Consider the following 120,830-nt stretch of genomic DNA (forward strand, 5'->3'; position numbering starts at 1 on the left):
GTCCTTCATCTCTGACCCAGGAGTCTGGGCTTCTATCACAAGCTATGACACTGGTGGGCTAATTTGTTAGCTTGTAAGTAGGACAAAATCTCAGACCCTTTACAGTTCCTGGCAGTGTTCAGCTAAGAATCAGGGTTTCTGCAGGGGTGGTTACTAGAAATCTGCCATAGGCTTTTTCCAGCTACTTGAGTTGGCCATACAGGTGTTCCCAGGTATCTGGACCCCTCCCACAACCAAACAGAGGAGACTGCCTTCAGGTCAAACTCCAGTCACCTCCAAAATTATAGCAGGTCTCAAAGTGCCTAAAGACAGTAGGAGTCGGCCAGGCATACTGGCTCACACCTATAATCCCAGCACTTTGGGAGGCCAAGACGGAAGGATCACTTGAGCCCAGGAGTTCAAGACCAGCCTGGGCAAAACAGGGAGACCCTGTCCCTACCAAACAAAAAGAAAAGAAAAGAAAATTAGCCAGGCTTGGTGGCAGATGCCTGTAGTCCTAGCTTCTCAGGAGGCTGAGGTAGGAGGATCACTTGAGCTCAGGAGGTTGAGGCTGCAGTGAGCCATGGTTATACCACTGCACTCCAGCCTGGGTGACAGGGTGAGATCCTATCTCAATTTAAAAATAAAAAGTAAAAAAAAAGACAGGGAGCTCATGCACCTGCTTACCTCCTTAGCTCTGAGTGTTCTCTAAAGAACCCCATGGACTTCCTTGTCGCTATCCAGTAGGACCAGGTGCAGGCCTTGGGATCCGGATTTATACCAGGTGCTACCAGAACCAGCAGGCAGACCTAGCAGGAATCCCTTAATAGCATTCTCAGGATATCCAGGGCTCGAGGTGTTTCCTGGGCCGTCAGGACAAGGACAGGGAGGTCAATCCAGTGCCAGGGACACTGCTTCCTGCCTCATTGTCAAGGGGAGAGACTCTACACAGTGAAATCTGGATTACATACTAAAAGGCTTCAAACCCCTAAATGCAAGGTGATGTCCCAGACTGAATTCTGAAACAGAAAAAGGACATGAGTGGAAACACGTGAAATCCAAATAAAGTCTGTAGGTTTGTTAATAGCATTGTTCCAATGTTAATTCTTCATTTTGACAAACGTACCATAGTTATGTAAGATATTAATTTTGGGGGAAGCGGGGTGAAGAGTACATGGGAATCTCTACATTGTTGTTGTAACTTTTATGTACATCTAAAAATTTTCCAAAACAAAAGGTATACTAAAATAAAATAAAGCTAAAAAAATTCAAGACCTAACCTCAAGATTTAAGACGCAGGAAAAGAAAAAGACGAAGGGTGGGGCATGGTGGTGCATGCCTGTAATCCCAGCACTTTGGGAGGCCGAGGCAGGCAGATCACTTGAGTCCAGGGGTTCAGTACCCGCCTGGCCAACATGGTGAAACCCTGTCTCTACTAAAAATACAAAAATTAACCTGGCATGGCACGCATCTGTAGTCCTATCTACTCAAAGACTAAGGTGGGAGAATCGCTTGAACCCAGGAGGCAGATGTTGCAGTGCGCTGAGATTGTGCCACTGCACTCCAGGCTGGGGGACAGAGCAAGACTCTGTCTCAAATATGTATGTATATATGTGTGTGTGTATGTATAGATGATTAAGTATTTAAATTCAAAGAACTGAGTTAGGACCCCTCTTCTGGAGTTAACTATAAACTGTCCTCTTTTCATCGACAAAGAATCTCCAGGATTGGAGTAAAAATGGAAGCAAAGGCGCTCTCACTCAGTACAAGGCGTCAGAGTGGGCGGTCAATCCGGACCAACGCCAACATCAAGGTCGGGTGAGGCCCGGCACCCGCTTGGTCTTTGGGCAATCCGGCCGGCGCTGCAGGAAAGGGTAGGCTGGCACCCGGGGAGGGCCTGGCAGCCGCGCTCCACTTAAACCCGGGGCGCTGCCAGAGGCCCCGGACACTAGGGCCGCGCCCCGCGAGGGCCCCAGCGCTCGCGGCCCCGCCTTGCCTGGCCCGCCGCCCTGGGAGGAAAAGCTGTTGCTCAACCCGGAGGAATGCGGGGCCGGCGCTCCAGCGGGGGAAGCGCGGGAGACAGCATGGCCGGCGGCGGCCACAAACTTCGCCCCTCTGGACACTGCGGCTCCGGGCGGGAAGAGAGGGGCGGCCCCAGGCCCGGCCCGCAGCCCAAGGGTGGCCCAGCCAGAGCTCCCAACTTCGGGGCCGTTTAAAAACGGCGGCAGACGCAGGCCCGAGGGCCGAGGCAAGACCCTCCCACGGAAAGCTTCAAGGAGGAGGGGATTTCTGCCTCACTGTTGTGTTCGTGATTCATCTGCGGCGCCTGAAGAGTGCCTTGACCATAGTAGGCGCTCAGTAAACATTTTTGAAAGAATAACATAATCCCTCCCGGCCTCAGTTTCCTCCTGTGTACAGGAAGGGTTTGATCTCGGAGGGCCTTATCAACTCTGAAATTCTAGGATGTTGAGATTAAATCCCATGTGTACTGCTGTGGTTTTGCTTTTAGTTTTTCGGGGACATTTTTAGTGCTACCCTTTATGATGTGCCAGGAGTGAATTTGACACCAGATGGCTTTTTTTTTTTTTTTTCTTAATAAGAAAGAAGACAAAGGGAGGGAGAAAAATATTTTCCAACTGGCAGTACTGACAGCATTTTGGAAAAGAATCCAGGGAGGAAAAGAGGAGCTGTTTCAGCCTATTCTGCCTCCTCCTGCACACTCTGCCACCCTGGCCTCCACCATAAACGAGGTAGATCTGAGTGGAGCTTTTTATGGATGAGGCAAAGGGAGCATCATTACAGGAGGCTCCACCCCAAGTTAGCACTTGCTTTGTCCTCTGTGGCAGTCACAGCGAACTGGCCCCTGAGCCGCAAGGTGATGGATTCCAGCTATAGGCAGGGCTCTGGCTAAAGGCTGAGTCTGGTGTTAATTAGAAGAACAGAGAGACACCTGGCCGAATCAAAAGCTGGCACTCCCTGGGGAACATTCAGGAAAAATAGCCAAAGTGGCAGTGCCTCTTCTGGAATTCCTCTTCTCTGGGATCCCAACTCCCTCTCATGGAAAGGCGGAGTGGAGAAGGGTTCCTTGCTCAAAATGACCTCTAGCTGAGATTTTAATGTGTCATGGCGCAGGGAAGGGAAATTCCTGGAATAAGACAATTTGGCAGTGTGCACAGGGGTGCCAACCAGGGATGCTGCAGGCAGTCTGCTTGGGTTCAAATCGTGGCTCCACTACTTACTAGTTGTTTGATAAGGGTAAGTGACTTTATCTTTCTGTACCTTAGTTTCCCCAACTGTAAAATGGAATAATTAAAATTCCCACCAAAGGCAATTGTTGTGTGGATTGAATGAGATAATACAAGAAAAGTGTCATTGGTCTGCCTCTTTAAACAGACACTGGCACAAAGCAAGCACTCAATATTTTCTCATTTAAGTGTCAAGACCCCCAAAACTAGAACCTTGTGCTGGATAGGTCTCAAAATGACTGCCTGTGAAGAGCCCCACTGTGGTACTATCACCTTTGGGCAAAGAAGTCTCCATCTAGCTGACTGGTCTCTCCCTCCTCCTCCTTCACATCCCCAGGAAACTGGAGGAAGGCCACACACGATGAGCAGAAATGGTATGTCAGGCTCCAACTTGATGGATCACCTCCAAAGGGATCTTGGAGGGAAGAAGGGAGTAGTGGACAAGGAGAAGAGGACTGTTGGTGCCAGTTTGGGAGGCTGGGACTAATGCAGTAGATGGTATATAAACCAGTGCACTGTATACCATAGGTGGCTTGTGATGGCCACACATGGTCTACACCTCTGTTGGATGTCCTTTATTTTCTACTGATAAATTATTTTCTAATTATTTCAGATGCAGTGTTCTCGAATTTGACCAGCAAACTCCTTGAGGCCAAGTCTTGTCTTTCTGTCATAGTATCCACCCGACACAAACATGTCAAAGACACTACTCACAAAGTAAAGACTTCAGAGGCACGTATTGATTGGATGAGATGTTAAACAGGGGAGCAGATTGGAATGCCAGACTGCATAGGCAAGGGGAGACAGAGGCAGCTGGGCATGTAGGGATCAGAGGTGTGAGTCATCTGCTGGCCCCAAGTATCTTCCCTCCAACCCACAGTAGAAAATCAAGTAGCAAATCTATTTATCAGTAGAAAATCAAGGACATCCAACAGAGTTATAGACCATGGGTGGCCAGCACAAGCCACCTATGGTATATAATGCACTCCAAATATTCCACTCAGACCTCTCCAACTTCCAGAAAGTCAGCAACACCAGGGTTCCCAGTCTGTCCTGCCATAGGGGAGGTGATATCCATGCCAGCCCTGGGAAAATATATCTCTCCAGCTGCTCGGTCACTCTTGGCCTGCAGGAACCTCCAAGGCAAACTTTGCTGCCATTTCTTTCCCTTTTCTGAATGGACATTGGACCTCCATTGCTGTAGTCAGGACAGAGCCCACTGTTGCCCTGAGATGTCTTCTGGAGTCCTCCTAAGTTTCTGCATGTGACTGGCCCATCCCTGTACCCCCAGGCTATGTAAACTGGAGCAGGTACATTACATGAATGTTCAGTAAATATTAAAGTGAACTGAAGGCCCCCCTCAGTGGCTCACGCCTGTAATCCCAGCACTTTGGGAGGCCGAGGTGGGCAGATCTCCTCTTCTTCAGAGGAGACTTTCTTGACTATCCTCTATCAAAATTAACTGCCCCCCGCCAAATTACTTCCCATTATCTTTTCCTGTTTATTTTGTTACTTACAAGTTCATTGTCTCTCTGCCCCACCCAGACTGAAAGTTTCCCTGAGAGCAGGGACCTCATATTTCTGTCCATCACTGTATTCCACCCCCTTTCACAGTGCCTGGCATATGGCAAGTGTCTGCTTGATGAGTGATGGCCTCCTTCTCCTTAAGTTAGTCCCCTTCTCTCTAGCATTTTCAGTCAGTTCTTTTCTATTAGGTAATTCTTCTGCCTTCAAAAAATATATCAGCTCCTTTATTTTGCAAACTCTTTTCATTTCACCCTTTAGCCATCAGCTTATTTTCCCATCTTTTGCCCCACCTACTACCCAGGAAAAATAGCTAGCCTTCATGTGTCAGAACCTTTCAACTGAAAGCACAGAAGACCAACTAAAAGCACCTTAAACAATGGGCAAGTATATTATTTTTCAGAGGCAGAGAGCATTAATTCTACATTTAATAAAGTCAGCTTCTCTGTGATTCTTTCCGAAAGCCCTGGCCTAGTGGGCTTCCCCTTGTGTGTCCTTGGCCAGGGCTGCATCACATGCCTAAACCTAAACCAATCACTGACACAGAGGCAGGAAGTGCCCTGGTTGGCTGAGACTCATCAACATTCATCCCGTGTGGCTGAGGAGGGGGTCTCCTTTCTTGGGTACAGGCAGGTAAATTTCAGGACAAAATCAAGCCTTTACCAGCACAGAAAAAGGGTAGAGAGTAGCTGTTGAATGTATGAGCTGCCCAATAACCTTCCAATAAATTGTTTTTCTGCTTAAGATAGCCAGAGTTGGTTTCTGTGGCCTGTAACCACAGAAGCCTGGCTGAACTACACTCAGGGGCTGCCTGATGAGATGACAGGAGCAGCCTTCTCGGCCAGGAGGAGTGCTATCAGCACACATCTGTGAGGCGGCATAGAATGACCATATAGAAGCACGTGGAAAATAGTCCAAGGACGTCAGGAAAAGACTGTGGAGTCATGCATGAGAGCTGAGTTGTTACAGCTTAGAGTCAGAGGCTATGTATTTTAGGTGTCTCATTGTGACTGTACCTCAAGCTATGTAACCTGGGGCAGGTGCATTACACAAATGTTCAGTAAGTATTAAAGTGAACTGAAGGCCCCTTTCGGTGGCTCATGCCTGTAATCCCAGCACTTTGGGAGGCCGAGGTGGGCAGATCAGTTGAGCTCAGGAGTTTGAGACTAGCCTGGGCAACAAGGGGAAAAACCCTGCCTCTACCAAAAATACAAAAATTAGCCCAGCTTGGTGGTGTGCACCTGTGCTCCCAGCTACTCAGGAGGCTGAGGTGGGAGGATCCCTGGAGCCCAGGAAGTCAAGGCTGCAGTGAGCCGTGATCGTGCCACTGCACTCCAGCCTGGGTGACACAGCAAGACCCAGTCTCAAAATATAAATAAATAAAATAAAGTGAACTGAAGTGATCACTCTTCCTTTTTAAAATTTTAAGCCAGGCGTGGTAGTCGGAACCTCTTGTTCCCACTACTCGGGAGGCTGAGGCAGAAGGATCATTTGAAAGCCGAGTGCAGTGGCTCACACCTGTAATCCGAACCCTTTGGGAGACCATGGTGGGTGAAGTGAGTCCAGGAGTTTGAGACCAGTCTGGGCAACATAGCAAGAACCCATCTATACTAAAAATACAAAAAACTTAGCTGGGTATGATGGCATGTGCCTGTAGTCCCAGCTATTCAGGAGGCTGAGGTGGGAGGATGGCTTGAATCCAGGAGGCAGAGGCTACAGTGAGATTGCACCACTACACTCCAGCCTGAGCAATAGGGCCAGACCCTGTCTCAAAAAAAAAAAAAAAAAAGAAGGATCACTTGAGCCCTGAAGTTCAAGGCTGCAGTGCCCTATGATTGTGCCTGTGAATAGCCACTGCACTGTAGCCTAGGCAACATAGTGAGACCTCATCTCTAAAAACTAAAGAAAAGAAAATAGTATCTTTCCTTGGTTCCTGAGAGGCCACCCATCTAAACAACTGGCCTCTCCCACCTGCTGCCATTCTTTCTGAAGACTTAACCGTTATACCACTGCTTCTTCCCACCTCACCTCTTGTCCTCCTCAGGGACACCCTGCTTCATGGGTCTGCACGTGAGCAGTCTCTCACCTCTGGAGCAGGAGACTCCGTCATCACTCAGACCTGCCCCACTCCCACCTCCGGGACTCAGCCCTTCCTTCACTGACCTACACCGCCTTTCCTTTCTCCTCCTGGCTGCCCACTCCCACTGAGCCTGCTTTGAAGAACCTGGCCCAGTCCCTGGTACATCACCAACATCTAATCAGTGGCTGTCAATACTGTTTTGTCCTCTTCCGCTCCCTGGCCAACGGCCTGCCCCCAAGCCACTTCACTGCCCTCCTTCTGGCTCTAGAATGCCCCATCCCCTCACATCCTCCTCTGAGCTAGAAGCTGTTGCTCACTGCTCTGTCTCCATCCCTGTTCCCTGCTGAACTCACCACCGATTCTCACGGTCTCACCTCAACCAGGCCTCACTGGGGCCCAGTAACCTTTTTCCTCTTGGGCCCTCTTAGGAGGGCAGGGGTCAGGGGTTCCAAATCAAGTTCCCACAGCAGCTTGTCTAAGCTCCGGAAGCTTCTCTCCTCTCCTCCTCACCTTCCTCCTAACAGATGGCCCACTTTCAGCCACTTTGTCAGCAAGAGTGTCTGGCACAAGCACCACCACTTCCACCTCAAGAAGACATCTCTGGCCGGGTACGGTGGCTCACACCTGTAATCCCAGCACTTTGAGAGGCCAAGGCAGGCAGACCATGAGGTCAGGAGATTGAGACCATCCTGACCAACACGGTGAAACCCCGTCTCTACAAAAAATACAAAAAATGAGCCGGGCATGGTGGTGGGCGCCTGTAGTCCCAGCTACTCAGGAGGCTGAGGCAGGAGAATGGTGTGAACCCGGGAGGCGGAGCTTGCAGTGAGCCAAGATCATGCCACTGCACTCCAGCCTGGAAGATAGCGAGACTCCGTCTCAAAAATATATATATATATAAGACATCTCTGCCTTCAGGTCACAAGATAGTGGAGTAAAGCCCCCTTATCCTCTCAAAAATCACCCCCAAGGTGATAAGGAAAATAAGAAACAGGAACCCAAAGTCCATCTTCAATGAAACAAGGATTTAGAATCCTGGCCCCCCATCACATGAAAACAGAAAATGGATAGAAGAATGACAAACGACCCCATAGAGTCCAAGAAGGGCAGACCGAAAACATTTGGAGGCACAGACCCACAAGAAGCAAGCTGATTCTTCCCTCAGAAACCCAGGAAAGCTCAGGAATTGGAAGTAGCAAGTAAGTCAGAAGGATGGGCAGGGGTCTAAAACTGAAGCAAGGTCTAAAACTCCAGAGATTGCTTGAAGATCTCTTTAAAGAGCAATTAGACTGTCAGGAACCCCAGCCATCCCCAGCACAATCAGGTAGCTTAATGTGTCCCCTCCCGATTCCTGCAGGAGACAGGAAGATGGATTCTAGAGATATTGAAGCAGAAAGATTCTGGACTTAGGGGCTGGGGAGATGCAGGAAAAGGAGTGGGATCAAAGACTGAGGGAAAGTCGGTGATATGGTTTGGCTGTGTCCCCACCCAAATCTCATCTTCAGTTGTAGCTCCCATAATTCCCATGTGTTGTGGGAAGGACCCAGTGGGAGATAAATGAATCATGGGGGCAGTTTCCCCCATACTGTTCTCATGGTAGTGAATAAGTCTCACGAGATGGGATGGTTGGATAAGGGGTTTCCCCTTTTGCTTGATTCTCATTCTCTCTCTTGCCGACCACCATGTAAGAAGTCCCTTTTGCTATTCCTTCCTCTTCTGCCATGATTGTGAGGTCTTCCCAGCCATGTGGAACTATGAGTCCATTAAACCTCTTCCCTTTATAAATTGTCCAGACTTGGGTATGTCTTTATTAGCAGCATGAGAACAGACTTATACAGTCGGCATCTGAATGATAACACCCGGTCTCCCTGCCACACACTTCTCCCTAACTCCCACACTATAGCTGGCTCTAGAACTCTGGATGAGGGGCTTGTAACCTTCAAGCAGGAGATGAAACTAGATCATTCTTTTCTGGAAAAAACAAAATGTGCCAGAGAAAAAGCCTATTGACTCTGACAGTTGATACCCTCCAATGAAGGAGTCCAGCCAGCCACTTGATTGCCCTACTGGGAGCCCACAGGGAGAGCTTCCAACTGGATCTCTAGAGCCTCCCTCTCAACAGGAGTGGACAGCCAAGGAATACCAAACCTCTGAGGAAAGCCTCCAGCATGATGCAAATCAAAACAGGGGGAAGAAAAATTCAAGTTAATATCCTCAGAGAGATAAGATACTTCATGTGTCCAAAGGACATGAAACTATTTCTTTAAAAAAAGGAAGAAAGAAAGAGGCCGGACGCAGTGGTTCACACCTGTAATCCCAGCACTTTGGGAGGCCAAGGCAGGAGGATCTCTTGAGGTCAGGAGTTCAAGACCAGCCTGGTCATCATGGTGAAACCCATCTCTACTAAAAATACAAAAAAAAAAAAAAAAAAGCCGGGCATGGTGCGGGTACCTGTAACCCCAGCTACTCGGGAGGCTGAAGCAGAAGAATCGCTTGAACCTGGGAGGTGGAGGTTGCAGTGAGCCGAGATCACACCACTGCACTCCAGCCTGGGTGACACAGCAAGCCTCCGTCTCAAAAAAAAAAAAAAAGAAAGAAAGAAAAGAAAAGAGGCCAGGCGCCGTGGCTCACACCTACAATTCCAGCATTTTGGGAGGCTAAGGCGGGCAGATCACCTGAAGTCCCCACCCAAATCTCATCTTCAATTGTAGTTCCCATAATTCCCACATGTTGTGGGAAGGACCCAGTGGGAGATAAATGAATCATGGGGGCAGGCAGCTCAAGACCAGCCTGGCCAACATGGTGAAACCCTGTCTCTACTAAAAATAGAAAAATTAGCTGGGCACAGTGGCAGGCACCTGTAATCCCAGCTACTCAGGAGGCTGAAGAAAAGAAAAAGAAATGCTGGGCATGGTGGTATAGCAACTTCAGAGGCTGATGTGAAAACATCACTTGAGCCCAGTTCTGGGCTGTAATGTGCTATGCTAAGATCAGGGAATCACCAGCTTGCCTAAGAGGGAAGATGGAACCGGTTCAGGTCAAAAATAGAGCAGGTCAAAACTCCCATGCTGGCTGGGTGCGGTGGCTCATGCCTATAATCCTAGCACTTTGGGAGGCCAAGGTGGGCAAATCGCTTGAGGTCAGGAGTTCGAGACCAGCCTGGGCAACACAGTGAAACCTCGTCTCTACTAAAAATACAAAAATTAGCCAGGCGTGGTGGCACACACCTGTAGTCTCCTGCCTCAGCAGGAGAATTGCTTGAACCCAGGATTGCAGTGAGCCGAGATCACGCCACTGCACTCCAGCCTGGGCAACAGAGCAAGACTGTCTCAGGAAAAAAAAAAAAAAACAAACCTCCCATGCTGACCAACAGTGTGATCATACCTGTGAATAGTCACTGCACTCTAGCCTGGGCAGTGCAGTGAGACCCTTTCTCTTTAAAAAAAAAAAATTTATCTTAAAAGAAAGAAAAAATAGAGAACATGAAAGCACCCTTGAAAATTATATAAAGAAAAAAGAAAAAGAGTAATAACAATATATTTAGCAAATAGATTAGGATATAACATAGCAAATACCTACCAGAAAATAGAACAAAGATTTGGTTAATAAGAGAGAAATAATAAAAAAATTAGAGGATCAATCCAAGGAGCCTAGCATCCAAGTAATTAGAAATACAGAAGGAAAGAACAGGGAAAATGGAGGAAGAAATTTCAAAGAAATTATAAAGCAATTCCCAGAACTAAAGTACATAAATTATTTTGGGACAGAGGTTCTTAAGCTTTAGCATGCATCAGAATACCTGGTAGGCTTGTTAAAGCACAGACCGCTGGGCCCTATCAACAGAGTTACTGATTCAGTAGGTGTGAGGTGGGGCCCCAAGTTTGCATTGCTGACATGTTCCCACAGGTGATACTGAGGCTGCTGGACTGGGGACTATACTTTAAGAACCGCTGTATTAGATTTAAAGAATCTGACAAGTACACAGAAAAATGAATAAAAAGCGACCCACAGCAATATACCGTGACATTTCAAAACAGCCAAGATAAAAGAAAACAATCCTAAAACTGGGGGTTGGGGGAAAGGGCAGAGGTGAATTCAAAGTCTCAGAAATCAAAATGGTAAGAACTTCTGAACCGCAAAATTAGAAGCTGAAAAATAAAGGAAAAATGTCTTCAAAATTATGAAGGAAAATGATTTTCAACTTAAAATTCCATACCCAGCCAAAACTATCAATCAAGTGTGAGGATGGAATAAAGCCATTTTAAGTAATGCAAAAGTCTAAAATGTTACCTCCCAGGCACTCTTTCTCAGGAAGCTACTGGAGGATGTGCTTCATCAAAACAAGGGAGTAAACCAAGAAAGAAGAAAACACAGAGTCCAGGAAAGAGGAAAAGGGCAAAGGTGATGAGAAACCCAGGATGACAGGTATACCACGGCCCAGAGGGCAACACGTCCAGAGGAATGTGCAAGGATGGAGCACCCCAGGACAAAAATCTCCAAGGGAAAAAGAGAACCAGTAAGATTATATGACAGGTTTGGCCATATGCAAAATTGTACTGAGAGGGCGTTTTACAGAACTGTTGAAGGGTGTGGGAAGACAGAGCCAGAGATTCAAAGAAAAAACCAAGCAAATTAAAAATGAGGCAATTAACTCCAGAAAAAACAAAAAGGTTGTACAAGAAAGGAAATATAAACAGAGTATATGACAAAGTTATTTAGAAAAGGAAATGTAACCAGAATACTTGCCTTGAGAATAAACAATATTTACAAATTCAATAATGAAACCACTGAATATGGATTTAACTATAGATTATGATATAAACATAATGTGAGTGGGGGAGGGGAAGCAGCGAGTAGAGAATCAAAATCCTCCACTACCAAGACAAGAAGTCAACAAATTAGATGAATCCAGAATGGCAGTACATATACTATTTAGAAACAAGGGGCCAAGCATGGTGGTTTATGCCTGTAATCCTAGCACATTTGGAGGCTGAGGCGGGTGGATCACCAGAGGTCTTGAGTTTGAGACCAGCCTGGCCAACATGGCGAAACCCCGTTTCTACTAAAATTACAAAAATTAGCCGGGCATGGTGGTGTGCGCCTGTAATCCCAGCTGCTTGGGAGGCTGAGGTAGGGAGAATTACTTGAACCTGGGAGGCAGAGGTTGCAGTGAGCCGAGATCGTGCCACTGCACTCCAGCCTGGGTGACAGAGCAAGGCTCTGTCTCAAAAATAAAAAATAAAAAAAGCAGAAATAAGGAAGGAAGTACCAGGAAAAAAACAGCTGAGAATTGAAAGCAGTTGACCCTGGGGACTAGGATAAGGGCTGGGAGAAAAGCCAGGGGGACTTCTGTTTGCGTTACAAGCCTTTTAGCATGATTTGATTTTTCAGCTAGGTGTATATATTATCTTGATAAAATAAATAATGATTTTCTAAAGCAACTATAACTCTGGTGCCACAATCTCCACTACAGCACACCTGCAGGACTGTGTGGACCCAAAGGAGCAGGGATTTCTCCATGCTCGCCCCATCTGGACAGGTGTTACCCATCAGCTTAACCCTCTTCCACTCACTAAGGCAATTTCTCCATCTCCTCCTGTTCCTGTGGCAGCCATCAACTGAGTGGCTGTACTAAACTATAAGTTTCTAGAGATCAGGCACAGTGGCTCACACCTGTAATCCCAGCACTTTGGGAGGCCAAGGTGGGAGGATTGCTTGAGCTCAGGAGTTCAAGATCAGCCTGGGCAACGCAGAGAAACCCTGTCTCTACAAAAACATTTAAAAATTAGCCAGGTGGGCCGGGCGCGGTGGCTCAAGCCTGTAATCCCAGCACTTTGGGAGGCCGAGACGGGCGGATCACGAGGTCAGGAGATCGAGACCATCCTGGCTAACACGGTGAAACCCCATCTCTACTTAAAAATACAAAAAAAAAACTAGCCGGGCGACGAGGCGGGCGCCTGTAGTCCCAGCTACTCGGGAGGCTGAGGCAGGAGAATGGCATAAACCCGGGAGGCGGAGCTTGCAGTGAGCTGAGATCCGGCCACTGCACTCCAGCCTGGGTGGCAGAGCGAGACTCCGTCTCAAAAAAATAAAAAATAAAAAATAAAAAATAAAAAAAAAAAAAAATTAGCCAGGTGTGTTGGTGTTCACCTGTTGGTGTTCACCCAGCTACTTAGGAGAATGAGGTAGGAGAATTGATTGAGCCCAGGAGGTTGAGGCAGCAGAGAGCTGTGATCACACCACTGCACTCCAGCCTAGGCAATGGAGCAAGATCCTATCTCAAAAATTAATTAATTAATTAAAAGTAAATGTCTATAACATGCTTTCAAGGCTTTACAGGTACTCACTGTGCCCCTCACTGGAAGACTAGTCTTCCCTCCTCTGCTCCCATCCAAATGCTGAACTCTAGTTTATGCTTCAGATAACATTTCCTCCATAGCTGTTGCTCTCTCCACTTATCTGAGCTATCCCCACTTAGCCCTCCCCCCTCCCTCCTCGCACTCCTCCCCTTCTTCCTCCTTCCTCCCTTTCTGCTCCTTCCCTCTCCTCCTCCCCGCCCCCTCCTCCTCTGCTTTCCCTGCTGAAGCCTTTAGCACATTGTACTGTAACCGCCCCTCACTGTTAGACTGTAAGCTCCATGAGGCCAGAAACTCTGTCTTGTTCACTGTAGCCTCAGAAGGGGGCCTGGTGCACTGTTAAGGAGTCAGTAATTATGCAAACAGATGAATGCATGACTCACTTTTAGTAAGAGCTCAAAAAGGATTTGAGCGAATTAATGAGTCACAAAAAATGCAGGCTCCCCTCAATATTTAAAGTCTGCCTCTCTCTGCCATCTCCGTTCTACCATCTACTCTCCCTCTTTCCTACAAGGTCACACCCTCTCAAACAAGTTGGCTGTCGCCAGTGCTCCACGTCCAATTCATTTATTCCTGCCTCAACCCCATAAAGAAGCCAGGGCCCCTTCATGTGACCAGGGTCAGCTCCAGTACAGGGCTTATTTTTTTTAGAGATGGGTCTTGCTCTGTCCCATGGGCTGGAGTGCAGTTGCCCGATCGTAGCTCACTGCAGCCTCGAATTCCTGGGTTCCAGCAATCCTCCTGCCTCAGCTATGGCGGCTGGCTTTCCCAGGGCTTTGCTAGCTATCTGAGTTTGTACTATAGTGGAATGAGCTGCTTAGGGGATATCTGTCTACCCAGCTCTGATGGAAATCAGTCCTCTCTCAGTTTCCCTTTCCCTAGGCCCAAAGTACAGCTCTCAGAGGTCTAGGACCCAAGCTTGACACGGGGTACCCAGGTAGCTCTGGACTTTGGCCTGCCTGACAAGGATAGATCTTGGCCTAAACTAAGTGGCTGGCCCTTCCCAATCTTCTCACTTTCCCATCCATTTTGCAGGCCAAAAGTTGAGATTCTAGTCCTTTAAGTTCACCTGCCCCGGTGACTCCCGGCCAGTATCTCCGAGTAGGATAGCTATGCAGCCTGGGCTAGGGGTACAGAGAGGACTGGAGGACCGCTTAGCACGGCAGACGCTGGAGAGTGAAAACCTGCCTTGCGCAATTCCCCACTGAGTTCTTGAGGCCAGAACGAAGCTGGCCCCTGGGAGGTCTCGGGAGAAGGGCCCCCAATCTGTTGATAACTGAAAGACCTCAAGTACGCCCGCCCGGGTCAGGGCGGTCCCCTCCCCACCCCCACCACGCCACTTGACCTCAAAGAGCCACCCGGGCTTTAGAATACAGCGACCTAAGCTGTGCCCCCAGAGGGGCCAGCAGGCGGCAGGGAAGGGAGGGAGGGAAGGGCGGAGAGCACCCGGGCTTGGAGGATTGGAGAGGTGGGGGTGGGGCGCAGGAGAGGCCCCTTCTTTCCTTTGCCCACCGCCGGAGTAGGGAGGAGCGTCGGAAGAGGGAGGTTTGGTCTGTAAATTGGGAACATGTAAATACCGGCCGAGAAACTCGATCGGGTCTCGTCGCTTCCCAATTTAGGAGAAGGGCTAGAGCCAGGCTTTCAGTGGCTGCTTGGGGCGCAGGTCACGTGGCCGCCCAGGACCGGAGGGTTGGGGGGAGACTAGAGGGGTGCTCCCAATGTGGGTAGAGGGGAGGCAGGAATCCTGGGAAACCTCGCCAGCTCTGGCCCCCAGTAATTATTTTTGTCCTTACGGCACACTCCCCCAACACTGACTGTGGGACTGGGAAGGTCGGGGAGCTACGCTGCTCCGGATTCATCCGCCCCAGGCGGTTTCTGAATGCTAAGGAAAGGTGTGTCTGTGGGTTTCTCCAAGCCTCAGTTGGCCTCGGTCTTGTTTCAGAAGACAGGTGTAGATCTGACTCCTGGGCGGCTGGCTGCTGCCTGGGGTGATGGGCAGGGTGCTGGCAGGCTCTGCCCTGAGTTGAAACTCCATCACTGACCGGCTTGTGGAGAAAGTGCCTAGGAGGCTGGCATCCCGCCTCCCAGCCTCGCTGGCTCAGTGCCCCAGGGAGCTCAGCAGTGCCCAGAAAGGAAGGTGCCCGCTGGGACTGGTTTCCAACAGAGCACTGTGTGCCAGGCTCTGTGAGAGGCATTAGGGGTGTGCAGAAAAAGAGACAGCGCCTGCCCTGAAGGAGCTTACACTGCAGTGGGGGAACTGGCAAGTAAACCAGAATGAAAATACAGGAGCTCCGAGAAGCTTCTAAGTCAAACGGGGACCTGGGAGGATTTGAGGAAGAGGTGGCACTTGAATTGTATCTTCAAGGATGAGGTTTAGCACACAAAGGAGGGGGAAAGGGCATCCAGGCAGAGAAAACTGCCTGTGCAAAGGTAGGGAGGCATAGGAGATGAGTAACAGGATCCCAGATACTTAGTTCCTCCTGACAGGAGCACAGGGGGCTGTGGGAGAAAGTGCTGGAGATGGGGTAGGCAGGCTGACAGGAGCCAGATCTTGGGGACCATGGGTGCCCAGCTAGGCATCTGAGCTTCCTTCTGCAAGTCTCAGGGAACTGCTGAATCATTCCACACAGACAGGATCAGGACAAGACAGAGTCAGATTTGCATTTTCTAGGAGTGCTGGGAATGGATTTGAATTTGGGATGTAGAGAATGAAAAAGGTTGATGAGAAGCCTGTTGCCAACCTCCCCTGAGACAGCAGCCAGCCATGCATTCGAATGGAAAGAAGGAAAAGGCCTGACAAATCTTTGGGAGTGGAGGAGCCATTGGTTTTCAGGACTGATTAGGGGTAGGCATGAGTTAGGTGGAAGAGAATTGGATGACCTCAGGTTTCTGGCTTGGGGAACTGGGCAGATGATGGATGCAGAAGGAACAGCTTTGGAGGAAAGGAGAATGATGATGATGAACTTAGTATCTATTAAGCACTCAGTTTCAGGCATAAACACTTCATATATCATCTCATTTAATCCTCACAATAACTTACAAAGTAGGTACTATTGTTGTCTCCATCTTAAGGGGAAACTGAGTCAAGAGGTTAAGTAACTAAGTGGTGGTGTTGGAGTGATGAGCATGCCTGCACCTTGCAGGCAGTGAGGTTTCCCAGGCTGTTGCACAGAGGAGCTATCCCCGCTACCACTAGCTTCTCCCTCTCCAGCCCTCAGCATCTGGCACCCCCACAGCCATTCAGTCATTAGTCGCTGGGTCTCTCTCCCTCACCCCACCCCACCTCAGCCCCGAGACTCTGCCCTGGGAAGCCAGGACAGGACCATACCACACAAGCCTTGTGACAGGAGGGCACCAAGCTCTGGAATCTTGGCACTGACATCCACCTACCCATGAACAATACAAAGCAGAACTGAGACTGCAGGGACAATCAGAAAAACCAAGAAAATAAATGTGTTCCTTTCCTTTTTTTTTTTTTTTTTTTACGGTTTTAAGAAAAAAAGTAACATCTCAGTGACATCAGAGATAATCGTGAAAGGTCAGTAGCCCAACCTTGTACTTATTTTCTGTGGGGAAAAGAGCAATTAGGTATCTCCCATGGAGGAAGCTCTTCCAGCTGTTTCCCTTTTGCCGGCCTTGGCTCAGGACACCCAGTCCGACTTCAGTAGCCATAGCAGGAGACAGACAAGGACAGCCACTCCATGTTTGCCCCACCTAGTCCCCTGTTCCAGCATTTGGGGGTAATGGGGACACCGCTGTTGTTTCCAAATTGCCTCTTTCCAACCATGCAGTCAGAGAGGACAGAGGAAAGGGGATAGAGCAGGTAGGGAACCAAGTGAGGGTCAGTGGACGTTCTCCTGGGAGAGTTGTTAGACCTGGCTTCAGCTGTCTCCCTTGAACCACCTAAAATGAACCACCTAAAGTTATACAACCAGCAACTGGCCCAGGCCCTGTAGGCAGGATGTTATTTTTAAGGCTGTTTTAGGCAGAAGTTAGAAGGTCCACTTGCCTCCCACCACCCTCACCACTTGACAGGAAAGAGGCCCACCATGACCCTGGAGCTTTCCAGAATGCAGACCTTTTCTTATTCATCTGTGGGCAGAGCAGTGAGAAACTTGTGGCATCAAGAGAGCAAGCCTCGCCTGTGTTTGGGGTTCCAGGCTCCTGTAGAGCCTCCACTGCTTTTGTAGTCTCTGGAAACATGGGGTCCTCACCAGGCCTCTTGGGAACTGTCCCTCCTCCCTCATTTACCTCTCCTTGCTGGGTTCTATTTGCATCCCTGTGCCTCTGGCCTTGGAAGGGGTTCTATCTGTTATACACAAACTTTTCTTTGACCTCAGAGCAAGAAAAGCTTGAGGACCATCTCCTCTGCATTTTTCAGGGACAGCCAGAGCCCTACACATGAAGGCATCCACTGTATCCAGGAGTGAAAGTAGCATTGTTTTAACACTGGGTCACAATCCAGTGGTGGTTTGTGAATTCGATTTAGAAGGTCATGGCTGGCGCCTTAAAACCATCAAATAGAATACAATATGTGCAATAGAAAATATGAGTGTGCACACATAGCCAGGGTAAGTATTGTCCATGACATTTTTGTATCATTTATCCCACAACATAAAATGTATTTCTTGCTGTAGGTCACTGAACGAATCCCTGGACAAAAGAACACTGGTTAAGACATAAAGTCAAGGCCAGGCATGATGGCTCACACCAGTAATCCTAGCACTTTGGGAGGCCAAGGCAGGTGGATCACCTGAGGTCAGGAGTTTGAGACCAGCCTGGCCAACATGGTGAAACCCCGTCTCTACTAAAAATACAAAAATTAGCTGGGCGTGGTGGTGGGTGCCTATAATCCCAGCTACTCAAGAGGCTGAGGCAGGAGAATCGCTTGAAGCCAGGGGGCAGAGGTTGCAGTGAGCCAAGATCACACCACTTCACTCCAGCCTAGGCAACAGAGTGAGACTTCATCTCAACATGTACAGGTCACCTGTTCTGTGCTAGGCACTCTGCTAGGCACAAGAAACCCAGTAAAGACATCCCCTAGTCTCAATCCACCTTCTGGTTGGGAAGCCAATAAGCACACAGTTGCAAGATATGATGCCAAGTGGTCTGAGAGAGTATGTATGAGGCTATGAAATCCTGATATGAGGGCGGGCATCTGGGAGGGCTTCCAGGAGAGGTGATGCAGTTGGAGCTCTCAGCAGGAAAAGAGAGCGATAGGTTCTAGTGTCTCCTCCATCCTATGGATAAGAAGGGAACTATGTTAAAGTGTCAAGGGTTCTAGTCTTAAAGTCCAAAGACATCCTGTCTCCTTAACAAGCCGTGAGGTCTCAGGTGGGTCAATTAACCTTCCCAGACCCTGATTCCTCATTTACAAAACAGGCTTCTATAAAAATGGGCATAGTATCTGCTCTATCAACCTCAAAGAAGTGAGAGATCAAATGAGATAGAGAATGTATGTGAAAGCACTTTGTAAATTACAAAAGGGGAGGTATGGTCTCTATGGATGAGGAAATGGAAGCATAATGAAGTGTCCTGCCCTACAGTGCTATGGGTAGCAGGCCCCCCTCAATCCTCAGTCCTCAGCTCCTGCCTGCATTCCTCCCACTGTAACTATTCTACCTTAAAAGAAGGCAGGGGCAGGGTCTAAAAGGCCCCCCTAGCAACCTGACTGTTGAAGATTTACCTTAAAGATCCTATTGTTTTAATGATGGGAGGTGGGTATGTCAAAACTCCTCCGTTTCCCTTTCTGTTAATGAATTAAGATCTACCCAAATTCAGTGTTTAAAGTTACATAAGCATCATTCAGATCTGTAACAGCCACTTTCATTTCGGAAAAACAGCATTTCCATTAAAATGGTGTTATATAAAAAGGTTTTGTATACGTGCGTAGGAACAGCAGAAAGAAACAGGCACACATGATCACTGTATGGCACACAGGCATATGCAGATCATGACCTCACCTGTCCTCATGAGGAAGGGATCATAGGTGTCTGATAGTACCTGGAAAGTTTAGCAGTGACCTAGTTGTCCTCTAACCATCAGTAAGACCTGATGCATGTTGGGCAGTGGGAACTGCAGCAGGAAGGAAGCCCCTTCCTTGGCAGGGTAAGTGCCATTGAATCACAGAATATTAAGGTTGGATTTAGCTCAGAAGTCACCCAGTGCAATCTCACTCTACACCACTCTTGCTGGACTTGACTTGAACAGCTACCATTGTCCCAAGGCAGCCCGTGTCACCTGTGGACAGATGTAGATCACTGGAAAAGACCTGATTTTGACCTAAAACCAACCTTTCTGGAGCTACTGCCTCTGGGGAGCAAAAGCACCTACAACCTTGAGCAGAGACTCCAAGAGCCACAGCCAGCGGAGCATGCCCTGAGGCCTAAAGAGCAAGTGGGGAGGGCAGTCTGAGTCCACAAAGCTGAAGCTCCTCCCTGAGAGACCTCCATCCATCTAAAGGAAGCTGGGACGGTGGGTGCAGAGAGAGGGGTAGGATGAGGAAAGTAGGGTGGAGGGGAGGAGTCGGGGCTGCCTAAATTGGAGTAAGTCGTTGGCTGTGAGGAAAGCCCAGCACCTCTGGTCTCATTTTCAGTGTTGGGGGTGACATAGTCCGGAGGTCAGTTGCAGCTCTTATACTCTGGACTCCTAGGTCCGCCCACACGCACACACCCCTTTCGAGATTCGAAGGTTGTACTTTTTTTTTTTGAGACGGAGGCTCGCTCTGTCGTCCAGGCTGGAGTGCACTGGCACGATCTCGGCTAACTGCAGTCTCCGCCTCCCGGGTTCAAGCAATTCTCTGCCTCAGCCTCCCAAGTAGCTGGGATTACAGGTGATCGCCACCACGACCGGCTTTTTTTTTTTTTTTTTTAAGTATTTTTAGTAGAGACGGGGTTTCACCATCTTGACCAGACTGGTCTTGAACTGCTGACCTCGTGATCCACCCACCTCGGCCTTCCAAAATGCTGGGATTACAGGCGTGAGCCACCGTGCCCGGCCTCGACGGTTGTACTTTTATGTGACTTGGTATGTCCTTGTTTCGAGGGCTAAGCAAGGGGTAAGGTAACTTCCGATCCGCCCCATCCCCTGCCGGAGTCCGGTTAGGCTCAGCGGCTTGCCCTGGTCACCCCTGAAGGGCGGAACCATTCCGCCTTCCCCAAGTGCAGCCACCGAGACAACACCACCCCAGCACTGAGGGCAGAAACGTGAGCTTTGGAGTGGCCTTTTAAATAGTTGGGAAGGGGGTGTGGCCGAGGAGACTGGGAGGCCGCAGTCTGGCGATGGGGGAGTGGCCCGGGGGCGTGGCCGTGGTGCCTGGAATGTTGTTAGGTCCTCTCACCGCATAGTAAGGAGGGGCCACGCCCCTTTTCTCCAAGAGAGCCAATCGGAGCACCGGAGCGGTTTCAAGTCTCCCCCGCCAGCCCGCCCGCCCGCCACCCCACCCCCCTTGAGGATTCGCTTTTTCCGTAACAAAATAGCAAAGCTCGGGACTGTCCGAAGCCCCGGTCGCTCACTGGTGGAGGGTCCCGGGGCCTAGGACGCATCCTCGGAGCGGGAAGCTCCAGTGGGCCGTGAAGAGGCCGAGTCGAGATCCGGGAGGCGCGCGGGGGTGGGCGCTGCAGCCGCGGGTTGTTTATCTGGAGTACGGAGGGGAGGGGGGAGCCTGGAAACCGCCCCGTGTCCCATTTCCTCCTCTTGTTTTCGCTCCGGATTCTCCATGTTGGACCCAAACTGAGGAGCCCGGAGCTGCCGCCGGGGGATCGGGGCCGGGGGCACCCGGGGGAGCCGTTGCCCGGGCCGCCCGCCCTCTGTACAGGCCGCCTACCTTCCCGGCCCGGGGAGGAAACGAGAGGGGGGATGTGAACAGCTGTGGAAGTCGGAATCTCGGGAGCTGGAGCGGGCCCCCGCCCAGGCCCCCCAGCCCAGCCCAGCCCGCGCGCCCGCCCGTCCTCCCGCCCAGCCAGCCCGGGCCCGCGGGATTGTTAGATGGAACACGGCTCCATCATCACCCAGGCGCGGAGGGAAGACGCCCTGGTGCTCACCAAGCAAGGTAGGGGCAGCAACTTCCCAAAACTTTGCGTCGCCCCCGGGCGAGGAGGGGGCTAGCATAGCCCCGAACCCCAGGTCTCGGCCCTTGACCTCCTGGGCTCAGAGCCAGTGATCCCGACTGGACCCCTCCGGTCCATCCGCCCCCGCATCCCGGCTGGCACTCAGACCTCCGTGGGGGCTGCACGGGACCCGGGATCGCGGCGCCCGAGGGGAAGGGGCGTCTTCGGCGCAGCTGTCACCCTTTCCCGCAACCCCTCCCCTCGGGATTGAGAGACGGAGGGGTCGCTCTCGAAGCACTGGGCCACTCCGCGTCCGTCCCCTCCAGAGTTGGGGGTAGGGTCGTCACTTTCCCTCACAGCCGCGCGCGGCTGCCCTGGGATCGCGGGGAGGGGTTAGGAAGGTGACGGAGGGACCCCCAGATGGAACGCAGCCGGGACTGGAGTCCAGTAGTTCCAGGCCCCCCAAGCCCGAGGTCGCTCCGGCAGCTAGCTTGCGGTGACGGCGTCCGGCGGGACTTGGGAGCAAGTTCACCTCTTGGAGGCGGGGGCAGTCGTGGTGGGGGAGGGGCCCGGGCCCTGGCAGACCAGACGTGGCGGGTCACCGGCTCAGCGCGGGCCCCGGGACATTGGCGGCGCCGGGCTCCCTCCCGGCTGCCTCTGGCCAGTTTCGCTGAGCAAACAAGCCCGACTCCGAGGCCCGGCCAGAGCCCCTCCCTGCCCGGTGCGCTCCCCCGGGGCCGCCGCTGCACACACAGAGCCGCGTTTGTTTAGCTCGGGAGCGGTGTCCCTGGTTACATAATTCGCCGGATGGCATCAGACCCGGCGTGGTTCTGAATCGCGCAGCGAAAAAGTGCGAGTTCTCTGTGGGCAGGGGCTGGCGGCCCCCGCCTTCCAGAGTGTCAGGTGGAGGCGCGAGGGGGCCCGCAGGCCCTCGCCGGGATGAGGCGGCGGCCGAGGCCTCTCCCGGGGCGGGAAAAAGCTGGGGAGCGAGGGTGGAACCTCTTAGTTTGGTCACAGTGGGGGACTCGAAACTCTTTCCCCCTCCGCCACGTCCTTCTGGCCTTGAGGAGTGTGTCCAAAATAGCGGCAGAATTTCCGCGGGGTGTAAGGACTAGTGTGGCATTTCTCTGGAGAGCCCCCGGACCCGGGCCACCTGGCCCCGGAGGCTGGGGCGGGAGCTGGCTCCTGGGGCGGAATCCGGAGCGTTCCCGCCCCTCCTCCACAGAGCGCGAGGGGCCGGTGCTGCAGTTGAACACACTGAGGCCTAGAGCCTGGTAGGCGGCCAGCTTCGGGGCCTTGTGTGCCCCACGTCTACCCGTTTGGCAACATTAGTCAGCAGGTCACTAATTCCTGGGGTTCACGTTCCAAGGAGCTCCCCCAACTTCCCTAGGAGCAAAGACGCTGAGTTGGTGGTGTCAGCCTCTCCCAAATTTCCCAGTGGAAGGAGAGGAGCTGGGAGGGGGTTAGGGGTGGGGGGAGGGGGGCAGTGTGTTCCTCTTGCATCACTGGCCGGACTTTAAATAAGCCTGCCCTGAGGAGGAATGAGCCTGGCCTACACAGATCCCAACCCCCAGAAGGCTCCGGCCTCCCTGACCTCGGTGTTGCCATGATTTCTGCTCTTCTGGCTGCATCACTAACCAGACTGTGACCCAGGCGGCAACTTCACCGCCTCTGCTGGCTGCTCAACTGTGCTGACGGCTGAAAAAGGGAGGGAGGCTGTGTGTTCATAGTTCACTCCTGACTCTTCCCACTCCCTTCCCAAACTCATCCCAGGAAAAGACCCTAAGAGCTAGCCAGAGGGGAAGAAATCCAGATGTGGGGAGATTCAAGAGGGGGCAGTGGTGATGAGTAGGGGGAGGAGCCCTGTGCTCTGGAGTGTGCCTTGGGCATCGTGAGACCACGCGAGCAGTAAGGGATAGGTGGACTGCGCCGGGGCGTCGTAGAAATCAGAGCTGGAAGTTTCATCCACCAGGGTGAATGGCAGGCCACAGAATAGATAACAGCAGAAAGCAAAGCAACTGGCTTGGCAGTGTTAAGTTGCTGGTGTTGGATTTTCTTGGAGTTAATGTTTCTCTTTTTTTGTGTGTGTGGTTTAAGCCAGCAGCCACTGGGTCTCTCCCTCCCCATGTAATTTTTTATTTTTATTTTTTAATTGAGACGGAGTCTCACTCTGTTGCCCAAGCTAGAGTGCAGTGGCGTGATCTCAGCTCACTGCAGCCTCCGCCTCCCAGATTCAAGCAGTTCTCCTGCCTCAGCCTCCCGAGTAGCTGGGATTACAGGCGCGCGCCATCACGCGTGGCTAATTTTTTTGTATTTTTAGTACAGACGGGTTTCACCAATTGCCCGGGCTGGTCTCCACTCCTGAGGTGATCAGCCCGCTTCAGCCTCCCAAAGTGCTGGGATTGCAGGCCTGAGCCACCGCGCTGGGCCCCTCCCCAGCCCCTCCCCATGTAATTTGATTGCATTCCAGAGAAGGCATACTTTCTTCCTGGGCTGCTTAGGCACCCATCAACCACTAAACCAACTTTCTGAGTCCCACATCATTTACAAACAACCTACATCTCCAAAACAAAACAAAAAACAAAAGCTGGGGGACTGGGGAAGCACGTGTTTTAATTAACTCCTTTTGGAGTTCCTCCTTGTCCCCACTCCCTCCTGTCCATAACATCCCATCTCCATGCCTTGCCTGCCTTTGGAAAAAGGGGAAGGAGTGTGAGGTACTTATTATTAATAAGTAAATTTCTGGAAAGAAACAAATTGCTCCTAGCTTGGGTGGCTATTTAGTGAAGTTACTTGCCATTGCAGATTTTTTTTTCTTTTTTAGCATTCTGTTCTCTGAGGTTTAAGGCTGTCTGGGTGTGTTGATGATTCAAAAGTAATTACAGTAGGGGAAGTAGAACAAAGTTGCTGAAAGCATTGATGATAAAAGCACCAAAATTGGATCATCTTCCCAGACAGATGGGTGAAATGGCTTTCTGGTACAGCAAGGACAGGATTGTGTGTAACATCAAAAAGAAAAAAGAAATGTTAATATCAGCTTGGCAAGAATGGCTGTTTACTGCAGCTCTATATGAGATTGTCACCCCATTGCTTAGAGGTTGTGACCTTGGCTTTTGGATTAGATGGGGAAAAGCCAAGAAAACAAGACCCACCCTGTAACCTCCCAACATGAAATGAGAACTGGTGGAGGCAGCCTCTTCGGGAGCTCTCTGACCCACACGCCTTTTGGAGGAATCAGATATTTTTTTGTTGTCCATGAATCCTGATGCCCCTTCCTCTCGACGATGCCTTGGATTACCTTCTCACATGCGGAACTGAACAGGTTCTGATAGCTAATCGCAAGGATTCTTCTGAGAGACTAGGCCGGGCGCGGTGGCTCAAGCCTGTAATCCCAGCACTTTGGGAGGCCGAGACGGGCGGATCACGAGGTCAGGAGATCGAGACCATCCTGGCTAATACGGTGAAACCCTGTCTCTACTTAAAAATACAAAAAACTAGCCGGGCGAGGTGGCGGGCGCCTGTAGTCCCAGCTCCTCGGGAGGCTGAGGCAGGAGAATGGCATAAACCCGGGAGGCGGAGCTTGCAGTGAGCTGAGATCCGGCCACTGCACTCCAGCCTGGGTGGCAGAGCAAGACTCCGTCTCAAAAAAAAAAAAAAAAAGAGAGAGACTGACCATCTCTGAAAATTGGGATGTGGCAAGTTTTCAGGGTGGCTAGCTCTTTTGTTATCCACTTAAGGGGGAAATTCTGCCTTATTCCCTCAAGAAGTTGTTCAGGCACCCTTCATTGTAGATGTAGCCAAGACTAACTTGAAAAGCTTAGACATGAATCTTGCTGGAAGCTTCCTTCCATAGCTTGCTATGTGGGGGGCGGGAAGACTCCATGTTTATAGCTGACTCCTCTTCCTGCCCTGCTGGTGCCTGTCACCTTCCTTTGCCTACCCTGGGTCTTGGCCTCTTTGTGCTCTCACAGTGACTGCTGAGGCTCCCTCCTGCATCTCCTTTGGAGTTTTTCCCCCATCTTGGGGTAAGGGTTGGAGCCTGTGTGGTGACTTAAGCTTGTGTTTGCTCCTGCCCCCAAAATCGCAGAGGAGTGCTGATAAATCAGCAACAAAGTTTGTAAATGTCTAACCTCTGGGGCTGGGGGTTTGCAGTTGGCTTGCAGAGCTTTCCACTGAGCAGCACTGGAATTGCTGTGAAAAATCCCTCGGAGGATGGCAGAGGCGGGGGTGTTTCTTTGTCCTCTCTTCTCAACCATAGAGGTCTTAAAGAAACTGGGTAACACAAAGGTGTCATTTCATCCTCTCCGTGGGACCTTCCAAATCACTTATCATGGATTTTGTTAAAATGGTAAATACTAAAGAAGTCACATTTCTAGCCAACGTGAATTGATGCTCCCAACCTGTGGAGAATTCAAGTGTTTATAAATAAGTATGGGAGAGAAAAGCAATATGTAAATATATATGAGATTGTGTGTGTATGTGTGTACATATCAATACATAGCTTCCCTTCCTCTTCCTCCTCCATTTTTTTTTCCTGCTAGTTTTTGGGTAATTTGGGGTATTGTCTTTTATTCCCATCATGGTCAGTTTGGTTCTTAGATTGGATGAAGTGGGACCAGGGTCGGGGTTAAAGTTTTCATTGTTACTTCAAAGCATTGTTTCTATAGCAAAATTGCTTCAGACCTGGGTTCAAATCCCTTCTTTTCCTGTTCACAGTGGGACTTGATAAATCACTTGATAAATCACTTTAGTAACTTATCTATAAAATAGTAATAATGATATCTACCCTTCTATTATACCTAGTAGGTGCTTGATAAATATGAATGTCCTCCTTTTTTACATAGTGAGACTACTCTGTTCGCCTTCCTCCATTCCCCCAAGGACACAGTGTAAACAGCACGTAGTGTTGTGGGTTTTAGTTTTCAAGACAGGTGGCCAGGGGTCAGAGGGGACACTGACTGTGGGGGCTTGGGCCTTCTGGAAGGATCAACCTCTGAGGCTTACAAAGAGCCTTGCTGCACAGACCCTTCTTTGTGTCATGTGACTTGGGATGTGATTTTATCTGCCTGGGCTTTGGGACTTTTGCCATTGTGTCTGGTGCCTGGGCTTCTGGGGGTGGGAGAAGGCCAGGCATGTGCCCCCTCTGAGTCTCTAAAGTCTAAAGCTCCTTAGAGGTTCTCAAATATGGATATAACGAATATTCAAGACAACTGTATGCTACATTCTCTCACTGTTTGCTTTGAGAGTTAATGAATTCAGAGAAATTGAGGTTTCTTTTAGGTAATTTTAGTAAAAGGGGAAAAAGAAAATGGGGTTTGAAGAGAAATAGATGTTCTTAAGCTATTTGTTTGCTGCTGTGGTTTTGGGGTTCAACATTGAGAAAGTACAAAAGCAGCACTGATCTGCTTTTCATCTTGTCTTAGTCTAGCCAGCTCTGGGAAGCATGGAATTAACTTGCTTGTCTTGGGGATGTGGGATTGGGTGTGGCCCTGACATATTTCCCTCCCTCTTCTGAAATGGAGGAGTAGTTCTGAACTGGGATGCAGATGAGCACATTAACATGCAAATCTTACGAAGAAACTACTAGAAATTAAAGTGGATAAGTTGACTTCTTAAAACTGGAAGCATCTCTGGACCGGAGACCAAATAGAATGGAGTTTCTTTGTTTGGCAAAATGCCCAGCCCTTCAGGTCTGAGTATGCCTGCACCAGGATCTGTTATCACAGGGTACTCCAGTGAGCGCCACAGCCTCCCTCTAGGCAAAAGTGTGTATGCCCTGTTTTATGTTAGCTATTCTAGGAGTTAGCCTTGAACCTGATCTCTGAGTGGATCTGACCTTTCCATTTCCCTCCTAGGTGCTCTAGTCCTTCCCCAACCTCCATCCCCCGAAATCAGACTTTGCTCTTACTCTGTTTTTATTCTGTACCTTCTTTTATTTCTTGCCATAGCTTTTTCCATCCTGTTGAATTTGCACTTTCCCACCTGCACTTTTTCCAGGGAAGAAATATGGCCCCAGTCCCAGTGAGAGCCAAGCAGACTCATGGAAAGGCTCAAATTGCCTGTGGAAGGCTTCCTGGATAGTAGATCCCAGCTCTTCTGTTCCCACAGCAGAATAGAGCTAGGACCCCTCTTTCACAGGAACAGGGGCCTGCAGGTAGAGACAGCAGACCCAGGTTTTCTGTCTCACATCACATAGAACTATCCCTAGAGAAGAAAACCGGATCCTGGGCATGAGTTCTCCAAGGCTTACAGAAACACTGAGCCAGTCAGGTATGGTGGGGAGAGGGGCCAAGGGGACTTTGGCTGAATTGCCTTCTAGCCCTGGGTTAGTCAGAGACCCTGGCAACCTTTAGTTGTTGGCTCTTAGCCAGGGACACACATCAGAGTCTCCTGTGACACTTGCTAAAAATACAGACCCCCCACCTGGGATCTACTGAATCAGCTCACGGGCAGGTGGGTCAGGCATGCATGTGTTCCAAATGCTCCTTGTGGCTCTGACAGGTGCCCCTGGAGAAGAGCCAGGTAGGCACAGCAGTGGCCCCAGCTGCCTGTTTTGCCCTGAGCAGGAAAATTCCTCTTGGTGGTCCAGTTTTACTGTTTGTTAAAGATCTGTGGCTCTTCAAGAGGAGTCCTAAAGTTTTCAGAGTAAATGGACAGAGGAATGATCCATCCTTGTTTACCCAGTAAAGGTTATAGCCGGTATTTATAGAGTACTTGCCATAGGCGAGGTACTATTCCTAGCATTTTATATCTAGTATCTCACTTACTTCTCCTGACAACTTTTCCTTTCCAATAAGAGGAATTAACCTCACTTAACAAATAAAGAAAACTTCCTCTTTTTTTGACAAGGAGTCTCGCTCTGTCGCCCAGGTTGGGGTGCAGTGGCGCAATCGGCTCACTGCAAACTCCACCTCCCGGGTTCACGCCATTCTCCTGCCTCAACCTCCGGAGTAGCTGGGACTACAGGCGCCCGCCACCACGTTTGGCTAATTTTTTTTTATTTTTAGTAGATGGGATTTCACTGTGTTAGCCAGGATGGTCTCGATCTCCTGACCTCGTGATCTGCCCGCCTTGGCCTCCCAAAGTGCAGGGATTACAGGCGTGAGCCACCTCACCCACCCGGCAGATAAGGAAAACTTTCACAGAGAGTGGGGAAGGACTTTGCCCAAGGGTACACGGCTAGTGTCAGCCAGACATTTGCATTGTCTGGCATTTCACTTTTTTGAGTGCCTTTGAGTTCATGCTTCAGGTAAAGCCACCTTTTAAGGGACCATGCAGGGGAAACATTTCCAGATTGACTTACGAGGAAACTGAACCCCAGAGAATTGTGCCCTAGCAAGGCCACGGAACTGTTGAGAAGCTGAACTGGAGCAAGAACTGGGTTTCCTGATGTCTAGATCAGTGCTTTCTCAAGTGGACTCACCTATACGACTTGGCTGGTTCTAGGTGAAGCTGAGGGGTGTAGGGGGAGAAGGCGAATGTCCCTGGAGATGGGTGCCTCCCTGGCAGACTCCTTCCAGTCCTGCAAAGGCCAGCCACATGAAGGAGGAACTGGTTGGCCAGCCTCAATGAGTGTGTATGTGTGTGTGCAAGTGATTGGTTTTTGTGGAGTCCCGGAAAACATCATTTCCGGTTTGGCCCTGTTACTACATACTCTGAAATGAGGTAACCTCTGAAATGAGTTAGAAGAAATCTCTATGGTCCCTTTTAATGTGAACATTTTGAAACAGGGACTGAGGTAGGAGTATGAAAGTGCTCTGCGCTTAATGAGTAGCAGTTGACACTTACCAAGCTTTTGTTAGGACCAGGACTCTCACTGAGCTCCCCGTAATTCTGACACTGAGAAATAGGTAGTCTTCCCGTTTTGCAGATGAAGAAACTGAGGCCTATGGCTGCATACCTTACACATGGCAGAGCCTAGATTCGAACTCAAGTCTGGGTGCCTTGTGTATTGTTCCCTGGTCAGAACAGATACCCTTGCTTTGTCCTGTGTCCTCACTACTTTCTCCAGCTCACGTTTGTATCAACCTAAAGCAGGCCTACATACCTAGAAGGGAAAGAAGCACTGGATTCTTCCTAGGCTTCATCTGTATCCAAGCATTCCAGGAGTCAAGGGCACAGCACCAAGGCAGGAACTTGAAATACTCACTGAGAGGGTGTCTGTGTGTAGCCCCTCCCACAGGGGCTTGTTCTGCACCTCCTTAAGGGGAAGGAGGGGTTGAACTCCAGGTGGGCAAGTGTGGTTTCCAGTCCCTTACAATCTTTGCTCTGGCTGGTGCTATATAGGGCAGGGTCTCCTGCTGAGGCAGGGGCAGGATCCAGCCCTTTGAGTTTTCTTGGATGGCATCTCAGGCTTGTCCCTGCTCCCCTGTGGGCTTCTGTATCACTTCCTGACATCCCCCAAGAGCCCTCTGGAGTGGGGCTTGCAGGGCTGAGCCTGCAGCTGACTTGTCTATGAGGAAATGCCTCCTCTGTCTCTGGTCCAGGACCTACCTACTACTTCTGGAGGCCCACCCCAACCCAGCACGTTTTTAAAGTATGTTAGAGCTGCCCAGGAGGGTGTTTTGGGAATAACTCCTTTAGAGGCTGATTCTGAAATCAGCATCCTTTAGAAGTTGCCAGAAGTCCCCTGCTCCCAAAACTGAGTCTTCTGACCTCTCTAGCTGAGGTCAGAGAACAGACTGCTGAAGGGGCAGAGACAAGAAAGTGTGTGACCTGTGACCCTCGCCCCATAGGTGGCATTAAGGACTCAGGTCTGAAAGAAGAGACAGTCATGTAGGGAGCTCTCCTGCCCAGGGAAAGGGAACTAATGGAGACACTGGCTTAGGTAGGAGTGCCCCAGTTGCTGGTGCCCTCCCTGCACCAGCGTACAACATGCTGGTATGAACCAAACAGCATGGCTAAAACTGCTTTTTAATTTTTTTTTAATTTTATTTATTTATTTTTTTTGAGACAGAGTTTCACTCTGTCTCCCAGACTGGAGTGCAATGGTTTGATCTCAGCTCACTGCAACCTCCACCTCTTGGGTTCAAGTGATTCTTGTGCGTCAGCCTCTAGACTAGCCGGGATTACAGCAGCTTGCTGCCACACCCGGCTAGTTTTTGCATTTTTAGTAGAGATGGGGTTTCTCGAACTCCTGATCTCAAGTGATCCCCACTGCCTTTGCCTCCCAAAGTGTAAAACTGCTTTTTTCAAAAAATGTCCATGCAGTTAGATTCACAGTTACTTTTTGGAACTTTGGGAGCCGGTGCTAAGCTGGGTCTGGCCCTGCCTTACTTGTTAACGGTAGAGAACAATGTCAGTGGCCGGGTGTGAAAGCAGTACACCCTCCCCATTGTTTGCAGTCTTTTGGGGGCTGTCTAGGCATCCCACCCTCTTTTGTTTCCTGCCGACTCACCTGCTGGTCCCAGGAGCTCTTCCATCCACCTGGCACTTTAGGGTATGTCCATAGCCAAGGCACAGATGCCCCTTGCAGAGGACCTGGGAGGACTTCTCTCCATGGGGGAGTCCCAGTCAAATGTGTCTTGGCTGCAGGGTTCAGGCAGCCGGCCAAGAAGGGCCGGAAATGCTCCAAATACTCTCCTTCCTCCAATAGCTGAGAGGAAGGAGGCCCCTCAGAGGGGCCATTTTATAGTGATAGCCAGGCTAAGGCTAAGTCCTTTGCTGTGGGGGATGGGAGGTGGTGGGGAAGGAAGTATTTCTGGGGATGAACCAAAAAAGAAAGCAACTTTCTACGTGAATGGGCTTGTTAAAATCTGATTGCCTCAGAGGTTACCTTCTGCCAAATGCCAGGCAGATGTGTGAGGAGTTCCTTTGCTGGGACACAAAGCTGTGTTGTTGACAAAAGTGGTATCCGGACCTGACCTTCAGGAGAAGATTAAAAATACTGTTGCCCTGGTCACTCTGGTCTTCATTTGTGTGTATGTGTGCATGTGTTCACATGTTAGTACATACACACGCCTTTTTTTTTTTTTTTTTGAGACAAGGTCTCACTCTGTCACCCAGGCTGGAGTGCAGTGGTGCAATCACAGCTCACTACAGCCTCGAACTCCTGGGCTCAGGTGATTCTCCCACTTCAGCCTGCCAAACTGGGACTACAGGTGCACCTGGCTAATTTTTTTTTGTAGAACAGGATTTTGCCATGTTGCTCAGGCTGGTCTTGAACTCCTGGGCTCTAGTGATCCACCAGGCTCGGCCTCCCGAAGTGCTGAGATTACAGGCTTGAGCCACCTCCCCCAGCTCATACATATGCTTCTTAAGAGGCAGAGGCAAATAGTGTCCTCACCTGGTACTTCTTGAGGGTGGTGGGGGTGAATACCAGGGGTGATTTTTGTCTCAAGTGAAACAGTCTTACTTGCTTTTGTTTTTCACAGAATACCTAGTCAGGGAGTTTGTGAGCTGGAAAACAAATTTTGTTGTGGATTGGGGAGAAGGTATAGGGGCTGTTTTGACTTTCTGAAACCTGCTCATGATAGAGCTGTCAGGCACCTTTCCCTTGTCTTCTTGGACTTCATCCACGTGATGATAGTGGGAGGGCTCCTGAGCTGTTGCTGGCCTCCTGGAATGAGGCCCATGATGTTGTCAGTTAGTGGTCCTCTCCCCTTGGATAATTAATTAAAACAAGCACAGCATTTAGCTCTAGAGTTCACACAGTGCCTTACTCTAACTTCGTTTATCCTTTCAGTCCTGAGTGAGGGCTTGCTGTTATCCCAGTTTATGGATGAGGAAACTAAGGCTCCAGAAGGCTGTGTGGCTGAGTCAGTAACTGGCAGAGCCCGGACCCCAGCGGGGTCCCATCATCCCTGATGATCCCCAGTGGGGGCTTACTCCTCACATCCCCTCTTCTCCTCACACCCCGCCTCAGTAGGAAGCCTCGCAGCAGTGAGCTGGAGGGCTGGCCTGGCTTCCCTGTCTTCAGCCACCAGCTCACTTTCTTCTTAAGCCAGAGCTGCTTCTCTCATTGGGTCTGTGCTGGTCCTCTCAGACATCTAGCCCCAAACCACATGTTTGGGGCAGGGAAGACAGAAGCACGTCTGCATCTGGGCAGGAGAGGAGGGCTGGATGTCCACAGAGGGTAGCAGGGAATGAAAGAGGGAAAGCAGCTTGTCCTGGGGCTACATGGCATCCGCTGGAGTCCTGCCCTCCCTGGTTGGGGAAACCATGTGCAATGAATTTCCTGTGCGGGCCAGGCATAATGGCTCACACCTGTAATCCTAGCACTTTGGGAGGATGAGGCAGGAGGATCGCTTGAGCCCAGGAGTTCAAGGCGCCATCCCTTTTTTTTTTTTTTTTTTTTTTTTGTAGATGGAGTTTTGCTCATGTTGCCCAGGCTGGAGTGCAATGGCATGATCTTGGCTCACCACAACCTCCACCTCCTGGGTTCAAGCAGTTCTCCTGCCTCAGCCTCCCTAGTAGCTAGGAATACAGGCATGCACCACCACGCCTGGCTAATTTTGTATTTTTAGTAGAAACGGGGTTTCTTTCTTTCTCTTTTTTTTCTTTCTTTTTTTTTTTTTTTTGTTTTGTTTTGTTTTGTTTTGTTTTTGAGACGGAGTTTTGCTCTTGTTGCCCAGGCCTGGAGTGCAGTGGTGCGATCTCTGGCTCACTGCAACCTCCACCTCCTGGGTTCAAGCAATTCTCCTGCCTCAGCCTCCCGAGTAGCTGGGATTACAGGCATGCGCCACCACACCCAGCTAATTTTGTATTTTTAGTAGAGACTGGGTGTCTCCATGTTTGTTGGTCAGGGTGGTCTCGAACTCCCAATCCCAGGTGATCCGCCTGCCTTGGCCTCCCAAGGTGCTGGGATTACAGGCTCAGTGAGCCACCACTCCAGGCTAAGACAGGGTTTCTCCATGTTGGTCAGGCTGGTATCGAACTCCCAACCTCAGGTGATCTGCCTGCCTCGGCCTCCCAAAGTGCTGGGATTACAGGCGTGAGCCACCACACCCGGACTCTGTTTTTGTTTTTTTTTTTTTTAAAGAAGGAAATCCCTGTGGGCCTGTAAATCCTCTTGTGCCCAGTGTTCCTTTCCTGGAAAGGCAGGCTGTGCCCCTCCCCATCACACACAGATGGGTAGGGGCTGGCCTGCACCTGGCTGTCAAGGACACAATGCTGAGTGCTGGCTGAAAGGAGCCATGTGAAAGGCTCTTTGACACAAGTTTCAGATCCCTCTCTGAACTCTGTGGTTCCCTCACCCTTAAACCCAAGAAACAATGCAGGTCTTGGACCAAAGCTCCTGGCTCCAGCCCCTCCTTCTTCCTCTTCCCCCATTGTTATCTTGATCTCCCAGAGGTATCTGCTGGTCATAGCAGGTGCAGGCAGGGGTGGGGGTGGATTCCCTGGAGTGGAATCCCAGAACCTTGCGCTGTTTTACCCCTTCCAACTTTGACAACCTGCCCAAGAAAACCTGGGGCAAGGGGCAGGGGCTAGACCCTAGACTGGTCCTTTACCATCTCATCCTAGAGAGGCAGAGAGCAAAAGTTCCCAAGAAGACTGTAGTCCTAGCTACTTGAGAGGCTGAGGTAGGAGGATTGCTTGAGCCTGGGACATCGAGGCTGCAGTGAGCCATGATTCTACCACTGTACTTCAGCCTGGGCAACAGAATGAGACTCTTGTCTCAGAAAGAAAAAAAAAAAGTTATCCAGAAGAGACCTTGAGAGTACCCCTACACCTCCCATTTGTTGCATGAGTAAATGTGTATGAGACCCTATACAGGGTAATGGTTAAGAGCCTGGGCGCTGGGTTCAGGCAGATCTGGGTTCGAATCCTGGCTCTGCTGTCATACTACCTGCATGACCATCAGCCAGGTTACTTAACCTCTCTGTGCTTTAGTTTCCCTTCTGTAAAGTGGAGAACTAGTGCCTACCAAAGTGTTAATAGTAAGGATTAAATGAGGCTAATGATGTCAAGTGTCTAACGCAGGCCTGGCACATCCGTGATGCTCAGTAAACATGGCGGTGGCCTAGAAAGACTCAGTGACTTGCCTCAGGGCCCCAGCTCCCTCAGTGTTCATCTTCCTCTCCTCACATAAAGGAGGCTTCTCTATCTACCTCTTCTGGGCTGTTGCAAACTAGTGGGGGCTTCCCCAGGTCCTGGCTCTGTAGACGTGACAGGCCCTGGAGGACCCTGGAGTCATTTACTCAGCCAAAGTTACTGAGTGCCTGGTACGCAGAGGGTCACAGAGGCTGATGAATGCACTAAGTTGCGGCCATTGTGGGCCTTTCAGGGAGGCAGCCATGCTGCGAGAGGCTGATGCATTCTGATGAATTCTCTGGAGTAATATTTAGAAAGGTAAGGAGGACAGCCAGCCTGGAAAAGGATTGGAGGGAAGCAGGACCCCATCAGGGGAGTGGGGAATGACGGATGCCTGAGGTGTTGACCTTGCTGTTGTGGGTGTGAGGTACTCTGCTTCAAGCTCCTGCCCCCAAGTTCAAGGCATTTGTGGGCTCAGAGGCCCAGGGGCAGCCGGCCACATTGTGTTTTTGAGAAGACCCTCATCTCCTGCAGAGTCCAAGCTCCCTCCCTGTTTAGGACTGAGGCGTTTCTGCCTGTTGGGCTCCCTGCAGCAGGCACAAGCCAGGCCTTTCCATGCCCCCAGCCAGCTGCCCCTTTCACCACCCCCCCAACCTCTCAGGATTACTCAGCCTTCACAGCGTCTGTCACTGAGATGCTGAGTGCATTCCTGACAGCCTCTCTTCAGGAAAAGCCCAGGCTGTGTGGCCTTTTAAAAAAGGCCCTGTGCCCGGGTTAAGCCTCTGATTGTGGTTCTGCATGAAGAAACCATAAACCAAAGGGAAAGCAATGGTTCAGCTTTGGTCTTGGAGCTTTGTGTCAGCGTCTGCCCTGAGTCCCTGGGCTTAGAATTTAATGTGAGCCATACAGGCAGGTGGGGGAAGCTGTCCTTTCCCTCCAATTTCAGCATGGAAATAGGGAAAGTCCAAGGAACCTCTGTCTTGATGACTTTTCTTTTTCCTTTTTTTTTTTTTTTTGAGCTGGAGTCTCACTCTGTTGCCCAGGCTAGAGTGCAGTGGCCCGATCTCAGCTCACTGCAACCTCTGCCTCCTGGGTTCAAGCGATTCTTCTGCCTCAGCATCCCAAGTAGCTGGGACTACAGGTGTGCGCCACTACTCCCAGCTAATTTTTGTATTTTTAGTAGAGACGGGGTTTCACGATGTTGGCCAGGCTGGTCTCAAACCCCTGACCTCAGGCAATCTGCCCACTTCGGCCTCCCAAAGTGCTGGGATTACAGGTGTGAGCCACCATGCGCGACCTGTCTTTTTAAATTTGAGATGAGGTCTTACTATGTTGCCCAGGTTGGTCTTGAACTTCTGAGCTTGACCAGTCCTCCTATATGAGCCACCGTGCCCAGCTTATCCTGGTCTCTTTGAGCGCTGGGCTCTGCTCTGAATTTTTTCTCCTTGATAAAGGGCCCTGGGGGATGTCCCCAGCACAACTTCATGACAAAATCCCTGTCCCTGGAAATCTTGCTTCCTCTTCCAGAGCCAGGAGCTTGAAAGTGATGTCTAGGCTTTTAGGCTAATTGCTGGAAAGGCCCAGTCATTTTCTAAAAGGTTTCCAATGGCCATACCAATGTTAAGGAATCTGGCCTAACCCAGGGAGGAGAGAGAGCACGTGTGCGCAAGCTCTGGACCGGCCAGCAGGGGAGGCTGAGCCTGCACCTGCAGGAAGTCTTCTGCCTTTCTATTGAGGCAGAGCTGAGTCCCTTATCCTAGGGGGTGATGCTGACTGTACTTGTCCAACTGCTGTGTAAAGGCCATTTTCCCACCCTTGGTCCTGGGGAATACTTTGATCTTCCCCTGCTCCTCTCCAAGGGGCACTGGCAGCCCAGTAACTGGATGTTATATGACCCTCCCATCATCCACTTCTGCAAGGGTCACCTTGGTGCATTTTCTGGGTGTGTTGCTCCTGGGTAGCCCCTACCACATTGTCTTCGTCTTCCCTTCATCTCTGTCCCAAGTAATAACACAGGGCAGTTTGTCCTTCGTGGTACATTCTGCTTTCGTTTTTTCCCCACTAAGACAGAGGCATTTCCGGCATCCATTTTTCTGCACAGTAGTTTGCCCTGTGCTTTAAACTGGAATGGCTTGGGTTTAATCATTAGGCCCATCTGCTCAGGCTCTGGGAAACTCAAGACCCTCTGGAGAAGAGACCTGGGACCAAGGACCATTCTATGAGTGGTTGTGCAGCGCCACCTCCTGGCCACAGTGCCCATTGTACCTTTCCACTCTTGCTCAACAGTCGTCAGAAAAGTTCATCTATAGCAGAAGGAACTTGCAAAAGATAATCTTTTTTCTTTTTTTTTTTTTTTTTTTTTGAGACAGAGTCTTGCTGTGTCAGTCAGGCTGGAGTGCAGTGGCATTATCTCGGCTCACTGCAACCTCCACCTCCTGGGTTCAAACAGTTCTCCTGCTCAGCCTCCCAAGTAGCTGAGATTACAAGCACGTGCCACCACGCACAGCTGTTTTGTATTTTTAGTAGAGACGGGGGGGTTTCACCATGTGGGCCAGGCTGGTTTCGAACTCCTGACCTCTAGTGATCCCCCCACCTCGGCCTCCCAAAGTGCTGGGATTACAGGCGTGAGCCACCACACCCAGCGCAAAAGCTATTCTTTTTTTTTTTTTTTTTTTGAGACGGAGTCTCGCTCTGTCGCCCAGGCTGGAGTGCAGTGGCCAGATCTCAGCTCACTGCAAGCTCCGCCTCCCGGGTTCACGCCATTCTCCTGCCTCAGTCTCCCGAGTAGCTGGGACTACAGGCGCCCGCCACCTCGCCCAGCTAAAAAGCTATTCTTAAGTCCATTTCTAGTTGATCCTGTAATGCTCATAGTTTTTTTCCGTATCTGCTTGGCCTTTCTGGGTATGTCTTGCCAAGTCTCCTATTAAAATGACTTTGTTTCCACCGCCCAAATTATCAAGGTAGGACTAAGCAGCTGCAGTCCAGAAGCAAGGCTATCAGCCTAGAACCTGAGGCCGCAAATGTGTGTTCCAAGGGGCTAATCCATGGTATCTGTGTTTTACCAGTTAGGCTCCCCAACCTGGGGCGGGGGTGGGGGGGCCTTAAAGAGAGCTGCTGGAGTGGAGGAGGAAGACAAGACTGTGAACAAAAAGTGTAGCTTCTTCCTTGGGGCTGGGGCTGCTCTGGAGTTCCTAGTCTCTTGTTTCTAGCCTTAAGGTTTTTTGTTGTTTTTTTTTTTTGAGAGGGAGTCTCAGTCTGTCACCCAGGCTGGAGTGCAGTGGCGCGATATGGGCTCACTGCAAGCTCCGCCTCCCGGGTTCCCACCATTCTCCTGCCTCAGCCTTCCGAGTAGCTGGGACTACAGGCGCCTACCACCTCGCCTGGCTAATTGTTTTGTATTTTTAGTAGAGATGGGGTTTCACCGTGTTAGCCAGCATGGTCTCGATCTCCTGACCTCGTGATCCGCCTGCCTCGGCCTCCCAAAGTGCTGGGATTACAGGCGTGAGCCACCGCGCCCGGCCTCTGGCCTGAAGTTTTTAGGCAAATTGGGCTCAGTTCTGCCCCCACTGACCCAGTATCTAGGGAAGCTGATGCTGAACAGAACTACAGCTCCACTAACTCGAAGGGGACCAGGTTACTCCGTTGTCTGGAACCGATGGCCTTCCTGGGAATTGATGTTAGGGAAGATTTTTGTCTTCATGAATTAATTTTGAGTGTGCTGCAGCTGGAGCAGCAGAACACCTTGATTCTGTGCCTGGCCCCATCTTCCCCCATGGAATGAAGAACAAATGCTCTGTAGCTCAGGTCTCCCAAGCCAGAGAATGGAGATTCCTGACATTCCTGCTTTAAAGAGAAAAGGCTGGAATAAACATGTATGTTTTACTGTTAACTGTATGTGGTTGTTCACCAGCCGTATACTGTGTGCCCTAGTAGAGCTTACAAACTGGAAGAGCTATGGGCATGGTAGTATCTGTGGACAGAAACTGATGTCCCTAGAGCTAAGGCCTGTCATTCTCTCCACCCTAGGCCTGGTCTCCAAGTCCTCTCCTAAGAAGCCTCGTGGACGTAACATCTTCAAGGCCCTTTTCTGCTGTTTTCGCGCCCAGCATGTTGGCCAGTCAAGTTCCTCCACTGAGCTTGCCGCGTATAAGGAGGAAGCAAACACCATTGCTAAGGTAGGTGGGTTGGGGTGGTAAGATGCCAGCAAGGAAGGGACTGTTAGTGGGAGATCCCTGCCAACAATGGCAACCCGACAAGGAAGCCTTGCCTGAGGTTGCAAAGATTTCTGGCTGAGAGGGGCCCTTCCTCTATCCTTCCATAAGTAGTTCATTTCCTTTCTGTTCCTTCCCCTTGGCAGTATGGGCCATTCAGATGTCCCTGTGGTTTCTGACGGCCCCTGTGATCCTGATCCTTCTAGGTTCCAGGAACTAGGCAAGGTGCTTTGCATATATTGTCTCATGTGATCTAGCCAGCAGCCCTGTAAGGAGATCACAGGATTTACACTTTGCAGATATGGGTTTATGGAGAGGGTTTATGTGGCACCTGAAGAGTTCATGGTTAATAAATAGTAGTGTCAGGATTTGAACTTAGATCTCTCTGGCTCTAAAGCCTGTGTTGTTGTTCTCAACTATGCAAAGCTAACTTCCAAGTTACCTGACTTACAGGGAACCAAGGAATTGAAACTACCATGCTATTAATAACTCCTGTCAGTAATTCTCTCCTGTACTCATTCAAGGCATTTGGGATTTTGTGGGTATTTTTTATATGTCTAGTACTTCACAGGTGGGGCCAGCCCCAACCAACAAAAATTATTCTGCCCCAAAAGCCAGTGGTACTTCTCTGAAACACTGAGGTCTGGTTGTCCTTCCTTTTTCTCAAGACCAGGCTGAAGACATACATCAGTGAAAAATCACTGCATTTTGCAGTAGGGGAAATGGTTAAATAAAATACAACATGACAGTATTACTGAGTGATTAGCTTTTACAGAGTTCTCAATAACACGGAGAAGTATTGACTTGCAACATTAAGTAAAAAGGCAGAGTGTGTAATTATATAGCATTCTGAAAAAAGTCTGCTGACACAGATTTGAAGGCAGTACACTGAATGCCACATTGTTTATCTAAGTGCTAGGATTTTAATTTTTCTTCAAAGTTTTCATTAGGAACACTTAAAACCATAACCTTTCTTTTTTTTTTTTGGAGACAGTTTCGCTCTCGTTGCCCAGGCTGGAGTGCAATGGCGTGATCTTGGCTCACTGCAACCTCCGCCTCCTGGGTTCAAGCGATTCTCCTGCCTCAGCCTCCCGAGTAGCTGGGATTACAGGCATGTGCCACCACGCCTGGCTAATTTTGTATTTTTAGTAGAGATGGAAAAGGTTTCTCCATGTTGATCAGGCTGGTCTCAAACTCTTGACCTCAGGTGATCCGCCCGCCTTGGCCTCCCAAAGTGCTAGGATTATAGGCATGAGCCACTGCGCCCAGCGGTCATAATATTTATATTAGCAAAAATTGGGGTGGGGGGGCTTGCTGATCTCTCTGCACTCCCTTCCCTCACATTTTGGATACCCACAGTGTGGCTTACTTGATGTTTTGTAGGGCTTGTTCCCCCATATAACCCCTAGGAGTGCATAGAAAATAACATATTCTCAAAGAGAAGCTGAGTTTAAGGACTTAGCGAGAGTTTGCCACTGTGAGGAATTCAGACTTTGGTTCTGCCTCGACTCTGTGTCCCTGAATCAGTTACTTGAGTTCCCTGTTCCTCACTTTGTCCAATTGAGAGGCAGTGTCAACTGAGAACAGGGACACTTGTCTTCTCCATCCTTCACCAGGCCTAATGTGGAAAGGAAGCTCTAGCCTTTCCCTTTTCCTTCCCCACTCCTAGGAAAAGTCACTTTTCACATGGTAGGAGCTTCCAGGTGGCTGGGTCGGGGGGAGAAAGTTGCCCTTCAGGCTTAAGACAGAAGTAGTGGGTTTGAATGGGGTGGGAAGGGCGGTGAGATGGCGCTGACCGCCTCCTTCTCTTCCTCAGTCGGATCTGCTCCAGTGTCTCCAGTACCAATTCTACCAGGTACGTGACTCTGGCCTGGTAAGTACTCAGAAGCCAGGACCCTGTGATCCCTGCCAGCTCCATGGGCAGGGTGACGTGCTTAGTCCTTGGTGCCTGGCCAGCCACCTCCCTGACCTGTGAAGCCATTTATTCCCCATATGTGTTGAGGGCCTGCTATGTGCAAGGCATTAGATTTTAGGGGACAGCTGGTGCTCCATGCCTTCTTCCCACAGCTGCTGTCCATCCCACACCAGCCCTGGGCACCATATCCAATGTCCAGATCACTTAATAGTCCCATTGGGAGGCTGAAAGCAATGAAACAACTCCACCTCCTCTCTCCCTGGCCTTTAAGTGGTGCCTATCCTGGGTTGGTGATTGTCTCCACAGACAGCCCAGCTCTTCCCATAGTTATGCCAAGGGGTACAACTGCAGATCTCAGCAACCTGGCTTGGTTTTAGATCCCAGGGACCTGCCTGCTCCCAGAGGTGACAGAGGAAGATCAAGGAAGGATCTGTGTGGTCATTGACCTCGATGAAACCCTTGTGCATAGCTCATTTAAGGTAACTCAACGTCTGGGGAACCCTTCCTACCTTTATCTTGGGCCCTCTTGTGAATCTGACAACAGATGTGTAAAGGAAGCCTAAAGATGAGGAAAGAAGAGTGATTAGAAGGGAAAAGGCCAGGCCTCTGGCATTTTGGCCACCCTGGTGTCACAGGTATCTAGAGGCCCCACTAAAGAATGTTGAGTAGGAACCCTGTGTGTTCCACCAGGGCTGCTATCTCCAGTCACTCCCAACAGGCTGCATCTGCCCCTGAGCCACATAGCACAGACAGCCACCAGGGCTCTGTACAGGGCAGGCCTAAAAGAGTGGTTGAATCACCTTTGGCCCTTGCCCCTGCTTGTCTCCTCAGGAAACTCAGGCCCCAAAACTCTCAGCTCAGGTAGAATTTGTCAGAGTGGAGGTGCTAAGGAGTAGGGAAAACCAGAATGGGATATCATATCTTGAACTAGGGTGAGAACCCCTTAATGGGGCGGCCAGAGGCACTTCCAGGAGTCTCTAAGACCTGTTTCTCCCCAGCCACCTAGGGTTATGGTGGGGGCCTCATGTTTCTTTGCCACCATGCTGACAGCATTAACTTTTCTGCCTTCCAGCCAATCAACAATGCTGACTTCATAGTGCCTATAGAGATTGAGGGGACCACTCACCAGGTGAGCTGCCAGCCCGACCACACCCAGCCCAGAGGGTGGGGGGTCTGCCTTCTGCCCCACGTGTACTGGGGTCCTCCACCCGTCTCAGGGCTTGGGTTCTGTCAGCTGATCCCTTTTCTATAACTCCAGCCTCCCCTTTTTATTGGTATCGTTCACACTCAAGGCTTTCTCATCTTAAAAAAAGAGTTTCAGCCCATATCCCCCCCAGCTGTCACCCTTGTTTTCTCTTTGCAACCAAGCTGTTTAAAAGAATAGTTTACATTTTATTTAACAATAGCTATCATTTGTTAACCACCATCCTCTCACGTGGCCAGCACTGTTAACATGATTTATTACATTTCTCTGTTCCTTAAGAAAGGTATCTATACCTGTTAAGATACCTTAACCAGGTATCTCTTTTCCTGTAACAGGCAAGGAAACCAGTAGTAACCATTTTCTCTGCCTGGAATGCCCTCTTGCCCATGCTCCTCCCCACCCCACACCCCCACTGTGAATAGCTAGTGACTTTCTTCCTCCCCAGCCCAGACATCTCCTCCTCTGTGAAGCCTTCTCTGACTGCCTTCCCTGGGGCCCTCCATTGGATTCTGCCTGAGGAAGTACTCAATGTATGTCTGTCAATGTAAAGAGCACTCAAATCTAAACGGACCAGGCTCCAGCCTGCAGCCCAGGCAGTCCCAGCTTAAGGATCATGTGACACTGCTAGCGAAAGACCATTTACTCAGCTTGCCTGCCCAGAAGACCTGCCAGGCCCCGCGCCAGGCCCCGCTCAGGACCAGGCTTGGTCCAGCAGCCCTTTTACAGTCTAGCTGAGGGTATAGGGATGTGCTAAACCCTTGTAGAACAGAGGAAGGCATATTTTCAAACAGATACACACTGTGAACTCCTGGCTAACAAGGAAGGGTATGAATAATTTTTAAAAGGATGAGATTAAAATAAGGGAGCACTACCTGCCCAAGGTGGGTGAAAGGATGCCAGACTTGATGAATAGCTGGGATGAGGAAGGGGTTTGTTGGAGGTCAAAGGAATGGCAGGCTAACAGAAGCTAAGTTGTGACTGCCTAGAACAGAGGGTTCCTGCAGAGCTCTTGAGGGGTCTGGTGAGTTGGTGGCCAGTTCAGGCCCACTCTAGGAGGGAGAGTCACGGCAGGCTGACTCTCATTGAGCTCAGGAGTAATGTGGGTAAAGGAGCTTTGGGAGTCAGGCGCTGTGCCTTACACCTGTCATCCCAACACTCTGGGAGGCTGAGGCAGGAGGAATGCTTGAGCCCACAAGTTACAACCAGCCTGGCCTCACACAGCAAGACCCCATCTCTAAAACATAAGAAAAAGGACCTTTGTGGAAATGGTTCTGGTAGCACCTGTGTAGGCTAGAGTCATGGAAGCAATAGAATGCAGACTGATGGGGGGTCAGGTAGCCAAAGGACTTGCCAAAATGTGCAAGATCGTAAAGGTGGACGCAGGTGTTAGGGGTGGCTGGCAGAAGCAAGCACAAAATCTGGTGCAGAGCAAGACTCGGCAGGGTGTCTGTCTAGAATGTGGTCATTGAGGGGAAAAAGTCACTGCTCCCTGGTGCAATTCATTACCTGATCGTGACCTGGACAGACTGTCCTGTTGGAGCCAAGGACAGAAAGCTCCCATAGAGGCTGTGGCTAGATTCAAGTAATCCAGGATAGGCTGTTTCCATCTGTGAGGCCTATTCTTGATTACTTGTTTCTGGAGGCAGCTGATGGTCCGCCGCCGGAAACAGAGATGGCTCCTGGGACAAGGTGTATGCACTTCCTCCTGCGCCAGGTTGAGGTTGGGACCACTGATCCACTGGAAGCCTGGTGAGGGGGTACAGCCAGTTCTCGGGGTCTGTGGAGCCTCAGGGGGCCGCAGGCTTCCAGCCAGGTAGTCCAGGAGGCTGGGCTGCAAGGGTTGAGAGCTCCTTGCTGCTCTCTGTAACTGGTGAAGGTACCCGGTACTGCAAAGCTTCATCACAGGGAGGCTTCCAACAGGCTGCTCTGCTCTTCCTCAGGTGTATGTGCTCAAGAGGCCTTATGTGGATGAGTTCCTGAGACGTATGGGGGAACTCTTTGAATGTGTTCTCTTCACTGCCAGCCTGGCCAAGGTACCTAGGGGTGAGAGGGAAGAACCAGAAGTGGGTGTGGTGGCCACAGGGGTGGTCCAGCAGCTCCCTTTTGGTCCCTAGAGTGCCACAGGAGGACCAGGACTGCATCCATACTAAGGCATCTTCTCTCCTTCTAGTATGCCGACCCTGTGACAGACCTGCTGGACCGGTGTGGGGTGTTCCGGGCCCGCCTATTCCGTGAGTCCTGCGTGTTCCACCAGGGCTGCTACGTCAAGGACCTCAGCCGCCTGGGTAGGGACCTGAGGAAGACCCTCATCCTGGACAACTCGCCTGCTTCTTATATCTTCCACCCCGAGAATGCAGTGAGTGCTCCTGACACATCTCCACGGTAGGGATTGGGAGAGGAAACAGATTGGAACTGTGGGCTCCACCAGAGAAGTACACCTCTCCAGGAAGACCCAGCCACCCTCTAGGGCTCTGGGGTGAGGGAGGAGGAAGTGGCAGTTGGGAGACTGACACCACATCTTCCCCCCACCAGGTGCCTGTGCAGTCCTGGTTTGATGACATGGCAGACACTGAGTTGCTGAACCTGATCCCAATCTTTGAGGAGCTGAGCGGAGCAGAGGATGTCTACACCAGCCTTGGGCAGCTGCGGGCCCCTTAGCCTGCCCTGCTTCCAAGCGACGGCCATCCCAGTAGGGGACTTTCCCACACTGTGCCTTTATGATCAGCGTGACAGAGTAGAAGCTGGAGTGCCTCACCACACGGCCCGTAAAGAGTGAGAAGTCATTGGAAAGAGCTTTAGGACAGCTTAGATGCCGAGTGGGCGAATGCCAGAGCAACGATACCCAGAGCTACCTGCTGCCACCTTGTTGAGATGTGTGTTTGAGAGAGAGTGTGTTTGTGTGTGTGTTTTGCCATGAATTGTGGCCCCAGCATATAGTGTTTCAGTGGGGGAGAAGCTGAAAGACCAAGACTCTTCCCAAGTTAGCTTGTCTCCTCTGTCACCCTAAGAGCCACTGAGTTCTATAGGGATGAAGACTATTGAAGGCTCCGTTGCCAAACCATGGCCTTTCCTCAGTGTTGTAAGGCCTCTGCCAAGGATAAAGGAAGGGTATGCCTTTGGGTTCTCCAGGCACACACCTTTCTGAAATCCTTCTCCAGCCAGCTGCTGCAGACAAAAGATCACATTTCTGGGAAGATGAGGACTTATTTCCAGACTAGCACCCAGTGGCCATCAGGTCTTGTGGCCCAAAGGCTGTGCTTGCCTCCAGCTGAGTGTCTGGGACGGGCCCTTTCTATGTTTCCCCAAGGCTGGGGTGCTGAGCCTGCCTTCCTCACCACCTAGCCATAGTCTCAAACATGTGGGGAAGGAGGTTTTCTCCCTGCCCGGGAAGAGGACAGATAACTGATTTCCGTTCTTTTGACTCTGTTTTAAAATTCTCTTTCTAAACATGGAGTGTCGGGCCTGGTTTGTTTCTGACAAAGTTACAATCCTGGGCCTGTGATGAATGTCGGCAGCGCTGGGGTTGCAGGGAAAAGATAAATCCTCAAAGCGTGGACATGTGTGTCCCCGTGACTTGTGGATCAGCTGAGCTCGGGATCATTTCCATAAGTCTGCTCTTCAGGGATTCTCTGCTGGTGCTGGTGCAAGGACTTTTGTTCCAAGGGCTGGGAAGAACTAAGCTGCCCCAGCCCCTCCCATTTCTTGGGCAGGGCTCTTTCCTGTTGTGTCTTCCCCCAGGGCCTATCCTCTACTGAGCTCTGTCTGTTCCAGCCTTCATCCTTCCTGGCTGTTGCTTTTCCTCCTGAGGGCCTCAGAACTTCTGCTGTTCCTGGGCTGAGGAGGAATGAGTGTTGTTTCCATTTGCCAGCCTAATGCACATGCTTTCTGCCTCTGGTAACAGGAGTGAGCGAGCCCCTCAGACCTGCACTCCGGGTGTCTCCTGCTTTCAAAGGTTCTTAATAGTGAATGCTTTAAAATTAAAGTCATCACGAAATGGAAGTTTTCCCAGGGTGGAAAACGAGGAAGTGCTGCTGTAATTGGGCGCACAAGGGGCCTCCCAAAAAGGAGCCCCATCTCAGCATCACTGCCTTAATTGTGGCCTCCCTGGGTGGGTGGGGTTCTCTCCTCCCTCCCTCCCACCCTCCTGGGGTGGAAGGGAGCTCCTATTCCCATCTCTGTGTTCCCTGGAGGCAGGTATCACAAAGCATTTGTGAATTGCTTCAGGTGCAGGGACACCACCCACTCAGGACTGTTCCCCATCATCCCTTCCATTGCCACACCCTAGGTCCAGCTTCAGGAACTAGTAAGTTCCGAGAAAAGCAGGGTAGAGCAGCAGCTTGGTGCTCTCAGCGGTAGCTGGCTGGCTGGCTGGCATCTTTCTCTAGCGTTGTGGTGCCACCTTCCCTCCTGTTACAAGGTTATAGGGCCTTGTCTTTCTCTTCGGAAGCATTAAGTGGAACAGAGTCCCCAGAACTCATGTGGTCATTTCCGCCAGCATCATTCCCCTGGTGCCTGTGGGGTCCCAGTGTACCTAAAGGGAAAAGGGCCCCATATGCTAGCCAGGAATACCATCTCTTGAAGGAAAGCTGGAGCTCAGACTCTTAGAGCCAACTGTGGCTTTGGCCCCAAGGCCTGGCCTAGGCTGCTATCCTAATATTGCAGGAGGGGCCTCTCTTCCAAGCCCCACCCTAAGGGTTAGCCCTTGGCCAAATCTTTTTCTGTATGGGCCCAGCCAGGCTCTTCTGACTAAATAAGCAATAAGGCTCTAAGCTGACTTGAATTTCTAGGACCCTTTCTGCCCTCCCATGTTTTTCCAAATGAAAGAAGAGCGTGTGCCACCCCCTTTCCTAACAGACTTGTCCAAGTGCTTGGTGTGGGGCCCATGACCAAAGCCCAGGATGGCTTGGTGGGAGTGTCCCTGCTGCATCTGCATGAAGCCCCTGCTTTCTAGGCCTCACTCCCATCAGAACCCTGCCTGCCCACCTGCAACTCCCCCACAGCAATGCCATTCCCACTTGCCCCAGAGAAGCTACTCAGCCAAACCTAGCCAGGGTCCATTCGTGTGAACCAGAGCCAGCCTAGTCGTTATTTGCTGTCGGGTTTCCAGTTTCACCGTGTGTTAGGGTGAGGGATGATTGTAAAATTTGCTCCTCAGAGGAATCAGGCCAGACTCAATTTTGGAGGGCAAGACAGGGAGGAAGCTGCTTCATCCCAGACTCTGTTCCAGGGCTTCCCACCATCAGCCCCTCCCATTTGAGACTGGTCTTTGGGAGGCAATAGGCCACCATGCCTGGTCAGCACCAATTCAAGCCATGCCAGGAATCTGCCTACCTGCCAGGTTCAGTTCTTTTAAGGTGCCTCTTCAGGGACACAGTGTGTCTCTCTGATTGGGCTTCTAAATCAAAGCCTGATGTTCGTGTCCCTCTCATAGGGGGAGCTTTGGACACAGGACCAGTTTGGAAAAGGGTCAGGTAAGGGTTTCCACTCTGCACATTGTAGAGGGGACACTCTGTAGGCCCATGGGTCCCTTACTAGAGAGGTTGAGTGAATTTGCCTTCAGTTAACCTGGGACCTTCTGTTTAGCTTCCTTCTGCCTCCCAAAGATTTTAAGCATTTTGTAAATGTATAAACTCACCTCTGGTAACAGTGGCCCAGACGCTGCTTTGTGCTAAAAGCATGGGAAGTGTAGAGGCAGTCTTTCCCTGGGAAATGGATGTTACTCTATTCTGCTGCCCCTACCTGTTCCTGAGGCCTCATTTAGAAAGAAAGTCCCCTCAGAAGGCTGTCTGGCACCTAGTGTCCTAGCCAGGTCAAGTATATGAGAAAGGTAAGTCCATTTTCCCCTTCAGGTCCTCAGTGGATTACTTAACCACTGCTGTCCCTTGGGCCCTTTTTCCTAAACAGGGGTTTAGTTCTGTCTTTTTCTCCTTTTTTCTAAATGCCGGTAAATATCTACATTCAGCCAGGAAAGAGGAGGCCAGAGGTCGGGCCAGCTGCCCCCATTCTTTTAACGTTGTAGGGCCTGCCCCTGGAGCGGACCCTCCTCTTTGGGCCTCATGAGCTTTTTTGCTTATCATGTTCCATCTCGTGCCGCTTTCCCCCTTCAAGACGCCACTTGGAGGGTAGGGGATCTGCTTCCCACTGTAACTGGGCTATGGGATGCTGACTACCTTGCTTACAGATTCATGGTTTGATAAATTTGTTGTATTCAAAAACTTGAAATGCAGGACGCCATTAAGTGTCTGTTTATATTTTTGGAATATTTGTATTACTTACAATTAATTAATAAAAGTGGGTTTAAAAAACCAATCCAGGAATGTGAGCTGCCACTGACCTTCATTGGCCCTTAGGTGTTCATTGAGCCCTTAGCAATCACCGCCTTTCTTCTCGCAGCCCCTTCCATCGTGAAGCAGCTGCACCCCAGGCTGAGTGGGGTGTTGCACCCACCGGGAGGCCAGCTGCAGATGCCACATAGGGCTTCCACTCAAGGTTACACAAGTTCTGCTGTGATCAACCCCATTGCAGTCAGGTGGTTAGCAAGCATATATGCTTGATGTCCTGTTGACTTCTGGGCATCAACCAGAAGCCCTAAGGGAATGGAGTCTTTTTTTTTTTTTTTTTTTTGAGATAGAGTCTTGCCCTGTTGCCCAGGCTAGAGTGCAGTGGCGTGATCTCGGCTCACTGCAACCTCCACTTCCCAGGTTCAAGAGATTCCCCAGCCTCAGCCTCCTGAGTAGCTGGGATTATAGGCGCCCACCACCATGCGCCGTTAATTTTTGTATTTTTAGTAGAGATGGGGTTTCACCATCTTGGCCAGGCTGTTCTTGAACTCCTGACCTCGTGATCCACCCACCTCAGCCTCCTAAAGTGCTGGGATTACAGGCATGAGCCACCACCGCACCCGGCCCTGGGAATGGAGTGGGGTTTTTTTGGTTTTTTTTGAGACAGAGTCTCGCTCTGTCCCCAGGCTGGAGTGCAGTGGCATAATCTCCACCTCCCGGGCTCACACCATTCTCCTGCCTCAGCCTCCCAAGTAGCTGGGACTACACGCAGCCGCCACCACACCCAGCTAATTTTTTGTACTTTTAGTAGAGATGGGGTTTCACCATGTGAGTCAGGATGGTCTCGATCTCCTGACCTCGTGATCCGCCTACCTCGGCCCCGGAAAGTACTGGGATTACAGGCGTGAGCCACCGCACCCAGCCTGGGAATGGAGTCTTGATTCTTCTCTGCCCCTGATTCTTCTAAACTGGGAACTCTGAAGCTGAGAGCGCAGCATGGTTCCTGGCAAACAGTAAGCACTCAAATATTGATTGGTTTACTGTATGACTAATAGAGACCCCAACAAGCAAAACTAATAAAATTCTCCTGGCTCCTCTCCCAGACTTCCCCTCCCTTTGAGAAATGCCAGAAGCTTCTTCAGAAGGCTCTTGCCAGCCTAGACATCACAGGCACACATGGGGCAGCTCCAGCCTCTGCCTCCTGTCATCACCATAATGCATCCATATCTACAATATGGCAAATTTCATATCCTTCCAACCTCTTTCCTGCATTATTGATGGGCTGTGTGCACTTTTTAAAAAATCAATTAGATCAGGGCGTGGAGCTGGAGTTAAAAGAAGCCTTTAAAAGTCTGCTCTTCTTGTTTTGCTGTTTTGAATAGGCACAGATAAAGCTTTCCCTCTGGTTTGAATAAGTCAAGCTCAGTGCTAGGTTGGCTCTGATTGGCCAGGACTAGGAAAACGCAGTTAAGATGCAAACACAAGCAAATATAACCCAGTGTCTCTGCGGCCATTACTAAGCTAAGGCAGCAGACCCAGAGCCTCCTGCTTTGGAGTCGTTCTTCAATACTGCTGCTGCTTACTCGCCGGGAAACTGGGAAAGCTGGTGAGCGAGAAGGCAAGGTAAGGTCTCTGATTTACGGGGGCATGCCAGTTAATCCTCCTGAATGAGGAATAAATGAAAGGAACAGGAGCTTGAGATTCTCTTGGCTTTGTCCTCTGAGATGAGACTTTAAAAATGAACCAAGAGTCTGGCCAGTTTTGCAAACTTCTTGTTGAGAAGTAGAAGGCCTTAGAGGCAGCTGAACATATAGGGCACATTTTCAAAAGCTGGGAAAGGCAGACCCCTTTCACCTATCTTGAGAGAAAAATGGTATGGAGCAAGGCAGGAGAAGTTAAAACCAGCTTCCTGGCCCAGAGAAGTGGCTCACACCTGTAATCCCAACACTCTGGGAAGCCAGGGCATGAGGATGGTTTGAGCCCAGGAATTTGTAACTTGTGACCATCCTAGGCAACATAGTGAGACCCCGTCTCTACAAAAAATAATAAAATAGCCAGGCATGGTGGTGCACACCTTGTGGTCTCAGCTTCTCAGGAGGCTGAGGCAGAAGGATCACTTAAGCCCAGGAGGTGGAGGTTGCAGTGAGCTGCGATCGTACCACTGCACTCCAGCCTGGGTGACAGAGCAAGACCCTGTCTCAAAAACAACAACAACAAAAAACAGCTTCCTCTGCTCAGGGTCCATCCATAAGGGCATCTCTGAGAATTAAAGGCTTTTAACCTCAAAACTGTGCCCCCCACCCAAGGGGTTTCTGTAGCCCCCTCGAAGAACACTGAATTAGGATTTAGGGAGGAGAGAAGGGGAGACCCAGCTTTGGGAGACTTTGATGTTAGAACTGTGTTTTCTGTGTGTTCCAGTGTGGCAGGAAGTCCCTTCCTGGAGTTTATCCTCTTGCATTCCGGGTGCCTGGCCCAGTGAGCTTCTTGAATCCTAAATTCCTGCTGGGAAATGGGACAGGTTTCAGCCTCTGAGGCTCACAGTCCTAACTGCTGCTGGCTGGTTTGGCTTTTACCAGGGTGACAGTTCTGTCTCCAAGGAATAAATTCACTGGCCTTTGTCCCCTTCCCCCAATTGGCTCGTGGCTTTTGTCTTTAATGACTGCTACGTAGGGTCTGAAGAAAACCCAAACACCATATTTCCTGGCAATTCTGAGCAGCACAGGGTGGGGCAGCACAAGTTATCAAATTAAATTCTCAAACACTGGCTGCTCCGCACCATTGCCTTGCTTTAGTCCTGTTATAGCAGTAGACAAAGGGAGTTTGCTTTGTGCTTTATGGTTTTTTGCCAAAGTCCATACTAGATGGCGCATGTTCTCCAACTTGGCTTTGTCCATCAAGGTTCAAGAAAACAATGGTCAGACATGCTCCTCTTAACAAGCACAGTATGTCCCCAAATAGCAAAAATCCATACAGTCCTTTCTGGGTGAATTTTTAAATCTTATGTAAATCCATCAACCCCATCCTTTTTCCTTTGCCTGTCAGGAGAAATTAATCTAGCTTTACATTAATTATGCATGTTATCAGATTTCAAGCTCCTTGAGAGCAGGTATTTTAATTCTATAAAGCCTCTACGTGACCTTGGACATGAGTAGGTGCTTAATTACTCAAGATGCTCCTTGAATACAGACGGTACACGACCCACACAGACTTAGATCTTGACCACTTCCTCCCTCTCCCCACCCTGACTTGCCCAATCCTGAAGGAACTGGAGACGTCTAAGTGTCTGAGGTTCACACTTCCACAGAGAAGCTTGGGTCTGTGTGGGAGGGAGAAAGGAAGCCATCTGTCCACAGGCCAGACCAGGCCACACCCTGCTGGCTCCCAGAACCCTTTGTCCCAGGCCCAGCCCTGCCATTTTACTTTCCTTTGTATCTGAAAAGCACAGGAAATATAGTAGTCATATGACAAAAGAAGGAAGGGTTGTTTGAGTTTTAGAATAGTTTACTCAAAAAAAAAGATAAAAGCCAAAGAGAAGGTCAAAGTTGACTGTGGAGAAGGCCTTGCAAGCAGGGAACTTGGGAAGAATTAGAGGGAATGAGTGAGAGAAGGCAACTGAGTTTGGAAATATTTTTTCTGACTAGCTTTTCTTTCCAAATGCCATTGAACTTAGATTGGTTTAGAAAGGGTTGTAGTACATCAAAGTGGCTAGAAGCATAGGTTTGGGGATCAGATAAGGATTTCATTCTAGAGTGTGATCTTGTACAAGTTATTCAGCCTTTCTAAACCTCAAATTCACACAACGTAAGATGAAGAAAATCACCTTCTGAAAATTAGAGATAACATACGCAAAGTGAATCAATACAGGGCTTAACATATTTATCACCCCTTTGGTAAATAACCATGACGATTACCAGAGCTGTTAAGGGCAGTGGCAGGTGAGAAGCAGAACTCATAGGTGGTAATCCCTGGGCCAGCCAGGCTCACCATGTGCACTTGGACGGACAAGTCCTTGACCCCATCATTGTGAAATGGTGCAGGGATGCAGCACGAGGGTGTGGCAAGATGGCTGACAACAGACTGGGAAGCCTCTCGGCAGAAAAACTGGATTGATGCCCATTATGGCGAGAGGCATCATCTCCCCTGTGTTCTGTGATGTTTCAGTCTTGGAAAGACAAGCACCATGTCTCTGACCAGTGCCTTCAGGGCTGTGGACAATGACCCTGGGATCATCGTCTGGAGAATAGAGGTGAGCTGGGCTGGAGGCACCTTACTTGTGACTACTGGAGTCTGGAAGCAGAGTCTGGCTGCCTGGGGCTGCTAGGCAACAGTCCGCCAGCACCCCTTAGCCTATGGTTTGAGGAGAATGAGAGGCAGCATCAAAGTACCTATTTCCCATCCTTTACCTCTCCTGGGTGCTCAACGCAGGTGGCTGGCAGGTGGAGGAAATGTTCAGACCCGAAGAGCAGGGCTTCAGGCAAAAACAAGCTTGTCCTTTAGCCAGCCACCTGCTCAGTGAGTCTGCACTTGCAGGAAACACCCTGGAAAGACAGGTGGGACCTACTCAGCAGATTCCTGGCAGCTTCCATCAGAAAAATGGAACATGTCTTCCAGAGGGCACCCTGGCTCCTACAAAATATGGGGAGAGGTGAGGGGTCACTGCAGAGATGAGGCGCTGTTCAGCCCATCTCCTCTTGGGCTTGGGCCACTCTGTGTGGCTGTGAGCTCCAGCAATCCATAGCTAGGAACCACCCTGGTCTGGGCAGCTCCACCTGCCAGATACGAAGATTCCCCCTAACCCCCGCCCCGAGCCCAGTCAGTTGCTGCTGCATAAAACCCAGAGGTAATGCCTCACTTCACTATTCTCAACCAGGAGGGGGAGTCAGCTCTCCAGCAAGCCTCGCAGAGATTGTGAGGCCCAGGTCACTTCCATTGTTTTAAGGCTTCCAGTTTCCTTAAAAACTAACAGGTACTGGCCGGGTGCAGTGGTTTACGCCTGTAATCCCAGCACTTTGGGAGGCCGAGGCGGGCAGACCACGAGGTCAGGAGATGGAAACCATTCTGGCTAACATGGTGAAACCCCGCCTCTATTACAAATACAAAAACTTAGCTGGGCGAGGTGGCGGGCACCTGTAGTCCCAGCTACTTGGGAGGCTGAGGCAGGAGAATGGCATGAACCCGGGAGGCGGAGCTTGCAGTGAGCCGAGATAGTGCCACTGCACTCCAACCTGTGCGACAGAGAGAGACTCCGTCTCAAAACAAACAAACAAGCAAACAAAAATAACTAACAGGTACTAAAACACGGTTACCAGAATTGCAGTATATTTAACATTTAACACATTTTACATAGAACACACACAAGTATGGCTGCAAGTTTCCCTCACTTGGAGAGTGTGATGAAAAATCTACATGAAGGCTGTATGAACAGTCCTCCAGGGCCAAGCCATACATGCAGTGACAAATCAGGGCCCTGACCCAGACTCCAAATATAAGACACTTGGCACAGAGCCCTGCTGACCACTGGCACTCTCCAAATGTTATCCTCCACCTCCCAAGGCCCCGCAGAATCCAAGTGTTCTTTCCTACATGGGCCTGGTCCAGCACCCTGTGGTCAGCATTGGGAAGAGCGTTGGAGGTTCTGGCACAACAGCTCAGAGAAGGGTTTGTACTTGGTTGTTTATATCCAGCAAAGGGCTGAAGGTGGCTCACAGGCTTCCCACAACAGTGCGAGATGAGACAGGGTGGGAAGTGGAGAGAATAGGGCAAGGGAAAGCAGGATAGGGACCAGATTCAGATCCGGGGTGATGCAAGCAGAGCTCACAGAAGCCAGGGGAGTGGCTACATTAACCCTGTGGCTGGCTGCCTCACGTCCTATAAGGTCACTGGGAACATCTCCCTTCCTTCTCCCCACCACCTGCGCCAAATGACAGAGAGGAGGGGGAGGCTCGTGGGGAAGGGAGGTGGGAGGGGATGTAGCCTATACCCTTGTCCTTCCAGAAAATGGAGCTGGCGCTGGTGCCTGTGAGCACCCATGGCAACTTCTATGAGGGGGACTGCTACGTCATCCTCTCGGTGAGCACCCTCCTCCTCCTCCCCACTCCTGTGAGCTTCTCCCCTGGGGCCAGTTCTTGGACTCTACTGGGAGATGTGCTGGTGAGTGAAGATAGTCCCTGGTATCAGTCTCAATGGTTCCTCAGTGCTATGCAGCAGACCTCCAGTCTATCAAAGGCCATCATTAGGCCTGGGTTTTTAATGCTGCATCAGAGGATGGGGGTATGACCCTCAGTCTGAACCTCAGTGAGCCACCCATAAGCAGCACTTCTCCCAGGCCTAGGTCCCACATTAAAGTGGTGTGAAAGAAGGCCAGATAAATGCAAGGCCTGTCTCTAGCCACAAAGTGCTTATTCTCATGGAGGAGACTCACATGAACGGTGCTGACAGGGCTGTGTAGGTGCACAGATCAGCTCTGTGCCAGCTGTGTGAGTGTAAGGGACCAAGGGGACCTGTGAGGTAAGCCTGCAACCTGGCTGGGAAAAGATCCCCGTTGGTCTCTATTTATTTGGGGAACAACAAGCTGTCAACTTTACCCAGATGTGGGGAGGAATTTGGGCTGCCAAAGCTTATGCCATGATCGCAGGTCTGCTCGGGGGCCAGGGCAGCTCCTGCATCCACCGCAGGAGAGAGGGCCCTCAGTCTGCCAAGGGCAGGCATATGTGCTGCATTCTCCCCATGACAGAGGGCCCACCAGCAAAGGGGGAGTGAGCTGGCCCCTGACCAGATCTCTCTGACTACATCCCAGACCCGGAGAGTGGCCAGTCTCCTATCCCAGGACATCCACTTCTGGATCGGGAAGGACTCCTCCCAGGATGAGCAGAGCTGTGCAGCCATCTACACCACACAGCTGGACGACTACCTGGGAGGCAGCCCTGTGCAGCACCGAGAGGTCCAGTACCATGAGTCAGACACCTTCCGTGGCTACTTCAAGCAGGGCATCATGTGAGTAGGGGTGCACAGAGTAAGGACAGAAACAGCAGTTTACAGAGGAGGAAACCCAAAAAGCCAACATGCATATCAAGAAAGTAATCAGAGAAATGCAAATCAAAACAAAGCTGTCACTTCCACCCACTAGAGTAGCAAATTAAACAGCTGGGAGGTGACAAGTGTTGGCAAGGCTATGGGGAAATAGGAGCCCTTGTGCCCTACTGATGGAAGTATGGACTAGTGCAGCATCCTGGAGAGTAGTCAGTGCCACTTGCAAATCGCACTTCTGCGTGTGTAACTCCCAGAAATCCTCATGTATCCATGTCCATAAGGGCATATGGACCACACTGTTCATAGCAGCCTCATTAATGATGTTAGGAAGCTGCAGGCAACATAGGTGTCCATAACTGGGAGACAGGACATGCACACCATGGAGTATTATGCAGTAACCAGAAGCAACAGATTAGATACATGCCTAACACAAGGACAAAGCTCACAAACATGGTGCTTAGCACACAAAGTAAGAAACAGACTAAGACATATAACAGAATGCCAATTTCTGTTTTAAAAAGCACATGCATGGACGGGCGTGGTGGTTCATGCCTGTAATCCCAGCACTTTGGGAGGCCAAGGCAGGCAGATCACAAGGTCGGGAATTCAAGACCAGCCTGGTCAACATGGTGAAACTCCGTCTCTACTAAAAATACAAAAATTAGCTGGGTGTGGTGGCGCATACCTGTAATGCCAGATACTCGAGAGGCTGAGGCAGGAGAATCACTTGAACCCAGGAGGCGGAGGTTGCAATGAGCTGAGATCGCGCCACTGCCCTCCAGTTCCATGACAGAGCAAGACATCATCTCAAACAAAACAAAACCATGCACACAAAACAATATGATAGGTTGGGCATGGTGGCTCACGCCTGTAATCCCAGCACTTTGGGAGGCTGAGGCAGGAGGATCGCTTAAGCCCAAGAGTTCAAGACCAGCCTAGGCAACATAGTGAGATCCCCATCTCTACAAAAAAATACTTTGTAAAAAAGCTAGCCAGGCATGGTGGTGCACTCCTATAGTCCTAGCTACTCCATGGGCTGAGGGTATCAAGCCCTCAGTTATAAAGCCTGCAGTCCCTGATGAGGATCACTTAAGCCCAGGAGGTCAAGGCTGCAATGAGCCATGATTGCACTACTGAACTCTAGCCTGGGTGACAGAGTGAGACCCTGTCTTTAAAAAAAAAAAAAAGGAGGGGCGGGGCACAGTTTACTAGAATGAAAATGAAAAGGTCAACAGTTAGAATGGAAGCGTATGGGGAAAGGAATGGGAGTAGGGCAAGCAGGTAAAGGGAATGCACAGACACCTAACACAAGAGAGGGAGTGAAGGCCGATGATAATGTTCCATCAACTGAGAAGTTTAACTCAAAACTTTGCCCCTGATATTAAAACAAAAAGAGGAATTCCAATGAGCCTGAGAATTGTGAGGCCGAGCCAAGATCAGCTTCTTGCAGGTCAGCAGTCTGCACTGACTGAGGCCCTTCGGGGCACAGAGGACCACACTGAGCCAGTGGGGAACCCAAGGACAAAGCCCCTCTGCTCCAGGGCTACCTTCTGCATTCCTTTAAAGTGCAGGATGCCTGGCTTGGAGGTTGGGCTGGACTGAGTGCCAGGGCGGGCGAGCTGATTCCTAGGGTAGGTGGTCTTAAGGCTGTGGAGTCATTAATGCTTCTGCTGCGGCCCAACTTGTACCCCTCTGCTAGTGACACACTGGCATTCAGATAGTTCCTGGAACAAAACATGCCCTCTGTGCAGGGGGTCTTCGTCACTGATGTCTCCTCTGCCTGGAGCACTATTCCTCTGGGTATTGGTTCATTTTCCTTGTAGTATCTCAGCTCAAATGTCACTTCTTCAGAGAAGACTGCCCCGACTCGCTACCAGAAAGTCACTCACCCAGTCTATTTGTGGGGCAGCAGCTGCCACCGTCTGTATTTACCTTGCTGATGTACTGTCATCATCACACGAGTGAGGCTGCATCTGTGTAATTTACCACTGTCTCCCCAGAACCTAGCACATAGCAGGCACTCAAATAACTGAATGGATGTTCCCTTAGCTACAAGAAGGGGGGTGTCGCCTCTGGGATGAAGCATGTGGAGACCAACACCTACAATGTGAAGCGGCTGCTACATGTGAAGGGGAAAAGAAACATCAGGGCCACTGAGGTTAGTCCTGCACACTGTCTGCCCCGGGCCCAGGATTTCTCTACCTGACACCTAAGAATTCCTCCTGAACAATGTTTACCTCTCATCGACAGGTGGAAATGAGCTGGGACAGTTTCAACCGAGGTGATGTCTTCTTGCTGGACCTTGGGAAAGTCATCATCCAATGGAATGGCCCAGAGAGCAACAGTGGGGAGCGCATGAAGGTATGGCTTCCTAGCCTTAGCACTCTCTCAAGTTCCTCTTTCTTCTTCCCTCCATGCTGGCTCTTCCCCAAGAATCAAGGTGGAGCCCTGCCTTTGAGTAGAATCTGTCTTGGAGACAGGCCAAGTGTGTGAGTTTGTGACTCACCCTGGACTCCTCAGCATCCGAGTAACTCCTGTGTCTGGGATCTAGGCTGTTCTCCCCAAAGACATCAGGCAGAAAGGGGTCCCAGAGGAGCTGAGGACTCCCTTGGGCTTCTCTGACAGGCTATGCTTCTGGCAAAGGATATTCGAGACAGGGAGAGAGGAGGCCGTGCTGAAATAGGAGTGATCGAGGGAGACAAGGAGGCAGCCAGCCCAGAGCTGATGAAGGTCCTTCAGGACACCCTTGGCCGACGCTCCATTATCAAGCCTGCAGTCCCTGATGAGATCATAGATCAGCAGCAGAAATCAAATATCACGTTGTATCAGTGAGTAACTAAACCTGGCTTTAGCTGGAAGCTGGGGTCGGGGGGAAGGTGTCCCCTAGAATATCAGCCACCTCTGCTTGGCTCCTTGTTTTGGGTGTAGTCATCTGGTTTTCTTCTTAGTCCTTTTCAAATGCAGCTCCTAGAAAGCCTGGAGATCCCCTGCTCAAGGAGGCAGTTGTTCTTGTTAGCAACTCTCCTGATCTCTTGAGGAGACCTTTCCTTTACTCTGGCCTACACACGCCCAGGGATGTGGAAGGGATAATGTTTGGGACAGAGATGAACAAAAGTCTCCACCAAAGAAAAGAGTCTGCACATTCCTGTCCTCACTCAAGTCATGGCTATCTTATTAGGAAGTCACACTCTACCCAGAAACTCCAAACTAAAACCAAACCAGAACAATATCTAGTTGACTACAAGATGCTTTACAGAGGAAAAGGCACAGGCTAATCTCTCCCCTTCTCCAGTGTCTCAGATTCACCTGGGCAGCTGGCAGTCACAGAGGTAGCAACGAGGCCTCTGGTCCAGGACTTACTGAACCATGATGTAAGTAGAGTTTGGGGAGCCTTAGCTTGGGGTAGCCAGACCTGCTTCAGAAGCAGACCCTGAGCAAAATCTTCCTTCTGGTCTTGAGCAACCATACCTATCTCTGGCTGCTTTAGGACTGCTACATCCTGGACCAAAGTGGAACCAAAATCTACGTGTGGAAAGGAAAAGGAGCCACAAAGGCTGAAAAACAGGCAGCCATGTCTAAAGCGCTGGTAGGAGCTACAGATGTGCAATACTGTTCAAATAATTCTGCTAAGAGCACTTCAGGTGTGTCACTTCACAGAGTCATGCTAGGTATGTGAGCATATAACACTGTGCTTACATACATGGACTGCAAAGTCAGGCAGACAAACTGGGATTCAAATCCAGGTTTTGCCTTTTCCAGCTGAGTGCTCTGGGGAAGACTACTTAACACCTCCGGGCCTCAGTTTCCCCATATCTAACATGGGATCATACCATCTCCTAGGGTTATTGTGAGGATTAAATATCATTTGTAAAGCACTCAGGGCTGGGCACGATGGCTCACGCCTGTAATCCCAGCACTTTGGGAGGCCGAGGCAGGCGGATCCCCTGAGGTAAGGAGTTCAAGACCAGCCTGGCCAACATGGTGAAACCCTGTCTCTACTAAAGGTACAAAACAAAATTATCCAGGCATGGTGGCACATGCCAGTAGTCAGGGCTACCTGGCGGGGCTGAGACAGGAGAATCACTTGAACCCGGGAGGCAGAGGTTGCAGTGAGCCAAGATCATGCCACTGCATTCCAGCCTAGGTGAAAGTGAGACTCTGTCTCAAAAAAAAAAAAAAGCACTCAGAACAGTTCTTGGCACACAGCACCTGCTGAATAAAAGGTGGCTGTTATTATTGAAGGAGACATCACATATCAAGGTTAATGGCCCTGTCCTCAAGGAGCTTATATTTGTGCAGATCCATGCAGATGAACCAAGCAAGATGCACTTACAAAGCAATAAATGAGCAAACGGATGTGATGCAAAGTCAGTAAGTACAAAAGTACTGAAAGAACACAGCATAATCTTCCAAAAAATTAACAATCATAATCACCACAAGTCAATAAAGAGATCCAAAAATGTTCCACTCATTTTTTTTAGGAAGGTACCTTGGTCCTTAGATAGAAGTGAGTTAGAATTTGACTGACTCCCAGAGGGGAGACTCTTATCATGTGGCTTCAAAGAGGTGAATTACCAGACAAGCAAAGAACTCAGTGTAATCCACAACTGACCTGCCTTTGGGAATGGGTGGCTCTGCAGGGCTTCATCAAGATGAAGGGCTACCCCAGCAGCACCAATGTGGAGACTGTCAACGATGGTGCTGAGTCGGCCATGTTCAAGCAGCTGTTCCAGAAGTGGTCAGTCAAGGACCAGACCATGGGCCTGGGGAAAACGTTCAGCATTGGTAAAATTGGTGAGATTGCCCCTAGATCATCCTCTCACTGCTGGGACCCTAGAAAGGCAGGCACAGATGCTTCTTACTCACTCGGCTTTTCCCAACCCTTTCTCCACAGCTAAAGTTTTTCAGGATAAATTTGACGTGACTCTGCTACACACCAAGCCAGAGGTAGCTGCCCAGGAAAGAATGGTTGATGATGGCAGCGGAAAAGTTGAGGTAAGCCCAATGATTCAAATATCAGGGCAGGCAGCACTGGCCTTCCTGGCTGTTCTGCTGGGGGCAGGGGTGCAGGTGATTCAGAGTCTGCTTTGTTTTCCCTTTCCCCTCTGGCACCTCAGGAGTCTTCTCTAAGAGTCTTGCGGGTCTGTAGAGTTTTCAGGGGAAAGAGACACACATCCTCAAATGTGCTATCAATATCTCACTAGGAAGATCTATTCAAATCATCGCTCAGCCTTACAAAGACTGAGCCATGATGGGATGCTCCTGACTAGGATGGCCCAGTTCATCTCAGGATTCAAATCATGCAAATGTGATGAGTCCTCAGCACTGGGACAGAACCAGAGGGAGAAAGAGAACATGGAGTAAATGTCAGCACCTTCCCCACTTGGATTCTCCCTTTAGCGTAGCCTAGCCCTTCCCAGCCCCCTATCTCTGGAAAACGGTGTCTCCCTCCATGCCCAGGTCTGGAGAATTGAGAACCTGGAGCTGGTCCCTGTGGAATATCAATGGTATGGCTTCTTTTATGGGGGAGACTGTTATCTGGTCCTCTACACATACGAGGTGAACGGGAAGCCACATCACATCTTATACATCTGGCAGGTAGGCCTGGCACAGCCTTCAGCTTTGGATCCTGATGCGTCCTCTGGCCACTGGGCTGGGGCGGGGAGCATGGGTCCTTCATGGCCTCTCACCACTGCAGGGCCGCCACGCCTCACAGGACGAGCTGGCAGCCTCAGCATACCAGGCAGTGGAGGTGGATCGGCAGTTTGACGGGGCCGCTGTGCAGGTTCGAGTCAGGATGGGGACAGAGCCACGCCACTTCATGGCCATCTTCAAAGGGAAGCTAGTTATCTTTGAGGTGAGGATGCTCTGATAAAATTACACCATGAGCTGCAACGTTCCAAATTAACAAACCAGCATGGGACTATTGGCGAGCAGAGGAGGGGTCGGGTAGGGAGTCAGGCTTGGATTAGACAGAGGAAGAAGGGGGTTAATCCCTCTAAGACAGTCAAGTGAATCCCAACTGCCTAGGGCTTTAAGTCTGAACCACTATCTAAATTATGTTCAAGGTATTTCATAACCTAACCCCTATTACCTATGCAGGTGCACCACCCTCAGCTCCCTAACCTGCACCCTCCACTCCAGTCAGGTGGGTCTCCTCATTAGACCTCACGTGTGCCACACCATACCCCTCCTGCTGCAGATGTGCCCTTTCAAATTCAAGTCCCACTTCTTCCATGAAGCCCTGGCTGAAGCACCACCAAGCAATGCATAATGTCACATGCTTGATATCACACAAGTTTGGGGTCAAGTCTTAACCTTGTATTTACTAGTCAGGTTTCCAAGTCTCAGTTTCCTCATCTATACTGTGGAATAATAACATCTACTTCATTGAGTTATGAGGATCAATGAAATGATGTAGGTAAGGCACCAGTCACAGAGCCTGGCATATGATAAAGTTCTCAGAATGAAAACTGTTGTTATTGGTACCATAACTCCAGCTCACCCTGACGCTTTCCAGTGAGCCTAGAAGCTCCTCAAGGGCAAACATAGTATTACAACATTCACGTTTCCCACAACAGCTCCTCTAGTGCTCTGCTCACATGCTGCTCCTTAGATCTGGACTCTGCTTTTCTTCTCTCTAGGGTGGGACTTCCAGGAAGGGAAATGCTGAGCCTGATCCTCCGGTAAGACTCTTCCAAATTCATGGAAATGACAAATCTAACACCAAAGCAGTGGAGGTTCCAGCCTTTGCTTCCTCCCTAAACTCCAATGATGTCTTTCTGCTGCGAACTCAGGCAGAGCACTACCTGTGGTATGGCAAGGTAGGATGGCTGGGCCCAGGGGTCAGACCAGCCCCTGGGAGCCCAGACCTGCAGTCCCCTCCTTCTGTCAGCAAGGTCAAAGGACCTAGAGTAGGTTAGAGTGCTAGCTTCGGCAGCACATAACTGAAATTGGAACGATACAGAGAAGATTAGCATGGTCCCTGTGCAAGGATGGCATGCAAATTCGTGAAGCGTTCCATATTAAAAAAAAAAAAAAAAAAAAAAAGCCGGGTGCAGTGGCTCATTCCTGTAATCCTAGCACTTTGGGAGGCTGAGGCAGACGGACCATGAGGTCAGGAGTTCGAGACCAGCCTGGCCAACATGGTGAAACTCCATCTCTACTAAAAATACAAAAATTAGCCGGGTGCGGTGGCACGCACCTATAGTCCCAGCTGCCCGGGAGGCTGAGGCAGAAGAATATTGAACCGGTGGGGGGCGGAGGTTGCAGTGAGCCGAGATTGTACCACTATACTCCAGCCTGGGCGACAGAATGAGACTCCACCTCAAAAAAAAAAAAAAAAGAGTAGGCTGGAGCAGTCCTCAAAAAGAGAAGCCTTTTTCCTAAGTAATCTTCAAAGGGAACACCAACATTCTCCACAATCAGACTCCAATTAGAAACTCACTGAAGGCTGGGCACGGTGGCTCATGCCTATAAACCCAGCACTTTGGCAGGCTGAGGTGGGCTGATCACCTCAGGTCGGGAGTTCAAGACTAGCCTGACCAACATGGAAAAACCCGTCTCTACTAAAAATACAAAATTAGCTGGGGTGGTGGCACATGCCTGTAATCCCAGCTACTCGGGAGGCTGAGGCAGGAGAATCACTTGAACCCAGGCTGCGGTGAGCCGACATTGAGCCACTGCACCCCAGTCTGGGCAACAAGAGTGAAACTCCATTTCAAAAAAAAATGAAAAAGAAAAAAAAAAGAAACTCACTGAAAACCCTGCTTACACCTAGCAGAAATCTCATAAATTTCTATGCAGATGGAGGCTAGATAAGTCAATCTTCCCATATGAGTTTGGTGGACTCTAACAGACAGGCACTAATACAGAACAAAAACACAAAATATTATGTCAATTCATATTGCAACAGTGGATTAAAATGCACTAAGGCCGGGCACGGTGGCTCACGCCTGTAATCCCAGCACTTTGGGAGGCTGAGGCAGGCAGATCACCTGAGGTCAGGAGTTTGAGACCAGCCTGGCCTGCATGGTGAAACCCCGCCTTTATTAAAAATACAAAACATTAGCTGGGCGTGGTGGTATGTACCTGTAGTCCCAGCTACTCCGGAGGCTGAGGCAGGAGAATTGCTCGAACCCAGCAGGTGGAGGTTGCAGTGAGCCAAGATCGCACCACTGTACTCCAGCCTGGCCAACAGAGCAAGAATCCCTCTCAAAATAAAATAAAATGCACTAAAATTATTTTACAAAAAAGAATTGAATAGGAAAGATGCTTAACATCATTAGTCGCTAGGGAGATGCAAATCAAAATCACAATGAGATAACCACTACACATCTATTAGAATGGCTAAAAAAAACTGACAACATAAAATGTGAGCAAGGATGCAGAGCAACAGGAATTTTCATGCATCACTGGCAGGACTGCAAAATGGTACAGCTTTTGGAAAACATGTCGATAGTTTCAATTTTTTTTTTTTTTAAGAGTCTCGTTCTGTCAGCCAGGCTGGAGTGCAGTGATGCAATCTCAGCTCACTGCAACCTCTGCCTCTTGGGTTCAAGTGATTCTCCTACCTCAGCCTCCCAAGTAACTGGAATTACAGGCATGTGCCACCACACTCAGCTAATTGTTGTATTTTCAGTAGAGACAAGGTTTCGCCATGTTGCCCAGGCTGGTCTCGAACTCCTGACCTCAGGTGATCCACCTGCCTCAGCCTCCCAAAGTGCTGGGATTACAGTGGGGAGTCACCACGCCCAGCTGACAGTTTCTTACAAAGTTAAACATACACTTACCATATGATCCAGCAATCCTATTCCTGGGTATTTACTCAAGTAAAATAAAAAACCATCTTCACACAAAAACCTATGCACAAATGTTTATAGCACCTTTATTCATTATCAGAAAAAACCCAACTGGAAAATGGATAAACAAACAGTAGTACATCCACATGATGGAATACTACTCAGCAATAAAAAGGGATGAGCCGCTGGTAAACACAACAGAGATCTCAAATGCATTCTGCTAAGAGATAGAAGCCAGACTCAAAGGCTAAATATTGTATGACTCCACATATAGCATTCTGGAAAAGGCAAAACTATAGTGATGGAGAATAGATTCGTGGTTACCAGAGGTTAAGGATTCACAGAGGCTTTGACTCCAAAGGGGTCACGGCCCCAGATAATTTTGGGAGAGACTGAGGAAGAAACTGTTCTGTGCTTTTATTGTGGTGACAGTAACATGATTCTGTTTGTCAAAATTCTTAGAATTGTATGTCAAAAGAGTATATTTTACTGTATGTACTTTTAAAAATAAATTTTTTCTCTAAAACAAAAAAAATCAAAAGTAGGTGCTTAACTTCCAACTGAAGCTGAAACGAAGGTAGCTTTTGCCAACACCCACTGTGGGTTTCAAAGCCTAGTCCTGCTTTTTGCCCCACACTGTTTTCCTCCCCACTCCCCAGCACTAGAACAAACTTGTCTGTCTTCCCAGGCTGAGGGACTGTGGCTTGGTAGCTGATCCTGGCACACTGAGTTATTAGTCTCAGATGCTTTTCTTTCCATGTCAAAGTGTCCCTGTGCAACTAACACTTGTGCTCTCCTCGCCCCACTCTCAGGGGTCTAGTGGGGATGAGCGGGCAATGGCTAAGGAGCTGGCCAGCCTTCTCTGTGATGGCAGCGAGAACACTGTGGCCGAGGGCCAGGAGTCCGCCGAGTTCTGGGACCTACTGGGAGGGAAAACTCCCTATGCCAGTGATAAAAGGTATGGGAACACAGCCTCCTCCTCTTCTGGGCTCCCCCTGTCTGCCAGGCTTATGAATTGCACAAAGGCTAAAACCTCAGTTTTAAAAACATTTCTAAGCAGCTTGGTGCCCTTAAATGGACTGTATTGCAGACTTCAGCAGGAAATTCTAGATGTCCAATCCCGTCTCTTTGAATGTTCCAATAAGACTGGCCAATTCATTGTCACTGAGATCACAGACTTTACCCAGGATGACCTGAACCCCGGTGACGTGATGCTCCTAGATACCTGGGACCAGGTAAGACATAGCTGCAGAACTCAGAACATGACAAAGCCTCCCATAGTAAGGGTTGTTTTTGTGTAGTACCCCCACCCAGGGTAGCCCTGGACCATCCCCAGCTCAATCAAACCTCTGTCAGCAGTGACCAAAAGAAAGCCTCCGTTTTTTTGCAAGGGGTGATGTTTGAGAATGATGTTTGAAACTCACCATCCTGGGCATTTTCCCACCTTGCTTTGGAAAAATCAAGTCATCCTATCATCATGCACTTTTTAATCTTAGGATCAATAGCAACGGACTCCACATGCAGAGGATATATGGGCCTTTGAGGGAACAACAGCAGTCAGTAGCCTATTGTCATAGTCAAGTAAGAGCTACTGTGGGTCCACATAAGGGCAGTGGAGTAGGGATGGAGGGATGGTGACAGATTTGACAGATGCTTAGGAGGTAAAGTTGGTCAGCCTGGTGACTCATTGGATATGGGGGGTTTCTAGGAAACTCCCAGGTTTCTGCCTTAGGTGACTAGATGGATACCACCTATCAGAAGTGGAGACTCAGATACAAGTTTAGTAAAGAAGAGCTACATCTTGAGGGTGTTATTTTTAAGGTGCTTAGAGCAGTCAAGAGGAGGTGTTCTGCAAGAAGTTGGATTCAGGAAGCTGAAGTTCAGAGACAGCTCCGATTTGGAAAGGCAGATCTGGGAGATACACATAGCAATTAAAATGATAAATATCAAGCTGATTCTGGGAAATCCTTTCTCTGCTGAACAAATTAGGCTGAAAAAGTTTTCTGAGGCTGTGAATTGCTCACGAAACAAAGGGGGAAGATAGGGTAGTGTGTATGATCTAGTACTTAGTATGAACACAGTAACATATATTACATCTCCACCGTAACAGGTGTTCTTGTGGATTGGGGCTGAGGCCAATGCAACGGAGAAGAAGAGTGCCCTTGCCACAGCGCAGCAGTACCTGCACACTCACCCCAGTGGCCGAGATCCCGACACACCAATCCTGATCATTAAGCAGGGGTTTGAGCCTCCCATCTTCACAGGCTGGTTCCTAGCCTGGGACCCTAACATTTGGAGTGTAAGAAAAGAGAGTGGGGAAGCTCTTACTTCCTGCCAGGAATAGCTCACTGAGCTCAGAACAGCTCAGTGGGCAGGAAGGCGGGGTACTGATTCATGGCTCAGTGAAACCAGGACTTCATTTCCCTACTCCTGTCCTGCTCCCTGCCTTTTTCTTTTCTCCTCTTTTTCACCTGCCACAGCAGGAAGTCCAGGTAGACAATTCACAGCAGGTCTCAGCAATAAGCAGTGTGAAGTATAAACAGTTTATAAAGAGTATCCGTACATATCATCTTTTTGATCTGTACAATGATCCTGATAGCCAGTAGAAGTACTGTTCCCTATTTTATTGATAAGGAAGCTAAGAGAATGAGCTATTTGTCCAAAGTCACAGTTAATCAACAGAAAGCCAGGTTTCCTGACTCCTAATCAACACTTTTATTTTTTCCCCAAGACAGAATTTTGCTCTTGTCGCCCAGGCTGGAGTGTAATGGCACAATCTGGCTTGCTGCAACCTCCACCTCCTGGGTTCAAGCGATTCTCCTGCCTCAGCCTCCCAAGTAGCTGGGATTATAGGCATGCACCACCACGCCCAGCTAATTTTTGTATTTTTAGTACAGATGGGGTTTCACCGTGTTAGTCAGGCTGGTCTTGAAGCCCTGACCTCAGGTGATTCACCTGCCTCGGCCTCCCAAAGTGCTGGGATTACAGGCATGAGCCACCGCGCCTGGCCTTCAACTGCTCTTTCTTTTTTTATTTTTTTTTATTCTTTGAGACGGAGTCTCGCTCTGTCACCCAGGCTGGAGTGCAGTGGCCGGATCTCAGCTCACTGCAAGCTCCGCCTCCCAGGTTTACGCCATTCTCCTGCCTCAGCCTCCCGAGTAGCTGGGACTACAGGCGCCCGCCACCTCGCCCGGCTAGTTTTTTGTATTTTTTAGTAGAGACGGGGTTTCACCATGTTAGCCAGGATGGTCTCGATCTCCTGACCTTGTGATCCACCCGTCTCGGCCTCCCAAAGTGCTGGGATTACAGGCTTGAGCCACCGCGCCCGGCCTTGCTCTTTCTTAAATCTTATAGGGAGGACTGAGGGGTTACCATCAAAGAATGTGCATTATGTTTAAGCACCTTTCAAGCCTTCATGGACCCAAAAGGGGGGATTTTCATTTTTACTTATACTTGAAATGTCTTCTGACTCCCTGGTTCTTTTGCTTTTCCTGAAGACACAGACCAGACCTAAGATGTCCCTCCCCTATAAGAAAGACCTCATCTTGTGTTTTCTCTCCTTCTCAGGCAGGAAAATCATATGAACAATTAAAAGAAGAGCTGGGAGATGCTGCTGCTATCATGCGAATCACTGCTGTGAGTCAGGTTCGCTCTTGGGAGAAGCCAGCCACACAGGCAACCAGAGCCAAAGAGAACCCACAAACGCTACAGATGCTCATGGGCAAAACTCATGTCCTCCTTAGTATTACTAAGGAGTATTACTATAGTTGTCTGTTTTCATGTAAAAATTTTTTGTAATCAATAGACAAGCAGGTCTGAGAGCCAAGTTCCTTATTTTCCTGACTTCCAGATTTTCAAACAGACTTGCTGTTTAAAAACAAAAATGGGGCTGGGTGCGGTGGTTCATGCCTGTAATCCCAGCATTTTGGGAGGCCAAGGCGGGTGGATCACCTAAGGTCAAGAGTTTGAGACCAGCCTGACTAATATGGTGAAACCCCATCTCTACTAAAAATATGAAAATTAGCCGGGCGTGGTGGTGGGCGCCTGTAGTCCCAGCTACTCGGGAGGCTGAGACAGGAGAATTGCTTGAACCCAGGAGGCAGAGGTTGCTGTGAGCTGAGATGACGCCACTGCACTCCAGCCTGGACAACAGAGGGAGATTCCATCTCAAAAAAACAACAAAAAAAATGAAAACTTGTTTTATTATTCAACTCTGCCATTTAGGAGAGATTAAAGTCATTGGCAGTATTTTTCAGAAATAAGCTTCTAACCCAAATGACATTTGTATTCGTTTCTGACAGTGAAATCCACAGAAACTTAGACCATTTACACCTATTTTAATGGTTAAAAGAAGTAGAGCCTCTGGCCAGGAATCCAGCAGTTCTTTAACCTCAGGAGGAGTGCATGGCACCAGGAGTTCAAACCTGCAATTCTGTCCTTTGTGCTCTACAAACTCAGATTCTAAAGCTAATGTTGATATAGTATCTTTAAATTGTATTTAAGTAGAACTACAACCTGAAGTCATTTAAAGGCTGGAAATGCAGGGCTAAATAAAAGTACTAAGAGAAGGTATGTGATTCCAATATTCAAATGAGATTCCGGCACAACATGTATGCCAAACTGGCTATACAGGACTTGCTTTGGACTTACTGAACCACCTTTCCCAAGAATAACCCCAAAATCTGAATATTTTCTATTCCCAGATGATTCTGACATGCAGCCAGGTTTGCGGACCATTGCTCTGAAAGATGATTATAGAGGGTGAAGTGGCACAAGTCAAAATGTTAAATATTACACACATTTAGAACTGTAACCATACAGACACTGAGGAGTCTTTTCCCTGTGCCTACATTCTTATCTTATCTTACCTAGGACATGAAGAATGCAACCTTCTCTGTGAATTCTAATGACAGTGAGTCAAAATATTACCCTATAGCAGTTCTGTTGAAAAACCAGAATCAGGAGCTACCTGAGGATGTAAACCCTGCCAAAAAGGAGGTGAGTGGCTGAAGGAACTGTGTCTGTTGGAAGTGCAGCTCTCCATGAGTAAATGGCCTAGGACAGTTCTGGCACAGCACGCTATAGCCGCTCAATGGACATCTGAGCTACCCAGGAGCTCAAACCAAAAAAAAACAGGGTTCTTTCTTGATTCTTTTCTCTCCACCTACATCAATCTATCAGCTAGCTTCTGTCCACTGCTCTCCATCTCTCTGCTACTAGTCTAGTGCAGCCATCTTGGACTACATACTACAATCCAACTGGTTTCCACCTGTTCCTACAATCCGTTCCCCACGCAACAGCCAAAGGGATCTTTAAAACATGGCACTGCCCTGTTTAAAACACCTCGAATAGCTTCCCACTACATTTTTAAAAAGAATGTGAAGGCCTATACAATCTGGACCCTGCCTAGCTCTCTGATTTCATCTCATATACCTATACCCTCATCACTCACCACCCTACAGCCAGTACAGCCGCTGCTTTGCTGTTCCTTAAACATGCTTATTCCAGCCTTTGAGCCTTTACACTTGCTAGTGCTCGTGCCTGAGAAAACATCCCTCTCCCAAATCACCACAGCGCCAGCACCTTCTCATGGTGTAGGTCTCAGCCCCAGTGTCACCCCCCCGGAGGAGGCATTTCCTGACCACCCTAATACTGCTTCCCATATCCGCTCCAGTCCCTTTATACTTGTTCATTGCCTATTTCCCCCTCCAGTAATATCCTTAAAAGGAAGGACCTTTGTCTTGTTCACCATCATATTCTCAGCTTCTCAGCACCTACAACAGTGCCCAGCAGATAGCAAGCATTCTTAAATTTCGCTTGAATGAATTAACATATCTGAGTTAAAAGAATAAACTTCTTGGCGGGGCGCGGTGGCTCACACCTGTAATCCCAGCACTTTGGGAGGCTGAGGCAGGAGGATCACAAGGTCAGGAGTTCAAGACCAGCCTGGCCAATATGGTGAAACCCCATCTCTACTAAAAATACAAAAATTAGCAGGTGGCGGGTGCCTGTAGTCCCAGCTACTTGGAGGCTGAGGCAGGAGAACTGCTTGAACCCGGGAGGCAGAGGTTGCAGTAAGCCGAGATCGTTCCACTGCACTGCAGCCTGGGCGACAAAGCAAGACTCTGTCTCAAAAAAAAAAAAAAAGCCGGGCGCGGTGGCTCAAGCCTGTAATCCCAGCACTTTGGGAGGCCGAGACGGGCGGATCACGAGGTCAGGAGATCGAGACCATCCTGGCTAACATGGTGAAACCCCGTCTCTACTAAAAAATACAAAAAAAGAAACTAGCCAGGCAAGGTGGCGGGCGCCTGTAGTCCCAGCTACTCGGGAGGCTGAGGCAGGAGGATGGTGTAAACCCGGGAGGCGGAAAAAAAAAAAAAAGAATAAATTTATTTTCTCCTTGAAGAAGTTGATTTGGGAATGGACTCTGGACTCTGGATTTCCCACAATATCTTATCTAACCAACTCAAGTATCTGGACTACAATTTTCTTGAAAGCAGAGCCCATATATTAATAATCTTTACTTAATTAATAATCTTCATTTGTATATAAATATTCAATAAATCATTAAGTAAATGTTTCGAAGAATTTTATGCTCAATAGGATCGTGCATTTGAAAATTTCTGGGTAAAAATGGTAGTTACAGGCAGAAAACAAGGAAAACCATGGCTCAATTTAGTTCTTCATTCTGCCAAAATTTGATGTCTATAATTCATCCTTAATACATAACCCATTTATTGCCTTCTGGCAAGAAACTGGTGCTTGCTGGCACTGTGAGAGCAGTGAATCCAGTAAGCTTCTGTCACAGGCCAAAATGGGACTCCCTGAACTGAAGAACACCTCTCCAATGAATAATTTAAATCTCTAAACGCCTTTCTGAGAAAGTCATCGTACTTCCCTCTTCAAGGATCCACCTAGAACTCCCTCTTGCTCTGACTTTCCCAACTTCTGTTGGCACTGATGTCATGTCTTCCTTCTAACTAGAAACTTTGTTTTCTCTCTTAGAATTACCTCTCCGAACAGGACTTTGTGTCTGTGTTTGGCATCACAAGAGGGCAATTTGCGGCTCTGCCTGGCTGGAAACAGCTGCAAATGAAGAAAGAAAAGGGGCTTTTCTAAAGCAAGAAGGCCTGTATCTATTGCAAAGCCACAGAAGAGGGCAGATAGTGTCAGTATCAGGAAATAATTTATCCACCAATTTCTGCCTGACATTCAGCTACTTAATTTAGATATAATAGAGTCTGAAAATCACTGTTCTCCATTTTTTCTCATCCTTGCATTCCTTCCTTGTTATATATCTAAAATGTTAACCACATAGTTTTTGGGTTTTGTGGCCCTCTAGCTAAAGCTTCAGCAGAAAGCACTAAAAAAAAACTGCATAAATCTGGAGAAATCGAAAGAAAGAGAACCAAAAAACAATGCTCAAAATGTTTAATAACTTTGTTTAGTATTATACCAGGACCTACCTTTGTTTTCAATTTTAAGATCATTATTTCTAAAATCTATTTAACCTGTAAATCATTTCAAAGCATTTTTAACTTTTCAAATAAAGATACCTCTAATGAACAAATGCGGTTATTTTCAGTATTCTGGGTTTGCTTGTTATGGTAATTTTATGTTATGTTGGAAGAAATGTTTCAGTACTGGGGAAATAAAGAGGCAATGTTAAGTGACCTCTCTGGATAACCGGACTACTCTAATTTCTGTTTCTGGCACAAGAATGTCAAAATCTGCCTTACAGCTGGCCAGGAAACTCAGTACTCACCCACCCACATATTATCCAAAAGAGAAACAGAGGCATGTGTTATTAATTTAATTAAATGAAGCCAGAACCAGCGTGCCTACCACTGCAGAGCACCTTCAAAGCACGCTACAGACAATCACAAAGAAGATAACCCCCAGTTTCCAGACAACTCTAGGTTTGAATCAGTAATCCCAAAGAATTTCATGTGGCAGAAGTAACATAACTAGGGAGGTTCCGAGGCAGAAGCATGGTCCACAGTATCGCAAAGCAAAAACAGAAAAGAATTCCATGTCATAAAAGGTGGAAGACAGAACATGTAAGTTAGAAATTTCAGAAACACCATAATCAATCTATGTTGAAGGGAGCAGCAGTATTGTTGATACCTGTTCTCCAAGACACTGTCAATCACGTCAATAAGGCCCGCCCGTTATTTTTGAAAGGCACAGAAAAGCTAAACCCAGTATTATGCAAACAAGGAAAAAATTATTTTTATTATATAACTATTTAATAATTTTACCCATGAAGTCTATAATCTCGTTGTAACTCAAATGAAAAATACATTCTCGATCTGAAGAGGCTTGGGAAATACTCCTTTTTGTAATGATGTCCAGAGCTAAAAATAAATATTCCTCCTGGGCCGAAAGTCTCTAGAACCTATTCAGTTTCTGCTGCCTCTTCACCTTCTCCACATTCAAACCGCACAAAGTCTACTACCGACACCCCCTGAGGCTGCACATACTGCCCCAAGGTAATGGAGGGATCCAGCAAGTATGGCTGGGACAACATCTTAGTCTCTGCCTCTCCCCCAGGCTCATCATCCAGGGAGCCAACAGAGAGGGGGGCCATGCCCACCACATGCTGCCCAAGGCGGCGGCCAATGTCTTCAAGGTTTGTTTTCTGTTCAGACGTCTCACAGATGACCAGGGCCCCATACTTCCCCAGCACCAGGTTGTGAAGTGAGGGACTCTGCATTGCTCCGTGGACATAAGAGCCAACGTAGAACCCAGATGGCACCTTCACCCATGCAGCTCGTTTAAGAGTCATGTTTTCTCCCAGTTTTCCTATTAAAAAAAGCAAAAACAAAAAACCAAACACACCAACAAATTGTGATGTCTGTGATGGTACCAAAACAAGAACAGAAGAGGCCCAGTTTGGAAGACAGTCCCTTTGCATTTACACAGGATATGCAGTAAGATGAAGAGACATCGTTTTCAGTTTTTGTATAAAGACGAAAAGGGGCACGGGGTGGGGCAGTGGGAGTGGGGGAAGTGAAGAATACCTTTATGAAGCATCAACTATGTACCAGGCACTCTGGTACTTAAAAACAGGTTGTGAGGCCGGGCGTGGTGGCTCATGTCTGTAATCCCAGCACTTTGGGAGGCTGAGGTGGGTGGATCACCTAAGGTCAGGAGTTCAAAACCAGCCTGGCCAACGTGGATGAAACCCCGTCTCTACTAAAAATACAAAAATCAGCTGGCCATGGTGGCGTGCATTTGTAATCCCAGCTAATCAGGAGGCTGAGGCAGGAGAATCACTTGAACCCATGAGGCAGAGGTTGCAGTGAGCTGAGATTGTACCACTGCACTCCAGCCTGGGTGACAGAACAAGACTCTCTCTCCAAAAAACAAACAAACATAGATTGTGGTGACACAAGTATATGTGACTCAGGTCTCAGTTCTGCCTCTTTACTGACTATATGACCTTGGGCAAGTGACTCAATGACATAATCTCACTTACTAAATTTATCAAGCCTTTGTCTCCTCACCTTTAAAACAGAGATGAGACCACCTACCTTTCAGGGTTTTGGGGAGAAATAAATTACATATGTAAAAGCAGCTGGGCACGGTGGCTCACACCTGTAATCCCAGCACTTTGGGAGGCCAAGGCGAGCAGATCACCTGAGGTCACGAGTTCGAGACCAGCCTGACCAACATGGAGAAACCCCATCTCTACTAAAAATACAAAAATTAGCCAGGCATGGTGGCACATGCCTGTAATCCCAGCTACTTGGGAGGCTGAGGCAGGGGAATCTCTTGAACCTTGGCGGCAGAGGTTGCACTGAGCGAGAGCATGCCATTGCACTCCAGCCTAGGCAACAAGAGCAAAACTCCGTCTCAGAAAAAAAAAAATATATATATATATAGAGAGAGAGAGAGAGAGAGCATTAACTACAGTATCTGGCACAGAGTGAGCACTCAAAAGCTAGCTATTGTTACAATAAGCTTAGGCTTAGAGAACTTAGGTAACCCACCCAGTAAGGCAGAGTTAGAATTAAAACTCAGATCTGACTCCAAAGCAATTAAGTACTTTTTCCCACCACCCTGAATGCTCCATAACTGACACAGATAAGTCCTGATCATCCCTTGTATCAGGAAAAAGTCCACAGCTCAAAGCCCTCATCAAAAATAGAAAAAATAATATTGTCAGTTATTTATGAGAACCATAAACAGAAAGTATGCCTGGATGAGCCATAGTAATATCTAAAAGTCATGGAAAAGGAGAATACAGAAACCAAAACGAATTTTAAAATAGCTCAAAGCATATACCCAATAGTTAATTCCCAGAAACCGACAAGGTTGAAAAACCCAGCTCTTCCAGAATTTCTTAATAAGTCCCATACACAGCTGTCTGCCTGGTTTCTCACCCATGACTCATTGAAACATCATAGATAATACAAGATGACCTGATAAAAACGGAACTGATGCTTTGACTGGAAACTTCAGATGAGCAGTAAATTCCCAGCAAGCTCCAGCCCCTTCCCTACCACCCTCCCTACGTCAAGGACTTAGGCAGAAAGCAAGATCCCCGCTAGTCCCATCACAATGATCCAGATGTGGTTCCTATAGCCAACAGGCTCTAAAAGAATGTATCTTTACAAATTCACAACCAGATTTTTTGAAAAGAAAGATCAAATTCCTAAAAACAATGCTCCTCAATTGTCCTGCAACCTTTTATAAAGAAGAGGAAATAATCTTTAACGTACTATTTTCCCTATAGTGTATACTAAAGCACTTAGCTGGAAGTCAAAAGGCCATCTCTGCCTGAAGACATGCTTTGTTTTGTTGGCACAGTGATGAAAATAATTTTAATTAGTTGCAAACAGCCAAAACCCGTGAGATTTTGGACATAAATGTAAATCCTTTTAAGAAATTTAGAAATTCTGATGACCCTGGGACTCCGTTTCCCTAGATATAACAATTGGTTAGAGCTTGGTAATGACACTTCCTCCAGCAGCATATGAGCTCTTTAAGATGCCTAATGTTCCCTAACATCTAACACACAAACCACTTCTCATCATATCATCTGACCCTTGTAGGTACATGATTCTTGACCTAGATTTGGAGGAATAAGATAACAAGAGATCCAGTCCCTAATTTCCAGTTTCCAGAACCTTTACAAATACTCACCAATTGCTAAAGCCAACTGATCCTTGAGTGAGCCTTCTCTGTCAGGCCCAGCTGGAAGTCCAGAAAGCTCAGAGGAATTTAAGAAGCCCTAAGTACACAAAGAAAACAAACATGAACTGATTCTGTACTATTCAAATTATCAAAAGAATAGGCAAAAATAGTCTATTTCTAAGAAAATTATTGGCCAGGTATGGTGGCTCACACCTGTAATCACAACACTTTGGGAGGCCGAGGCGGGCAGATCACCTGAGTTCAGCAGTTTGAGACCAGCCTAGCAAAAATGGTGAAACCCTGTCTTTACTAAAATACAAAAATTAGCTGGGCATGGTGGCACACGCCTGTAATCCCAGCTACTGGGGAGCCTGAGACACGAGAATCGTTTGAACCTGGGAGGCAGAGGTTGCAGTGAGCTGAGATCGTGCCAATGCACTCCAGCCTGGGAAACAGAGTTGAAACTCCGTCTCAAAAAAATAAAAATAAAAATTACTTAAGACAACTAAGTGTAGATAATATTTTCATTAAGCCAAGGATGTTAAAAATTGGTAACAGTTCCATCTTTATAAATATTTTATTCTATCACCGCACCACCCCCAATAACATTCCACTCTCATCCTCCAGTCTAACTTCTTAGAATGTAATTTCCTAGAAATCAAGAACAATTATTTTCTTTTTATTTTAAATATAGAGATGGGGGTCTCCCTATGTTGCTCAGACTGGTCCTGAACTCCTAGCTTAAGAGATCCTCCTGCTTCAGCCTCCCAAAGTGCTGGGATTACAGGCGTAAGCCACTACACCTGGCCAAGAACAGTATTTCTTAACAGTATTTCCTTTTTTTTGAGATGGAGTCTCGCTCTGCCGCCCAGGCTGGAGTGCAGTGGCATGATTTCAGCTTACTGCAACCTCCGCCTCCCAGATTCAAGCCATCCTCCTGCCTCAGCCTCCCGAGTAGATGGGACTACAGGCATGCGCCACTATGCCTGGCAAATTTTTATATATATTTTTTAGTGGAGACAGGGTTTCACCATGTTGGCCAGGCTGGTCTTGAACTCCTGACCTCAAGTGATCCCCCTGCTTCAGCCTTCCAAAGTGCTAGGATTACAGACGTGAGCCACCGCACCTGGCCAAGAACAATATTTTCATAAAATCATAAAATGTTAGAGCTAGACTTGCACATTGTTGATGGGAATGCAAAATGGTACAAATCCAATGATGTGAAATTGTAGTATCTAATAAAACTACATATGCATTTATCCTTTGACCCTGAAATCCTATTTCTAGGAATTCACCTTGATGATATACTTACAATAATACCGCACAAGTTTATTCATTGAACAATTATTTCTAATCATAAAATTGTAAAAACAGCCTAAATGCCCAAACATAGGAGATTAAACAGAATTAATGCACATCCATACAACAGAATACTATGTAGTTGGAAAAAATAAAAAGGATGACCTTCATGAATTGCTATGGAGTATTTCCAGGATATATTATTAAGTGAAAAAAGCAAATTATAAGTGTATATGCATATTATACTACTATTAAGCAGAGATGTGAAGTAAGGGAAGGAGACATGAGAATGTCTAAAACAGGAACAGCAAAGACCCAATGAGGAGAGCAAATTCAGCACACTGAAGACAAACCCCAAACTTACTTTACTGTATGTAGAGAGTTGATCCTTTAGGCTCTGACAATGCATCATGGTTCCAAGGGCTACTTGCTGGACCAACTGTTGAAATTTTAAATTTCTAGAAACAAAATCCGTCTCACAGTTTACCTGTGGGAACAAATTGATATAGCTGTATAAGCTGTTTAATAATTTCCAAAAGTGCCTTAAGGCTGGAGAGTAAATCAAGATACTGACAGAACAAGCTACAGACTCAACAGAAAAAAAATGACTCCAAAATTTTAAAGCTACAGTTCCTCTCCTAGCCTGAAACAGAATGAAGTGATTCATGTTGGGCCAGTGAGTTAGCAATAGCCTGTATATTCAGAAGATGGTTCAATAATGTCCTGAAGGACTCACTACAAGTTCACCACTTACCTGTGTCTGCACACCATCATCACCTCATTCTCCAGCCATCCCAACTCCAAACCACTTATGCTATTATCTTGTTTATTCCCATCTCTCACTCTAAACTAATCCACACCTGATTCTTCACCAATTAGGGCCCCCAAACCTCCTCTAAAATAGCTACTCTCTATTCAACAACAATTAATATAATTAACTTTGTAATCTAACTGTTCCAGGAAACAATCAGTGACAAGGGGTAAGGCTGCACCAGACTCACATTCAGGAGTAATATTCTAGACTGCTAGGCCATTTCTCATCAACACACCAGTACATTTCTATACTTAAATGAATTCATAACTAATACCCAAGGTTTCATGAGTTTAACTTCAACTACCCTTTATGGTTCTTAAACAGATCTCTTCCTCAAGAAGATAAAGGGCCTACTACAAGCTTTACACCCAAGGGACAGCTGTTCTTGGTATCTGGAATTTCCAACAACTCACCTCTACTAATACAGTTGTATTTCCTTCCTGCAACAGCCCAATCAGGCCTTCTTTGGTCTTTCTCCCTTGGAGCTTGGCAGCTTTGCTCCAGCCCTCCTTCTGGGCCTGCTTGTGGAGCCAGATCTCTGCCTATAAATTGAGAAGAAAAAAAGCAGACAACAAAGTCACAGAATTTAGAACTAAACGTAATTCTAAGATACGCTCAGGTTTCCTGATTTTCTAAATTCTCTAACAGAAACTGAAGTAATCTATCATTTACTGGCAGTCTACCACTAAATGCCAAATACCCGATATTATTATAACCGGTGCCTTGGATGAATTTCATCTTCACAACAACCCTATGGGGCACACAGTTGTATTTTCTTTATACAGTTATGCAGCACATAACGATATTTCGAACGATGGACTGCACATATGATGATGGTCCCTAAGATTATAAAGGAGCTGAAAAATTCCTATTGTCTAGCGACACTGTAGCCCTCCTAACATTGTAGGGCAACATATTACCTACATGTTTGTGGCAATGCTAGTGTAAAGAAAACTTCTGTGCTGCCAGTCCTATTAAAATATAGCATGTACAATTACACACAGTACATGATACCTGCAACAATAATGAACAACTATGTTACTGGTTTATGTATTTACTATAATATATACACTTTATTGTTATTTTAGAGTGTACTCCAACTGATAAACTACTCAGGAGGTTGCATCTCTTGAACCCAGGAGGTGGAGGTTGCAGTGAACCAAGATCAATCACGCCACTGCACTCCAACCTGGGTGACAAAGTGAGACTCCGTCACAAAAAAATAAAAAATGAAAAAATTTAACAGTAAAACAGCTTCAGGCAGGTCCTTTAAGAGGTATTTCAGAAAAAAACATTGTTATCATAGGAGACAACAGGTCCATGCCCGTTACTGCCCTTGAAGACCTTCCAGCAAGACAAGATGTGGAAGTGGAACACAGTGTTAATGATGATCCCACTCCTGTGTAGGCCTAGGCTAATGTATGTGTTTGTGTCTCAGTTTTTAACAAAACAATTTTTTAAGGTAAAAAAAATTTTGGCCAGGCACGGTGGTTCATGCCTGTAATCTCAGAACCTTGGGAGGCCAAGGTGGGCAGATCACGAGGTCAGGAGATAGAGACCATCCTGGCTAACACGGTGAAACCCCATCTCTACTAAAAATACAAAATATTAGCCAGGCATGGTGGCAGGCATCTGTAGTCCCAGCTACTTGGGAGGCTGAGGCAGAAGAATGGTGTGAACCTGGGAGGCAGAGCCTGCAGTAAGCCGAGATCGTGCCACTGCACTCCAGCCTGGGGGAGAGAGTGAGACTCGTCTCAAAAAAAAAAAAAAAAGATATTTCAATTAAAAAAAGGTTTGAATTTTTTTTTTTGAGACGGAGTTTCACTCTTGTTGCCTGGGCTAGAGTGCAATGGCGTGATCTTGGCTCACCACAACCTCCACTTCCTGGGTTCAAGCAATTCCCCTGCCTCAGCCTCCCGAGTAGCTGGGATTACAGGCCCGCGCCACCACACCCGGCTAATTTTATACTTTTTTAGTAGAGACGGGGTTTCTCCATGTTGGTCAGGCTAGTCTCAAACTCCTGACCTCAGGTGATCTGCTCACCTTGGCCTCCCAAAGTGCTGAGATTACAGGCATGAGCCACCACGCCCAGTCAAAAAAGGTTCAAAATTTTAAAAACAGAAAAAAGCTCACAGAATAAGCACATAAAGAAAAATATTTTGGCACAGCTGTACAATATGTGTTTTACACTGTTACTACAAAAGAGTCCAAAAGTTTAAAACATGTTAAAAGTTTATAAAAGTTACCTTAAACTAAGGTTAACTTATTATCGAAGAAAAAATTTCTTACGAATTTAATGTAGCATACGTGTACTGTTTTAATGTCCACTGTAGTGTACCGTAGTGTCCTAAGGCAGGACTTCTTATTCACTAACCACTCACTGATTCACCCAGAGCAACTTCCAGTCCTGTAAGCTCCATGCGTAAGTTCCCTATAAGTTCCTTATAGAGATGTATCTTTTTTATGTTTTATGCCTATTTACTGTACTTTTTCCATGTTTAGATACACAATACTTACCACTGTGTTACGACTGCCTATAGTATTCGGTCCAGTAACATTCTGTAAAGGTTTGCAGCCTAGGAGCAGCTGGCTATTCCATATAACCCAGGCTGTAGTACAATACACTATCTAGGTTTGTGTAAGTACTCTATGACGTGCGTAAGCCAAAATCTCCTAACGACGCCATTTCTCAGAATGTATCTTCCTGGTTAAGAGACGCATAGCTGCGCAGACAAAAATTACACAACTCTGAAAGGTTAAGACGTCTAAAGTCAGCCGGGCGCGGTGGCTCACTCCTTTAATCCCATCACTCCGGGAGGCCGAGGCGGGCAGATCACCTGAGGCCAGGAGTTCGAGATCAGCCTAACCAACACGGTGAAACCCCATCTCTACTAAAAATACAAAAAAAAAAAAAAAAAAAAATTGCCGGGTGTGGTGGCACACGCCTGTAATCCCAACTACCAGGGAGGCTGGGGCAGCAGAATCGCTTGAACCCGGGAGGCGGAGGTTATAGTGAGCCGAAATCGCGCCATTGCACTCCAGCCTGGGCAACAAAGGCAAGACTCCGCCTAAAAAAATATATATGTATACATATATATATATGCCTAAAGTCAGACTGGGGGGGGGGGCACCACAATGTGACTCCTGATTGATCTGACTGTAAAGCTCACACAAACCCTTTCAGCTCCAGGCAACAAGAAACACCATAACAGTCTGGTTTGTTAATCCTGGGATACTCAATTGCTTCCAAATAAGACAAAGTGAAGGCCAAGGTTGTCATTTAAGCCAGATTTCCACTTAGGGCTGTGCCATTATGGTCACTGGAGAGCAGGTCTAACTTCACGCTCCCCAGCGTGACCGCTCCAAGAGTCTGAAGTCGAGCTCTAGTACTCTGCCCTGCACCCCTCCACACACACACCTGTTTGAGGTCCCCGCCACAAGTCTCCAGCGCTTTCTTGCAATTTACAAAGGAGTAGCCTGTATTCCGCCGCAGTTTCATGAGGAGCTCCTTGCTGGAGGCCGAGGCAGACAGACGGGGCCCAGCATGAAATGTGTGCCGTGGCTGGGGCGACTGACGCAGAAGAGACCCAACCTGGATGGGATAAGAAAGGGATGAGGGGCAGGAAGCAGCAAACTCCAGAGTGTGGAGGGTACACTGGCAGCGAGTGGACGGTGTGCAAACGGGGGTGCACCGGGACTGGACTGGGCAGAGGAAATGCTGTCCGGGAAGGTGGGATGGAGTCAAACGGGGTTGGGAGGAAGGGAAAGGTACAGGCGCACAGGAGAACTACAGGGAAAGCAGGTCGGTACCAGGACCAGGACTTCTCACCGGGTGGCTCCCGGTCCGCGCGACCAGGAACACACGCAGTGACCGCAGCAGCGACATCTACCCGGCCGCAGTAAACTCCCTCCGGCTGGCGCAAAGGTGAGGCGACAAACCTACGGCGCGGCGGAAGGGCCACAATTCTCCAGCGGAACGCACCAAACGAGGATGGTGCCACCTGCTGGCCGGAGGAACACAATACTCCTCTACTTGATTTCTTGAGACCATACATTTGTTTTTTGGTTCTCTTGTTTTGAGTCTCGCTCTGTCGCCCAGGCTGGAATGCAGCGGCCCGATCTCGGCTCACTGCAAGCTCCGCCTCCCGGGTTCACGCCATTCTCCTGCCTCAGCCTCCCGAGTAGCTGGCACTACAGGCGCCCGCCACCACACCCAGCTAACTTTTTGTATTTTTAGTAGAGACGGGGGTTCACCGTATTAGCCAGGATGGTCTCGATCTCCTGACCTCGTGATCCGCCCACCTCGGCCTCCCAAATCCCAGCTCACGCTGGGATTACAGGCGTGAGCCACCACGCGCAGCCTGAGACTACACATTTCATACGGGAATTACCCCCCACCTCCCACCCCAGGTAAAATAACAGAAACCAAGAAACAAAGTTGTCACAAAACAACAACACAAGAAATGTGGGTAACATTTTATGTTTATTTTCAATGCGCGTTTATATTCATTATCCATTTATGACTCACAACAAACTTGTGTAGTTGGTGAATGGGTTCTCGAATTTGTCCAAGGTCACCTAGAAAGGCAGGGGTGGAATCCATTTAACAAAGCGAGTAAATATTTATTGAATGAGCACGATATCTGTGTGTGCCAGGAACTGTGTTAGGCTTCTGAGGATTAGACATGAGTAAATCACAGCCCTACCCTCCAAGGTAATTTAATGGTGAGAAAATGAAAATCAAAAATGTCCATGCAAGACAAATTAAGGTCCCATAAGACGAACAAACAGTTAAAGGGTCTCAGGGAGAAAGAAATCACATTCAAGCAAGGGGCTCAGGAAAGAGGCAAAGAATAATGAAGATTTTGACAGGTGGCAATAGCCTTTCAGGCAGAGGATTATCATAAAGAGTGAGAAAGAAGTCAGGACACTTTAGTGTGGTTTTAGAGAACAAAGAGTACATCTTTTGTAATTTGGCCAGAGGTCCAATATATGTAGCAAAGGAGTAGGAAATGCAATAGGAAGGTAATTTGGTATAACATGGACACAGACTAAGTACCAAGCAGAGGAGCTTGTTCTTGCTTCTATAGGCAGTGAAAGCTAATCAGAGCTAATTTTGGAAGATCCCAAGAGTTTGCAGAATGGACTGAAGGAGAAAGCATGGAGGCAGGGAGTCCAAAGAAGGTGACTATGTGCCTAAGCAGTAAGTAAAGAGAGCCCCAACCAGAAGTACCAATGTGGGAAGAGAAAAGAGGTGAAGGCAAAACATATTAGGAACTGTGTTAGACTTCAGGGGATTACAGATTAGGAAGGAAGGACTGATGAAGCTAAAGAAAAATCAAAGATGAAAATAACTTAGTACTGAGTCCAGTGTTCTGCACAGCATGATGGTTCTGTGATCAAGGCTCTAACTCTGGAAAGCACGAAGAAACTACAGTCCAAAGGACAGCTCTGCAGCCTTAGCTTCGGAGCTAGGAGGACTTGACTCGGTTAGAGCCATGGTTCCACCAGATTCTATCTCTAAAAAGCAGGAAACAGGTGGTTTGAGGCTTCTTCCTTCTCAACTCCTGAGCAAAAGCTGAGTTCTTGCACAACAGATTTTTAAGGCTTAATTCTTTCTTCAAAAACAAAAAACAAAAACAAAAAAAAATCCTGGGCTAGCGCAGTGGCCCATACCTGTAATCCCAGCACTTTGGGAGGCAAGGCAGGTGGATCACTTGAGTCCAGGAGTTTGAGACCACCCTAGGCAACATGGTGAAACCCTTCTCTACTGAAAATACAAAAATTAGCTGGGTGTGATGGCTCATGCTTCTAGTCCCAGCTACTTGGGGAGCTGACGCAGGAAGATCATCTGGGCCTTGAGAGGTTAAGGCTGTAATGAGCTGTGATTATGTATCTGCACTCCAGCCTGGGTGACAGAGAGAGACCCTGTCTCAAAAAAAAGAAAAAAAAAATCCCATAGAATTTTTTTAAAGTCCATTCTGTATAAACAGCAACAGGAATGGAAGTGATCAGTGACAGTCTCTCTACAACCACTGCTCTCATATCCCATATACCTGCCTTGGCCCCTAAAAATCCTAGATACCTTACCATCCTCCTCTTCTGAGAACAGGAGCCAGGAACCTCCTTGGTGTTCTAACACTAGTGCTGCCAGAGCTCTGGGATTCCTGGTAAGCAGGCCCCTCACTGCACCTGCCCAAGAGTATCTGGGGTAACAAAGAGGGAAGGAAGAAAGTGAGAGAGGCCAGGGAAATCCATCCTTTTTGGTCTTCGTGTTTGTGGCTCTGGAAATATGATTTTTGAGATACCCAGTTCCTTCATTAGGGCAAGAGACTGAGAAGAACAGCAGGGGTGATGTCAAGCAGGTCTTGGTTCCCTGTGCCTGGCCCTATAGATGTTGACATTTTCATCCTCATCCCGCTGAACCAGCTCCAGTTGGAAATGCTGGGGCAGGAGGTGCTGAAAGAAGCTCTCTGTCCCGTGCTCCTCTCTCATCTTGGAGGCCAGATAGATGGTGCCATGGGGCCTGCACAGGTGTTGGAGGGTCCCCAGCAGCAGAGGGAAGGTGGGTTCCAGGTACACGATATCAGCCCCCAGCACCAGGTCATAGTCTCCAGGGAAGACATGATGGTCAATCCCCCAGGACAAGGCACGCACCTGGGCCTGGCCTCCAGCTGGCACATTGGCCTGGACGTTGCCCTGGATCTGTTCTAGGGCCAGGGGCAGGTCAGTGATGGTAACATGCCCCCCTGAGAGAGAGGAAGGAGGAAAAATGCAAGTCAGAGGGACCAACCAAGGGTTCTTGGCTCCTGCCTGGAAGGTCCAGAGACCTCAGAGCATAGAGGACAACGTCTTGACAGCCTGGAGCCCACGCTGGCTTTTAGTTGCTTCAACCTCCGTTTCACCCACTGCTATTCTTATTACCCGACATTCTACAACATCAACATTCTCTCTGAGCTAATCTTCAACCTCTCTGGCCAACACACAACAATCAGATGTCAGCAGAAGCCTGCGCAGGACTAAGCTGGAGATGGGTTCTGCACTCACCCCCACTGACACAAGCTCGCCTTAAGGGTCTGGAAAACTTCCCAGAAAATGTGACCTCAGCTGAGCCCTAAAGGACGAGTTAGTCAGGTGGAGCTTTCCAAGAAGAGAACAGTGAGTACAAAGGCCTGGGAGTGAGAGAGCATGGCATATTCAAGAAAGGCTGGATCTTAGAGGATATGGAAGGGGGAGAAAAGTGTCAAGACATGAGATAAGGGGAAAGTGATAATGACATGCTAAGGAGATTCAGGTTTGATACTGAGGGCAATAGGCTTTAAGGGCAGAAACAGGGGTGAAGATGGTCAGATTAGCATCTCAGAAATCTTCATTCATGCAGTACATATAATTTGGAGCACCTACTAAGTGCTGGGTGTATAAGGTGAGCAAGACAATAACGCAGCTTTCTTTGTTTCATTCTAGAGGTAGAGACACACTAGGTACTGCATCATAATCATGATGACTATGATAGAAAGAGAAGCAAGAAGTACTAGGAATCCATCCATTCATTCATTCATTCATTCGTATTTATTATGTGCCTATATGCCAAGTGCTGAGAACATAATGATGAACCAAGATAAGAATACCCCCTCACAGAGCTTATGGTCCAGTGGCAAGAAACAGATAACAACAGCCAAAATAAATAAAATAAGATACATTGTACATCAGATGATAATATATGCCATGGTGAAGCCCCAAGCAGGAAAGGGGGATAAGAATTGCTTGAGGGATGGGGAGAAATGCAAGTTAGAGTGGACCAACCAAGCGTTCTCAGCTCCTACCTGGAAGGTCCAGAGACCTCAGGGCATAGAGGACAAAGTCTTAGCAACTTTTAATTTTAAATTGTAATTTTAAATTGAGTGGTCAGACCAGCCTGACCAAAATGGTGAAACCCCGTCTCTACTGAAAATACAAAAAATTAGCCAGGTGTGGTGGCGGGCGCCTGTAATCCCAGCTACTTGGGAGGCTGGGGCAGGAGAATCGCTTGAACCCGGGAGGCAGAGGTTGCAGTGAGCAGGGATCATGCCATTGCACTCCAGCCTGGGCGACAAGAGCGAGACTCCGTTTCAAAAAAAAAAAAGAATGGCACGTGCTGGCATGCGTTAGGAGGAGCACACTGGCTGCTGTGATGAGAAGAGTACAGGAGGGCAAGGTCAGAAGCTAGGAGACCAGTTAGAAGGTGACGGCAATGACCCAGGTGAGAGATGATGATGGTTTAAAGCAGGGCAGTAGCAATGGCTAAGAAATGGTCAGATCCTGAATATATTTTGAAGGTAGAGTCAACAGGATTTGCCAACAGATTGGATATGAAATATCAGAGAGACAGAAAAGCTTGGGATGGGCCAGGCACGGTGGCTCACACCTGTAATCCCTTTGGATTACACTTTGGGAGGCCAATACGAGATGACTGCTTGAGTCCAGGAGTTTGAGACCAGCCTGGGCAACAGGGCAAAACCTCGTCTCTACAAAAAATACAAAAATTAGCTGGGTGTGGTGGCATATGCCTGTAGTCCCTGCTACTTGGGAGGCTGAGGTGGGAGGATCGCTTGAGCCTTGGGAGGTTGAAAGGTCAGGGCCTTAGTGAGCCATGATTGTGCCACTTTCACTCCAGCCTGGACAACAGAGCGAGACCCTGTCTCAAAAAAAAAAAAAAAAAGCTCAGGATTCTGGGTGTTTGGCCTGACCAACTAGAAGACCAAATTGCCACTCACTTAGATGAGGAAGGTTGCAGGAGGAGCAATTTGGACAGGAAGATCATGAGTTCATTTTCTGAGCACATTAAGTTTGACGTAGACATCTATATCACATCAGGCAACCACATGAAGATACTGAGTAGGCACTAGGTTATGCAAGCAAGTCTGGAGATAGAAATGGGATAGTCTTAGCGTCATGATTACCAACAGGGCTTTTTTTTTTTTTTTTTCGAGACGGAGTCTCGCTCTTGTCGCCCAGGCTGGAGTGCAGTAGAACAATCTTGGTTCACTGCCGCCTCCGCCTCCACCTCCCAAGTTTAAGCGATTCTCCGACCTCAGTCGCACAAGTAGCTGGGATTACAGGTGCCTGCCACCACGTCCAGCTAATTTTGTATTTTTAGTAGAGATGAGGTTTCACCATGTTGGTCAGGCTAGTCTCGAACTCCTGACCTCAGGCGATCCACCCATCTTAGCCTCCCAAAGTGCTGGGATTACAGGCATGAGCCATCGTGCCTGGCTTCAACAGGGCATTTAAAGGCATGACGTGATGGGCTGCTCAGGAGTGAGGTAAACAAGAAAAGGAGGGGATCAAAGGACTGCCCCTGAGCCCTGGGGCACTCACATTTTCAGTTGTGAAGATGAAAAAGAACCAACAAGAGAGCATGGAAAGGGAGTGCCTGCCAGGTAAGCAGAAACCAGAAGTGTGGTCCCCTAGAAACCAAAGGAATTGTTCCAAGGAGGAGGGAGTGTCAGCATCAAATACAAAGTCAACAAAGGTAGGCTGATAACTGACTCCTGCATTTAACAACCTGGAGTTGGAAATGAGGCTCATGACTTTAACTAAAACAAATGGATTGAAGGGGGCACAGTGGAGTGAAAATCTGATCAGAATGGTTTAAGGAAAGAATAGGAGGAGAGGAACTAGACAGTGAATATTAACTCTTTTGAGGAGTTTTTTTTTAAATGGAGCATAGAAATGGAGTGATAGCTGGAGAGAGATGTAGGATCAAGAGTTTTTTTCTGAAATAGGAGAAATCATATCATATTTATATGCATTTTATATTCCATATATTGCTATATATGGAATGATCCAAAGAAAAGGAAAAACTGAGAATGCAGGAGAAATGGGGGTGGGTGTTACTGGAACAACGTCTTTGAGTAGGCAGAAAGGTTTGGGGTCTTGTGACAAGTGGGGGGCTTGACCTGAGCTAGCATAGTGTGTTCATCCATGGTAACAAGAGAGAAGGCACTGCACACAGATGCAGGTGTAGTTACATAAGTAGATGTTGTGATAGGAATATGTGGACATTTTCAGAGAAAACAGAAGCAATCATTAGAGATAGGAAACACCCAGGCACGGTGGCTCACATTTGTAATCCCAGCACTTTGGGAGGCCAAAGCAGGTGGATCACCTGAGGTTAGGAGTTCGTCACCAGCCTGGCCAACATGGTGAAACCCCATCTCTACTAAAAATACAAAAATTAGCCAGACATGATGGTGCGTGCCTGTAATCCCAGCTACTTGGGAGGCTCAGACAGGGGAATAGCTTGAACCTGGGAGGCAGAGGTTGCAGTGAACCAAGACTGCACTACTGCACTCCAGCCTGGGCAACAGAGTGAGACTCCATCTCAAAAAATAAAATAAAATAAAGGGATAGGAAGCAAAGTCATCAGGATGGCAGAGGAGGCATTTGGAGGTTTGAGGAATAAGAAGGTAAGAAACAGTTGTTCAGGAGAGTGGCAGAAAAAGTGAACAAGAGAATGTACCAGGCTAGCTGGGAAGCACTTAGGACCCAACTAAGGTCAGTGGTAACAAAGTTAAAATTAGCCCAGTTAGCACAGTTGTGTATGTACTAGGAGGGTCTGGGTTAGCCTAGGAGTGGGAGTGCCAAGGATGCCTTCCCTTCAAAGTGATGTTTGAGCTGAGGAAGGAGGGATGCATATGCATTGAGAAAATGGTGAAAAGTTTCAGACAGAAAGTAAGCCTGGGTGAAGTCCCCAAGGAAGGGAACATCAGAGTAGGTTTGAGGAACTGATGGATGGGCAACAGGCAGCCCAAGAAAAACAAGAGAGAAAGAGGCACAGAAAGAAGGAGGCAGGACCTTGGAGGCCATGCCATAGATGTTGGTTCTATCCTGAAAGCAACATGAAGTCACTGAAAGTTTGGGGCGGGAATACACGATTACAGTTTTATTTTGAAAAGATCACTCTGACCCCTGGGTGGAAGAGCAGAGGTCTAGGAGAGGACAAGAAGTCAAAGCAGGAAGACCCATGTGGCTGTTGTAGTAGTCCAGGCAAGTGATCGTGGTGGTTTGGACTGGGGAGCTGTCAGTGGAGATGGAAAAACATGAGAAGATTTAAGAGATTTTTAGGAGATAAATTGAATAATGGACATGTAGGTGAGAAAGAAGGTTGTGTCAAAAGTGATGTCTAGGTTTCCCACTGGGTGCACGGTGGTTTGATTCACTGACATAGGGAAGGCTGAGGGAGAAATGGGTTTGGTGGGGGAAGGTCACAAGATCTAGTCGGGTATGTCACACTTTCCCAGAAGAAGCTTGAAGACTCTTGTGAAAATTCACAAGAACTAGAGATGATGAAAAGAGGAGCAGACAACTGGGGAAGTATTAAAAGCATATAACCTGGCTCAGTGCAGTGGCTCACACCTGTAATCCCAACACTTTGGGATGCTGAGGTAGCCAGATCACTTGAGGCCAGGAGTTCATGACCAGCCTGGCCAACATGGCGAAACTCCGTCTCCACTAAAAATACAAAAATTAGTGACGCATGGTGGCACATGACTATAATCCCAGCTACTCCGGAGGCTGAGGCAGGAGAATCGCTTGAACCAGGAGGTGGATGTTGTGGTGAGCCGAGATCATGCCCCTGCATTGCAGCTTGGGGGGCAGAGTGAGACTCTGCCTCAAAAAGAAAAAAAAAAGAGAGAGAGAACATTTAACTCATAGGACTGGATGATTGCTGGAATGTGAGGAGAGACAGTGAGGGACAAGATGACATCCAGCTTTCTGACTTGACAGCAAAACAGGAGGCAAAGAAGGAGAAGCCAGTCTGGGAGCAAGTGAAGCTAGGTATTCCCATCCACACCGCATGCCTTTTCTCCCCTTTTTAGCGTAACTGCCTGCATCCACCCATGCTTCATGCAAAAACTGCTGTTGGCACCCTCCACTGTTTCTGAGCCTGCTGTGTTCACACTGTTCACCTCCTCCTCACCTGACAGAGCTTTCCTTGATGGATTCCCAGGGAGTCATGGTAGACATGGACAGAGCATGTCCACAGGCTCCACGCATACCTCACCAGAGTTCTTGTTATATGACATCGTCCTGTCTCCCTCACTAGACCATAAGCTCCTTGGGGAGAGAAAATCTGTCTTACTCATTGTTGAATCCCCAATACCTAGCATGATTCTTGGTACATAGGGGACTTGAAATACATTTTGGTTGAATTAATAGAAGAATGAATGCCTGCCTCTGGAAAGACTTCCCTTTTTTTATTTTTGAGACAGAGTTTCGCTCTTGTTGCCCAGGCTAGAGTACAATTGTGCGATCTCAGCTCACTGCAACCTCCACCTCCCGGGTTCAAGCGATTCTCCTGCCTCAGCCTCCCAAGTAGCTGGGATTACAGGCATATGCCATCACACCCGGCTAATTTTGTATTTTTAGTAGAGACAGGGTTTCACCATGTTGGTCAGGCTGGTCTCAAACTCCTGACCTCAGGTGATCCACCCGCTTTGGCCTCCCAAAGTGCTGGGATTATAGGCATGAGCCACTGCACCCGGCTAGACTTCCCTTAATGTGACCTAGTTCTGTCCCTATGAACAAATACATGTTAATTTACATTCCTAGAGAGATGACATTGTAAGAATTTTTAAATGAGTGCTTTCAGTTTGAGGTTTTGTCTGCCCATTAGATTATAATTTGTGAAACTGTTTCCTCTGTAGTTTTTGGTTCTTGACAAAAGAGAAGCAAATTTTTCCTTACCTTTTCCTTTTCCAAGTCTGCAGGGTCTAATTCTACCCCCGCTTCCTACAAAACACATCCTAACCCTTGGAAACTCATAAGCTTGTTTCTCCTAGCAATAAAAAACTAAGGAATCTGAAACATATTCATAATAAAGTTATAAAGCACTCACGAAGTTTAATGTCCACAAGTCTCCCTACAGAGTACCCCCATATGTGCATCTTGACAGAAAACCATCTTCAAAGCCAAGGCGCTTTTAAGTGATAGCATTCTCCATAAAATCACAAAGAGCAACACAAGGCTGGGTGTCGTGGCTCATGCCTGTAATCCCAGGTGCTTCCCAAGGCAGTTGGATCACCTGAGGTCAGGAGTTCGAGACCAGCCTGGCCAACATGGTGAAACTTTGTCTTCTACTAAAAATACAAAAATTAGCCGGGTATGGTAGTGCAAGCCTGTAATCCCAACTACTTGGAAGGCTGAGGCATGAGAATTGCTTGAACCCGGGAGGCGGCGGTTGCAGCGAGTGGGGATAGCACCACTGCAGTCCAGTCTGGGCGACAGAGTGAGACTCCGTCTCAAAAAAATAAAAACTAAAAAAGAGAGCCACACGATAGAAACAACTCCTTCTTATAGGCCTGCCTGAGTTTTATTTCCTACCCTTCCCAATCACCCACCCTAGGTGCTTTGACAGGCAATTCCCGCTGTCTGGCATACAGAAGTAGGCGCCAAAACAAAAACAAATAAAAAAAAGTTTGTTAAAAAGAAGGGGTTGGACGGGGCCCAAAGTACTCCCCTCTCCCCCAAGGATCCACGATGTGACCATTTCTCCGCGCCCCTGGGTCCCCACTCTCTCCCGCCACAAAGCCAGCTCACGCACCCTGCAGCGCTGCCAAGATCCCCACGATGCCTGTCCCCGCACCCAGTTCGATCACCTTCTTGCCTCGGAAATCCACATTTTGACTCTCGAAATAATTGCACAGGCTCAGGGCCTACGGGAGAAAAGAGAGAGAAAGAGACAGTCGTGAGGATGGCTCCTTATGGGAGAGGCAGAGTCCGGGATCTGGACCTCCCACGGACCCTCACCCGGCGCAGCCCACTCCTCACCGCGTCCCACACGCGCGCCGCCACCCCGAGGCGGGACCCAAAGTTCTGCGTGATGGTCAGCACATGCCCACAGAAACAGAATTGGCTCTTCTCCGAGTAAGAGTCCGCAAAGAGCCCGACCTCCCGTGGGAACACCGATTCCGACTCAGATTCGGGATCTGGGCCAGGGTCCGCCATCCGGCCCGCCAAGGGAGTGCCCGGGCACCGCGGCCGGCGCTCAGATCCCGGCTTCGGAGCGGGGTAGAGGCTGGGGGCCGCGAGCCGTCTTGGTGTCCCTGTGGCACGAGCCCCCCCTCCCTGAGTTTGCCCTCCTTCCTCCAGTTCGACTTCCTGGAGGTGGAATGAGGAGCTGCCCCTCCCGCCCCGGCCCCGAGCGCACACGCAGCGAAACCCACACGGGACCACACGAGTCAGACCGGGCGGACTGGTCGGAGACCGGGAGTGAGGGGGTAGGAGCGAGGACTGATGCTACTGCAGGAGGCGAGGTCTCTAGACCCCTTTCACCTGTAGGGTACACAGGTGCCTGCAACCAGGATGGTAACCCAGACGAGGCAGAAGCAAGCTAAGAGAAAATGTTGGGTCCCTGGGCCTGGCCTCACCCTCCCAGTTGAAGGCTAACGATGCGGAGGTTCCCTCCAGCACTCGCTCCTTACAGTCCTCCCGACCCAGCCCGGCCCAGCCCGGCCCAGCCCAGCCGAATTTGCTCTTGGGTCTTTAAGGGGCGGGAACTGCCCCTAACGCGCATGGCTGCGTCATTAACCTGCGCCTCCACGTGGATTTGGTAGAGAAACCCCGGACTGGGATCATGGCAGCCGAGACTTGGAACGTGGCCGGAGCAGAGGCCCCGCCGCCCCAGAAGCGCTACTACCGGCAACGTGCTCACTCCAATCCCATGGCAGACCACACGCTGCGCTAGTGAGGAGTGGGCAGAGGGAGAGACAGGAGGGAGGGATTCTCAAAGCAGCCGGGAGAGCAGTTGTGCTGCGACTGCTGGGAGGATTTGGGATAGACCCGGGAGGATCAGATGGGTGACGTCAGTTTTAGGGGTGGGACCGGGAGATTCGACCGAGAGTGGAGTTGGCAGGTTGGGAGTGGGCGTGGCGTTCGGGCCTAAGACTGGGTAGCGGTGCTAAGTTTGGGAAGAGAAATAAATTGTTACTGAGACTGAAGTGATAGAGGCAGAATGTCGTTTCCATCTTTTGCTTTTGTTTGTTGGATTTAATCAAAAGGCAAACATATACACAATCCTGCCCGCACCTTCCCTTCCCTCCCCGCAGAGCACAAACACAAAGTAGGATCCCAGTGCATTAGGCAGCCAGTCTCGGGATAAGGGGAACTTGTGCCCCAGAAAGGGCAGTGTCACATAAACCGCCAGAAGTGGAGTTGAGCAGGTCAGCGTTTATGGGCCTCATGATGGGCCGATGATTCACACTGGGAGTTGAGGGTGGTTTCCATTATCCCTCTTAGAGGCCACAGGGCCCAGTGTTACAGAATTTTTGAGAAACCCTCCTCCCATTTACCTCCCACCCTCACCCACACACACACTTTCACAGTACCACTTCTGCAATAGTGTGACCAACCTTCTCATGCTTCTTATGTCTTCTTTCCAATAGCCCTGTGAAGCCAGAGGAGATGGACTGGTCTGAGCTATACCCAGAGTTCTTCGCTCCACTCACTCAAAATCAGAGCCACGATGACCCAAAGGATAAGAAAGAAAAGAGAGCTCAGGCCCAAGTGGAGTTTGCAGACATAGGCTGTGGCTATGGTGGCCTGTTAGGTAACACTTAGGCCCTCTTTCTGGAGTGAGAAGAGGCCTAGTAGTTTCTGCTGCCTCAGCGGCTTTTGTGGGGGGTCATAATTGGCCTTTCCCCTTTCGTCCAGACACTGGTGACATCTGCATGGAGAGGCTCCACCTTCCCTCTACTCTGGGTCTGTGACCTTTGCCCTGGAGAGTGGAGGGGGCTGCCTCAAATGCTTCTTAAAACCTGTGTTGTCCTTTATGGTGTCAATCCCTACATGAGCCATTTCACCTGCCAGGTACCGGGTCAGTGAGCTGGTCAGCACAAGCATCAGAGATTAGCCATTGTGGCCAGTGATCCTGAACTGTCTTTCTCAGGGATTCTACCATCTCCCCTCCCCTTTACCCCTCCCTCGCCAGATCTCATTCCTTCTGCCCCACTCTCCTGTTTTTTTGGGTTTCTCTTGTTTTGTCTGTATTGTCGCACCCATGCATGCCAAGCCACTCCCTATTTTTAGATCGTCCCAAACAGATAACATTCTGATAGAGAGGAAGAGCATGGTACATAGAGGCAGAAAACCTTGGTTTAAGGTCCAATTCTGCCTGGACACAGTGGCTCACACCTGTAATCCCAACATTTTGGGAGGCTGAGGCAGGTGAACCACTTGAGGCCAGGAGTTAAAGACCAGCTACTCAGGAGGCTGAGGCACAAGAATTGCATGAACTTGAGAGGCAGGGATTGCAGTGAGCCGAGATTGTGCCACTGCACTCCAGCCTGGGTGACAGAGCAAGACTCCATCTCAAATAAATAAGTTCCAGTTCTCAGTTTCCTCATCTTCACAATTTACCACAGAGTGTTACAAGGATGAAATAACACAATGTGTGAAAACACTGTGGAAACTCTATAGCAATGGCAAATATACATGTATTCTCAGCCCTCCCATTCTGGTCCTGGTGACAATTTTCATTTCTCCCACAGCCTCTTCAGCATCAAACTATCCATATATGTATCTCTGTCCTCTCTTGCCGTTCTGGACTTTGGTAGTTGCAGATTGAGGCTTCCTTTCCTGTGTTGACCCCTTTGTACTTCCTACAAGTATATGGTTGATGATTCCATTGCTATTTCTGTGTCCAGTGGAACTGTCACCGCTATTCCCAGATACATTGATTCTGGGTCTGGAGATCCGGGTGAAGGTCTCAGACTATGTACAAGACCGGATTCGGGCCCTACGCGCAGCTCCCGGAGGTGGCTTCCAGAACATCGCCTGTCTCCGCAGCAATGCCATGAAGCACCTTCCTAACTTCTTCTACAAGGGCCAGGTGGGGAGGGGCCCTGGTGGGTTAGGCTGGTAAGCAGGTGGGGGCATGGAGGCCAGGCTCTCACAACCCTTTTGGTTCGTGTCTGTCTCACAGCTGACAAAGATGTTCTTCCTCTTCCCCGACCCACATTTCAAGCGGACAAAGCACAAGTGGCGAATCATCAGTCCCACCCTGCTAGCAGAATATGCCTACGTGCTGAGAGTTGGGGTGAGTCGGGATGGGAGGGAGGATGGCGTGAGTAGCCTATCCAGGGGCCCTTCACTAAGAATTCAGTGGTGGTGCATTTAGGGACTCACACCACCACTCCCATCATCTGGCTGCTGCTGATGTTGCATGCAGCCTCCTGTCTAGGGTGATTTTGCCTATGCAGGGGCTGGTATATACCATAACCGATGTGCTGGAGCTACACGACTGGATGTGCACTCATTTTGAAGAGCACCCGCTGTTTGAGCGTGTGCCTCTGGAGGACCTGGTGAGTAGGGAATCTACAGGATATGGAGGCCCTTTCCAGAGTGGTTCTATATTTGAACTTAGCTCAGTGCCAGGAGGATGGGATGGGTGTCTAAGGGCCAAGGGCAGTCTGAACAGTGGGCACTTATTGGACCCTTCCTTCTCCCAGAGTGAAGACCCCATTGTGGGACATCTAGGCACCTCAACTGAGGAGGGGAAGAAAGTTCTACGTAATGGAGGGAAGAATTTCCCAGCCATCTTCCGAAGAATACAAGATCCCGTCCTCCAGGCAGTGACCCTCCAAACCAGCCTGCCTGGTCACTGACTGCTTACTCTACTTTAGCTGGACCTCATCTCCCAGGGACTAGAGAAAAGAGCAGGAGTCCTGAGTCTTCCCAGTTGAGACTGCTGGAGCTGAGACAGTACTCTCTCAAAGAAGGTGGGGAGCTGCCCAGGGCAGAACCCGCTGGTGTTCATGACTACCCCTGGCTCCTCTCACCTTGTCCCTCCACTGCCAACAGAAAACAAAGCAGCTGACTGAGATGGTCAAAGGACTTTGGACCATAGGGAATCTTTGGAAGGCTATGGGGTCTTGCTCTCCCTTCTCCTTGTGAGATCTCTCCTCAGCTAGAATGAGGAATGTAGTCTATCTAAACTGCTTGCTAGGCTCAATTACCACTTCTGTTTGCTTTGTGGATCCTGGGATAACATGTATATGTGTATACATGCCCATTCTGCCATTTCTCAGGAAATGGTGGAGTATGTATCATATGCCTTCTGCTATCCTCCTGTCCTCTCCCTGCGTAAGACTCGAGCTGGGGAATCTAGTCCCTAAATGTTGTCTCTGGAGAGTCCTTGGGAAGGTGTGGGGGTGGAGACCCTCTCCTTTTTCATGTTGACCTTCAATTCCAGAACTTCAGATCTGACTGACTGGCACAGAGCCTGACAGGGTTAGAGTAGGGAATGAGGGAATAAGGAGCAGAGAGGTAAACTGTAAGAGATTCTTTTATTTTAATTTTTTTTTAGAGACAGGCCCTCTGTCTGTTGACTAGGCTGGAGTGCAGTGGCACAGTCATAACTCACTGCAGCCTTGACCTCCCGGGCTCCTGTAATCCACCTCAGCCTCTCAAGTAGCTGGGACTATAGGCACGTGCCACCATGCCTGGCTAATTTTTGTATTTTTTGTAGAGACAGTTTCACTATATTGCCCAGGCTGGTCTCAGACTCCTGAGCTCAAGCAGTCTGCCCACCTCAGCCTCCCAAAGTGTTGGAATTATAGTGATGAACTGCCATGCCCAGCCTAATTTTTAAACTTCTTTTGTAGAGACAGTCTTGCTGTGTTGCTCAAGCTTGCCTCAACCTCCTGGCCTCATGCCATCCTCCCGCCTCAGCCTCCCAAAGTGCTGGGATTATAGGCATGAGCCACCATGCCTGGCTCTGTGGAGGATTCTGAGGCTGAAAATGGAAAGGGGCTGCTAACCAGGAAGCCCCCCAGAGGAGACCGAGTCAGCTGGGGAATTAGAACATCCACATCCATGTAGCTCCTCTAACAGCCCAGAGACAATCTTAGAACTTAACTAATGTACAAAAAGTTTCTTCATTTCTGCTTCTCAAGTCCCAAATTTCCATGTCTGGCAGGAGTGGGCTTGTACACCCAAGAGGCCCCCTTATCCTCAAGAAAGAAAAATGGAGGTTCTAGGAGCCATTTTAGCCCATTAACCCACCTGCCATCTGCCCAGTATATGTTAGGTACAGGAGGAGGGGGAGATGTGGCTAGTGCAGGAAAATAATGCAGAGAAGAAACAACCCACTGAGCCAAGAATGTGGGGACAGTTACAGCTGTGCCTCCCCTGCTTCCCTTCCCGGAGGAGCTGAAAGATGGGGAATTCCTGAGGATGGGCCTAAAGGGGCTGGACTCCCTGGTGGAAGTGGTGGGAATATCAGAGACTGACTAGTGTAGCTTGGTCACTTAGTCCGTACTAAAAAGCCTTATAACCTTTCCTAGGATGAGACTTTTAGGCTCCTAGACTAGGGCACTCTCCCAGGAGGAAAATCTTAGGCCCTCCCTCCCATGAGGGTCATTGCAACATGAGACCCACAGGAGTCGTGAAGTCAGCCCCAGCCCCGCCTACTGTTCCTGGGTGCTAATCCCCAGCACAGACCACTCAGGAGGAGGGATTGGCTGAGGAGCTTGGAGAGGGGGCGTCATCACCTCACCCAAAGGTTAAATAGGAGTTCAGACTAGGTGCTCAGGAGAAGCGCTTTCTTTCGCGGGTACCCGGAACCAGACCATGACCCAGACCCTCAAGTACGCCTCCAGGGTGTTCCATCGCGTCCGCTGGGCTCCCGAGTTGGGCGCCTCCTTAGGCTACCGAGAGTACGACTCAGCACGCCGGAGCTTGGCAGACATCCCAGGCCCCTCTACGCCCAGCTTTCTGGCTGAACTTTTCTGCAAGGGGGGGCTGTCGAGGTTACACGAACTGCAGGTAGGAAGGGACGCCTTTCCCGAGACTGAGTGCTGGGGAAACCGGCTTTGACAGCGTCAAAAAGGACTGACTAGTGCAGAGCAAATGTGGGAGAGCCAGAGAGAACGGATGCCCATGAATTAAGGAAAAGGCGAGTTGAGGCTGGGGATGGTGTGGCTCGACCCGCATAGAGTCTGTCCCGACTCTTAGCAGAGGGCGCTGGGAAAGCGCTTTCTCGCTGTCCTGAGGTGTGGCGATCCTGCAGATACAGTACAAGTGCGCGGGAGGCGGGAGCACGCGGTACCCTCCGCCTGCGTGCGGCTTAAAGCTACAGGGGCTCGTTTTCGTTTACTGAGAACTCGTCCTGAGATGGACAATCTAGACATGGAACTTTTAGAGATTTCTCCTCGACCAAGATGATCAGAGAGGTCCTGAATGTCTGCCTTGCACAAAGTTCCTGTTTTGCCCATCGCACTCAAACTTTCTAGGGATGGGAAGTGAGAGGAGGAGTTTGCAGTATCAAAGGCATACAATAGCTGGGCACCCTAGAAGGAGCAGAAGCTCCCTCTTCCCAAGCCCAGTCAACACCCTTGGCGTGGGCACAGGTCGAGCTGAAAGTCCCCGCCCAGGTATCCAAGTGTCCGCTGCGCCCCCTCCCCCAGGTGCAGGGCGCCGCGCGCTTCGGGCCAGTGTGGCTAGCCAGCTTCGGGACAGTGCGCACCGTGTACGTGGCTGCTCCTGCACTCGTCGAGGAGCTGCTGCGACAGGAGGGACCCCGGCCCGAGCGCTGCAGCTTCTCGCCCTGGACGGAGCACCGCCGCCGCCGCCAGCGGGCTTGCGGACTTCTCACCGCGTGAGTCTTCTCTGCCCGCAGAAAGCCAAACACCCTGCAGCGGCCCTCTCCTGCTGCGGGTCCCGAAACTATCGGATTTAGGGGCATGGTGGGAAGTTGGCTGTCCTACTCTACCTTTGGTCATCTTGGGGTTCCCATCCCAGTCTGCTTCACCCACACTCGGGTTGAGCCCCAACCTCACTCCCCGCCTACCTCCTTATCATTTGAGACCAGAATCCTGGGAACTGGGGGAGCCAGAGGAATTGGGTTAGGGTACCAGGATCTGGATGGAATGAATGTAAGGTTCTGTGATTCAAGTTACCCGGGAACCCCAGCCCCTGCGGGCAGGAAATGAGTAAAGAGGAAGGGGGTTGGAAGACAGGCGCAGGCCGGTGCAGGTTTCTGTACCCCAAGGGGGCAGACGCAATCCCTTTCCTGGCCACCGCAGCCGAATGCGCTTCTTCACTGCAACCAGTCCCGTCGAGCCGTCCCCACCTCCCCGATGCGCACTCTCTCCTCAACCCTGCAGGGAAGGCGAAGAATGGCAAAGGCTCCGCAGTCTCCTGGCCCCACTCCTCCTCCGGCCTCAAGCGGCCGCCCGCTACGCCGGAACCCTGGACCACGTAGTCCGCGACCTTGTGCGGCGTCTGAGGCGCCAGCGCGGACGTGGCACGGGGCCACCTGCCCTGGTTCGGGACGTGGCGGGTGAATTTTACAAGTTCGGACTGGAAGGTGAGTCCCAGGACAGAGCTGGGCAGGCGCTGGGGGCGTCCTACCGGAGCCTCCCTGAGCCCTGACGGCGCCCCCTCCCCATAAGGCATCGCGGCAGTTCTGCTGGGCTCACGCTTGGGCTGCCTGGAGGCTCAAGTGCCGCCTGACACGGAGACCTTCATCCGCGCGGTGGGCTCCGTGTTTGTGTCCACGCTGTTGACCATGGCGATGCCCCACTGGCTGCGCCGCCTTGTGCCTGGGCCCTGGGGCCGCCTCTGCCGAGACTGGGACCAGATGTTTGCATTTGGTAAGGCACAGGACGAGGTGGGAATGGGGGAATGTAAAGCTGTCGAGGGGTAGCGAGGTATTCACGTGCCTTCTACCACGCAGCTCAGAGGCACGTGGAGCGGCGAGAGGCCGAGGCAGCCATGAGGAACCGAGGACAGCCCGATGAGGACCTGGAATCTGGGGCGCACCTGACCCACTTTCTGTTCCAGGAAGAGTTGCCTGCCCAGTCCATCCTGGGGAATGTGACAGAGTTACTACTGGCGGGAGTGGACACGGTTAGATTCTCTCTCCGTGCTGTGAGCCTGTTCCAGGGCTTAGCCTCCCCAGACTCCGGGACCATTTTTCTGTTGCAGGGGATCCGTTATGGCCACGTAGATCAGCTTGGCTTAACACCCCGTAGCCCCAGACTGTTCCATAATCTGCACCCTCTGCTGGGTTCCCACACCCAACAGCTCTCTTGCTTTCACGTGTCTCAGGTGTCCAACACGCTCTCCTGGGCTCTGTATGAGCTCTCCCGGCACCCCGAAGTCCAGACAGCACTCCACTCCGAGATCACAGCTGCCCTGGGCCCTGGCTCCAGTGCCCACCCCCCAGCCACTGTTCTGTCCCAACTGCCCCTGCTGAAGGCAGTGGTCAAGGAAGTGCTAAGGTGAGGGGAGAGGAGAGGAGGAACAAGAGGAAATGCCAAGGAAGGCTGCGGAAGCAAATAGTGGATGGAAGCAGGGAGAGAGCAGAGAAAAATGGCACTCTACTACTGGTCAAAAAGGGTTTGGAAGTTGGAAACAATGAGAAGAGGGCTGCAGCCCCTAGCCTCACCTTGCTGTCTCCATTTTGTGCTTTGCAACCTAGACTGTACCCCGTGGTACCTGGAAATTCTCGTGTCCCAGACAAAGACATTCATGTGGGTGATTATATTATCCCCAAAAATGTGAGTAGAGCCTATGCACCCTTTCTACTGAGCCATTCCTCACTATCTTAGGCCCCAGCCCTGTTCTCAAGCACTCTCCTAAAAGCCCTTCAAACACTCCCCTTAACCCCTCTCTAGGATATGCCTTTCTGGGATATAATGGGACAGTGGAGAGATCCTTCCAAAAGTAGCCCCAGAAAACTTCCCCATCACCCACTAGGACCTGCCTTTGTCCCTGTCTGAATATCCTATTCATGCCCGCCCCCATTCTGAGCACAAACTGACAAGTTTGTTTTTCTTCCCACCAGACGCTGGTCACTCTGTGTCACTATGCCACTTCAAGGGACCCTGCCCAGTTCCCAGAGCCAAATTCTTTTCGTCCAGCTCGCTGGCTGGGGGAGGGTCCCACCCCCCACCCATTTGCGTCTCTTCCCTTTGGCTTTGGCAAGCGCAGCTGCATGGGGAGACGCCTGGCAGAGCTTGAATTGCAAATGGCTTTGGCCCAGGTGAGTGCTCTAGATTTTATACCTTCCCCAGGCTGGAGAGACCCTAACCCTCTAAAGTTGTGAGATCTTTCCCCTGACAAGCATAGGAAATCATGTAAGACCTGGTAGAATGAATCTTCTAAAATATGATAAGCCCATTATAGGCCTAGAGTGTAAGTGAGGGTATTCAAACTATTTTTTCCCTTCCACAATCCCTCACCCTTATTAACCAAGAAGTCCCCTACTGGCCACAGGTGCCACCCAATCATTGACCATTCTAACACTAATAATGCATGCCCTTTACCAGTCAATCCCCCCACTATAGATATCTTTCATAGTAGTGCTCACCTTCTTCCCTTTCCAGATCCTGACACATTTTGAGGTGCAGCCTGAGCCAGGTGCGGCCCCAATCAGACCCATGACCCGGACTGTCCTGGTACCTGAGAGGAGCATCAACCTACAGTTTTTGGACAGATAGTCCTGTGGAAAGAGGCTGTCATCATCACCCTTTCGTTCATCGTAGGGATAATATTTTTTGTAGGCACAAGACCAAGAGATACATCTGCCCCTAAGGCCTATCTGACCAAACTAGATAGAATGACCATAGTGAAGTGTGAGGCAGCCCTGACCAATGTGTGAAGTATGCACTTGGCCTGACTCAGTAGGCCAAGTGAGAAAACCATTGTCTCTCTCCGTGCTTGGCCCTTCCGATCATGTATGCATCCCCCAAGGATGAAATCAGATTTTAACTAATAATGCTGGATGGCCTGAGGAAAGATTCAACTGCCGCTGTTTTTGGGCTTTCATAGTGTTCATTGATGCTGCTGGCTAAGCATTTATCAAAGCATAAGCTCAGTAACTGTGCATCTGCTCTGTACCTGGTTGGTCCTTCCTCTTTGCATGTAAGCACTTTGAGAGGAAGGGTGAAGCCTAATTTGTTTTTTATGTCCCCTGCCAGGGCCCATCTCTGACTGGGTGACACCATACATGTTCTTAGATTGAATCTGAACCATGTGGCGGAAGGGATAAGCAGCTTAGTAGGCTCTGTCTACCCCCTTCCTTCTTTGTCTTGCCCATAGGAAGGTGAATCTGCCCTAGCCTGGTTTACAATTTCTTACAACTCTCCTTTGCTCTCTAGCCACTATTAAGTGGGTTTGCCCCATCACTTAGTTCTTAGGCAGAGACATCTTTGGGCCTGTCCCTGCCCAGGCCTCTGGCTTCTTTTGTATATTGAAAAGTTTTAAATATTCATAAATTTTAGAATAAAAAATCAAGGCCAGGCGAGGAGGCTCAAGCCTGTAATCCCAGCACTTTGGGAGGCTGAGGTGAGTGGATCATGAGATCAGGAGATCAAGACCATCTTGGCTAACACGGTGAAACTGCATCTCTACTAAAAAATACAAAAAACTAGCTGGGCAAGGTGGCCGGCGCCTGTAGTCCCAGCTACTCGGGAGGCTGAGGCAGGAGAATGGTGTAAACCCAGGAGGCGGAGCTTGCAGTGAGCGGAGATCCGGCCACTGCACTCCAGCCTGGGTGACAGAGCGAGACTCCATCTCAAAAAAAAAAAAAAAGAATAAAAAATCAAATATTCCATTCTTGACTTTGACTTATTTCTCACATATTACCACTTCCTACAAGACCTGCAGGCAAGACCCTAACCCTCCCATCTCCCACCTTGGTTTCTCAGGTCCTGGGGGTGACCCCCCATAACAATGGGAGGTCTGGATGCCTGGAAGAGTAGTTTGTAACACAAACCCAGACATGTTTCTGTCTGTAGTGGGAACAGCCAAGTCTAGTCTGGCTTCCTGTAAGAGATTAAGGGGGCGGGGGGTGAAAAGTAACTGCAGGGGCTAAGCTGTAAAATCGGCCGGGAGCTAGGGATTTGCAGAGATTGCTGACTCTGGTAAGGAAAGTGCTTTCGGACTGCCAGGATTGAAGGAAGTCCTAGATTGTCACTCTGCCCTCTCTGGAACAGTTCTTCCAAGATAATTTCCTTCAGAGGAAGGGATACAAGCAGAGAAGTGGAATCAGACAGACAGAATGAAAGCTGAGTGTGGGGGTGGCCAGAAGCCCTGGGGCACTGAAGCAGGATAAGGGCAGTGGGCAGAGGGAGCCTGTTTCCCTGAGTCAGCATTCTCTGGCCCCCCAGAGGCTGGGCACAGCTCTCCTCTTGTGATGTATACAGATTAACTCATCTTCCATCCAAATAAATCTCTCAGCACACTGCACAGTTCCTTCTGCATCCCAGATTACCCTCCCCATGTCAAGACTTGCCCCACTTCCCCTACCCCTCACCCTATTCCAATTAGCTGGGTGTAAATGGAGATTTCACTTCACACTTCTTCCTCCTCCACACCTTGGTCTCCTGGCCTAGACATGGCTCCCTGACCACAGAAACTCCATTTAGCCACCAGGCCTTCTGCGGGGGCATCTAATTATGCAAGATCTACAGAGGGGCAGGGAGGACCCAAAGCCTTGTAAAAAGATCAAGCTTTCTGTGCAACTTTCTGACCTTCTCAACTCCTTCCCTACTGTATACTCAGTCTCCACCCCTATTCCTCTATCACTGAACTCAATTTGAACGTAAATGACCAAATTTTTACCAGATTTGAGTTTTGAGGGCGAATAAAGCCCAGCTTGTGGTCAGACCCTTTCCCCTGGAATCAGTGATGAGAATTCTGCCCACTCGTACTCCCTATTTTCCAGTGGGCAAGTAGGAATGCCCACTTGAGGAGGGCAATAGTTTCCATGACCCCTTTCCTGGACAATGATCTTTTTAAGTTGGAAAAAGGGAAGAAGAGGAGACCATACTGATTGCTGGCCCCAACCCCCATACCAATACTTCCATTAGTGCTGAAGGAGAGGGGAAAGTGTCCCACTTCGCCTCATTTTAGGACCCAGAGTGTAAATGGATACAGTGTGTTTGTGTGTGAGTATGTCTATTTTCTTTGGTATGTCTAACCTTCCCTGCAGATCCATCACAGAGGACAGCTCAGGCTTGGCACAGGAAGCTCCACATGTGTCCTATATGCCTGAGCCCTACCTGCCAGTATAGATAATAGTAGTCACTCTGATTTGCAATCCCCCATTTGGTCCCCACCAGCTCTTCTGTGAATGGCAAATCAGGAAAGTCTAGCCTTTCTGTCTCCCAACTTGGGGGGTATAGAGGGTTCTCTCTCTGGGGAAACAGTTCCCTACTGAGCAGATGGAGGACTCAGTCTCAGCTCCCTATCCACTCTACTCCCTCAGAAATTGGAAGTTATATACTTCCACACTTTGAAATTACTTGAACCCCAGTCCAGCTTTAGTTCCTACATCCCTAGGTTAGTCTGGATGCCAGCACCATGGACAGCGACAAAGACCCCCCCCCCCCCCCCCCTTTGGGAGAGGCGAGGGGATCAAGGTTTCCTGGGCAAGTATATGTGTAGGCCTTTACAAGAGAATCATTTTCTCCAACACATCCCCAGGGAGGAAGGAGGCAGAGCAGAACCTTCCGTGAGAGAAGGATCAATAATAAGAAAGGCCTCCAGATCTAACTTTAGCTGTGAATAAAGGAGTTACTTAATTGCTGATGAATGTTTTACTTAAAAAACAGCATCATTCATATAACACACAACCCCAAGGTCACAGAATAAAGTGCCCAGCCTTCAGGCCGACCCACATCTTAACCAGTCTTTCCCAAATCTTTTTTCTATAAACAACAGTCCTCTATGCTGCTGCCTCCAAACATAATGCCATCCATTAATACCCCTAGCTGGGCACACTGGGATCAAACCTGTGACCCTAAACTGCCATAGAAATAGCTTAAACTGGGGTTGGAGACTCATAACTGAGGAGGGGGGTTCCCTCCATCTCATTCCAAATGAGTCCAAATTCACTTCACACTGCTTTTCTGGGTGCGCACAGTACTTGCGAAGGGCTAAAAGAACCCAGATGATCTCCAGAACAAGGCGGATGGCTCCAGCCTTCCCCAGCCCACAGGCCCAAATATTTAGTCAGAGGAGTTCTCATTCTTACAAATAATCACCATGCTTCACATTTGCAATGTCCATTTTCCCTCATATTTCCATACCTATTATGTTACTCAACACAAAATTCCAAGATTCTGTGCAACTTCAGATGAAAAACACATTTTAGAATTTGTTATACCAGCTACTATTTGAAATAAGTGAACCATCAACTATTCTAGAAATCTCTCTATGTCATTGCTGATTTTCTTTGCAACAACATCCAACCTGTCCCTCATTTATCCTTATTCCAACCCTATGAGGTAGACAGGAAAACCATAGCCAAGAGATTTTTTTCTAAATCATACAACTCATAGGTGGCAGGTCCAGGTCTACCCCTAGATACCTCTGAGCACTGCCACCTAGCAGCCAGCATGAATTATTCACCAGCAAGTGGGAGTCACACCTACAACTCGGAACCCACTGCTGCATTTGGGATTTGCAACCTGTGCAGAGAAACCTCCCCACACCTCCCAACTCTCCAGAAAAGCCCCAGATGAGAAAGGAGTCTCCACGTGCATATAAATGATTCTTTATGCCCTTCCCCCATGCAATGGGGGATGGAGCAGGGGGAAGTCCCCCGCCCTCATGCAGGGAACGGGAGGTCAATGTATACTAGTCTTATTGCCAGATGCCCTGTGGCCATGGGGTGGGGAATAGGGGTCTACAGCCCCTTTCTTCTGGCATTGGTCCCCCTTCACCAAGTCACCGTGGTGGAGCTGGGGGGCTGGAGGCCCTAGGAGCTGAGGTAAAGACGGTTCTCTCCAGGGAAAGAAAGCTGCTCTCCCCGCCTGCCCACCGGCCATCTCTGGATGAGTGTGAGGAGCTGCCAGTGGGTACTGAAATGTCATCCAGGTGTCTCTACCAAGTGGGCAGTGAGGCCAGACAATGTCTCCAGCTTGAGGCTGCCCACAGAGATCCTAGGTGATGGGGGCAGCATGCCCCAAACACCTTGTCCAGCTGGTACCTCCAGCAGTCATGAGAGCTCTTCTTTGACTGACGCATTGACTCAAGATCCCTGCTCCTGGAGTCCAGTTCAGACTGTAGTGACCCTCATGACAACCTCTCGGCCAGAATGGGAGCTGGAACGGGTATCTGGTGGCCGCAGCTGCCCAAGGAGGTGCAAGATTGTATAACCGCAGCGCTGAGGCAAGAGCGTCCGCATGCGCTGGGCAGCTGGGGGGCGGCTGGTGGCCCCAGAGGTGGGGCCCGTCCGTGAGGTCCTGGGGCCCAGCTTCCCTGCCGTCCCTCCCCCTGCATCTCCTCCTATGTCCTTGGTCTTGTCATAATTTAGGACCTTCCACTGCTGGTTCACTGCCTGCCAGCGCTTGAAGATGCGGTAGACAGAGGAGCCTTCATGGATGATGAGGCCTGAGCAATAGGGATAAGAAATCCAGGGTTAACTGTGGCCTAGATCTAGGCCAGAGGTACTTAAGCAAGCATTTCTTCAGAGTGAGAAGATACAGTTGCAAAGGGCCCTGGAGAAGCAGGGAAGTGGGTTGGGAGGCACCAGGATAGCACTAAAGGGCCCCAGTGGCAGAAAATAAAGCCATGAAACTGAGGGGATGGGCAGGGGAGTCAGGTGTGTAAGAGGAAGATACAGAGCAGGTAAAGGAGAGAGAGGTGCCCTCACCTATGCAGACGACATCCATGAAGCCATACATGCCGTAGCAGATCTGAAAGAGCAGATCCTGTCGTTGCCACTTGGCTGAAGGGCTGAGTGAGGACCAGATGAGCCAGGAGATGCTGGCAACCAGGAAGAGCGAGCCCAGGACTATGGCAGCAATCTGGACCTTCTCGATGACCGTCAGGGAGATGGCCTGCCACTGTGTGGGAGAAAGGGCTCCAAAGAGTCCCAGAAAGGGATGGAGGGCCAGGTGATGGGTGGCCCTGAAGAGCAGGGTGCTCCAGTAACCTTCCCTAAAACCTTCAGGCAGGATCAACATCTGTCTTCTCTGTGCCTTGATTAAATCTAGAACGTGGCACTTGTCTGACACCATTTGTCTGTCTTATTTTAAAAAGGCAGGATTGGGCAAGTGCTCTGAAACCAAAACATCTAGATTTGAATCCCAAATCTTGACTCCATCACTTACTGGCTAAGTAACCTTGGGTAAGTTTTCAAACCTTTGTGCATCAGTATCCTCATTTGTAAAAGGGGATAACAACAGTATCTAACTAATAAGATTATTGTGAAGATTAAAAGAGTTAATACACACCAAAACTTGACACAGAAAACACTACACGTTTGCTATCATCATCAACATCATTTTTTCTTTTCTTTTTCTTTTTCTTTTTCTTCCTTTGAGACAGAGTCTTGCTCTGTTGCCCAGGCTGGAGTGCAGTGGCTGTGATCTCGGCTCACTGCAATCTCTGCCTCCCGGGCTCAAGGATTCTCCTGCCTCAGCCTCACGAGCAGCTGGGATTACAGGCAGGCGCCACCACGCCCAGCTACTTTTTGTATTCTTAGTAGAGGCGTTTCACCATGTTGGCCAGGCTGGTCTAAAACTCTTGACCTTGTGATCCGCCTGCCTCGGCCTCCCAAAGTGCTGGGATTACAGGCGTGAGCCACCGCGCCCGGCATTTTTTCTGTTTTCTTTTTCTTTTCTCTCTCTGTGTGTGTGTGTGTGTGTGTGTCGGGTGGGGAGTGGTGGTTATTCCAGTGCCTAGAACAGTGCCTGGAATATAAGTGGCACCCAGTAAATGTTTTTGTGAATAAATTAAGGGAGGAAGGATATACAGACACACAGGCGACTGCAGTAATTGGTGGGGAAGGGTGGCTTTGGGAAAAGAGTAAATGAAATAGGCCTCCTGGAAGGTTCCTGATTTCAATAGCTAAAAAGTCCTCGCCCAGTCTCTGAGTCCTCTCCTTGCACCTCACCTGCAGTGGGTTCTTGGTGCTGATCGCCAGGACCTGGTACTTGAAGTAGCAGAGCTCACAGCTCCAGGAGCCCCTCTCGCTGATCCAGCGGATGAGGCAGGGCTGGTGCGTGCAGCGCACTGAGCCGTCGCAGCGGCAGGGGCTCAAGAGCTCCCCCTGGAGGAAGAGTGAGGAGGGACCCTGTCAGTCATCACCACCCCGACCCCACTCGGCCGCGCTCCCAGGCAGGGAAACCTCTTCAGGTCACTTGCCCACCTTAAAAAACTCAGGCCTTTCACCCAAGATAGGGCAAGAGGTTAAGTAAGGCTGCAACAGAAAATTAAGTTTCCCTTGGAGATCAAGGGAAACTTCCCATACCAAAGAGATGAGGGATGGAAAGGGATGGGGGGATTAGAGGGGAGAAGGACTGGGTCTTCTCTTTTCCTAGAATTTGGGATGGGTGGTCTTTAAGACTTCTCAAAGGAAAGGCTTCCTCTTAGGATCTGGAGGGAGGAGAGGGTTAGAGCTTCTGAGCCATGCTTTCCTTCCCCCACCCCATCACTGTAAAGTTACTTCACAGATCTGGTGCAAACTGGGATGGGTTACGGTCCTCGGTTTCCACGTATTAAAAGGGAGAAATCGCGGAGGTGGGAGTGAAGGGTGTTTCCCTTTAATCAAGGAATCAATTCTCACTACACAGAGACACCCTCCTAGCACTATTCTGGGACAACTTTGCCCATAAAATTTTAACAAAGAATACTCTTTAGAATGAGATAGAAAGTTGCAGGATGGGAAGTGAAAAAAAGTACCCCATAGGGAGAAACACTGAGCTAAGCAAGGGCGCTGGCTGGGCCCCTCCCTTCTAGGTGGGCACAGAAGCACTCTCTTTTCTGCCCACCTGCAAGAGAACAGGTCCCCTCAGATTACGGAGACCCTGGGGCGAGGCAAATAGGAAAGAACAGCAGTCCCTGTTAATGGGTGAGATGGATTTTGTGCTCTCCGGGGAGAAAGCCCCACCCCTTCCTGGGGACCCTTGACCCTCCAACACAAACAAGAGCTCCAGGAGTCCCCTGCCAGCCCCTCGGCCTCACCCCATTCCCACTCCGCCTCACTCCATTCCCACTCCGGGTCCTGGGGCCCGCCCAGCCTCCTTAGGCACCGCCTCTGCTCGCAGTCTCCTCTGACACCCCAGGTGCGCGCCCCCACCCCTCCGCGCCCGGCCAGGTGCCCAGGCCTGACCTGCTCCGGGCCCTGGAAGCAGATCCGGCACTGAGGGGTTCGGAGTCCGCTGTCCAGGCTGCTGCTGAGCGACAGGGCGTCCAGTGCGCCCGGGGGCGGCAGCGGCGGCGCGGGCGGCGGCAGGGGTCCGGCCCGCGGCTCCTTGTCGCCGGCCAGGCCCCGAGCCCGCGGCTCCGACCCGTAGTACTCCTCCTCGTCGCCGTCGCCGTCCCGGGTGGAGCAGCCAGCGAAGGGCGCCCAGCCGCAGCCGCCTCCCCCGCCCCCCCGGGGCTGCGGCTCGGCCCGGGGCCGCCCCCCGCCTGTCAGAACCAGCAGCTTCAGCTCGTTCAGAAACATGCGGAGCCGAGACTTGAGCATCGTCCGGGCGCTGGGGCGGGGGGCGGCGTGCAAGGGGGGCTCGCTGGCGGCTGGGGGAGGGGAGAGGACAAGGCCAGGAAGGGGGCGCGCGCTGGAGAGCTGAGCCTGGCCGGGGTCTTCCGGGCCTGCGACCGCCGTTCACTGCTGCCACAGCCGGGGCTCCGGTGCTTACGGGGCCGAGTGGGCTGGCGGCCCGGGGGCGGCGGGGTGGGCGGCCATGGCCAGGGCAGGAGGCGGGGAGGGGGCTCAGGGTGCCGCACCCCGCGGGTCTGGGTCCGGAGCGGGCCGGGCCCCCGGGGTTACGCGCCCGGGTCCTCCTGCGGCGGGGCCGCCCCCCATCGCCGTCCTCCCGGTCCCAGTCCCCCCCTGGCTCCGGGATCAGGCTTGGCTCGGCCCGTGCGCTCGGCGGTGGCAAATGGCGGCTCCTTCCGGCGGCGGCGGCGGCGGCGGAGACCCCCCCGGAGCGGCGGGCGGGCGGGGCGGGCGCCGGGGAGCGGGTGAAGGATGGAGGGAGGGACGGGGCGGGGAGGGGGAGAGAAGGGGCCGCGGCTGCGCATCCCCGCCCTGCCCCGCACGAGCAGGTGTCCCCAGGGGCGGGGGCAAGTGTGGGAGCCCGAGGAGGGTGGAGAAAGGGGAGTGGCCAAGGAAGGGGAGTGTGCACACGAATAGACTAGGTGTGTGTCTGGGAGTGGGAGATGAACGAGTGAGCATGGAAGGTGAGTGGTCAAAGGACGCAGGTGTACCGGGGAGGGAGAGGCTTGTGCAAAATGGGAATGTGCAAAGAAAGAGCTGTTCAAGGGTCGGAGGTGTGAAGGAGGTACATAGGCAACGGAGGGACTCAAGCAATATACACTTTACCCAAAAGGCTGAAAAGTGTGCTCTATGGGGACTGGGAAAGAGCGGTGTGTAAGGAATGGAGTCGGGTTGTCTGAGAAACAGAAGCCTGTGATTGTAATGTGTGAAGGAGGTGAGTGAGCAGGGGAGGTAGAAGTGCTAAAGAGATGGGAGTGTCTTTCCTGGTACTCTCCTGCCCTCACCTCCACTACATTGAAGTGAACAACACACACACTTAGCCCTTTGCTCTTATGGAGGCTTCACTCTGAGAAAAAGCTCTACCCCCATCACATTTTTTTCTGCCTTACACTTACATTCTCCCTCTCCTTCCCTTTGCAAAGCTGAGGGAAAAGGGATTCCAGGGGAGCTCATTGGGTCAAATGCACTGGGAAAAAAATTAATTAGTGAAAGAGTAATTAACAGAAGAAGGGAGGGGACAGAGCCTGGGACAGACTGCCAAATTAAGGTTCCTCAATAGAAAGTGATGGAGAGACAGTAATGTTCCCATGAAGTATTCAAATGTTTTGGATGGACTAATGAATGAATCAGAAAAGGGGGCTGGGACCCAAGCAGACAGAGAAGACGGCTTCTGTTGTAAAGACAGTAAGGTGCGAAGGGCTTATGTGGAAGGTGAGGCTGAAGTGGGGAATGCTGGTGTGGGAAGGGAGTTTGAAAAACTCAGACACTTATCTTCACCTTCCAGAAGGCTTACAAAGCACCCACCCCTAGCAAGGTAGCCAATAAAACATTCACCTCTTGAGCCCCTTAGTCAGTTCAGTCCTTGAGATTTTTCTTTTTTTTTTTTTTTTTTTTTTTGAGGCTGAGTCTTGCTCTGTCGCCCAGGCTGGAGTGCAGTGGCCAGATCTCAGCTCACGGCAAGCTCCGCCTCCCGGGTTCCCGCCATTCTCCTGCCTCAGCCTCCCGAGTAGCTGGGACTACAGGCGCCCGCCACCTCGCCCGGCTAGTTTTTTGTATTTTTAGTAGAGACGGGGTTTCACTGTGTTTGCCAGGATGGTCTCGATCTCCTGACCTTGTGATCCGCCCGTCTCGGCCTCCCAAAGTGCTGGGATTACAGGGAGATTTTTCTTACTAGTGTTCCAGATGCCCTTGCCAAGAGGGACCCAGGGCTACAAGTATCAGGATGGAAAGAGGCGGCATCTGTATTAACATGTATTCCATTTTGCTCTAAATCATGGTTTATATTCATCTTCTAATTTGAACTCTTATATTCTCAGCCAGATGGTTAAGGAAAACAGAAGTTAGAGTGGAAGGAGTGGCAAATAGGGTAATAAAATGGCTTTAGATTTTACACAAATTCTCACAAATGAGACACTAACCGCTTTCCTCCTTTACTCCCATACCCTCAAAGGGCTGGGACATGAAGACCTTGGAGCCAATAAAACAAAGAAAGTAGGAGAAATCTACCTATGTCTACCTCGGTGTCTGTGGGCAGAGGCCATTTGGGAAAAAGTGTGTTCTGGACACCGTTAAGTGCTAAGAAAGCGGCACTAGGGAAAAAGAGAGAAGCACAATGCCCCAAATGAGCAGTCACAAGGTTTACAGAAGGAGACATGTCATTTTCATTCATTGTGGTGGTCTGGAGGGTGCAGGGGGTGTGGTGGTAACTTTCTTGCACATGTACACTCCTGTATCCATCTTATATATTACATATAATAAATAATATATACATACATATATACATAGAAGTATATATACACATATATAAATATCACATAATCATAGAACCGTCCTACTGGGGAAAAAAAAAACTTAAAGGTCAAGTATTCCTGTCTTCTGCTCATCAATAACTTCTCTGCCAGATGGCCTCAAGTCTTTGCATTAACACTCCCAGGGAGGTTTGGAAGTTGAGAAAAGAGGGGGCATTACCTTGTCACTGAACCTGTTGGATTACCGTATTAATCTGCCTTCTGTCCGTCCTTTAATCGTAGTTTTGCCCTCAAATGGGCACTGTTTACTCCTTATTTTAGGAGACCCCATTGTTGGCTCCATCTTTCTAGATAGTCGTACCACGACTTTAAAGGGCCAGTGACAGACACCAGAAACAAAACAAAATAAAAACCCACATACACACTGGAAGCAAGCACTCAGTAAAATGTTGTAGAATTAATGAATGAATCAATGACACAAATGAGAGTATGTTTTATCATAGTGGAGCGAAAAGGTGACAGCATCACCTCTGGTACCCCAACTCCCATCCCCTCCCCAATATAGACAGGCTGAAAGACCGGTAGTGAGACTGGAGTTCAGCCTTCAGACCGGTAGTGAGACAATCCTTCAGCCGGGAGTTGGGCTCTGGGTGGCCTAGGTTGCCATGGCACCGCCTCGGGCTCCACCCTCTCTTGTCCCCCCTACCGCGCCCCCCCGCGGCGGGGGTTGTGGCAGCCAGTCACGTGCCCGCCGCGTAACCACACCTCTGCTCCTCAAAGCAATGTCAAGCGGTCACGTGTGATAGCAACAGATCACGTGGCTGCCATCGCCCCTCCGCCCCCTTACACTCTTCGCCCTCCTCCCCGTCAAAGCGGCTCCTGGCCACCCCTCCGCGCATGGGTGGCGGTCACGTGCCCAGAACGTCCGGCGTTCGCCCCGCCCTCCCAGTTTCCGCGCGCCTCTTTGGCAGCTGGTCACATGGTGAGGGTGGGGGTGAGGGGGCCTCTCTAGCTTGCGGCCTGTGTCTATGGTCGGGCCCTCTGCGTCCAGCTGCCCCGGACCGAGCTCGGGTGTATGGGGCCGTAGGAACCAGCTCCGGGGCCCCGATAACGGGCCGCCCCCGCAGCACCCCTGCCTGGCGTGAGGTAAGTGCAGTCCCTTCCCAGGAATGAGAACCAGTGCCCGCCCCCCTCACAGTTTTCTACGCGTTCGTTTCGCGAGCTGGTTATGGAAGGGTCGCTCAAGGGCGGGAAGTGGGGCCTTTGTGGTCATGGGAAAGTATAATTTTAGGGACTGAGGTGTAGGATCTTCGATGCAAGGCATGTGTCATGTGTGATCTTTGTGCAGGGCGCGATTGTCCCAAAGGAAAATGCGTTTTTTATTGCAGGGCCTCACGTGGCTGGAGGGGTTGGTATTGAGTCATTGTGTTATCTCTGGGGCCGGCCCCAAGGAAGACTGGGAGCGGGGGATGGGATGCTAGTGTTGCTCTTTGTGCTTTTTTTTGGGAATCCCTTTGTTGCTGCAGGCTCATACCATCCTAATTCTGTAAGGGACTTTTGGTGATAGGAGTCTGTGATTGTAGGGTCGCCCTTGATCTGAGAATGGCTACCTCTCGATATGAGCCAGTGGCTGAAATTGGTGTCGGTGCCTATGGGACAGTGTACAAGGCCCGTGATCCCCACAGTGGCCACTTTGTGGCCCTCAAGAGTGTGAGAGTCCCCAATGGAGGAGGAGCTGGAGGAGGCCTTCCCATCAGCACAGTTCGGGAGGTGGCCTTACTGAGGCGACTGGAGGCTTTTGAACATCCCAATGTTGTCCGGTGAGAAGGTGGTGGAGGGGGGAGTGGGGAGTAAAGGGAAAAGACAGCCTATAGGTGGGGTGTGGTGATCTGTAGAGAAGTGGGGACCCTGAGGAAATAATGAGAGGCCATGTTGGGTTAAAGGGGATTGAAAAGTGAGCATTTACTCTGGTCAGGCTGATGGACGTCTGTGCCACATCCCGAACTGACCGGGAGATCAAGGTAACCCTGGTGTTTGAGCATGTAGACCAAGACCTAAGGACGTATCTGGACAAGGCACCCCCACCAGGCTTGCCAGCCGAGACCATCAAGGTGAGTGGGGTTGGTAGGCATTGAGAGGTGGATTGGGACCTTTGTAGTAGAACCTCCTGGGATTTCAGGTATGGTGCCTAGTTTCCAGTGCATCTGTACCTCCCGCTTCTAAACTAGGATTTGATGCGCCAGTTTCTAAGAGGCCTAGATTTCCTTCATGCAAATTGCATCGTTCACCGAGATCTGAAGCCAGAGAACATTCTGGTGACAAGTGGTGGAACAGTCAAGCTGGCTGACTTTGGCCTGGCCAGAATCTACAGCTACCAGATGGCACTTACACCCGTGGTCAGTAGAAAGATGGTACCAAAATGGGTTCTGGTTGGGAGTAGGAGAGTGATTGCCCGTAGCAATTGAGAAGTCATGTGCTTCATGTGTTCAGTCAAGCAAGTTGTGTTTTGTGGTAACCCATGGAGTCCCCATCCATTCTTCCTATTCTCTTTAGGTTGTTACGCTCTGGTACCGAGCTCCCGAAGTTCTTCTGCAGTCCACATATGCAACACCTGTGGACATGTGGAGTGTTGGCTGTATCTTTGCAGAGATGTTTCGTCGAAAGTATGGGACCCACATACCCTGAACCACCTTGAATTCCTCAAATTGCTTGTTCATAAACCACATCCACACCCTGCCCATTCTTTCTTTTTCTTTTTCTTTTTTTTTTTTTTGAGACCAGGGCTTGCTTTGTTGCCCAGGCTGGATTGCAATGGCATGATCACAGCTCACTGCAGCTTCAACCTCCTGGGCTTAAGTGATCCTCCCATCTCAGCCTCCCAAGTAGCTGACACTCCATGCCCGGCTAGTTTTTTTAATATTTCTGTAGAGAGGGGGTCTCAGTATATTGCCCAGGCTGGTCTTGAACTCTTGCACTCAAGCAGTCCTCCCACCGCTACCTCCCAAAGTGCTGGGATTACAAGCGTGAACTACTGGACCTGGCTCCATTCTTTTACTTGCATACTACTGACTACTTTGCCCATAGCAGAAAGCTCTGAAATGTTCTAGAATTAGAAACTTCAGGCCGGGCGCGGTGGCTCAAGCCTGTAATCCCAGCACTTTGGGAGGCCGAGACGGGAGGATCACGAGATCAGGAGGTCGAGACCATCCTGGCTAACACGGTGAAACCCCGTCTCTACTAAAAAAAAATACAAAAAACTAGCCGGGCGAGGTGGCGGGCGCCTGTAGTCCTAGCTACTCGGGAGGCTGAGGCAGGAGAATAGCGTACACCCCGGAGGTGGAGCTTGCAGTGAGCTGAGATCTGGCCACTGCACTCCAGCCTGGGCGACAGAGCGAGACTCCGTCTCAAAAAAAAAAAAAAGAAAAGAAAAAGAAAACTTCATATCCCTTTATTCTCTTTATTAATTTATTTATTTTTGCAATAAGGTTTCACTGTGTCACCCAGGCTAGCGTGCAATGGCCCAATTACGGCTCACTGTAGCCTCTAGCTCCTGGGCTCAAGCAATTCTCCCATCTCAGCCTCCTGAGTAGCAGAAACTATAGGTGCACACCACCATGACTGGCCTTTTTTTCTTTTTGAGATGGAGTCTCACCTTGTTGCCAGGCTGGAGTGCAGTGGTGCGATCTCAGCTCATTGCAACCTCCGCCTCCCAGGTTCAAGTGATTCTCCTGACTCAGCCTCCCAAGTAGCTGGGACTACAGGTGCATGCCACCACGTCCAGCTAATTTTTGTATTTTTAGTAGAGACGGGTTTCACCATGTTGGCCAGGATGGTCTCAATCTCTTGACCTCATGATCTGCCTGCCTCAGCCTCCCAACATGCTGGGATTACAGGCGTGAGCCACTGTGCCCGGCAATTGTTTTTTTTTTTTTTAAGAGACAAGGTATTGCTTGCCCAGGCTGATCTGGAACTCCTGGGCTCAAGCAGTCCTCTCACCTCAGCATCCCAAAGTGCTGGAATTACTGACCTTTATTCCCTGTACTTTCTATTTTGGGCCACTAAGCAGTAACCATTCAACTAAGATATCTTTGAAAATGACTGCTACCTTATATGTCCTTCTCACCTTAGGCCTCTCTTCTGTGGAAACTCTGAAGCTGACCAGTTGGGCAAAATCTTTGAGTAAGTGACCAACGTGGGAGAAAAAGATTTTCTATTCTGAGTCCTCTTTCTGCTGAGCCCAGGATGGCAACTGGCTCTGCCCATGGGGATGGGAACTGGAGGACCCTTCTGACCAGAGTTCTCCTGTCCTCCACAGCCTGATTGGGCTGCCTCCAGAGGATGACTGGCCTCGAGATGTATCCCTGCCCCGTGGAGCTTTTCCCCCCAGAGGGCCCCGCCCAGTGCAGTCGGTGGTACCTGAGATGGAGGAGTCGGGAGCACAGCTGCTGCTGGTACTGGAGATGGCTGTGGGCATAGGGAGAGACTGGGGAAAGAAATAGAGCAGTGTGCAGGGCCCTGGCCACTGTGGTTAATGAAACTTGGTTGGTAGATGGGCTGTAGTTTTTATTATAGCTGCAGATGGCCACCCACAGAGAGGGATGTGGAAGAGAACCCATCCTGGCTGGGCATAGTGGCTCACACCTGTAATCCCAGCACTTTGGGAGGCCAAGGTGGGCAGATCACCTGAAGTCAGAAGTTGGAGATCAGCCTGGCCAACGTGTTGAAACCTTGTCTCTACTAAAAATACAAAAATAAGCCGGGCGTGGTGGTGCATGCCTGTAATCCCAGCTACTTGGGAGGCTGAGGCAGGAGAATCACTTGAACTCAGGAGACAGAGGTTGCAGTGAGCTGAGATCATACCATTGCACTCCAGCCTGGGCAACAGAGTGAGACTCTGTCTCAAAAAAAAAAAAAAAAAAAGAAGAGAGCTCATCCCAGGTATTGTCATGGGTGGGTAGAAGTCTCTCTCAGTTTTCTTCACGGTTTTCTGACCTTTGCCTCTCCCCTCAGGAAATGCTGACTTTTAACCCACACAAGCGAATCTCTGCCTTTCGAGCTCTGCAGCACTCTTATCTACATAAGGATGAAGGTAATCCGGAGTGAGCAATGGAGTGGCTGCCACGGAAGGAAGAAAAGCTGCCATTTCCCTTCTGGACACTGAGAGGGCAATCTTTGCCTTTATCTCTGAGGCTGTGGAGGCTCCTCCTCCATCTTTCTACAGAGATTACTTTGCTGCCTTAACATTTCCCTCCTACCTCTCCTTTTGAGGCTTCTCCTTCTCCTGCCCCACTATTTCTCTACACTAAGGGGTATGTTCCCTCTAGTCCCTCTCCCTACCTTTATATTTGGGGTCCTTTTTTATACAGGAAAAACAAAACAAAGAAATAATGGTCTTTTTTTTTTTTTTTTTAATGTTTCTTCCTCTGTTTGGCTTTGCCATTGTGTGATTTGGAATAACCATTTGGAAGAAGGGACTTTCCTGCAAAACCTTAAAGACTGGTTAAGTTACAGGGCCTAGCAAGTCAGTGGAGCCCCTTGACTGACAAAGCTTAGAAAGGAACTGAAATTGCTTCTTTGAATATGGATTTTAGGGGGGACACGGTGGCTCACATCTATAATCTCAGCACTTTGGGAGGCCAACGCAGGTGGATCACCTGAGGTCAGGAGTTCGAGACCAGCCTGACTAACATGGTGAAACCCTGTCTCTACTAAAAATACAAAATTAGCCAGGCGTGGTGGCGCACACCTATAATCCCAGCTACTTGGGAGATTGAGGCAGGAGAATCGCTTGAACCCGGGAGGCAGAGGTTGCAGTGAGCTGAGATCATGCCATTGCACTCCAGCCTGGGCGACAGAGCAAGACTCAATGTCAAAAAAAAAAAAAGAATATAGATTTTTAAATTGCTTTTTTATATTCACTGAACTTTCTCAAACTGGGTCCTGCTTATTACAGGAAAGGGTTCTTGGTGGTTTTCTCCTTGGCTCTGTCCCTGATTTACCCTTAGAGCCACACGCCAGGGTATGTTGAGGTGATCTAGCATATGGACGGAGGAGGGGAAACAGCTAAGAATGACTCCAGCCCATCCTATGTACCCTCAGAAGCTTCCCATATCCTCTTGGAGAGAGAGGGAGAAAGTTTTTCCTTTTATTCCTTATAGTCTGGCTCCCACTAAAATATGTCAAGGCATAAAGTCTTACTATTCCATCAGTTTTAGAGGATTTGACAAGGGGCCTTTCCTTTTTCTGAAACCAAAACGGTTACAGACCCTAGATATTCCCTAAGGGAGGAAGAGAAAGCTTAGAGCAGAAGAGAAGTGAGAAGGATCCAAAGTCTCATAGAAAGGCACTGGGGTTGGCTCTAGGATCCTTCTGATTCCGAAATCTCATTGCTAGCCAAACACCAAGGATCTGTAGGAACAAAGGGAGAGAAGAATCAATCAATTCTCAGTCTCAAGTTAAAAAGGATATGCGTGAGGAAACTGGAGAATGTACCTCTGTAAAGCTAAAGAAGAGTCCAACACCCCCTAGGATTTTCAGGGCTTCATCTGAATGCTTAAGAAACTTTTCTCCACACATCTGGCATGTGCGGCTTTGGCTCTTGCAGATCTGAGGATAAAACGTGTGTGTGAAGAATGCAAAGTTGCTAATGTAAAGTTGCTAGTCACCAATACCTATGCCGAATGTCTCTAGAAACTTTACTGTTATCTGACCAGGGTTCTACAAACTAAAATCCGACTTGGCTAATTCCCCAGCCTCTTTATCCACCCCCATCCCCCACCAACACACAGCCCCAATACAAGAGGGCTTCTAGAGAGAGAAACAATGACATTCGAACTAAATTTGCCAACTTGGGCATTGTCCTTACCCAGTTGCCTACCTCCCCTGGCTGCTGCACCACCCCCAACACACTCACTGCAGTGCAGAAATCATAATCTTGTTGATACAGGGTTGTGAGGTTGAATAAGCCACAACAATCAAAACTTCTTTCCAGTTCATCCCGAGTCTTGTTGCTCATGACCCACCAAGAAGCATTGATGACATCTGTCTGGAGGATATGGGCAGAGAGTAATTAAGTCTTCCTACATCCCGGTATCAGTTCAAGTGCCTCAATTTCCCTAGTCCAGCAAAGGAAGTGAACCAGAAGCATAACGGTGTGCCACAATTATAGACACGATAAATATCTACCTTTTCAGGTTCTCTAGATCATCCTCGTGAAAAATTAACCAGACATTCCAGAGGAAGCAAATAGCCCAAGGGGCCAGAAGCAGTGCACCTAAGGATGATCTCTGGGTAGCTGGGGCCAGACTAAGGAAGGAGTTCGAGGTTAAGAGGAAAATTTTAAAAAGCAAGTAAGTGCTTGAAAGGGTACTGTCTTACCTGTTTGCTTCGGTTAATAGCCAGACATGAGCAAGAGATTACAAATTGGAAGATGAAGACCAAACCAAGGATGATCATGTACTGAGAGGAAAGGTTACGGAAAAAAGTCCTAGATTCCTTTATGTTCCATCTATAACTGGTCTCATCTGTTCATAGAACTTATACTACCATGTCAAATTGAAAGCAATAAAATCAGCTCTTGTTTCGTAGATTATGGGACAAGGCAGGGCAAGGAGACATGTCCAAGATCCCTGAGATCCCCTACCCTTTTAACATCTTCCATAGATGACAGCCCTCCCAAGAGCCCGGTTGCCCCCATCACTTCAGGTCAGGATACAAAGAACAGCAGGACTTGGTGGTGGTTGACAGCACCCACCAGTCCAGCCACTGCGATAAGGAGAAGGAAGACTCCCACAGCAATGACACCGCCGATGATGTGGATGCTGGACACCAGACCCAGGCCCTTGCCCCAAGCAGCCACTCCAATGAGCAACAAGCTCACCAGCTACAAAGAAAGAGCAGGATACATCTCAAGAATTCTAGCATGAGCACGGCCCAAGGCCATTACAAGTGGACTTGGGGGCGGGGGTGGGGAAGGAATAATGGAATGGTGTGTGAAGGGAGGGAGGGGGTGGGCGGGGCGGGGGTGGTGCTATCGCCACCAGGAGCATCTCTGGGCGTTCCCAAAGGTTAGAATGGCTGGGATGCGGTGTAGGGGGTGGCAGGGATGGTACTATGAATACAAAAGCTGAACCCTCAGGATCATCCTATCACTTCTACTTTGGGAGAAACTGAGGTTCCAAGGAGGGAGGGATGGAACTTATGCCCACGGCCTTAAGTTCATTCCCCCACCCCCAGACAAACCCCTTCATCAACCGGTAGTCTTCCCTCTCCCACGGAAGTCCCCAGGAATTCCCTCTTCGCCGGAAGTTCCTGGGAATCTTCCCGGAACCCCTATACACCCCTCTCCCCACCGGAAGTACCCTAGAGATTCTCCCCACGGGGCCTTTCCGCCCTAAAGCTTCCCCCACCTCCAAAACCTCACCATGTAGACCACGTTGAGAGCGCAAAGCGCATTCTTGGAGCAGGCAAAGCCGCCGCAAACCATCTCCCCAGTTCTGGGGACCCAAGTGGTCCCAAGGACTTGGGGGGAGGGTATTGGGGACCGTCTTCCAGGACCCCGACAGCTTCTGTCTCTTTAAATCGAGGCCAGCCAAACCCAATTCTCTGCGCCTGCACCGTCCCTCCCCTGCCTCTGGATTGGCGAAATGCGTGGCTAATCCTGGACGTCCAAGGCCTGCATGCCAATCAACCTGCATTACGTCACTGACCCGCCTTCTGTCCTCCTCCTCTTGTTTTTTCATTGGGCGAAACTGAAAACTAGGGGCAGGGCTTCTAGAGATTGTCTCAGGGACAACAGTCTAAACTCCAAAAGCTTGAGTTGAAAGCTGAGCTTTCTGTGGTCGGAGTTAGGAGAGGGCTAATTCGAGGGAGACGGCTCTGGAGGAATTTAGGTGAAGGGAACACGGCGGGAGGGGCGGGTGGGGGGCCGCTCCGAGAGCTGGGCAGAAAGGGAGGGCCCTTCCGCCCTCCCTTCCCCCTGTGCTGCAGTGACTTCATGATGACGCCATTGTTTTGTTAATGCGTCACGCTCGGGAACACCCAAAGGAGCCACATATTGAGCTTATTTAGCCCGGCCACAGAGTCCGCGGGTTGGACACAGCAACACCCAGCAAATCATCATACGTTTGTGTGTCCGCCAGTACCCATGTCGTGTACCATATACCCTCCTAAAAGGGGTGTGAATATGGCAGAAATTCAGTGTGGAAATAGCGGCCTCAGGCCAGCGCATTGTGTGTGGCATTGCCACAAGTGCACACACGGGTGTGCTCAGCATTTTCAGTGTACACGCCTGATCCAGGGCTTGCAAAAAATGACAGGCAAGAGGATAAAGGGAAGGAGTCTCCACCTTTTCACTTACGGGTGGACTGATCAGTGACTTTATTATCTAGTAAGTGCTTTGACAAACCGTCCTTTTCACGGGGGTGGGGAAAGGCATAATCCTTCTCTCCCCAGGAGAAAGAAACAGTAGGAACAAAAAAAGAAAACTCTCTAATCAACTCAACAGAATGATTTACGTTTGTGTATACTTAGATTCTATAGTCTACTGCCACAGTCAGATTGCCACTTGGATTGCCACTTCTAGCTGTGTAACCTTTGGCCAGGCACTTAGAAATTGTCTGTGCCTGTTTCCTCATCTGTAAAACGGGGATAAGTAACAACACACCTACCTCTTGGGTTGTGAGAATTAAATGAGTTAATATATGTAGAATACTTAGAACAGTACCTGGCACATAGTAAACACTCAATGTTAATTATTACTTTTCAGGTCATTTTACAGGTTCCTGTGGGCAATTCCAACTTTAATTCCCTTATGTCTAACGACACAGTATTGATATAAACTTTCAGAAATTAATATCAAAAAGGTATGCAGAAGAGATATTTGACAGGGCCAGAGAGGTGTTTGGGTCTTGAAACAGGGTAATTTATTATTACTATTATTTTGAGACAGAGTCTTCCTTTG

General features: G+C 49.4%; 9 protein-coding genes and 1 non-coding gene across 22 annotated transcripts; 6 read left to right on the forward strand and 4 right to left on the reverse strand.

Annotated features, from left to right (window-relative positions):
• Window positions 1-20,642: 20,642 nt before the first annotated feature.
• Window positions 20,643-47,851, forward strand: CTDSP2 (CTD small phosphatase 2). Of its 2 annotated transcripts, none has more exons than XM_033221464.1 (8): window positions 20,643-21,234; window positions 38,231-38,379; window positions 40,232-40,288; window positions 40,708-40,809; window positions 41,403-41,459; window positions 43,475-43,567; window positions 43,705-43,890; window positions 44,067-47,851. In XM_033221464.1, exons 1-8 carry the CDS (start codon window positions 21,171-21,173, stop codon window positions 44,190-44,192), a joined length of 834 nt encoding a protein of 277 aa, XP_033077355.1. In that variant the 5' UTR covers window positions 20,643-21,170; the 3' UTR covers window positions 44,193-47,851. The 2 variants fall into 2 exon arrangements, with proteins under 2 accessions (XP_033077355.1, XP_033077356.1); XM_033221465.1 differs by having other exon boundaries at window positions 40,232-40,270.
• Window positions 47,852-48,638: 787 nt separating this feature from the next.
• AVIL (advillin) lies at window positions 48,639-71,215 on the forward strand. 8 transcript variants are annotated; one of them, XM_033221467.1, is made up of 19 exons: window positions 48,639-49,438; window positions 51,977-52,061; window positions 53,810-53,965; window positions 54,612-54,808; window positions 56,894-57,002; window positions 57,095-57,205; window positions 57,470-57,672; window positions 58,137-58,215; window positions 58,332-58,430; window positions 59,485-59,638; window positions 59,739-59,839; window positions 60,305-60,442; window positions 60,543-60,701; window positions 61,489-61,668; window positions 64,458-64,880; window positions 65,756-65,944; window positions 67,213-67,290; window positions 68,518-68,643; window positions 70,651-71,215. In XM_033221467.1, the coding sequence occupies exons 2-19, from the start codon at window positions 51,996-51,998 to the stop codon at window positions 70,762-70,764; spliced, it is 2,682 nt and encodes an 893-aa protein (XP_033077358.1). In that variant the 5' UTR covers window positions 48,639-49,438; window positions 51,977-51,995; the 3' UTR covers window positions 70,765-71,215. The 8 variants fall into 8 exon arrangements, with proteins under 8 accessions (XP_033077358.1, XP_033077361.1, XP_033077362.1 ...); XM_033221470.1 differs by having other exon boundaries at window positions 53,810-53,884; XM_033221471.1 differs by lacking the exon at window positions 48,639-49,438 and having other exon boundaries at window positions 49,904-52,061; window positions 64,458-64,603; window positions 64,706-64,880.
• TSFM (Ts translation elongation factor, mitochondrial) lies at window positions 59,475-80,862 on the reverse strand. Of its 3 annotated transcripts, none has more exons than XM_033221476.1 (6): window positions 80,730-80,862; window positions 80,319-80,492; window positions 77,314-77,442; window positions 76,451-76,573; window positions 74,797-74,884; window positions 59,475-59,607 (listed from the first exon to the last, which is right to left on the reverse strand). In XM_033221476.1, exons 1-6 carry the CDS (start codon window positions 80,784-80,786, stop codon window positions 59,588-59,590), a joined length of 591 nt encoding a protein of 196 aa, XP_033077367.1. In that variant the 5' UTR covers window positions 80,787-80,862; the 3' UTR covers window positions 59,475-59,587. The 3 variants fall into 3 exon arrangements, with proteins under 3 accessions (XP_033077367.1, XP_033077368.1, XP_033077366.1); XM_033221477.1 differs by lacking the exon at window positions 59,475-59,607 and adding an exon at window positions 65,480-65,556; XM_033221475.1 differs by lacking the exon at window positions 59,475-59,607 and adding an exon at window positions 71,853-72,450.
• Window positions 61,770-61,874, forward strand: LOC117091136. The gene has a single exon (XR_004440258.1). It is a non-coding gene; the product is annotated as a U6 spliceosomal RNA (small nuclear RNA).
• A 502-nt stretch (window positions 80,863-81,364) lies between the features above and the next one.
• EEF1AKMT3 (EEF1A lysine methyltransferase 3) lies at window positions 81,365-91,134 on the reverse strand. Its single transcript, XM_033221482.1, has 3 exons — window positions 90,713-91,134; window positions 90,486-90,597; window positions 81,365-83,649 (listed from the first exon to the last, which is right to left on the reverse strand). Exons 1-3 carry the CDS (start codon window positions 90,887-90,889, stop codon window positions 83,258-83,260), a joined length of 681 nt encoding a protein of 226 aa, XP_033077373.1. The 5' UTR covers window positions 90,890-91,134; the 3' UTR covers window positions 81,365-83,257.
• METTL1 (methyltransferase like 1) lies at window positions 91,066-94,946 on the forward strand. 3 transcript variants are annotated; one of them, XM_033221479.1, is made up of 7 exons: window positions 91,066-91,121; window positions 91,498-91,627; window positions 92,326-92,489; window positions 93,586-93,770; window positions 93,864-93,977; window positions 94,141-94,242; window positions 94,390-94,946. In XM_033221479.1, the coding sequence occupies exons 2-7, from the start codon at window positions 91,518-91,520 to the stop codon at window positions 94,543-94,545; spliced, it is 831 nt and encodes a 276-aa protein (XP_033077370.1). In that variant the 5' UTR covers window positions 91,066-91,121; window positions 91,498-91,517; the 3' UTR covers window positions 94,546-94,946. The 3 variants fall into 3 exon arrangements, with proteins under 3 accessions (XP_033077370.1, XP_033077371.1, XP_033077372.1); XM_033221481.1 differs by lacking the exon at window positions 91,066-91,121 and adding an exon at window positions 91,990-92,103 and having other exon boundaries at window positions 91,484-91,627; XM_033221480.1 differs by lacking the exons at window positions 91,066-91,121; window positions 94,141-94,242 and having other exon boundaries at window positions 91,388-91,627; window positions 94,390-94,892.
• Window positions 94,947-95,569: 623 nt separating this feature from the next.
• LOC117089857 (25-hydroxyvitamin D-1 alpha hydroxylase, mitochondrial) lies at window positions 95,570-100,680 on the forward strand. Its single transcript, XM_033221478.1, has 9 exons — window positions 95,570-96,706; window positions 97,348-97,538; window positions 98,047-98,249; window positions 98,335-98,535; window positions 98,619-98,791; window positions 98,993-99,165; window positions 99,366-99,444; window positions 99,732-99,929; window positions 100,273-100,680. The coding sequence occupies exons 1-9, from the start codon at window positions 96,512-96,514 to the stop codon at window positions 100,384-100,386; spliced, it is 1,527 nt and encodes a 508-aa protein (XP_033077369.1). The 5' UTR covers window positions 95,570-96,511; the 3' UTR covers window positions 100,387-100,680.
• A 2,795-nt stretch (window positions 100,681-103,475) lies between these two features.
• On the reverse strand, window positions 103,476-108,792 carry MARCHF9 (membrane associated ring-CH-type finger 9). The gene is made up of 4 exons (XM_033221483.1): window positions 108,012-108,792; window positions 106,794-106,949; window positions 105,549-105,741; window positions 103,476-105,286 (listed from the first exon to the last, which is right to left on the reverse strand). Exons 1-4 carry the CDS (start codon window positions 108,366-108,368, stop codon window positions 104,952-104,954), a joined length of 1,041 nt encoding a protein of 346 aa, XP_033077374.1. The 5' UTR covers window positions 108,369-108,792; the 3' UTR covers window positions 103,476-104,951.
• A 2,881-nt stretch (window positions 108,793-111,673) lies between these two features.
• CDK4 (cyclin dependent kinase 4) lies at window positions 111,674-116,274 on the forward strand. Its single transcript, XM_033221484.1, has 8 exons — window positions 111,674-112,015; window positions 112,453-112,689; window positions 112,845-112,980; window positions 113,098-113,265; window positions 113,423-113,532; window positions 114,998-115,048; window positions 115,185-115,320; window positions 115,880-116,274. Exons 2-8 carry the CDS (start codon window positions 112,472-112,474, stop codon window positions 115,970-115,972), a joined length of 912 nt encoding a protein of 303 aa, XP_033077375.1. The 5' UTR covers window positions 111,674-112,015; window positions 112,453-112,471; the 3' UTR covers window positions 115,973-116,274.
• Window positions 116,255-119,628, reverse strand: TSPAN31 (tetraspanin 31). The gene is made up of 6 exons (XM_033221485.1): window positions 119,292-119,628; window positions 118,584-118,751; window positions 118,247-118,327; window positions 117,783-117,914; window positions 117,362-117,475; window positions 116,255-117,277 (listed from the first exon to the last, which is right to left on the reverse strand). The coding sequence occupies exons 1-6, from the start codon at window positions 119,352-119,354 to the stop codon at window positions 117,203-117,205; spliced, it is 633 nt and encodes a 210-aa protein (XP_033077376.1). The 5' UTR covers window positions 119,355-119,628; the 3' UTR covers window positions 116,255-117,202.
• Between the last annotated feature and the right edge of the window lie 1,202 nt (window positions 119,629-120,830).

The sequence above is a fragment of the Trachypithecus francoisi genome, unplaced genomic scaffold, assembly GCF_009764315.1.
Source record: "Trachypithecus francoisi isolate TF-2019V2 unplaced genomic scaffold, Tfra_2.0 Lachesis_group11, whole genome shotgun sequence".
In the NCBI taxonomy this organism is placed as follows: Eukaryota; Metazoa; Chordata; class Mammalia; order Primates; family Cercopithecidae; genus Trachypithecus; species Trachypithecus francoisi.

What these genes read in the sequence shown, in the direction of transcription:
- CTDSP2 (XM_033221464.1), top strand. Translation starts at nt 21,171, where the DNA reads ATGGAACACGGCTCCATCATCACCCAGGCGCGGAGGGAAGACGCCCTG. An exon ending in CCTGGTGCTCACCAAGCAAG is followed by an intron (nt 21,235 to 38,230) that starts GTAGGGGCAGCA and finishes TCTCCACCCTAG; the next exon opens with GCCTGGTCTCCAAGTCCTCT. An exon ending in TTGTGCATAGCTCATTTAAG is followed by an intron (nt 40,810 to 41,402) that starts GTAACTCAACGT and finishes TCTGCCTTCCAG; the next exon opens with CCAATCAACAATGCTGACTT.
- AVIL (XM_033221467.1), top strand. Translation starts at nt 51,996, where the DNA reads ATGTCTCTGACCAGTGCCTTCAGGGCTGTGGACAATGACCCTGGGATC. An exon ending in AGGACTTACTGAACCATGAT is followed by an intron (nt 58,216 to 58,331) that starts GTAAGTAGAGTT and finishes TGGCTGCTTTAG; the next exon opens with GACTGCTACATCCTGGACCA. An exon ending in TAAACCCTGCCAAAAAGGAG is followed by an intron (nt 68,644 to 70,650) that starts GTGAGTGGCTGA and finishes TTTCTCTCTTAG; the next exon opens with AATTACCTCTCCGAACAGGA.
- TSFM (XM_033221475.1), bottom strand. Translation starts at nt 80,786, where the DNA reads ATGTCGCTGCTGCGGTCACTGCGTGTGTTCCTGGTCGCGCGGACCGGG. An exon ending in ATACAACTGTATTAGTAGAG is followed by an intron (nt 76,574 to 77,313) that starts GTGAGTTGTTGG and finishes TTGTTCCCACAG; the next exon opens with GTAAACTGTGAGACGGATTT. An exon ending in AACTCTCTACATACAGTAAA is followed by an intron (nt 74,885 to 76,450) that starts GTAAGTTTGGGG and finishes TTGTGTACTTAG; the next exon opens with GGCTTCTTAAATTCCTCTGA.
- EEF1AKMT3 (XM_033221482.1), bottom strand. Translation starts at nt 90,889, where the DNA reads ATGGCGGACCCTGGCCCAGATCCCGAATCTGAGTCGGAATCGGTGTTC. An exon ending in CGGCGCGCGTGTGGGACGCG is followed by an intron (nt 90,598 to 90,712) that starts GTGAGGAGTGGG and finishes TTTCTCCCGTAG; the next exon opens with GCCCTGAGCCTGTGCAATTA. An exon ending in GATCTTGGCAGCGCTGCAGG is followed by an intron (nt 83,650 to 90,485) that starts GTGCGTGAGCTG and finishes CCTCTCTCTCAG; the next exon opens with GGGGGCATGTTACCATCACT.
- METTL1 (XM_033221479.1), top strand. Translation starts at nt 91,518, where the DNA reads ATGGCAGCCGAGACTTGGAACGTGGCCGGAGCAGAGGCCCCGCCGCCC. An exon ending in TGGCTATGGTGGCCTGTTAG is followed by an intron (nt 92,490 to 93,585) that starts GTAACACTTAGG and finishes TTCTGTGTCCAG; the next exon opens with TGGAACTGTCACCGCTATTC. An exon ending in ACTTCTTCTACAAGGGCCAG is followed by an intron (nt 93,771 to 93,863) that starts GTGGGGAGGGGC and finishes TCTGTCTCACAG; the next exon opens with CTGACAAAGATGTTCTTCCT.
- LOC117089857 (XM_033221478.1), top strand. Translation starts at nt 96,512, where the DNA reads ATGACCCAGACCCTCAAGTACGCCTCCAGGGTGTTCCATCGCGTCCGC. An exon ending in TTACAAGTTCGGACTGGAAG is followed by an intron (nt 98,250 to 98,334) that starts GTGAGTCCCAGG and finishes CCTCCCCATAAG; the next exon opens with GCATCGCGGCAGTTCTGCTG. An exon ending in TGCAAATGGCTTTGGCCCAG is followed by an intron (nt 99,930 to 100,272) that starts GTGAGTGCTCTA and finishes TTCCCTTTCCAG; the next exon opens with ATCCTGACACATTTTGAGGT.
- MARCHF9 (XM_033221483.1), bottom strand. Translation starts at nt 108,368, where the DNA reads ATGCTCAAGTCTCGGCTCCGCATGTTTCTGAACGAGCTGAAGCTGCTG. An exon ending in GCTTCCAGGGCCCGGAGCAG is followed by an intron (nt 106,950 to 108,011) that starts GTCAGGCCTGGG and finishes CTCTTCCTCCAG; the next exon opens with GGGGAGCTCTTGAGCCCCTG. An exon ending in CATGGATGTCGTCTGCATAG is followed by an intron (nt 105,287 to 105,548) that starts GTGAGGGCACCT and finishes CCTATTGCTCAG; the next exon opens with GCCTCATCATCCATGAAGGC.
- CDK4 (XM_033221484.1), top strand. Translation starts at nt 112,472, where the DNA reads ATGGCTACCTCTCGATATGAGCCAGTGGCTGAAATTGGTGTCGGTGCC. An exon ending in GCAGAGATGTTTCGTCGAAA is followed by an intron (nt 113,533 to 114,997) that starts GTATGGGACCCA and finishes TTCTCACCTTAG; the next exon opens with GCCTCTCTTCTGTGGAAACT. An exon ending in CAGTTGGGCAAAATCTTTGA is followed by an intron (nt 115,049 to 115,184) that starts GTAAGTGACCAA and finishes TGTCCTCCACAG; the next exon opens with CCTGATTGGGCTGCCTCCAG.
- TSPAN31 (XM_033221485.1), bottom strand. Translation starts at nt 119,354, where the DNA reads ATGGTTTGCGGCGGCTTTGCCTGCTCCAAGAATGCGCTTTGCGCTCTC. An exon ending in CTATTAACCGAAGCAAACAG is followed by an intron (nt 117,915 to 118,246) that starts GTAAGACAGTAC and finishes CATATCCTCCAG; the next exon opens with ACAGATGTCATCAATGCTTC. An exon ending in TCTTCTTTAGCTTTACAGAG is followed by an intron (nt 117,278 to 117,361) that starts GTACATTCTCCA and finishes TTGTTCCTACAG; the next exon opens with ATCCTTGGTGTTTGGCTAGC.